At 40.4% G+C, this 130,638-nt stretch overlaps 4 protein-coding genes across 14 annotated transcripts; 1 reads left to right on the forward strand and 3 right to left on the reverse strand.

Annotated features, from left to right (window-relative positions):
• Positions 1-25,898: 25,898 nt before the first annotated feature.
• atg4c (autophagy related 4C, cysteine peptidase) lies at positions 25,899-34,843 on the reverse strand. Its single transcript, XM_073476497.1, has 11 exons — positions 34,718-34,843; positions 34,503-34,622; positions 33,616-33,699; positions 32,787-33,017; positions 30,812-31,151; positions 30,417-30,487; positions 29,062-29,246; positions 28,261-28,339; positions 27,406-27,482; positions 26,795-26,914; positions 25,899-26,340 (listed from the first exon to the last, which is right to left on the reverse strand). The coding sequence occupies exons 2-11, from the start codon at positions 34,576-34,578 to the stop codon at positions 26,173-26,175; spliced, it is 1,431 nt and encodes a 476-aa protein (XP_073332598.1). The 5' UTR covers positions 34,579-34,622; positions 34,718-34,843; the 3' UTR covers positions 25,899-26,172.
• A 1,713-nt stretch (positions 34,844-36,556) lies between these two features.
• dock7 (dedicator of cytokinesis 7) lies at positions 36,557-87,105 on the forward strand. Of its 11 annotated transcripts, none has more exons than XM_073476991.1 (51): positions 36,557-36,678; positions 39,806-39,905; positions 41,403-41,578; positions 42,702-42,770; positions 42,924-43,053; positions 43,243-43,455; positions 43,764-43,849; positions 43,948-44,014; positions 44,500-44,649; positions 45,318-45,398; positions 45,703-45,865; positions 46,451-46,593; positions 46,751-46,844; positions 47,011-47,173; positions 58,185-58,302; positions 58,609-58,679; positions 60,406-60,544; positions 60,881-60,982; positions 62,077-62,163; positions 62,968-63,199; positions 64,085-64,249; positions 64,465-64,485; positions 64,897-65,066; positions 66,329-66,421; positions 67,961-68,050; positions 69,651-69,746; positions 69,871-70,011; positions 70,656-70,769; positions 71,238-71,405; positions 71,632-71,771; positions 72,178-72,347; positions 73,391-73,569; positions 73,724-73,906; positions 74,332-74,491; positions 74,816-74,912; positions 76,671-76,767; positions 76,936-77,070; positions 77,185-77,337; positions 77,987-78,145; positions 78,331-78,431; positions 78,549-78,741; positions 78,849-78,992; positions 79,418-79,549; positions 80,573-80,587; positions 83,108-83,233; positions 83,365-83,454; positions 83,645-83,881; positions 83,985-84,128; positions 84,269-84,375; positions 84,734-84,901; positions 86,294-87,105. In XM_073476991.1, the coding sequence occupies exons 1-51, from the start codon at positions 36,641-36,643 to the stop codon at positions 86,334-86,336; spliced, it is 6,453 nt and encodes a 2,150-aa protein (XP_073333092.1). In that variant the 5' UTR covers positions 36,557-36,640; the 3' UTR covers positions 86,337-87,105. The 11 variants fall into 11 exon arrangements, with proteins under 11 accessions (XP_073333092.1, XP_073333096.1, XP_073333093.1 ...); XM_073476995.1 differs by having other exon boundaries at positions 74,356-74,491; XM_073476992.1 differs by lacking the exon at positions 80,573-80,587 and having other exon boundaries at positions 83,099-83,233.
• Positions 48,387-52,832, reverse strand: angptl3 (angiopoietin-like 3). Its single transcript, XM_073476590.1, has 7 exons — positions 52,158-52,832; positions 51,756-51,866; positions 51,441-51,552; positions 51,194-51,307; positions 50,834-50,929; positions 49,791-50,063; positions 48,387-49,685 (listed from the first exon to the last, which is right to left on the reverse strand). The coding sequence occupies exons 1-7, from the start codon at positions 52,683-52,685 to the stop codon at positions 49,501-49,503; spliced, it is 1,419 nt and encodes a 472-aa protein (XP_073332691.1). The 5' UTR covers positions 52,686-52,832; the 3' UTR covers positions 48,387-49,500.
• A 127-nt stretch (positions 87,106-87,232) lies between the features above and the next one.
• On the reverse strand, positions 87,233-98,428 carry usp1 (ubiquitin specific peptidase 1). Its single transcript, XM_073477002.1, has 9 exons — positions 98,146-98,428; positions 97,411-97,636; positions 96,787-96,931; positions 94,243-94,344; positions 93,945-94,114; positions 92,362-93,086; positions 91,454-91,618; positions 90,938-91,139; positions 87,233-90,078 (listed from the first exon to the last, which is right to left on the reverse strand). The coding sequence occupies exons 2-9, from the start codon at positions 97,578-97,580 to the stop codon at positions 89,289-89,291; spliced, it is 2,469 nt and encodes an 822-aa protein (XP_073333103.1). The 5' UTR covers positions 97,581-97,636; positions 98,146-98,428; the 3' UTR covers positions 87,233-89,288.
• Positions 98,429-130,638: the final 32,210 nt, after the last annotated feature.

Raw genomic sequence — 130,638 nt, forward strand, 5'->3', positions numbered from 1 at the left:
TACTGATTAGTTGTTGGTTTATAAAAAGTCGGAAAATGGTGATACGATCCACAACTCAAAGATATTCAGGAGGAGTAAAGAAACCAGAAAATATTCACATTTAAGAAGCTGGAATCAAAGAATTTTGATCAAAACAATTAAGCGATTATCAAAATAGTTCTCTACTTCAGATCAAATACTTTAATGATTCTTCTATTAAGTCATATCTCATTATCTAATGCTGGTTTTGAGCATCCCATCCTGTAAACATGAGCTATTATTGAAACAGGAGACAACATTTAACTTGATGCTTCTCTTATCTCAGAAAAAATTGCACAATTCTCGACTTATATATGTACCAAGCACTGTATAGCAGTGATCAAAAGGCCAAAACATTGCATGATTGGAAAGAACCCTAATTGCCTTTCAAACCTCTGCGGCACGTTCTATTTATTAATCTGAAAGTGGTTCCAAATCTTGGGGATAATGAAAATCTCTTTTATAAATATGTATGCAGTGAAGTCACAACATAATAGGGGCCTGGTGAAAAACAGGAGGCAGCAAGGCGGCTGAAGGATGAGGCGCAGGCCCTGCAGAAAAGAATGTTCCCCTAGCAGAAATTGGTTTAATTAATAGGACATTTTACATAATGATTACAGTGTAATTGCACCGACTAGCAGAGTGTCATTAAATATATCCTTGCTCCTTTACAACACCCTCCAGCTAAAAATAATGAGTTACATTGGAAATCACTATGCAACAGGTTCATAAATAACATTTAAGCCCATACAAGGCAAGTACTTATAAATAATAAATATTTGCCTTTTGTAATTGAAGAAAAAATGATTGCCTCTTTTTTCCGCCACTGCACGCTGCTTTGTCCTGTTGTAGCTGCGGAAAGGAGATTTTTCCCATTTTTTCCCCTCTTGTAAGTGCTGAATAATTTATTTGCCGGCTAATAGTCAACACTGTCAACACCCGGTGGTTAAAATATACCTGTGTCCAGATAAATGCAGCAGCAGGCTACAAAGCGATTATTCCCTGCTTCCAGATATTTTGTTGGATGCAGTCCCTGTATACACTGCAGTAAATCACCAACTTCCAATTACCTTCCTCCATAAAACAAGGCTCGTATTCAAATCAGGCCCCAAAAGAGAGAGACAGAGACGGGGACAACTGAACCCATGCCTGGGGCGCTGACTGAATGTGTGCATGCTTGAGTGTGTGTCTGTGTGTGTCTGTATAGAGGGGGGTCAGGGGGGTAGAATTTGTTTCTTCATTTAATGCTTATTCCATTTTACTGCAAAGTGGCACTGCTGCAATAGCGCGTTCATGCTGGCTGGGTTTTCATTGGCTTAAAAAGTTGGCTACTGAAATATTTTCATTAGTCTTTCTTCAACTGAAGAGCCAAAAGTTTCTCTTGAATATCGTCCAAAATATGATGAAAGAGTTAGATATGCCATGATCAAGTGCCATGATTGCAGAATTACCAAAGCGGTGGTAATTGTTCTCAAGGGATTGTTGTGCTGTAAGTGGATCTATCAATCATTGGAGCTTGGAGGCGGATATCGGAGGCCCCCGCTTAAGTCTCTGCTACTGTTGGATGATTATCTCTCATCTTCAAAAAGTCAACCTTTCAGGAATTAAGAAAAATGAATAATTGGTTTGAAATATTTTTGGATTAACACTTATGCTTTTGAGAGTTTTGAAAAAATTGAAACTTTTAGTTGACAAAAACAAAACATTTTTTTCTTCATTTTTTATTTTTAGTACTCAAACAGTGAATAGTTTATTATTGTTATATTAGAGCTGGTCATATCTCTGCATCAGCTTATCAGTGGAGCTGCAGGATTAGTGATGATTCCAGTTTGTTGTCTCTGCACCCTCAATGAACTAGTGTGAGTCAGATAGTTAAAGTTAGATATACTGTATGAATTTATCAGGATGTTGAGATAAAAGTCTGTTCACATTGTTACATAAGTGGTTTCACCTTGCATTCCTGATGAGGTCAGCCATGTATTGTAGGTTTTATGGTCAAGGTTTTGTTTTAGGGTAAAGGTGGAGCACCTTTGTGCTGTTTGGCTGCATCGCTGCAACCATCACTGGTTTAATTCCAGCTGGCGATCTTTGTTGCATGTCATAACCCTCTAGAGCCCATTTCCTGTCTGCTTCTTCACTGTCTCAGTCCAATAAAGGCAAAAAAGGGGGAAAAAAAGAAAGAAAGAAAGAAAGAAAGAAAGAAAGAAAGAAACAGTAAAAAAAAAGAAACATTAAAAAAAGTGTTATGATTTGGTTAAGTTCAGTAAGCAGCCGTGGAGGCACTATTAAGATCCTTCACTCAAGTAAAACTAGCAATAATATGATGTAAGTGAAAATTCTACCTACATTTGTAAGTATTATCAGAAAAATGTACTACAAATGTAGGTAATACTATTATGTGAGTAATATACATTACTATAGTAGTAACAATAATATACCATATTATATAATTAATGCTGATGCTTTAATGTGGGGTTGGTCCAGGTGAACCAAACTTACTATTTTATTCACGGTTGGGTAGTTTAAGCAATAACATGTATCAGCTTCTCATATGCACTGTATATTTATTTTGCAATTTCTAACAGTAACACATACGTAAGATAAATAAAGATGTTGTGGAGTAGAAGTATGAAGCGGCATTCCGGAAGTAAATGTAAGCCAGTAGTACAACTTTGCATCTATGTATGTATGTATGCAAACTCCATGTTGCTCCCTTTCACACTCCTTCCACCTTCAACGACCTCGTTCGTGTCCTCTCATCACCCATCTCTCCCGTCGTTTTGGCTCCACTCCTCCTCATCCTTACATCCTTCTTGTCCCCACTGAACTAGCACAGAAGGTCTGATAAATGTCTGCCCAGGTATCGTCATCACACATGCAGATTCTTCCTCGAACACGATTCACTTTTGATCAGCTCCTCTGAACGGCGGCGGATAAAAAACATTCAGGATGCTCTCCCTACTGCTCGCCTCCGTGCCTCTGAGTGTATTAAATACCCAGTTTCCACTCCACACACACATACACACACACACAAGCAGCCGCCTTCCCCCCATACCTATATACAGGCGGCAGACACCATCAATGGATTGCATTTATGCAGAATGCATCAATAACCAGAAAAACTAAGAGGCCTTGTCAGGGACGGGGAGTTGTCACAGACGCGGGCAAACGATTCTACGCGGTGCTCATCTGAGCTGCAATCAGCCCATAATCTGAGTATACATCAGGCCTCTGTGACATGGAAATTTCCTGCTCCTCCGCTCTCATTTTCAGAGGCAGTAATCACAGGGAGAGGCGCTCAACCTCACCGAAATGTATAAATAATTTTCATTCAAACATATTAACAGTCAAAATACCAGAATCCATCATGGCGGCGCGGGGAGCTTCTTAAGAAGCAATCAGGGCCTCTGCATGTGTTCTTTGTCTTTGGCAGCTGAGAGACAGGGCGCAGATTACTTGCGCGAGTCCTGTTTTGCATAATGGCCTACCCCCTTGGTGCTTTTAAACTTTCCTGCCGATCCATTACGTTTACCAAGCCCAGTTCCCTGCCTGTCTTTAATATCATGCTTCCTTGGGAAGAAGATCTGGACGAGGGTTTAAAGACCTTTTTATTAAGGCGGGCATGTGGGCCTCCATCCATCTTCCCCAACCGGCAGACACGTTTATGTTCCATGGACGGGTTATGTACCGCCATCTTAAAGAGCGAAAACTTGCCCTTTTTACCTCATTGGGAAAAACGGAATTTCGGAGACGAGTTGGTAGTTTTCAAGGTTACCATGCCAGATGTGCCCTTAGCAGCAGTGGACTAAAATGCTCTTAAAGTGTACTTTGTGTGCCATTAGACCATTTCAGGTCATTTTTTATCAAATGTAAGTGAAAGACAACATTGGACCTGAATAGAGACGACTTGAGCCACCACAGATAGTGTCATATGCTCAACACATTTATGTACGAAGATGTAAAATGGCATAACCGAGGCATAACACCATCTCATTAAAGCACAGCAAAATATCCCTTTTTTCATGCCAGAGGAGAAAGAGGATGTTAGTGCAATTCACAGGAGGTGAAAATTAAGGCAGTTTGAGCTTGGAAGCCACCCGAGCTTGACAGGACATGGGCTGCAGTTTTATGTCACGTCGTTTATCTGCAGTTTATATTTTCTATGACCGCATTGTCTCTTTCAAGAACCTTTGGAAAATACACAGGCTGTTAAAACAGCCACCTTTTGTCTGCAGTGTACCTCACAAATGCTAATGTTTTTGTAACAGTTGCAGCCTCTTAATGATCCACAAACACTTTTTGCAAGATATTTCTTTCTAATATCAGTTTGAATGTCTTTGCTAAGCAGCAGATGTGGGGTCAGTGAAGGTGGAAGGTGGAGAGTAATGAAACATTCTGAAAACGGCGTAAAGCTAGTGAGGGATGCCCTCATCGTCGACGATAAAGTACACTGAGGCAAAGCAAACACCCATGGATCACAACCCTTTTCATTACAACAGTAAGAGGATCCATACTTTCCATTTCTCACCATCAGCTTAAAACGGTAAAACCAAAACTTTGATGTAAAGTTCCATAATAAAAAGAATAATAATGGCTCTCTGTGTGCTTACTGATTAATGGGTTGGATCTTCGCTCTGTGCAGACAGAGAACAGAATATATTCTTTTCTAGCTAGGCTTGAACTGAAACATAGACATGTCTTATCTTTTAACCAAAAGATGTGGTACCTGCACCTTGACCTCTGACAGCATATCCAAAAAAATTAGAAAAACAAAAATGATGCAGACAACACAATAAAGTGAAAATAATATCCTTTGAAAATATGTTAACAGTTTTAAAATCCATCTGCAATGAAAGTACAAATTAGAAGCAAAAGCATTGACGAAGAGTGTTATTTACAAGATCCTATCAAATGCACTTTAATTCACAAACAGTGATCACCACAGACAAATTCAAGCTTGTGTTCCCTCTATACATGATACTAGAGTAAATAGATATATCTAATTAAGTAGTAGTATTTTACATGTCCAATCTTCAAACTTTCAACTCCCAGCCAATAAGATGGGCCATCCATTTACACAATTTGGCTGAGTTTGGAGAGAAGAACTAAAATAGGCTCATCAATATTTGTTTATTTATCGTAAATCATATCGTCATCACTATATTAAACAATATAATTGCACACTGCAGATTTTCCTCATAGTGTGTAGGCCTAGAACCATGCATGTTTATTAAAGGGGCTCTATGGATCTTCTGAGTTGTGCTGGAGGCTGGTTGTTAGTTTATGTTGGAGGACTCCATTTCTAAGCTAATATTAGCTACTCTCTGTTAGCGTAGCACAGAGGCATTCAAGAGCGTGCAGAAAGTCACATCCTTTGAACTGTCGCGGAAAATCCGACCTTCACAAGGAAATCCACAGTTCAGCAGCATTAAACAACTGAAACAAATTGTCCGCAAGTTTATATAGGCAACCGAGAGAGACGGGGAGGTCTCGTTTTATACGTCACGTTACAATCTGCTCACATATGCCTAATATTAAAAAGTGATTAATACATGTAAATTCAATAAATTGTGACATTGCCCCTTTAAGTTGCAAATTAGGATAGTAAAGTGTAAAATGCTTGCTCTTGTTATATCCTTCCTTTGGCCCTCCCTCCCCTGTGTCCCTTCTTCCTCCCCTCTCTCTGGCCCTCTAGTCTGTAAGGGCAACAAGGAATTATAGCTCAGTGAAGTGCAGTGGCAAAGCCCCAGAGATTCATAGACAGTCTCAATGATAAAGTCCAATCCGGGAGAATCGCTACTAGTGCAATAACAGCGAGAGAGGGTCACAATAAAGTTTAGTTTAATGACAAGAACAAATAACTTTAACATTTGGCTGGGGCACTGAACCCCTTCCCGGGGATCGCATCTGATATATCAGCGGGCAACTGCCCGTGACTGCTGGGCGATTGTGCTCGCCACTCTGGCACTAGTGATGCATGTGGGGTCTCGTGGCAGGTGTCCATTTTATAGACTTATTCAGTTCGAATTGTTGGACACTGGCTGAGGCTCAGGATGGGGCGGAGAGGCCTGGCTAGATTATTGTTACTGCACAGCTGACATCTCCCAGGCTCCTCTCTGTACTGCTGTCTGGCCTTGAGACGGTATCTAACTTTTAGCCACTGAATAGCTAACAGCCAGCGTCTGAGGTGATATCAAGGCTACTGCTGCAGAGCTTGGACAGCGTCCTGAGGACAGGGCCACTTAGCCACTAATCGCCACACAAACGACAGAGCAGAAGAGGAATTATAGGTGACCAGCTGTTGGTCTGTTTACTCTTCTGCTTCTGCCAGCCAATAACATTAGAATTATGCATTTAATTTTTCATACAACTAGGGCTTCAACTAACAATTATTTTCATTATCAGTTAATTTTTCCATTATTTTCCCAATAAATCAATTCATATTTTGTTCTAAAAAAAAAAATCAGAAAAGAGAAATATGCCAATTTAAATTTCCTTAAGTCCAAGGTCACATCTTCATTCAAGCATCTTCACTATTTATATATATATAAAACCTCCTAATCTATTAATCAACTAATGATTTATGTTCTAATATTAAAGTTGTTAATTAAGAAGTAAGAACACTTTTCTAACACAGAGATGAAGATAAAAAACTCCTCTGGTTGATGCTTACAAAGTTTTCCCTCACAAGCTGCTCTGTCTCACATCGACAGTGCAGTGATGAGAAAAATCTACGGATGATAACAATATTCAATTTGCAGCCACAGCACCCTCTGACAGGCTACTTAGCCCCTGTGAGCGATGAGTGCTGATGGCCCTGAGGTGTTGCTGATGGCTACATGGGTCCGCTGGGCAGCTGCTGGTCTGTGGCTGGATCAGGGGGCTCAGGCTGGCAGCCATATTGTAAAAACCAGCAGGAGAGGAGGCCATGGGGAGAAAGATAATGGTAGATAGATACCGTGCACAGGATCTGTTTCTCACACCTGAAATGATGGGATTAGATGCTGGTGATGCTGGTTTAATCTACTTGGTTTGAAAAGAAAGATGATAAATATTAGGATGGAAAGATTTTAAGAGAAAACGCAGCTTTCAGCAATTCAAACCTCGTTCAGGATTCTCATTTTAATGCTAGGTCTCTCTATCTGCAATCACCCATCCCAGAAACCCTCCTTTTGGTTATTTGTTGCCACATTTCTAGTTTACACGGCCTGAAAAGGCCCATTGAGGACATCTATTGTTGTATGCAGGCCTCATATGCAGATCAATTTGAAGGGCCATTATCCAAAAAGAATGTGGGAGACAAAGTGAAGACAGGCTAGTGACAAATGATCAACCTGATAATAGGCTGTAAGACACACTTACCATGCTAACAACACGGCGTGCAGAACGTACGCGCCCCCCCGTCGAAAACAAACAATGTGCTTCCAATCTATCATCGTTGATCCGTGTCATCATTACCCCTCGATGGCCATGCGGACATCAGCATGACAATGCAACATGCAAGGGGCCACATTAGCGCGATAGATTATTATCATAGAGAATGTGGCACAAATCTCTTCTGGAGCATTATAGCCAGTGTGGAGAGTAGCAAACAAACAGATTTATGTCGTGCTCTCTCTGAGGGGGCATCTTGGCTAGGCAGAGTGTGTGTGCACATGTGTGTGTATTTGCATGAGCGTGTCAGTTGGAAAGCTTTGCAGGTGAAATGTTGTGCTAATTCTGTACAGGTTGGGCTAATGTCGAGCCCCCGGGTCCTGTTCTGTTGGCAAGCTGATTGGTGATTAGAGATATAATTAAGAGCAGCTTTGACACAGGCACTGTCCTCCACCTCCTCGAGCTCCTTTGTCAACCCCCCCCCCTACACACACACATACACACATACACACACTCCGACTGCCCCAGCCACCTAACCCGCAAAGCCCCCCAGGCCACTTCCCATCGCTGTTTATGGTGCTTCCTCCATTATCCGACAACAAAAGGAGTCCTCAACACACAAAACCCCGGCCAGCTGTGTGCCTGACATGCTGGGGAATACACAGCCCCTCTCCAGCGACAATAAAAAGAAACTTGAGTTTAAACAAAAAAAGTTACACCATATTTGCTCAGACTAACTATGATGAAAGGCAATGAAGACAAGGGCTCCTCATGTAGGTATCAATATAAATATTACTGGAAGGTCAATTAATATGTAAATTAACTCCTCCATTTAATTAGCTATTTAACTATTTTCCAAGGCATGGACATATTAAATCATGCTTAAAGACCCCTCTAACTAGCCTCCTGACAATAGTGCCAGGGAGTCGTGGGCTCATAAACTACCGGCTTGACCTATAAAGAGCCCCGAGTCTGCTAATTCCATCTCAGCCTAATTTTATGACTTGCATAAAATAACCATAGTGCAGCTTTGTAGCTGTAAAGAGGATATGGGTAATAAAACGGAGCCGGGGAAAGCATCAGAAATCTCCTCTTCACTAGTGTCCTCATTTATTATTCTATTATTCTTTGCAGGGTACCGAGCTCATGTGAAAGACAAATGACCTTATTATATTAAATAATTTGTGAGGATATTAACCGTTAATCACACATAAACAGCATTTAAAAGGTATTGATTTTCCAGAGCTCTCAACAGCTTGTTAAATTTACGTCCAATAACATGATAATAGATAATCAGGTGAATGATACTCATTTGTAGGGGACAAAGGAAAGGTAATGGGCATCACTGACCCTGACTCTACCCTATCTCTCCATCCCACTCTGTCATGACCTTCTAACAGGTATATGACCTTGAGCACATTTCAGTACAAGTCTTCAGTGATTGACAGCCACATGTCAGATATTATGTCCAACCAGGGAATTTAGTTTCAGGTCGTAGCTCATGCCCTTTAGACGGGGCCTCTACTAAACTACCTCAACCTGCAAAACTTTTGTGAAAGACTTCATTGTCAGAGCATCCTTGATTCAGTGTAATATTCCTGTTATTTCAACATTGTGCCTGAAGTCTGACTGTACTATTTTTAACGTGAATTCCAAAGCAGTATTTTCAGCAAGGATTAGCCAAATAATCAATTCTTCAGATAGTTAATCACCTTTCGAAATCTGGAAATCAGTAAAGTAATTTTTTAAGCAAAAATGTAAAATATTATCTTATTGCAGCTTCTTCAGTGTGAGGATTTGCCGCCCGCCCCTGTCTTTTTTACATTATAGTAAACTGAATATCTTTGTCAGTGAAACAAGACATTTGCGCACTGAAATTATATTGAGATTATTTCGACAGATATTTCAGTTGTGATACGATTCATGATTATTGGGAATGATCTTTTTTTATGACAATTGTAATTTTCACTACAAAATCATGATGATGTAGCACTACAGTACTTCATTATAATGCTGTATTGTCACACATTTTACCTTTATCAAAAAATTGCATCTATATTTCGATTAATTGTGCAGCTCTAATGTAAAGGAAAGGGTTGCTGTGTATTTATAAAAGACAAACTAGAGCATCATTGTGAAATTAGGAAATTAATAACCCAGAAAATTGTTTTATCTTGTTTTCATAATCGTTGGAGGCCAAAATCGGAACTGAAAATAAAATGTGATTAATCGTAATTAATAAAAAAAATACTGCTGCAGCTCTTGGATGAGTTCTGATTTTGTTGTGCAATACTGATCTACTGGCAGCCCACTGTAGAAGAATTGTTATTGATTTGACTGGCTGATCTGAACAATATAAAGAGACAGGAAACACTGGTAGATAGAGGAGGATGAGCTGTGACAGGGGTTGAGTTGAGACATAATATTACAAATATTGTATGTTACATGTTTTAGCCTGCTGAGCCTCAGTGAAGACCACACTGTGAAGCTTTATCACAGCCAACAAACTTTGGGTGAAAAGTTGATACCTGCTTCTTTGTTTCTGAAACAGCCTAACACTTCATCAGAGGCATCACTTTTTGTTTGGCACTGTTGACAGCTGTATTCTGATCTCCATGATTACTTTTTGATGCAGCTTTTCCCCTCCTCTTTGTGCGTGTGTGTCAATGAGAGAGAGAGAGAGAGAGAGAGAGAAACAGAGTGTGTGTGTGTGTGTGATTTCTATGTGTCTCCTGACCGCCCGCAGATACCATTTAGGTTTGAAAAGTCCTCCAAGTTGCTGTTGGGGAAGCTGACTTGCCACAATAATAAATTTGCAGCAGGTAGCAGAGAATAGCGAGTGGCATGCAAATCCGTCTTGGTGTCCCTCTGGGGCCCCGGTGCTCACTGCGGGAGAAAATGAAGCCATGCTGCTCCAAACACTGTCTCTCTTTCTCTCCTGGGCCTAAAGTTAATTTCAGTGGAGAGAGCCAAATAGGGTGTCGACTGGTCTCTTTTCTCCAGCCATGTAGACACACCGGGGCTTGTTCCAGAGATGGATATGTGAGAGGATAGACTCACACTACCTACCTGACACTGGCCCTCTTGATTCATTATGACAGGCCAATCTTTTATTAGCCTGGGCCTCGTATTCAAACCCTATCAAGAAAAAAAAGTGAAGAAGCTGAATTTTCTCTGGATGAATACAGCAGATTTATTATGCAGCGCCTCCTCCACGACCCCCATATAGAGGCATGTAATTATTAGCCTCATGTTTTTGACAGATCTGGTTAGCAGGCTGTTATTTGATATCCATGTTAACAGAGGCACCTAGATTGACAGATATAAGCACACACAACCACACTGCTTTGCAAACCATTATTTTAAAAGAGATAATACTCTGAAGGACCTTTTTTAGTGTGCTGACTGAAAAGATGGGATCAAAAACATCCCGTTTTACTGGTACTCGCAGATTTCAGAACAGTAAATGAATACAAGGCTGGACGGTAGAGTAATTCAATTACTGTGTGGCAGTGCAGGCCCAGTTTTATAGCCTGCTCTCTGCTCTGTGAACACATCCACAGTTAAATGAACATGATAGGCAATGGTCATCTCCCCCTGTTGTTACAAGATAGCTGTTAGGCTGCCTCAGTAATGATATGAACCAGGCCCTGGGTTCCCAGACTGTTTATGAGGCATAAAACAATATTTTAATTTGGTCAAAGGATTTAATTTTTTAACAATGTATGAGCATCTATCAGTTCATGAAAACTTCAACACCAATAATGGCTGCTGTGTTACGCTTGACACCTTAAAATTAGCTTCCTATTTCAGATTTTTTTTTTCTCAAAATGATATAAGCATGTAGATATTTTTAAAAATCTCCCCACATTCATGATTTGGTTAGTCGAATTTAACTAGTGACTATTTTGATAGCCGATTAATCATTTGAGTTGTTTTTCAGGATATAATGCCAAATATTCCCTTGTTGCATCTTCTCAGTTGTGAGAGATTGCTGCTGGTATTTATCTTACGTGACTGTAAATTTAATTTCTTCGGAGTTTGGAATGTTGAATGGGCAAAACAAGCAATCTGAAGATCTCACCTTGGGCTTCAGTTTATAGACTTTAATGATTTACTTAGTAATCGTGAAAATTACGTGCAAATTAATGCTAATAATCTTTAGTTGCAACCCAAGTAACATTACAGTATATGACAATGTATAGGAATATATTTGTGTTTGTACTGGAACTGGTTTAGTACTGCCTTTATGTAGTGGTAGTAAATTTCACCGGCGTATTGTTTATGATCGTCTTCTACTGCTTCATATTATCGCAACAATAAAGGCCGATAAAACAGAATTTTCTCACCTGATGGTTGTCCATAATGAAATCAGTCACTACTAAAATGCCATAATGCAACACTATGAATGCACCTAGGAACAGTAATGTCTAAACATGTCTTCCTGATTTGGCCTTTTTATGGCAGAAAGCTGTCTACTCAATTCAAACAAAATAAGAATTCGTAGTCAAACATCTTGTCTGTCCTCAGAAGCATGGGCTGTCTACAGTTCAGTCAAACTTACCATAAATCTTTGAATCAGCTCTGAGTTGTATCCCGGTCTTTCAAAAGCAATGCTTTTGTAAGATAAGCCCAGCCTCTGTATGACAGCGAGCTGGCTAGCCAGAGAGTCAGGCCTTGTAGTGCAGCTGCCTCTGAGGCTTGTCTGTGATGGTGTTGGTGGATGGATGTGCTCTGGTGTTGGGCAAGAGGGGTAAACTGTATTGATCCTGATCTAGTCTCATTTTTGTAAGCAGACGGCATTTCCCTCTGTGTTTGGGTCCCTTTTTGATGGCCCCTGACAGGCCCTGCTGAAAGCTGTCGGAGACTATTTGACAGGCTGGACAAGGGTGGGAGGAGGGGGAGACAGGGAGGAGAAGGAATGGAGGGAGGCAAAAGAAGGGGGAGGAAAGTAGCTGTTCAGCTCGGTGCCGGCTGGTGACAATTGCCTCAGCCTTGGAATCAATTCCCGCTGTTTACAGACCATTTCACAGCCCTTTACCTGTAACATCACTTGTGTCAGTCCCATTAATACCTCCAGATATATAATGGTTGAATTAGCATAATGGCTAAAGCAAGGCCCTGGACTGTGAACACATAGCAAATGTCAACATGTTCTCTTCACTGAGCCAATTAGAGGCCATTAACAGGCCTGCTTGGCTGCAAACATCATCAAAGTTAAAGACAATTCCAAACAGCATCCCTCCAACCCCCTTTTTCACTGTTGCAATAGATGGGCCATAGAAACTGAAATGTTAGTAAACAGTCGGCCAGCTTAGACTTCAGCTGCTTCATCTTCAGTCTGCCAGTGTATTCAGCCATAGAGCTAAATGGCTGCAGCTATATTAACTTAATCTACCTGAGTCCTCCTGGGAGTGTTGTCCTGTGACGATGGTTCTCAACATCTGGCTTACAACTCGGGCTGGAGAAATTACCTATAAATATAGCAATATTTTCAAGCTATATCGCAACACACAATATATATCTTGAAATGTTGTAATCTCTCCTAACGACTTCATAAATGCTCAATTTAATTGACAAAATGTCATTTTTAAAATGTTTTCTAAGATCTTGTTTTGAGATGCATTATATATTTTTGTTCATAATGCATGTTTTTACTTGCACGATTACAAAGTGCTTTCTTTTTCTTATGAATACCAGTAGGCTATTATAGGGTTGGATGCTATTATTGGGTTGCGCACCAAAGACAGATTCAAATTTCACAATATTTTTGACCAAATTCCTCGATATTGACATTGCAACAAATGGTGTACGGATGGGTAGTGATACTTAACAAAATATTAGCACAATTTTGGATAAGAAATCATCGATAATGTGAATATAATGACTATGTGGATGAAGGCAAATATTAGAACAGTACATCACTGTACTGTAATGCAGCCTTTAAAATTAGGAGAAGACAACACTTGCAGTATCACAATACAACAATATTCAAAATCGAAGATGATAACTGTAAATTAATTACATTTTCTTACAGAAAGGCAAAACACCACTTCAAAGCTGATTTTATATATATATATATACGTATATATACTGTATATATACTGTATATATAGGTAAAATAATATTTTAACACACAGTGTAATTAAGACAAAAAGCTTTGCAGGTATTTGCAGATCACTGATTCCAACATGTTTCTTGCATGCTTGGCAAAATTTAATTAACTCAAATGAATATTTAGAGTTGGCCTATTAACTTTTTTCTCAATTAACTGGTTCAACCGATTTACTCAATTGCACAAAGTCTTTGAACAGCTGGTAATCTTGCATATGCTAGCAAATTAGTGATAAGATAATGAACACAGTTAAGATAAACAGCATAAAGTCATTATACTGCACAGCAAAACGGCGTCCAGCTGCAGTCATGTGATAGTGCACAGAGTGAAATAAACTGGTTTACGACTACACAACAGAGGATGTATTTACACATACATTTGAGCAGTTTGCTTATACTCTCACTGTATCTTGAGCATTTAGCCCTTGGCCACCATATAAAAACTGAAAGACAATAGTGCTAGTGTTAAATAAAGGCCTTGAAAGTATTGTCACAAAACTGCAGAGGCAAGCAAGGCCAAGAGTCATCTGTTCAGGATCACACATCATCTGATATGGCCTTCAAGAATGGTTAGCTGTGTACTGGACACATTAAAGTTCTCATGCTCATGAAAAGCTCGAGAGATGTATGTGAGTTTATCAGCTTTATACAAAGGGCGGTTCATGCACTTATACAAAAAGAGAAGTGCACATAACTATTATGTGGCTAATCTGGAAAAGACAAGCTTTTGAGTCATTAAACTTATAAAGAAGGCAATTTAATAAGCCAGTTCCACAGTTTTTACATGTGATATTTGTTCTGTCCTGCTATAATCATATTATTGTTTCCTCAATTGTTGCCAAGTTCCTGGTTTCCTTCTCTGAAATAACTTGATAATACTGCTCGATTATTAAATAATGTTAAATTTAGAGTCCATGATAGATATCTATTTAATTATAACCCATAAATAAGTTCCCCAGAGTTATCACAGTCACACTGTTATTTGTGGACTATAATGCAGTCTAATTTGATATCAGATCGAGAGGTTTTTTTTTTTTTATTTGTTCAATAAAATTAGTATAAGTTACAGTTCTTTCCTCCAAACTCTTTGTGTGAACATTCTTCTGTAAATCATCTCAAAGATTTGTTTCCAGGGTCCTGACACACGCAGAAAAATCACTTTTATACACTTTTTATTACACTGACTATGTTCAAGAGCTCTTGGATTACGGGCTAAAACGGTATAAGTAGCCAGTGAGTGTTCCCTCTTGAAGAGATCCCCACCCTATCTTTCCACATGTTGACTCATAACAAATTGGTCACTGCCTGGCAGGCAGGTCACCAACAGGCCTCACCTCACGTCTGCATCAGGATGCAGCCCACTGTCTGCTGCCCCGCTCAGCTCAGCTCAGCTCAGCTCAGCTCCGTGGCCAGCCCGCGATGATAAGTCACCCAGCCAGCCAGTATTGATTGGGGGTCCTGGAGGCTTATACAAAGGCAAGGAGGGAGGTGACTGATTGTGTTTTACAGAGAACATTATCACTCCACTCAACGCAGGAGGGCCGACAGAATTTCCTCGCCCAAGAAATGGAGACGACCACCCGGGCCGGGAGTATATGACTTGACTCACTGAAGCGCTAAGTCCAATTTGAAAGCCAAATTGTGAGGCTTAGAACAAAGGGGAAAAAAAAGAAATGGTTACAGTTTGTCTGGTGATTTTTCTCCCTTTAGCACTGACCAGTCCATATAATACTACCCTTTCTATTTGCTGCATTTTCTATAAATTCATAAAAGCACTAAAACAAATTGCCTTCTTCTGTACGTGCTCTGCATGCTCCCACTTTAAAGCCCACACAGAAAGTCTTCTGCTGCAACCTCAGGTTTCGTCTCATTGTTCCACCTCATATTTGGCTCTTTTATTGCTTCAGGTGAAAGGTCAATGGTAGGCAGCAGAGAACAAGGTAGCCTACAACTCATATGGAAATTTAAATAAATAAATAATTTTTATCTGAGGCTATTTTTTTCACTGAGGCTTTATGCCAGAGCACGAGCCTTGGCATGTTTTTATCAACTCTGCTTACAGAATTAAATGTAGATCAGGGTGAGAGCTGCTCCAACTCCATGCCATAATGCACAATAGAAGATGATCGCGACCAATGAAAAACTGCTTCAAGGTGATGGTATTGTTGAGTCTCAAACCCTTTCCTCAGCACTCTCCTCTCCTCTTCTCTCATTCTTTTGCTCCTCTCCTCTCCTCTCCTCTCCCCTCCTTCTTTTGTTCCTCTCCTCTCCTCTCCTCTCCTCTCCTCTCCTCTCCTCTCCTCTCCTCTCCTCTCCTCTCCTCTCCTTCTTTTGTTCCTCTCCTCTCCTTTCCTCTCCTCTCGTCTCCTCTCATTCTTTTGTTCCTCTCCTCTCCTCTCCTCTCCTCTCCTCTCCTCTCCTCTCCTCTCATTCTTTTGCTCCTCTCCTCTCCTCTCCTCTCATTCTTTTGCTCCTCTCCTCTCCTCTCCTCTCATTCTTTTGCTCCTCTCCTCTCCTCTCCTCTCCTCTCCTCTCCTCTCCTCCAGACTATCTTTCTTGATCATTTTCTGCCTAAATAAAGCTTGCACTCTCCCCGAGTAATCAGGCAAGAGTATCAGGATCTAATAGACTCACACAAGCTCCCTTATCAGCCAGGTGCAATCTGAGGCTGCTGCCGCTTAACAAGGAATTAAACATTTTTCCGTGCCGCTGCCAGCACTTTAATTGATTGATGCTAAAAGTTTGGAAAATAAAAGCCTAGTGCGTCAAGCGCGGCGCTGTTTTCCAGGCCCTGCCGGACCCCACGGAGAGAGGAGCCCTCGATTAGAAGTGGCAGCTCGCATTTTCAGCATCAGCCGGCCCTGTCATCTCGGCCCAGCCCGTACGCGTGTGTAGGTGTGAGTATGTGTGAGTGTGTGTGTGGCATGTGTGTCCACCACTTCACATGGAGAGCAGCGGCTGAAAGACACATGTACTCGAAATAAGGGAATCAATAGAACACTTAATGAACAATTAGGAGAACAGCTGTAGGGCTGTCAGACACCCATCTGTACACAGATCTGCTCTGAGAGAGGGAGAGCGAGAGTGAGGCCTCGCTACAGCACCAAGGCTATCGCTTCAGGACATGTACAACCCCCCCACACCCCTCCCTTTAGCCTATCGACATCCATTTACACCCCGCTCCCTCCCTCAGCTCCACGCTGTGAGAGCCAAGCCCAATTTAGCCAAGCAGACCTCCATCTCCTTCCATCCCTCACCTCACATTAGCAGGAGAAGCCGCTAAAGATATGGAAATGGCACAGGACATCCTTCAGGCCCGTGTCAGGGGAGGGGGGATCGATAAATTTGACAATCCATGGCATTTAATTAAAATGGCTGCCGGAAGCTAGGCAGTTTGTTTTTCTGTGTGGGACCCAGCCCGGCGTTTATTGCTCAAATGAATACATAAGTGTATTCATAAGCACCCCGTACATTAAATCCACCTCACTCTTTGAGATGGGTTGGGGGGGCCTTTCAACTTTCAACGCTGAGCGAGCACCCGGACGGATGAAATTAATATCTCCACCTCTCCCCCCAGTGATTTTTAACGTATTCTTGATGCATAAAGAGATATCCTCCTCAACGAGGGCACTGACAAATGAACGTCGACCACAGTCAGCTCTCCTGATTTGCCTGTCTGTGACAGTGCCGACCTTATGTGCCAGTCAGGACGAAAAATAGTCAACAGTAAACGTACAGCGACAGAGGTGTTGGATAGATAGGTTCAGCCTTCGTCTGGGCGTCTGACGTTTTTACGTGTAGATCAGCAGGCTATGACTGACAGCTATTATGGTTAACCAAGCACAGGGATCTGAGAACAGTATCAGAGGGTGGGCAAAGTCTGATAATTGACCTTGTACAGCCTCTCAGTCGTTCTTTATTAAAACTTCATTTAAAGAAGAACAACCCCGGGTGGCTGCTGCTGAAGACTCTTTATCTCTCGCTCCCTCCGCAGCCATAATGGATTACATAGGAATCCATTATGCATTCCACACAAGAAAGAAGTAGGGCCCAAGACCTGCTTAAAAATATATTTTTAGTACTGAAAATTAATGTGTTCACACAAGCCACTGAATCATTTTAAATGTTCTTTTTTAGTATATTAGGTATATGTGTTGAAAAGACCTATATTTCAATGAGGCCTTGGGCCCGGCTGTGCGAGAGTAATGGGCGTACTAATTTATTCATGATTTTAGCTGTGTCGTTATCTGTGTTTTTTCTTGTGGTTGTTATTGTATTGTCTAATGGTGTACACTGTGTACACTGAAGTCTACATCTGTTGTTGTGGAACACCTCTTCCACACACGTTTATCCCTTACTGAGTTTGAACAACAACAAGGAGGAAATAATCTGCCAGTGTGCTCCTTTAAAATACAGTTATACTGATACAGTTAGTCAGCCTACATGCACAGCCACATTGCACCTTATACAGTATATTTAAGCCAAGAACCTTATAGTTGGTGCCACACAGACTACAGTCTATAGATCTATTTCAAACCAGGTGCTTATATCTGCTGAATCCCTGCAGTCCAGTGTGGGAACTTTTTCTTATTTTGTATTTAACGGGTGACTTTGCAGTTCCTGGGCATGCATAATAGCAATAGTGACTATTAAGCTCTAATTGGACAGGTTAACACTGTTAGTGTATTTGTATACCATATACAACCATGTACATGTACAAACCATGCTGCATCTGATTGGTGGAGCAGTTTATACTCAGACAGAGGAGGGTTACATATAAATGAACCCAGCGACACATTTAATCATATAGTCCCTCTCTTTTGGACTCCTCAGTTCTCTCTGATCCCTTGAAGATCAGGACTGTCAAGAGGGTTTGCGTTTTGTTAACACTGGAAATGTGCGTGTAAAAGTTAATGACGACTGAGCTCTACTTGAAAGCACAGCTTGAATTTATCTTCGCAAGCAAATCCACCTATCGTAGAACTAAGAGCCATCTGTACTGTTGCTGTTCTAAAAGTCTTGTGAAAAGGCTCTAACAGTATAGAGGGACTCAACTGAAGCCAAGCTTATATACAAGAGATGTCCAATGATTGACCAAGCTTTTAATTCTATCTCCCTATATGAAACAGTTTTTACTATGAGCATATTATTTTCTTGATTAATTGCAAAAACATTATCGACTTATTTAAAGTTTGTCCGACCATCAGTCTAACTCACAAATATATCAGTTTAGTGTAATATAAGACTAAAAAAGCCTACAAAAGTTTATATTTGCAATACTAGAGCCTTTGATTTTTTTCTTCAAAATTATTCTTATTGATTATCAAAATATAGTTGCCAATTAAATTTCTGTTAATCGATTAATCGTTCCACTTCCAATATAAATACTTACAGTAGTCACGGGATGTCATTATCCTGACATTTCTGCCTATCTCTCTCTCTCTCTTAGTCACACACACACACACACACACATACACACACTCCTTCATATGCGCACTCAGCAGACTGCCGCTTTAATATTTGCCTTGGACAATGGTCCACTCATTGTCCACTCAAGAGTTTCAAAATACAGAATGATTATCAGGTGTATAATTTTTTACAATTCTAATTTCTGGGGTATTAAAAGGTTAGATTGCACCATTAGGTCGACTGTGAGCACAGGTGCTGATTAAGTTGATTCACTGAGGCAATTACAGCCAGATCCCCTTTAATTACTGTGGGTTTTATTGCAACTGCGTGATAATGGTGCACAGGGCCTGCAGGAGTTTTAGATGGAGATGAGATTGCAAAGTATCACACACAGACACAAACCTACAGGATGGAGGAGATCTTTCAACCGCACACACACACACTCACGCACACTGACATATGCACACACAAAAAGAAAGAAGCCAAAAAGAAAAGAAAAAACTCCCATTGCTTCCTCTGTTTTTCTCTCTCGATTTGTCTCTCTCTGTCACACACACTCATTCACAATCACACGCATACACACTCGGTGTCATTAGACAGAGGGGAATACCAACTAGACAAAACTTACAGGCCACAGCGGTGCAGAGACTGATGCTAGTTTGAATCCAAGAGTCAGGTAGAGGTAAAACTTGTGTGTGTGGTGGATGAGACACAATCCTAAATTCATAGCATGTCCTGCCACACACACTGACACACACAGACAGGCTGACACCGTACTAACCTCCACCCTCCCATTCACCGCACACACACGCAGCACACTTGCCACCCTGCTCAACACAGGCATGCAATAAGAAACAAGTCGACAGCTACACAGCAGGCAATATCCCCTGCCTTCAGCCTCGGTGCGTGTTTCGGATGCATCCGGTTAGTAAAAGCTGACAGAGGGCCGGCCATGCCTCAGAGGACAGCAGAATGAGGAATTTCGGCGTTCCTCCACATCACCCCTGAGATGCGGGAAACACAGGAGTGCTCCCGCCCCCAACACACACACACACACACACACACCAACACAACCCGTGATGTGCTCCTAAGATTCCCTGTCACCAGGAATGGAAATTGAAAGCGGCACACACATCCGTTATCTAAATGTTAACTCCAGTGCCCTTCTTGTTGTCACAGCCGGACGAGGTTAGCCAACACAAGGAGAGGAGCTTTGCTTTGGGCCTCTGCCATGGTACACCCCTCACTGTAGGAGGAGAGGAAGACTCTGGTGCCTCTCCATACTATTTCTAAATGAAAAAAGCGTGAAATTATGCTGACGCAATTACCTTTTTTTCCAAAAGTCCCCAATGGCCATGGTCCTAAAGGCAAGTTCATAATGTTAAAAGTAATAGTAACTAATTGATTTAACTCAGAAGATGCTGTTATCAGACCTCAAGTAATCTCACATGTTTTAATTTCTGAACCACAATGATTAAAACCAGTCAAACTTCTGTTTCAATCTTCTGTTGGCCTTTCCTTTTGTGCATAGGTAAAAAACTCCATCTTCTGTTTTCTAAATCACTTATCCCATTCAGAATCCCTGTGAGCTGCAAGTGACCGACAGTCCAGTAAATAAATGATGAGTTAAGTCTCTGCAGTATGTTTGAAATTACTAACATGGCAGTAGGGATCCACTGATATAGTTTTGTCAGGGCCAATGCTGATTATCAGCACTAAGGAGACAAATTACTGATATCTGGAAGAAATCATTTTCAGTAAAAATGGAAATCTCAGTGTCAAAATTTAGAATTACTAGTGATAGAATGTGACTAATTTACTCAAGTACTGTACCTAAGTACAGTTTGAGGAACTTGTACTCCACTACATTTATCTAATAACTTTAGTTACCAGTTACTTTGCAGTGTCAGATTATTCAGTGTTGATTGGCTATTACTAGTGATGTGTAACCAATCAGATAGTGTCATGGACAGGGCATTAAAGCAACATTATGTAGAAATTGACTTTTTGTGTGATTTGGCGCCCCCCACAGTTTCTGAGTGCAACGCCACTGTTGTAAATACAAATCCCAGGTTTATTTGTCAGACGTAATGTAGGTGCTAACTACAAACAAAACTCATTACATCATAAGAATGTTATGTGTTAAAAACTTGTATCTTGAAGTAAACATGTATGTAACACTATCACTGTACCATCAAAATGATTCTGAAGCTGTTATTTTAAGGTAAAAAAGTTACATAATGTTGCTGAGACCACGGTGTGGTGACTCCAGACAGAAGGAGATGACTGCATCAGAAGTGCATCGTTAATTTAATTTGTATTGTTTGCAATCAGACAAAGAAACAAAAACAAAACAAAACACTGATACCGATAATCTAAGAAATTCTGAATATCAGAGCCGATTATTGATCCGGATTATTCGTCTATCCCTACACAGTAACAATTAGAATGCTTTTCACATGCCTTTAAAACCTTAATAAGTAAGTTTGTTAGCTTTTAATAAGATTGTGTTAATTGTTAATAGTATTGAAGTCCTATAATGAGTCTATGATTCATCCAAATATCACCTCCTTCTTGCTGCCAAAATTTATTTGGAGAGAGTATAAATGTTTCAACTTTGAAACATTTACAGTATGCGCTGGTGATTCTTTAAAGGATATGTTACAAGACAAGCAGTTATGAAAATATGCTTCTCTTGTTTGATTCCTGGGGTGAAAAAAGTTGAAGAACCTTTGACCTACTGTATGCTGTAGGTCATGTTCACATGGGGGGACCTCCTTAAAGCTCCTGTCCTGTGTGGCGCTGATTAATCACAGCATCATGACATCTGTCTGGCTTCAACCCAGAAGAGATGTGTGTGGCATGCAATGCCTCAGCACTTCTCCAGGAGCTCCTGTGAACAGGATAGATGGAGGAGGGGGGTGAGTTGGTAGAAGGAGATGGGTGGAGACAAGTGGACAGTTGCGTGGACAGACTTGAGACTCTGAATGCAGTCTGATGCAGCGCAGGCGGTATTTACGCTCCGACGGCTGCGGGATCCGGGAGCCGGATATATTTAGCCACCTAGAGATATCACGCCAAGATGAGATTTCAAAGTGAAGTACCTGTTTGAAGATGCATGGCATTCCACAAGGGTGGGCAAAGGCTACTGGGTATAAATCTAGCACCCCTGCACCTGGTGTGAAGACAGGGAGGGAGTGTGACACCTAAGATTTAGAATGACTTACACACAAGTCGTACATTTGTAAACTACACACTCATCCATATAAATTTACACACTACCTATGAATCGAAATACCGGACACTTCACTTTTTAGCTCTTTAACATCCACACACACATACACAGACGGTGAATATTACACACCCCTCTGTGTCTTTCCCTTTTTGTTAAATCTAATTCTCCTGGATGTTCTCAGTGTCATCCATCATGGTCTGATGTTGGCTGGAGGAGATCCTGAGAACCACGGGGTTAGAGGGAATAGAAACGACACTTTGTGGTGTTTCACAGTCCTGTTCTTTAGTGCAGTTAAGCAACACAAATTTGATTATCTTGTCAAGGAAAACAGAATTGTTTATGTTGACTTGTGTGTGTGAGACTCAGAAATGTTATGACACCCCACTCAGTACTGAGAATATGTGTAGCTTTCATAGGCCTGGAAGGGTAGTAACACATTAAGAAGCACCTTCTTGCATTATATATGTCCATACCATTAATTTCACATTAGAATTATATAATTCATTTTGTATTACATGTGCCCCTTTTCCACCAACATGGAAGTGGTCCCATTCTGGTTCACATGCCTAATTTTGAACCATTCGGAGCATTTTGACCAAATATAAAAGCAATTCAGAACGTGAAGAATTGTTCGCCAACTAGAACAAAAAAAATAAATAAATAGCAACTTCAGGTTTCTTTACCTGAAGTGGGAACCGAAGTGGGTTTGTCATATTCTTTGGGTTGTTCTACATTGTGCAACACCTTCCGTTGATGACAAATCCTTGATTGCAATGGTTACGCTCAAAACTGGTGGACACACGGGCTGGTTTGCTGGAAAGTGACAAGGTTGCACAAATCTTGAACAGAACCTGAAAAGGGGCTATGGACTCAGATTAGGGCATCTTTGTTGTTCTTGTATTTTTTTTTGTTACATCCAAAAGCCATGTTGTTGGTATCTCAGTATCAAGATTCACCCAGCTTCTTTGAGATCGCATCTTTGGCTTGTGGATAAAGTCCCAAAGGACCCATTGTCCCAGTGAAGGCTGTACTTGAAGGCTGGACTTGACCTAATCAGGGATTTATTCCAAACACAGTTATGCTCATAAGATATTAGAAGGTCTTACTTGATCTCCTTCACAGCTGATCCCTCTGAGGACTGCATGCCACAACCAATTTTCTCCCCTGGATGACACCAAAATAAAATCTTTATTGGACTTCTCAGAAATTTTACATGTACTCACCCCCCCCCACCCACCCCAACCACACACACACACACACACACACACACACACACACTACCCATCCATCCATCTGTGGAAGAGAGGAACGACTGTCATGGACTCCCTCTTTGTGAGGAATTTGCTCGGCTGCAGATTAGATTTTCAGGAATCTGCAATGTCAATGACACTTTAGGCAGCTGTGTTAAACGGGAGGGCATGGCGACTTTGTGTGCGTGTGTGTGTCTGATCGGCTTGCTTTGTAAAGCCACCACTCGCTTATTGCATTTCCCTTGAGCCTGTGACTCATTAATCAAATATTCATACATGCCCTGTAAATACATGGAGAACACAGTCAACCCTCAGAGCGCTGTCTGCCCCCCAGCACAAATGCTCTTTCATGTTTTCTGACAAAAATCCCCAAATGTCCCATCCCCTCCCTACGCCTCCCTCCTGCCCATTCATCCCTTCATCTTCCTTTCCATCTCCCAAACTTGGAGAATGTCACTGGTCCTTTGCTTCTGCATACTTGATGTTCCCGTTCTGTCCACACAGCCGGTCGGCCATCCACAAAAAAAGAAAAAAGACACGGACGAACACACAGATCAGACGGGGGATCTAAATGATGCCTTTATGTGTTTTGAGATTGCTTCTCCATGGTAGAGAAGAGAACAGACGAGGGATTCTTCTTCCTTTCTGTCCATCCATTCTCACCCTTGCCCTGGCTCCCTCACAGAAGGGACAGTTCCCGCCTTTAAAAAGCAGGGCTCATCATAATACAAGAATTTGTATTGTACATGAAAACAGTCCAGCATAGCTCAAACTAAGGGGGCAACACACAGATTATCCATGGTAACAGAGCTTTGCACACAAGGATATTTTCTTTTCCTCCACAGAGGAACACAATTGCCGCCAGTGTCACTGGGTCACATTTTTTCCGGTCCCTGGTTAATGGGCTGTAGAGATGGTTAGCACGTACGATTAGTTTTAATCTGCTACATTTGACTGGGAGAGAACAGGATTGAATACATTTCAACACACCACTGAGGTTTGTATCTAGCTCTGAAAATGAAGCAAACAAGTTCTTTCTTTCAACTAGAGTCTCTTCAGATTCTTCAAGCGGACCCTAAAGACGCAAACCGATTAAGAAAGTAAAATACATTGACTTTATTCAACTTTTTTTGCCCAGCAGTGTTACACACTGTGTTTATATACACATTTTGTAAGTTAGTCTGTGCAAACAGGCAAGTGTTGTAATGCAGAAGAGCAAATGAAGATTTAAAATACTTCAGTGTTTTTGAAGTGCATGATCAGATTTTTTTAGCCTGACACGTTCTAGCGTACTCCTTCACGTCTGGTCTGTTAAAGTGTTTTGTCTAGTCACTCAGTGCTGGAGACTAGAATTGGGGAAAAATCACAAAAGAAGGAAATACAGTAAGAAACAACATGAAATGTTAAAAAAAGTTATTAATTGCACACAGCATATACAAATACTATTGATCTGGAGGGTTAATACAGTAAGTCTCTGAATTCTTTATGTTGTGTGGATTGCTACTCCAAATAAATTTAACTATACAATATGTTGTACTTCCCTGAATCTGACTTGAGTGTTTTTCACATTTTGAAATAGACAATAATAAGTGTGTTAGAAATACACAGCAAATCCCTTTGCATGTACATGTTCTCTTGTAAAGGGTCATTTATAACAGATAGCACTTACTGAGATTTAACACATGATCCCTTTGACAAACAGTTCTGTCACCACTGGTCACTTTCACTGTGATGCATTTTCAAGATGAATACCACTCAGAAAACGTGCTAAGACAGGCAAACAATCACATAACCACACAACATCATCATATATTATTGCTCAGAGAAAAATAACTGTGCTCTAGTGTGAATAAATAAAACAAAACATTGGCAGTTGTCCTTCAAAGCATGTGTCCTGTAGGCTTCTGTTGTTGAGGTGTTTCAGTCGTCGTGTTTGATGAAATGTTTTTGGTAGAAAAGTTTGAGAAAGTTACCTGGCTCAATCTTTAGAGTGCCCATGGCCCATATTTACTAAGGCTTTTTCAATACTTCCCTTAATTCAATGTAAACGACAGAACAAAACTGTCAGTATTCTGTAGGTGTAGCCCAGCGAAAAGACTGTAAACACTCATTTTAGTCTGAGTTACTGCTGCTCTATGACACTGTTGGCCTTGTAAGCATGTCAGGAGTGTTGGGGGTGCTGAATTAGACCAAATGAGCATTATAAGCAAATCCCTAGACATAAGGTAAGATGCAAAACAATCCTACGCCAAATCACCCAAAATCTGGTGTGTTGCTATCAATAGTTGTCTCAATAATGCTGCAAAAAGAATTCTCTAGATTCTTAAGTTCCCCTAGATGTTCTTCTTCTCAAGATGAGTACATACATATATACATATATATACACATATATATATATATATATATATATATATATATATATATATATATGTATATATATATATATATATATATATATATATATATATATATATATATATATATATATATAGGTTATTAAATTAGGCAGAGCACCAAAAACCTGATGCTTCCGGACAAAATGTCCAGCTAGCTCACACAGGCGGCAAACACAAGTCCAACCAGTAATTAACAGTTTGGGCAAAAATTGCACTGCATAAAGTTTCCAGGGTGTATAAATCAATTACTGTAGTTTCAAAAAAAGTTCCATAACCTTCCGTGTCACAACAGGTTCTGACATGAGGCATTGGATATGAAGTAGTTTGATTCATTAAAAGAAGAAGTTCCCTGTCAGTAGTCTTTTAAAGAGCGCCGTCAAAGCAGCACAAAGTCCCCGGCAGTGGTGACCGTCCTCCGCGGGTCACGGATGAAAGGCCATTCTCTCTTCTCCGGGGTCAGGCTGGCCGACAGGTCATAATCTCTGCCGTGACCTTGCACGAAAGTGAACGCGGGGTATTTCTCCTTCGCTGACGACTGCAGCACCTGGAACAACAACAGACCAGTGTTTCAGAGGACTCCTTGTGTTACACCGTACTGTATATTTCATAACAGTTTGCTTTGAATTTCATCACTCAGCCTAACGAGGAGAATCATCTTGTGCCTTGTTCGTTCTCTCTTATGTTGCCACCAGAGAAATTACAGTATATTCATTTTAATATAATTTCTATAGAGTCTTCTAAGCAGAAGCATTAGAGGTTTAAGGAGGGAAGAATGGGTTACAACATCTACCCAACATGTTGACTGGCTTGACAAAGTAAGAACTCAGTCTGATTTGTGGCTAAATGGTGCCACCTAGTGGTCAACTTTTCACACTGGCAACATATTTTCAGGACACAAAACAAAATTAACATGGAATCATGATAATAGTAATAAAATTGAAATGTTGGCAGTGGTGAAGTGATTTTTAAGGAGTCCTATTGTAGTATTGTTCCCCTACCTTAGACAGCTCTTGTGTGATTCTCTCATAGTCTTGAACACCTCTAGAGTAGAAACCTATGGTGCAGCTTGGGTCCATCTTGCTGAAAGGCATCTTCTTTGGCGAGGGGCAATGATATGACTAGACAAAAAGAAACAAAATACATCAGAAAATATTCATCAAGCTGAAGGACCAGATAATGTACAACCACTCTGGGGCATACATACACCTCATGGCAGCGTCACCAGCAAATAAGATGTATTCTGCACCATTTGATGAATGAAATCCTATTTATCTGCTGTCACAGCATCCATAAATTTACAACTCTGGTGTGTTGTCACATTGTATACCACAGCATGCAAAAGCATAAAACAAAGTTGCTATACAGTGCTGTGTGCTGATTTTTATATATGGGTCCTGAAATATTCAGGCTCACAGTACCTGATCCCGTATTTGCCGTATTTCTCTTAAGTGGCAGCTTCACACATCTGAGCAGCAAATAAATCAGCAGATAGGGACTCTGTAATTGGGCCGAGGGCTGCTTTAAGATTCATACCCTTAAGTACTAACAGAAACTATTAAATTCACATTACTGGGGCCCCAGTCAGCTCGTCTGTGTAATTTCACATTACCTGGAGAGGGAAATCGCTGGTGCTGACATCCACAAAAGACTGACAGTAATGAGGGTCCATGTAAATCAAGCTGTCATCTGCAAGGACAAAACAAAAGACAAGTTATTCAAAAACATCGGATTATTACAAAAACGCGCTTCTCTCCAATTTCTATGCAGAGTAGCTCAAAGTCACCCGTTTGGCCTACTGTTAGGCTTGTGCACGTCAAATATGCCTCCCAGAAGGTTGTTGCTTTTTAATATCCACCAGGGTGGATTAAATTCTGCATAATCAGATGCGTTTGTACAAGCACATTCTTTACACCCACAAAAAAAGAGGTTGTCATTTAATTTTTGTGCGGGGGAATTACTTTTACAAACACGCAATTATATTGGACCATTTGCATATGATAAATGCTGCGCTGAGCTGCGCCTTGGCAGGGAGAATGTATTGCTTGTCATTTAGACATCATCCACTACTGTATTTCAAATTGGTAAAATGTAAATGCGTAAATATTGACTGCCAAGATGTACAACTGAAGGTTCCTCCTGGCTCCTGAAGGTGATGAAGAGTGGCTCACTTTGGGGCCCGGATGAAATTTAATGCATGCCTCCTATGGAAATCAATTACTGCTCACAACTTGGGAGGTTTACTTGTGATAAATGGGTGAGGCTTTGATGGGTCAGAGAGAATAAAGTAAGCCCTGCTTCACTTGCTTCCATCTCCACTCCTCTCCGTTTTCCCTCACGCAAACAGGAATACATTAACTTACTTTGTCTCTTCACATAAGAAGGGTATATTATGCAAAATAATCATCTATTCACACCAACCTCTCTCTGTGTGTCTTTCTCTGTTTTGCATTACGCCAACACTAACCTTGAAATCCTACAAAGTAGCAGGCCTGTTTGGGCTTCCCTCCGATGATGCCTATGCAGTACTCCAGACTCAGTATGCTCTAAATACAAAGAGAGGGACAGAGACATACAAAATACATATGACTAGGAGCCCAAATACTTTGCCTTCATTTCTCTGTATTTCATTGACAATAAAACAGATATTTTAAACTCACTATTCCCCAAAGTGACCACTTCCTATTTACAAAATATTTTACTTACGTTACCACTGAGTGTACGTCAGGGTTCATACAGCTTTTTAGTACAATTCAAACACTTTACAAGCACTTCCAAGGTAACTTAACCAAAAATGTCTAGACTATCAATGCCTTTAACATCACATCTCAATAAAAACAATTAAAAAATCAAGTTTACAGAATAGAGAGGGGAAGTGTTGCCCCTTCCATATTGCCCGATGGGACATTATTTTAGAAAAAAAAAATTGTACAGTAGTCAAGGGTAATGGACACAATTTTGATCTCATTTGAATTGTTCCATGAAAAACACATGATGTCAATTTAAAAGATAATTTTGCGAGTAAAGAAAGTCACAGTTTGTGGTAAAGATAGTAAAATACCATTTAGTTTTGTGTAATATTGCTCGGTGAACTACATCGTCTTGCTCAATATACCTCACCAGAACCCAACATGGCCGTCACCTCGGCAAAACAAGTCTGATGGCTGCAGTTATGTGAAAGGAGAGTTAGTTCGTTTTATTACTCTTAACTGCTGCTAGACAAGAATGACTGACTACCAGAAAGTTCTGACCTTCATGCATCTCTGACCTTTGCAAAGTTAAAATAGTCCGGGTTTGTCTTCTCTCCTCCCAGCCTCACAGGGATGAGGATGATGACGGCTCGACTGGACGCTGGTTGGTCATTCTGTGGGGAGGGAGGGGCATCTGAGCTCTCAGGAGAGGCCTGCCCTGCTGTTGGCGCCCTGTGGCTATCGATGACATCAGCACTGTACACTATGGAGGATCAATAACAGAAAGGTCAGATGGAGGTCTTTTGTCTGTCTCCGTGTCTGCCTTGTCAATCTATATGCCAAGTATTCATAAGGCTCTCAGTCCTGTCGTTTCGCAGATATTCCTGGTTTTTGATGTCTTCGTGATTTTGTTTTTGACAATGAGATACAAAGTTTTTCTTTCTCGTCACTGTCTGCAAAACTGTCCAAATATATGCAATTTTTTTAGAAAGAGCCAAAAAAGAGTTTTTTACAAGTGTCATAGATGTCACTTGTGAAATATTAAACAGTAAGTCTTTTAAAATGAACAGAAAACACCTCTTTCTTCTCTCCAAATCACAAGCGCCCTTAAATGTTATTTTTGGCAAATATGCCTCTTTATTTTGTTTGACCTTTGGGTGTTTTTGATCTAATCTATCCCTCAGAAATTGTTCAAACTTGTTTATGTCCTTCAGTTTTTCCTCCGTCCTAATACAATCTAATTACCATACCAAAGATGTATTTTAATTCTGTTTGGGCTGCAACTAAAACTTATCTTAAGTATGGGTTAATTTGTCTGTTACTTTAAGTCTAATGTGTCAGAAAAAGAGTATAAAAATAAAAAGAGTATAAAAATCAAAATTTCTTTGATCCCAATGTAACATCTCTAAATAACTTGTTTAGTCTGACCAACTGTTCAAAAACCTGAAGAGATTGAATTTATAGTGATGTAAAAGACAGAAAGGCAGCAAACCCTTACATTTTGATAAGCAGGAAACGCTGTGTATTTAGGATATTTGCTTGATAAACTCCTCAGAAGATGAATAATTGATTACCAAAACTGTTGATGATTAATTTTTTAATTTGATTAAACGCACAAGCTAAATTCACTACCATTTTTAAACTCCTTATACACCAAGACACTCGCTCTCACTCCACCAATCTTCTGCTCTAGCTAGTGAGAGGACAAAATGAATCACAACCCAACATATTGGGGTTAAGAAGAGGTTGGAGTGGGACGTTATAGATTTTGTAGTGGATGTATTTGTTGTGGAATAGATACAGCGAGACTCCTGTCACCCTTCTAAGCACCTCCATAGTCTCCAAGCAGCAGAGAGATGGTGGAAAAAGAAGGGTCAGTTTGGGCGTTGTGCCCAGTATCCTGTTTTATCAACAGCAGGCTCATCTTTCATACCTGTACAGTCCTGGGAGACGTAAGCAGTTATACCCGCCAGGCCAGGGTCCATCGCTTCCTCGACAGCTTTTCTATGAGAGACAGAGGAGAGAAAGAGAGAGAGAGAGTTAGGGCTTTTGGAAGTTTACATGCAGAACTAATGCTAAGTAAACAAATGGGCTATGTACTGTATAATATGAATGTAAATGTTTGCTTACTTCATTTCACACCAATGTGAAATTAAATATAATATCTTTTTAACTAACCTTATCTGTGGATTAGATTTGAAGCAATTCAAAATAAATATTGTTTTACCCTGAAGAGCAAAAAATCATGTGATCAAAGCCTAATGTGGGGTTCATCTGACATGCAAGGTCAAAAAAGTTTGATTTAAGAGTAACTACAATCAGACTTACTTGAAGATGTGAGCCACCACAGCAGGCCCATACCAGTCCCCTGCCTGCTTCCCCATCGTCAGGCCCAAGCGGACCAGCCTGTGGAGGCCTAACTGAGCTGAGGGGCTATCCCCAAACCAGGACACCAGAGTGCGGTGGTACATCTCTTTCAAATGTGCATCTGCCTCCTCTGCAGATCCCGGGGCCTGGGCTTGGTGCACAGGTAGTAATGTGTGATCAGAGGTCCCGGGGGAACTTTGCAGAGATGCCTCTAGAGAGGCCACCAGACGCTTAGCTGCAGTGGTAGTCCACGTCTGTGTGTCTAAAGGCTGGAGTGCCAGCGCCTCCGACCAGGTCCAGTCTGTGGAGGAACAAATTATATATAAAACATCACCTACTATCAACGTTAGGGATTAAAACAAAGTCAAGTTTTAAAGTCGCAAATGGATAAAATTGTTATCTAATTATCTATTTATCTAAATCTAAATATCTTATCTCTATTATCTAAAGGACTACATTTTGAAAACAAGGTCAATATCCTATATTTCTGTAGATACAAATGTAGATATGATTATTTGACATGTTTCTTGGTTGGTAGATGATACAGGCATCAAGCAAGAAATCACCAATCAAGACAACAAAGTTCATATACGTTTGAGATGAATACATAACATGAATCACCATTTCATAATTTATTAAAAGTGGCTGTCAAATTCTCAAAAACACATTTTACCAAAGAGCCGACAGGTTTTCAAAACCCGATATCAGTAATGGAAAATAATAAAAGGCCCGTATTTGACTTGGTATCTATGAGGGTATCTGAACCTATCTCTTTCAACACATCGAAGTTCCATTTAGAGCATCACCATTGAGAACCAGAAGTCTTTCAGAACTTGTGAAATTAAAGGTTTTGCCTTAAACAGACAGAACATTGTCCGCTTCAGTAACAGAATAGGTGTCATTCTGTTCAATTATAAGTTTGAGTGTCCCAGTATTTCACTTTAACGGTGCCTTAGCCTTACAAACAGGGTGGGAGCTGAAGGCGGGGAGAAAGGGAGTGGCCCAGGCTATAAAATGGGCCAGAGTAGAGTCTAAGACATTAACAAAATGACCTTGGTCCAAAAGTGAATCAAAGAGAAATTGATCAATAAAATATATTTAAGTGGCCATTAGTCACTTTATAGAGAAATATTTCATTAGTGACATATTTTAGATTTGACAGAAGAACAAGTTTTAAATATTGTTTTCTAAATGACTGCATTAAACTGGCAGTCATCTCATTATGTGGAACCATAAAGTCTAGGACACTTCAGAGACAATAGATCCGACAAAGACATGAGGAATTCACTCATTTTAAATGCCTTGCATCAACTCAATTAAACTTTCACTTTTAGGTCGACAATGAGGAAAGTCTCAAAACTGACTCTGCCTGAGTCTGCCTTCCTGCTTAGTAAAAAAGATCCTACAGTTAAAGGAAATAAAGAAACTTAACACGAGATACAGTTGTGGTGCATTCCAAAATTATCCACAGTATCTGACCTCATCAAAAATTATCTGCAGTCTAAGTTACAGTTGAAATTTCTTTATAGCTAGGACATATCACATTCTTCCTGTTTCCCACATCTTCAGCTTCTTAAGTGTAGGGGGTAGTTAAATTGTCTCATTTAGATCACTTTATTTAAATGAGAACTATTGCTGATGATATCAATGCTAATATCCAAAGTCATACACAGAAGATCCAAAAAAATAACACCTGGGAGCTGCAGGGCGTAAAATGTCTTTAAATATCTGCCATATTGGATTATGAGAAAAGATGAACAGAATTTTGTGTAGAAGAAATCTACTCTTTCCTATCACATTGATCATGTTGTCATCCAAAAGATTTATCTTGTGGGGGATCCCCATTCAAATGTTGGGGACCACTATTTTAGACTACCATGTGCTCCGGGTGCGACTCAAAAAGATCAAACTCCTGTTTTAGCATCATTCCACTCACCTCTACCCAAAAAGTGCAGAGTAAGCGCCTGTGCCAGCATCATCTGCCCGGCTCTCAGCATGCAGCCCCAGCCACAGTCAGAGGTCAGGGTGGAGCCGGGCAGGGGAGGGAACTCCTCCCTGTAGGTGAGCCACACTCGGGATGCAAAGTCCTTGCGGAAAGCCTCCGCGTTCCCCATGACAAAGTCCTCATCAAAAGGCTCATAGCAGGCTTCTGTTGGACTGTCGTCATCTGAGGCAAACAAAAGATGTGTGATCCACTCAGGATTTATTTTTAACTTTTCCTCTTGTGGAGATGATAAACCTACTGGCTCAAGTTCATCATGTTTTATTAAGATTTAGGTTTCTGTTTTGAACCTATAAGGTTATGTCTCATTACAAATCAAATATGTCTGTAGTGGACATTTTTTATTTCTGGGAATTTTTTTCAAACATAATGACATAAATATTTCCCCACTATTTTACCACCTAAACCGCTCAGGCTAACTCCTCAGAGAATGGGAAATGCTTATCTGACCATAACTACTGAGACAATGATTTCCTGGTTAATGGCTTGAATGGTTACAAGTTAATACTGGTGCAACACTGCTTTGTCATCATCTTTTGTGGTACCTTCAGTAAAGTATGTTCAAGTGTTTTGTAAATGTTTCACTTTGTGGGCTTATATCCCCAGACCCCCTGTTACAGTATTAATGGATAAGCGAAACTTAAATATGTATTTATGTCAAGAATTTGCATATGTATGCATGTGAATCTCATTACAGGAAGCACAGCCAGTGTCTATCTGAATTGCAAATGTATGCTTTTATGCATTTGTGTGTATACCATACCTTCAGCCTTAAAATGGTAACATTTTCCGAGGAGAAGCACTGGGGAATTTCTACTGAAGGAGGTCTTTGATTTCAGAGCCCAGCCTAAGAAATACAGTAATAAAGACTGTCATGGTTTGGTTGATGAAAAAACAAGCAAACTCTGAGACGTTCTATTTACTCAGTTGACTGGCACCTACTCGACAACACCCATCATTCAAATTCTGGGTTGCTGCCAAGATTCCTTCCTCCTATTATATAGGACCGCAAGAGAAGATTATTTTCATGATCGATTAATATGCAAATGTTTTTCACAAATTCATTGATTTAATCCAACCAACAGTGAAAAGCCCAAAGATTCTTCATTTATTATCATAAATGAGAGGTGGAACCAGCAAATGTTTGACACTTCTGCTAACCGACTCATCGTTGCAGCTCAACTATAGTATTATGTTTTTGTTTACTTCCTGTGACATAGTAGGCAGGGGATATCCATTGTGTTCTGAAGTAAACAGAAACAGCAGAAACTTTAGTCTTGGTGAGCTGAAAGAGTACAATGTCGCACACAAGCCAGTGTGGACAATATGACAAACAACTATTTTAAGGGCTGACTCAACAGCAGTAGGTCCTTGTCTCACTGAATTCTGATGCTTGTTTTTGTTTGTGCAGTCTCTTCTGTCTGCAGTACAGGTTACTGATGATCTCTCTACATTCCTCTTGTACAAATTCCAGTGTAGTTAACCTAATTCAACTGAAGTCAAGATAATAGGATCGTAGAGTGTATCGACCGGTCGAAACGGGACAGTGGTGGTGCATGAAGGCAATAGAAACAAAGTGGACAGAGAGGACTGAGCTTGGGTGGTGGTGTGTGTATGTGTGTGCGTACTGGCCTCAGGCAAATTACTTACTGTACTTCACATTGTGCCACGCTGACAAGAACTTTGTCTTCAATTTTTCCACCTCGTCGCTCCCTTTATTCTCCATTTGGACCAGGAAGGGATGGGACCCATTCCCATACAGCCTATAAACTGTGGTGCACGGAGTAAACACACGCACAGTAAGCAGAATCACTGCAACATACAGAATTACATGAAATAACTGACTGAACTAAGCATGTCGTTACCTCAGAGCTTCTTCGATTCAGGTGTTTTTCATCTCACGGTCATTTTGCAGCTTCGTAGAATACTTTAAACGTCACATTGTGTTATACAGATAATTTAACACAAAGTATTTCGTCCATGACTTTATGTTAACGCTGTCCTGCGATCGCCAATGTTTACATGGAGGAAGTAGGAGAGGCGAGTCACGTGATCTCGCGGTGTTTCCGCCGGTACTAACGCGAGGAGGCGGGGGCACGCCTCCGGATGCTCGATTTAGTTATCAAAGTAATCCGAGCGGGCGGCGTTTAAGCCGTTTCCCCTCCACTCACTCTGTTTTGAATAAATACTCCGCTTGTTTGGGTTCTTCCTTGCGACAAAACGAGCGATGTTTGTTGAATAAAGGCAGGGTGACGAAAAATGCCACAGCTATGCCATTCATCACATAACTTCTAATTATTTCCCCCGCCACATTGCTTCCATTACAGTGGTATGCTTATGGTTATCTTAAAATACGTTTACATATTTATCTAAGACTGGCACATCATTGTAAGGCTACGTCACACATCATAAATCAATTATCAGTTAAAGTGCCTGAACCAGCCAAAATCAGGAATAAGTATATCTAATGTTTTTGATTCATTTTACTGCTGCATTAATGTGTGTGTTGCATTTTAATTTTGTAGATGTTTAAGTTTGAGCTCATTGTAACTACTTCATATAATGTTGATTAGTTTAATCTACAGCAATGCATCATAACATATAAGATCATCATATGTCTGTAGCGTGGCTGTCCTGTGAGAATCACACCATTCTAAAAACTGATTCAAGGAGAATTTCTCTACCCATAAAATAACACTCAATCCTTGTGTTTATCACAATCATTCAAAATCAACACATTTAGAGATACATAGTTTTCACCGAAACAGAAAACGTATAAACAATTGTCATCTGTAAAGTAAAGAGTAAATAAAGCTATCAGATAAATGTAGTGGAATTTAGAAAGTACAATATTTACCTCTGAGATGTAGTGGAGTAGACGTATAAAGTATCATAGAAATTGAAATACTCAAGTAATTACAAGTACGTTGAATTTGTACTTAAGTACAGTACTTGAGCAGGTGTACTTAGTTACATTCCACCACTGTTATTTTGAATTGTCTAAAAAGGCATGTCTAATAATCCAGATGATATAATACTTTATTTAATCAGGAAGTCACATTAAGATCAAGATCTCATTTACAAGTGAGAACCAAATCAAATCAAACAGAATAAGTAAAAACAAAAATTAAAATGGTAATGACAGAAATATAATAATAAAATAGGAAAAGATTAAAATGTACAATTATTATATACAGCAGCATGAAAAATATGCATTCTAAGAAATCTTTGGTGTAATTATAAAAAAAGAATAAAATAACACAAAAGGTTATGTAAAACAGTCACACTATCCAAATGTTTGAATTGCCCCATCGATACCGATGTGTCAAGTTTCCGTCTACTCTGTAAATTATGCCAGATAAATGGGGCAAAAGATCTGAAGGCTGTATTTCCAAAATTACATTTACTGCAGGAACATAAAGTGTAAGGCTAAAAATAAAAAAGTGACCAGATTTCAAGGAGAAATAATGGACAATAAGAATGAAAACATATTCCACCTGTTCTATATTTGTATCCAGTAACAATGCATCTGGATAGATTAAATTTAATGGGGTTAATACTGGGTAAATATAACTGTCCAGCTGTTGGTGTGTCCTGGCTTTATTCCACACAGTGCAGTGCGCAGGGGCTTTTTATAGGGTGTGTTCTGTTGCACACCAATACTATCATTACGGTAATGATCCCATTCTCCTGTTTTCCCTGTGGCCGTAGTGAGTGAGTGGAAAGCGGAGTCTGCCTGCAGCCTGCCTGCCTGGGAATTTCGTTAAAGCACATCAGCGGCCACTGCCATGGCTGAACGCCGCGCCTTCGCCCAGAAAATCAGCAGGTAAAGACTTTAGACCCCGAAACGAGCTTGTAAAAGACACACCGAGCACCCCGTCGCTTGTATGTAGGTCTCCCTCAGACCACTGCTGAGGGAACCCTGTGAAGGAGGCCCAGCCAACCGAACAGCCTGGCTGCTCCGAGCTAGCCGCTTGTTAGCCATATCGGCAAAGATGCTCAGACCCACCCAGACAGAAAGCGACACAGCGAGCTACTGCTCTCTTTTTCTCCAGTGAATGCGAACAAAGGAGCGAGATATATTATGGTTGTAATTAATGTTTTCTGGCAAAACAAGAGTCAGGCGCTCAGTTATTATCCGCACCCAAAGGGACGAGCCGTTCATTGAAAACCGTTAATTTTGGACAGTTAGCTAGCCATCTTGCCTACAGTAGCTAGCTAACGATGAGCAGCTAGGTAGTACTGGCACTGGAGGAGATGTGACTGAACTTTGTAGAGTTATGTTTTAAGCAAGAGCCCATTGACAGGAGAGAGAAGATATTTGTAATACAGGAAGACCGGGAACAAAAGTCTCCCCCAACAGCTATCAGATACCGATATTATGATCTCTTCTCCGCCCCTCAGACGGATCAAAGTAATCTCTTTAACAAAGGGCTTTGTGCTAGCTGTCAAATACCATCATCCCAGGTGATACATAGATACATAGATAGATAGATGAACTATTGTCTCCCACAGCTATCAACACAAACATTTTTTAATTACTGTCATTGTTGCAGAGACTTATTCACAGCCAAGTCATTTTAATAATTTAGCCCAAAACAATAATAATTACGTGATTGTTGGTTCAGTTTTTCTCTAAACCACTGTCAGACTTATTTACTGGATGAAAGAAGATTTTACACCCATCTGGAGAGATTATCAAGATGATATTAGATTTTTTGGAGAAGGAGGAGTGTGTGCTGTCACTTTGGTTTTCATTTTCTTAAATGTCTAAAACTATATAGATAGCCATGCACACGTCCTTAAATGTTTTTTCTCTTCCATTGTATAGTTTTTAATCTAGTTGAGCTCAGTTCACTTAACTACAGGTAAATGATTCCCCCAAATTAAAGGTTCTGAAGTTTTTAGTGCTATAATAATAATAAGTGGAAATCCAGTTCCCATATTGATTTTAAATGGATTGATCATTCCCTTACCTCATGGCAGGTTAATTGCACAGGGAGAGACAGAGGTGCCTGGTATCTAACAAACTAACAGATAAACATATACAATGAAACCATATACTGTACACCTTGAAATGTAGTGCAACCTATTACCACCAGTATTACAAACTATGGCCTCAAAATGTCAAATAGAGGGAAGGCAATAAATATCTGACAGTTTCAACAAAAATGAAGATTACAGCCCTCAAGATGCACATTTATTGTTGGCCATTTTATCAGATGGCATTATATTCTGCAAGTCTAGTGCAATATGGTATCTGCTGTATGATTTGGGCAGTAGGTATCTCAGTGAAACCTCAGTAGGTATCTCAGTGAAACCTCCTTGGGAAAAAAAGAAGGTTAAAGAATTGTTGACTGTTTCTCAGATTAGTGGACACTTTTGACCTTGCTCATGTTATTCATTTAGAAGTGGAAAATCACCTCTTTTGTACCTGTTTCAGCATGCTGACTTTTAGTTATCGAAGTACATTAGCTTGTGTCACATGTTGCAAATGTAGTCATTAAAATTGCCAGTGGCTTTGCCCTGAAGATTACATCACATGCCTCAATTGAATGGCTTGCTTAGTATGATCTTCAGTTGCCACCAGTGTATATTTTGCTCCTGGGAAATTATTGTTGTTGCCATCTTGAAGAGAAAGCCATAAAGGCTGTTTGTTTAATCAAGTTCTTCCTCTGTGCAGTGACCAGTGCTAAGTAAAGGTCTGGTAAGAGGCATTGGGGACGACTGTGGAATGTGTTTGCCGGTTCAGTGCTTCTGCCTTTCTCCAGTGGTGACAACGCTGCACTGCAGAGGCCATTGGAGCTCTTCCACTGTACATTATCATGTTATCTTAAGATGGCAAGTTGGACCGTGAATGCAGCTTTCATTTTACCTTCCTGGTAAAAATGATAAGCCTAAACCTCTATTTTGCAACATTGCCTCAGGCTTAGGATCATTTCTGTTTGTATACAGTTTTTCATGATGAAACAGTAACGACCTCAGCATGACAGTCAGTGGCTGTTGGGAAACCAGACTCGCTGTAGATGTTTGTGGTTTTGCGACGTCGTTGACTGAATCACACCTAATCCTTGGTCATCATTACTGTAATCATGACCAAGAGTTTAAAATAACTTTGAAACTAGTTATTGTGGTTTTGCTGTCAGAACTGAGAACACAGATAGACAGAGAAATGGCACAAGTTGATGGTTATGAAGAAGAGTGTAATGAAAAAGCATGGTTAAACATAATTGTTGGGTCCTTGTAGCCGATGTGTTACCTGTGTAACTTAACCTTGAGTCTTCAGTGTCTAGCCTCTAGCCTTGGTTCTAATTTGTTATTTGTTTGTGTCACTTTGGGCTACTTGCTGCGTTGTTGTTTTGTTCAAGGCAAAGGTCTCTGAGTGGTTTTGATGGTTACTGTGATTTAAAGGACCTGTGTATCAATTGAACACCAAGAGCCTTGTGCTGACCGCTGGGGTCCAGAGGTTTTTATTTCTTTCCTTGCTGTCTGGGTGTAATATATGATGCTCTCTAAGGCGACACAATGAGACTATGGGCAGAGACGCAAAGAGAAAATCATTAAAGGACAACAAGTATAATATCCAATGTTGATTAGCCTCATCTTTGACAGCAGTATGAAGGGGGGTTGTCTAATATTTATCTTTATCTTTATCCAAGAATATATCTTAGTCGAATAGCAGGAAGTCTGGTCACAAGCGTCACTTCAGATTGAAATCATAGCACATTTCACAATACAATATTATTGCATAATATTAGCCACATTTTCAATGTAAGAGAAGGTGATTAAAAAACAACACCCAAAACACGTATTATGTTAAAGCATTATATTGTTCCCTGTGATTCTCAGCTGTAAATACGACTAAGCCAGCTATGTCTAGTTTGTGGGTCATTGCACATACATGTATTCACTCACTCTCTTCCTTTCTCCACCTGTCTCTCCTCCACTTGCAGGACTGTGGCAGCAGAGGTCAGGAAACAGATAGCCGGCCAGTATGGGGGCTCCCCACAACTCTTCAAAAACCTCAACGTTGGGACCACAACAACCAACACAGTGAGTAGTCCTAAAGACTGTTGAGTTTGAAATATCATTGACATCCTATCCTGGATCATCATGCTGGTGTGACAGCTGCTGCTAGTGCAATGTTTGAAAACGTCAGACATCCAGACTAAATTAGAGTGTCAGTGTCTGTGCCCTCAACATTTGAGATACTGTTGATTTTTCACATTTGGACAAATACAATTCGGCACACAGCCATCTGGACATGAGCTGATGATCTGTCTGCTCACTTTAATGTATTTTGTATAAGGAAATCACATGCCGGGCTGTCTGAAAAACAACTTGCTGTACTCCGTGTTATATATTTTCTAGGTCTTGTGATTCTTATTATTGCATTATGGAAGATAGTTGATTAATGACTCTTAATCCCAGGTCGTAAAATACGGACGGTTTTGGTTGGTGGCAGGCCCGACCCACCAAAGCCAAATGTTGGTATTTCATGACCTTGGAATAAGACTCAACAACCAACTTTCCCCTGAATAACTTATAACACCCTTTTCTGTCACCTCTCACTGCTGTAGCTTAATATGTAACTGTAGAGTTTTTATTTAAAGTTTATTTTGCAGATTGACAAGGCTAGAGATGTAATTTAAATTTTAGACAATGTATTGCCAAGCAAATGCAGTATTTTAACAATAGCAATACCTGCTGACATCAATTTAAATGTACCACAATATTGCAACCTGAGACATTTTTTCTCTATCTTTTGAGTTGGTGGTTATTTGAATAGTCTGCTCACCACATCCAGTCACTGCTGCAGTGTTTGTAAGGTTAACAAGTGTATGAGGCCACACAGTATGTTTATTAAAGGCTAAGTGCCAATTGACCATCAGCAGCCCTGAGCCAGAACACCAGCAAATACTCCCCACCTCCTCTTTAATTAGGCTACAGTTGGCTCTTAATTAAACTGTGAAAGGTATTTGTGTTCAAATTCCTCAAGAGGGAGAGAGAGAGAAAGAGAGAGACAAACAAACACACACACACACACACACACACACACACACACACACACACACACACACACACATTCACAGTTAAACTGAACCTGCTGAAATGAAAATTCTCCCTTGGTTCATCACTTTAGAAGCAGACTAAGATCCATGAAACCATTAGTCTAAGCTTGAAGTAGCACACTAATCTGGTTACTTGATTTTCCTGTTTGGAATGAAAAGATGATCCATAAGTTGGAACTGCTGTCTCAACAGAAATAACAGAAATTACCTCATATATTTGACCTGTTGGTGCTGTACTTGGTGCAGATTCATAGACTAATAACCCATGACTCTGCTGCTTTCCTCAGAGGTTGTGTGGGGAATCAATTTGCTGAAGCCTTCACTAAAAACTAGTGACTTTAAGACTTTACCAAGATGTTTATGTACAATAAAAACAAGAAGAGGTGCAGACAGGAGAACTGAACAGCTGACTGTGTCTTCACAGCTAATTAACTTTTCCCATCTCTCTGATCTCTCCCTCCTCCTCATCGCCCACCAGGTTCCCCTCACAGAGGCGGTTGAGCCAGTGGATTTTGAGGAATACCTCATCACTCACCCTCCCATCGTTGAGTCAGGTCCCCTGAGAGATCTGATTGAGTTTCCTCCAGATGATATTGAGGTCATCTACACACCCAGGGAATGTCGCACAGTGGCGCAAGCCGTCCCAGAAGAAGGGTAAGTCTGCCGTGTGGTTGAAATACCGTAGGCGGTAGTAGCAAGTGTGGAGTAAAGTACAGTCTCGCACCATATCTTCTGTGATGTTTTTTTGTATAGTACTTAGAGAAGCTAACAAGTGTTTCTAAAGCCAGTTATTTATTTTAACCAGTCAATAAAGGGATTCAAAGTTTTGTTTGGATAGATTGATCCCTATATTCAATATTCATATTCTGTTATTAAATTACTAAATATGGTAATTACATTCATTAAGTAACTTGAATGTATGAACCAAGTAAACAGTCAGTACATGGATGAATTAGAAACTATTATGATAAAAACCTGAATCAAAAGTGGAATCAATAATTGAAACTGACAGCTCTTTTCTCAATTGGAAATAGTGGTTAATTATTGTAAGAGTGCTGTTTCTTAAATTTAGAATTTATAGGGTGACCATTTTTGCATTTTGATTTACCACTTAGTTCCACATTTAATTTCCATTGTCCAACTCACTATTCACTTGATTCCAATACTCTGTCACTTGCCAAGTCACTCTCTTTAAATTGTACGCCACATGGCCATGAGGCAGTTCTAACTCTTTAGCTTTCCGCGCTGCTCACGGGAAGTTTGATATATTGATCTAACCTAATCATATCCATCATCAAGAATGGTGTTTTTGCAGTTGTTTCTATCATTTTTACGTTTTTAAATATTGTTATCTCTTAAACTTTTTTGAGTTTTTGAGGTTAATTTGACTTCAGGAAAAGGTGGACGCTTTTTCAAAAGTTTGTAAAGCAATGCTGATTTGTCACTCTACTGCTTCATGAGAAAAAGCAAGGTGTATACAGTATCTCTGCAATGTGATGTGGTCTATAATTCTTTATTGTTGCTGTTTTAAATTGTTGTAAAAGTTGCACCACATGTTTAAAGATGAATGACCTGTGGGCTTGATGTCGTTACTCACTGTAGCTCCGGCTCCTGGTATGTCAGAAGAAGTGTTCTTCACTATGTGTGGTACCAGCACGATTAAATGACATTAGTCTTGTAGCCTGTCATCTTTACTCACCTAGACTAATTAATTTAAAGTCTGACTCCTGCTATTAAAATAAAGCTTGTTTGATTGATTGAGTCTGTCTGACTGCAGGGACACTGATGCTCATGTCAGAGACTGTGTCAGATCCTACACAGAAGACTGGGCCATCGTCAACAGAAAGTAAGGCTCCACTTTGTGGATTTTTTAAAATGTTTTTCAGCACCTGAGTTTACTGGTTAATTTTTCAAAATCGGGAATATAGCTGTAAAAATATTATGACTATGTTGTGCATTAAGAATATGGTAATGACTAAATTACTGCTTGCTCCCTCAGATACCACAAGCTTGGTACAGGCTTTAACCCCAACACTCTGGACAAGCAGAAGGAGCGTCAGAAAGGCCTGCCCAAACAAGTGTTTGAGGCTGATGAGATGCCAGACAACAGTAACTACCAGGATGACCAGGTACCAAATCATTCAGTCTTGAAACATTGATTTCTCTTCATCTTTGATCTCATCTTCCGAATTCCAGATAAAGCAAAATGAATATATTTGGATAACTGTTTATATTTTTATATAAGAGTTTACCTAATTGCTGCGCATGTGAGTTGGTCTGCCTGTGGCACTCATTTCTTTGTATCGTTTGTCCCGTAGGATGATTTGAAGCGGCGTTCGATGTCCATAGATGACACCCCACGCGGCAGCTGGGCCTGCAGCATCTTTGACTTGAAGAACTCCCTTCCCGATGCCCTGCTCCCTCACCTCCTCGACCGTGCCCCCAATGAGGAGATTGACAGGCACAACGAAGAGCAGCGCAAGGCCAACCGCCACCGAGAACTTTTTGCTCTGCACCCAGCCCTTGATGAGGTACCCCTTTACCCAGGCTGGAACATTTTTATGCTTGTCATCATTCCATATGCAATGTAAATCCTGTAATTCTTCGTAAAACCTTTTTGAGTTACTTGGTACAAATAAGCCAATTAACTGTTCTTTGTGTTCATTGGTTAATCTTTGTGTTTAAAACCAGTTCAAGGATATCAGCAATTTTCTTTGTAATTAATACATTTGCATGAGTTAGTTGAGTGTTTTTCATCACAGCATGGACATACAGAAATGTAGTTGTTTTGATAATTTTTTACTGATTTGTGTATGTTATCTTCTCTGTGAATGTGTAGGAAGAGCCCATTGAGCGCCACTGTGTGCCTGAAGTACCTAAAGAACACTTTGGCCAGAGGCTACTCGTCAAGTGCTTGTCCTTGAAGTAAGTGGTGGACAGCCTTTTTCAGAAAAAAAGCCTTTTAGCTCTTTTATTTAACTGCGCCTTTCTGCTGACCCACTTCTTTTTCTCTCCCCTTGAAGGTTCGAGATCGAAATTGAACCCATATTTGCTAGTTTGGCCTTATACGATGTCAAGGAAAAGAAAAAGGTAAGCTGTTATGCTTTCCACAGTGCCTCCTCAGCCCTGAGTTGTTGGGTCACTTCTGCAAACCATTAAAATTGTTGGGAGGCCAAAGCGGATGTGATGAGTGGACTATAAAATTTTATGTTGGGGCCCTGTTATGCTTGTAGGAATGCAGTTAAATCATACACTGGAACTATGTATCTATCTGAAGAAGACCATCCACTGCTGGCTCTTTCCATTCCCCTTTAGCTGACAAACACTAGAGGGTAGCAGTTGCCTTGATAAGTGGATGTCTCAAATATATTGCTCTGCAGAGGAGCTCCATTATTTTACAAGTGGGTAATTTGTCACTGAAATGTTATCATGTTTGTCAGCCACCATGAGAGAGAAATCAGGTTGCAGTAACACAGCCATTCACTCAGGAATTATGTTTAAATACTAATGGATGCTGTGGCCATGGTAATACATTTATGTCATGTAATTACCTGTGTGATTGTTCTCTCCCTCAGATATCAGAGAACTTTTTCTTCGACCTAAACTCTGAGCAGACGAAGGGGATGCTGCGTCCACACATTCAGACAGCAGCCATCTCCACGCTGGCACGCTCTGCTATATTCTCCATCACTTACCCCTCCCAGGATGTCTTCCTTGTCATTAAGGTCAGACAGTTATGATATGTTTTCCTCTGTCTTGTCAAGTCTTGTTTTGCAAATAAAAGACCATATTGTATTTTTAACACTTTCAGACAAGTGTTGTTGGAAAGTTTCCACAAGATTCTGTTAGTCCAAGAAGAGAATCCTTATCCTTGTAGCCTGTCTGTTTTATTACAGTAACAGATGATTTAGCTCTGGTCTGTCTTCGTCTCAGGAGATGTTTTTGACACCCTTTTTCATTATTATTTCTTCTTCTTCTTCTTCTTTTTATTATTATTATTATTATTATTATTATTATTATTATTATTATCATCCTTTATGGCAGCAAAACATGTTATGTGAGCCATTAGAAACGAAGTAGGTTCAACCCTGAAATACGCACTTTCACTGTACTTGAAGAAACTTGATAGCCTAATAACATTACAAAATACTCACAATGCAATGTTAAACGGGTTCTCTCTCCACCCAAAAAGCAAATTTGATGTTGAGAGTAGCTGTGTAACACAACCTCCACTGTTTCAAACGTTATTTGCAGAAGATGGTGTCATCTTAAGTGCAGACCAGTTCTGTAATTTAAATATAACTGCCTCGTATTTGACAGTCAGTCTTTCTGTATGATCACTGTTATTGTTGTGTGTGAGGATGGTGACTAAAAGTGTGAATTTTGTCACCAGCTGGAAAAGGTACTACAGCAAGGTGATATTGGAGAGTGTGCTGAGCCCTACATGGTCTTCAAAGAGTCAGATGCTGCCAAGGTATGATCAGTGAGAATTAGTTGTTGAATAGCACATAAAAGATATAGAGGCTTGTCTCAGGTGTGTTTTTATAATGCTAATACATTATATATTTACTTAATAAGTATTTTTCTCTTTTATCCAGTATGCCAAATGATCTGTTTTAGATCTGCAGTCCTTTTCCTGGCAGTGCTACCCATTTTATCACCTAAATGTTGCACAGTGTATAATCCCATTTAAGTGAAAGAACGAATAAGTAAACTTTAATATAGTTTATACGCTGTTTTATAAATTGTAAATCAAGTAAATACATTTTTTATTGTAGAATAAAGAGAAGCTGGAGAAGCTTCGCGGCCAGTCAGAGCAGTTCTGCCAACGCCTTGGCCGTTACCGCATGCCCTTTGCCTGGACCGCCATCCACTTGATGAACATTGTGAACAGTGCTGGCAGCCTTGAGAGAGATACAGAGTTGGAGATGAGCCTCTCAGGTCTGATATTGTCTTTTAACAAAACCCTTTAGATTGTGAATGTAAACATTCAGTATGTATGCCAGTATCAAGTCGCTTGCAGTCAAAATGTGGGGACACAGAAAACCTTGGTTAATGTTTTGACACTTTTACCTATTGACTGCCTCAATGTCACATATAGTTATCACGGGACAGAGACTGTAACAGAGACCTTCCAGTCACGCATGAGACTAGTGGACATGTCAGTACATTACCACACTTTTAAATCTTTATCTAAAAACAACTTTACAACAGCAAATAAGAAAAGTAAGAAAGGTAAACATAAACAAAGAGCAAAACACCGGAAGTATCCAGCCATATTGACCCTGGTGATATTTTGAGTTGGACCTTTGGTGTTTGTCTAACCTTTAACCTCACAAGATATCTTTGATGCTGACTGTGGTGGCTGCCTTCTGTTGATGGGCATATCAGAGAAATACATATATTCACATGGGACAGAAACATGGGATTAATCTTAAGTCGGTTGTATCATTCCCCAAAAGAAAAATCTGTCAATAAACAGAATTGAAGATGTTAAAATGCCAGTGTTGTTTTGGCTGTGTGCAGAGAGAAAAGGCTCATGGTCAGAGCGGAGGAACTCGAGCATCATGGGAAGGCGTTCCCTGGAGAGGACTACCAGTGGAGACGAATCATGCAGTCTGACAGGATTTAGACCTGCAACACTCACCATCACCAACTTCTTCAAACAGGTCACGTAACACACAAACAAATCTGAAATAAATGTATTTTATGCACTTATTGTCATACAGACAAACCGTAATATATGCTCTAGGTCACCATATAGTGTTCTGCTTTCTGTTTGTCTTTTTTAATTAAATTGTTTTATGCTGCACATGTGTGTTTAAGGAGGGGGACAGACTGAGTGATGAAGACTTGTACAAGTTCCTAGCAGATATGAGAAGACCTTCTTCAGTACTGAGGAGACTCAGACCCATCACAGGTACAAACATTGAGCAAGCCTTCTTTGATTTCTTGCTAGTTGTTAATCTGATGTTCATCTTTGTTTTTCATCATGATTCCCTTGAATTAGGTTGTATATCTCTTCTTCTCTTTCTCTACCTCCCTGTAAACTCTCCCTCCCTTTCCACATGTTACCATCACCACAGCCCAGTTGAAGTTGGACATTTCTCCAGCTCCAGAGAACCCCCACTATTGCTTGACCCCTGACCTCATGCAGGTTAAACCTTACCCAGACAGCCGGGTACGCCCCACCAGGGAGATCCTGGAATTCCCTGCCAGGGACGTCTATGTGCCAAACACCACATACAGGTACAGAAAAACACAATTTGAATGTTAAAAGCTCAGTTTGAGTGTAGTAATGTTTGTCTGGAGAGAATATCAATTTGTCAAATGGAAGCTTTCTCTCCAAATTACCTTTCAAAAGGTTGCAAAAATACAAGCTGTTTTTAAATATTTTTTTTTTAAAACAACTATCGATTAAACATAGCCCTTTCATGTTACTGGTCATTCTGGCATTGCTTCATGAGCTGATGTGTGGATTAACACCTGTACAAATATTGGGCAGTATTTCAAGGACTACAGAGGGTTACTAACACTAGCAGCTGTTGTTTTGTTTTTTGAGTGTTACATTGATTACTTCCTAGAAAATAAAGGTAAATATAGGCAAAATGCCACATTCTTCATGAGCCTGAAGCAAACATACACTTGAGTTGTCACTTAAAGCCTGAACACATCTTCAACCTGTAGAAATCAGTAGGCTTCTATTCAGGCTTCGTTCAGTGATGACAGACACTGGTTCGTTAATGTTCACCTCTGTCTGCCGGTGCACTGCGTACATATTCCATCTGAACAAGTGCTATTTTTGTCAAGGTCAATTGGAGAGGTGTTTTCGCTATGCTCACATTGCTGCTGACATGGTCTTGCTACCACAGACCATGTTTGTCCACAGATAACCAGTCGCCTTCTTATTGTAGATTAACTAATGCCAGAACTAATTGATCCACCGCAGAAAGCCAGGACAAGTGGATGAGAGGAAATCATAATGTTGCATTTGTATTCTTTATCCATTTTTAATCATTGCATTGCAAAAAGAAAGTTATTTGGGATTATTTTCTGAATCCTTATTGTTTAAAATTCTTATCTATGACTACTCAGTATATGTCAGGTATACTCAGTGAGGTCACTGAACCGGAACAGTGACACAAGGTTAATAAGCTTTATCAAGCAACCCTGTTTTTATAGGCTGCAGTGGGATACAGGCCCTGAGCTGTAAAAGTAATACGTTGTTTTATACTTAGAACTATCACAGATGTCACTGTATATATGCAGATTATAGCAATATGGAATAACATTTATAGGGCACATACTTTTAAATATGGAATTAATATATTGTCTTATCTCTAATGGTCAGTCAGTACTTCATCTTACATGTATTACAAAGGTTATATCAAGTGGATATCTTGGCTTTTATTTGGGTCAGTACAAAGTTATAGATCAACACACTGTCAAAAATGTAGTCATGTTAGATAGTCATTTGGTCATGATTTTTATTTTGTTTTCATAAATATGATTTGTTGGAGCACATAGCTACTTGTCAGGGTGACGTGTATGAGGCTCATTTACAGTACAGTTGGTTATGTTCTGATAATGTACAATGAGTCAATATGACTCAATAACATAAGAAGTATGAGGAAATTTTGTTTTTCTAACAATACCAGCATAAATCAGATAATAGTATGAACATAGTTTAAATACTTTACAGAGTAAAAAAAACATAAAACAAACAAAGGGATAAACCTCATCAGTATGCTGCCAAAGCATTGAATCTTCAATATTTTGTACTGTATTTTACTGCTGACGTTGACCCCACTTTGTAGATTATATTCTAGGAAACTAAGGATGAAGCAAGAGTAAAATATCAGGACAAAAATTGCATGACTTTCATTAGAAGAAAACCCTCACCAATATGGACACTTTCTGAGATGTTGGAGATACAGTGTTTCTATTGAAACCCTGACTTATATAATTTGCATGCATTATGTAATAACCTCCTAGAAACATGCAACAGTTTCACATCACAAAGATAAAATATATTTTATGAAGTTTAAATGGCTAACATAGAAGCTGTCAAATACATTTAAATTTACTGGCAAGATAACCAAACAATTGCAGTTTTCAAGTTGCTTTGTTTTTTTCTTCATATAGTTTTCTGTCGTTCTACTGCAGCACTGTTTTGTCACACACACACACACACACACATTATGAAGCGAGCACTGAATCAGGTTACTGACGTGGATCAATATGTCTATTTTGCAAGTGATTGCAGATGTTGCATAATGACAATTCTACTGTCCCTGCTGTATCAGACTCAGAAGGTTAATGACCTACATGGCATGATTGCATCATTGCAACTGCTCAGCATATTCTGCCTTGTGACACTTTTGGTCTGTTGATAAGCACCAGCCTTTAAAAAAGTTGTTCGGAAGCGTTCAGCTTAATGTTGCAGATAAATGAAGAATTTGGTGTAGTAGACATTTAAACTGTCGGTGTTACTTCACTTTCCCCTGCTATGGAACTTTTTGGCTAAGCATTAGAGGTCAATGTAGTTTTGTAAGCGAAGGAATGACTTTTAGGGTTCAGTTGAAGCTGTCAGTCGGATGGGCTGGTCGTACAGTGATCTTGGTCATCTTAAGGTAATATGAGGGTCCTGTGCCAGGCTTCCAGTGAATGCCCCTTCTTCTCATTGAGCGTCCTTTTGCCCTCAACCACAAATACCTTCCATTAGGGTTTGTCTCTCCACAGGTATTGAACCACCAACCACCTGCCAAATAGTCAGGATAAGAGACATAAGTTGTATTAACAACGCTTGGTCTTTACAGGTTGTTCTTAATAAAATGCCTTTCTGAATGTTTTTCAAACTGTTTACCTGTGTAATTGCGAGCGCAATTGGGGTTTCGGTGGTTGTCATTATCTCTGTCTTTTGTGGAGAATCTCATGCCGGTGCTGTTGGTCATGGCATCAGGCAGGTTACCAGAGAAATGGCTGACATGAAGGGTGTAGTCCTTGGAGGGACCCTCCAATGAAAAGCGATACTCTGCCCAGTGCTTCTCCTCCTTCCAGTCCTCCAAATCAATACGCAGGATGTAAACTCCCTGCTGTGTAAAACTGTGGATCTTCTTCAAGCCCAACCAGAAGTCATCTGCATAACACATCAGTCAGTTTTTGTCTTGTTAGGATATCTCTTATGGGAAGAAAACCATTACATCTTTTCATTAACAGGGAATTACAAAAGGTCTTAGACTACGTTTCATTCCTTGGAAATTCCTGGACACTGAATTTTTTTTCTACTATAATTTATCTACCATAACTTCAGCCAGAAATGTATCACATTCTACTCTGCGTCCAATAGGCTTAGAGACCACCATTTTTTTTTTTTATCAGAGCAGGCATGCATGTCTATGCACTTGTTTACTTTGGCTTATGGGGGATTGCTGAATCACGCTGGTATATTCATTAGGTAGGTAATTGCGCAAGAACCTTTCAACTAAAATTCGTGCCTGCCGGAGCCACTATTTTAGGATAAGGCGTTGCTGCACCTTTGAGCAGCTGTCTGTGTCAGTGATGTCTGCAAGGAGAGCTGCCAAAACTTGTTGTGTTATCAGACAATACATGAAGTCACTTTGTCAGTTCAGGGCTGATATGTAGCAATTACTATTTCCTATGACGAGGCCTTCAGGAAGTACTTGCAGGAAGATTTCTCCTCTCACCAAAAAAGTGTGGAATTGACATGGTATTCACTGTAAATGGTCTAGTACTCCAGTTCTATCTTCAGGTGTTTTTTTATTTTATTATTTTGTGATAAATATAACTATAAAAAGAATGAATTACATAAGTTTTCCAGCAAATGAGACTCAGCTCCCTGAAGGACAAATACCACAACCGCTAGTAGTACCTGAAGAAAGTACTCACTTTCCATATCTCCAAAGCCTGTCTCATACTTGTTCCATGTCTGGTCAAAATCCACTGAGCCTTCAGCCCTGCGTTGGATGACAGTTGAACCCCCATCTATACAATTGATTAGAAACACATATCATATCAAGTTTCTGTTGTTCAAGTCATACAAAAGTTTACACAATGATGGGGAAGCTACCTTGTCATAGATAATGTGAATGGGATATCCACCCCATTTCCAGCCTTTTTGGGAAACCTGTTTCTTTGACTATCTCGCTTGATAACATTTTGGTTTCTGATCCTTCTGTAAAGCCTTTTGAATACAGAAACATTTTTGACACTCTGAATTAGACCTGGGATTTCTTTAGTCTCACCCACCTGACCCCATTTCGCAGTAAACATTGAATGGCTCAGATTGGTTTGGCTTGATAACATAGATTCCACTGTTTGCCTCTCCTTTGTCAAACAGCTCACTGCAGTCCACAGGGAGGTCTGAAACACAATGAAGAAAAGCAAAATGAATGCACCCAAATTTCCCAAAACCTTTGCATTCCCCTTTTAGTTTCAGACATTTCATTCTTTCACACTTGAATAACTGATTATAGTTACTGATTGCTAATTTTACCATTTGTGTTCAGGCCACTTGAGTTTACTGTCAGATATTCAAACATATCAGGAACTGCAGGGTCCAAATCCATTGACTTATCAACTGTGTCTTGAAAGCTGTCATAGCTTATCTGCAAAAGAGTGCAAATTAATCCACAATGTTAAATTATGTTGTCAACCCTAGAAGAGTTTCCCTCCCCATTTTCATATTCCATTTCCATAGAAATCAGAAATTGCATAGATAGTTTTAAATACTAAACTAGACTCTTAATGATGGCAAATGTTTGGGCTTTAAAGAAAAAACATAGTGAAACCTTGTCGAACAGTTGTCTACCTTTTCCTCCAGGTTTTTAATCTTCATTTTCTGGTTGTCAAGCTGATCATGCTGCTCCCCTACAGCTTTCAGCAGATTGGTTATTGTTTTCTCTTGAGCTTCAATCACATCCTGAAAATGCCATAGTAAAACCATTATTTTCTATTTTACTTAAGCATGTGCTGTATTTTACACTTTAAATGGCAGCTGTTGACTCAATGAAACAGTAATGTGACAAACAAACTTTTTAAATCAATAATCATTACAGTACTCCAGCAATAGATATATGTTACCACATAGGCTACTCTGGGGACCATTGTTCTTTCTGATTATTGTCCAGCAATAATTTAAGTGCCATATAGGTTGATGTTGCCAACTCTAAGGAACTCTAAGGAATTGCTTCAGCACGTATGAGCTGCTTACCTTGAGCGCTGTAATTTCACTAAGCTGGTCAACAGGAACCATGCTCTGCGACAGTCCCTTCAGCCTATCCTCGAGGCTCCCCACCTTGCTCTGCAGCTGTGTGCGCTCCTGCAGGATGCTGTTGATCTTAGAGTTGATTTCCAACGACAAGTTCTTTATCTCCTCATTATTGGCCTTCAAGAAACTGGTGGTCTTCTTCAGCTCCTCCTCTTCCTCCTTGATCTCAGACGTGACCACTGAAAGCTGGTAAAAGGAGCGGTCGAAAATGTTCAACTTTTGGAAGATGTCGTTGATTTGGGCTTTGGTCTTGTGGACAAATTCTCGTAAACTCTGGCCCAGCTGAAGGAGGCCGTTTGCAAGTAGACGAACATCATCGAGCATGGCAAAGCGAGACTTTGCCTCGGTTGGGCTTGGTGCTGTGGCAAAGACCTGGGAGGGCACGGTGGGGTACTTTTCTCCACTTGAGGACTCCAGAGGGACAGCAGCAGTGGAACTAACTAGCAGCAGCAACAGGCAAAACAGCTTCATCACGACTTTCTTGTACAATCCTAGATTGTGGAATATTATCTAACACAATGTTTCACTGCTCTTGCTTTCCCCTACTTTGTTCTTTTCTCAACAGTCTTTTCTCTCCCCCTGCCTATAACCTAGACTTCCCTGCTGTTTAAATGATGTGAGAGCAGCATGCTGCCCTGTGTTATATACTGCCCTCTCAGTAGAGGAGGGGGGGATTAGCTGATCATTAAACCCTACTATGTTTTAGCTCTGTACCCTACCTCCTCCCAAATCCCCCTCAAGCCCTCCCTCTCCTGAACAAACAAATCACAGCAGTGAGCAAATGACATACCCCCCCCACCCCCCACCCCTCTCTACAACCCATTTAACCCCAATCCCCTCTCCATACCACACCCTGCCTTGTTCTCCATCTGTGGTGCAGAGCTTTAGCTGATCAGCAGAAAGCCAACAATGGCCATCACAGGTTTTTGATGGATCGTCAGTCTGATCAATCTTAAACTTTATAACCCTGCGCACACTTTGCTCTGATTGATAATGCTGGTTGTAATTAATGCTCTTGGGTTTGATTTAGCATCCTGCTGAATCAGCCCAGCACCAGACTCTCGTACTCTCTCTCCCTCCGTCCTTCTTCTCGCTTTGCATGGGGAGGGGAGTGAGCCTGTCATCTGTGCCAGGGTTGAGCTTCTGGGCATGAATGATGTTGGAGAGTTTGGACAGTGTGTACTCATCATCTTGGTTTTATTGCCCAGCCTTGTCATTTTTTTTCCAAGTTTGTCATGCCTTGTGTGATATTTTTCAACGCCACCAGACATGAAATGGGGAATATATAGTTTACTGATTAGCTCGCAACTTTTAAAAGATCATTCCTGTACACTGAGTTCTGTCGTAAAAAACAGTTTTTATGGGAATTTCTAAGTAAGTTGATTCACGCAGACTTGCAGTGTTTGTGAAATATGTCCACCTTCAGCTAGAGAGGGAGAACTAATCAGTGAAATGACTTGGTGTAGTATTTAATTGGAATATAAATATTTTCACTATTGTCACTCCTTGCTGTGTGCTTCTCCACCTCTAAAGTAAGCTGCACCTGTCGTGTGGTGTGAAAAAGGCCTTCCAGACCAAAGAATTGCTATGTCATGCACTCATTGTATTTTTTTTTTTGTCTAATCAAAGCATAAAATGAGTTCTTATTCATATCAAATTCATATATTATCATTGGTCAGCTGATCAGTCACTGTATATGGCAAAGGAAAGGATTATGACATTATTATGAAAAATGGACATAATTGCAAGTAGCACACTTGGCCAATCGCCTCTGGTTAGCTTTGGTTCTAGATGGAAACCTTGCACCCTAGGACTCTGGCTGTTAAACAGTGCACCTTAAAATACCACACAGTCATCTTAATGAGCTTTCTCAAGTAATTTGCGGTTGTAAGGATAGATTACCTCAGCCCAGAAACAGAGCAGAAAGAAAGGGTCCTATGGAAAAGAAACATTTGGCCACTGACTGAGTGAATGTGCCAGGAATTTGCTTGATCAGCATAAAGCTGGTAATGATATTCAGTATCCGTCATGCCAACACAGTGTTTAGCACTCTGGCTTAACAGCAAGAGGGTTAGGGGTTTCACTCTAACATGGTCTGCTGGGGCCTTTCTCTGTGAAGCTGCCCTGTTTGTGCACACGTTCAAATTTGCAGAGGAATTTCCACCTCAGAAATACAAACATGGCACTGAACAACCTCAGCAGTAGTTTGAAATAATGGGATGTTTTACCTTCCAGTGCTGTTTGTGTTGAGAAAGTGTTAACTTTTTGCATTCCAATTGAATTAAAAATTGTAATCGTCTATACTGCCACATCTGTAGCTATACCGATTGTTATCATGCATGCGATCAGTTATTGCTGAGTTATATATTATTATTGTGTTGCTGTTTGCAGTTGTAATTGAATGCATTGATCACCTCATATGTTGACCCCTGGCTGAGAGGGCTGCACTGATGACGTGCTGCATGTGAGTCCTTTGTTCCATGGTTGGATGTTCTGGATACCTTCCACCACTGGCCCATCCATTGTTTTTTCACAAGGTAAAAAAAAAAAGTAATGTTCACAAACGGCACCTAATTGACCGAGTCTATCATTATTTGGTGGGATGAGGTTCTTTTTTCAAGTGGAGGAACTTCATATTATAACTCATATTTAGCTGCACTTAAACAGAGTAGGGTTGGGTTGATCAAGAAGGGTAAAATTAAACTGAAGTTAGGGGGAGTATTAGATATGTTAAAAACTGCGTCTCACAGTTTTGTTTAGAACTTAAATTCAGTTTGTCTAAAATTCTTTGTTTATTTCATGATGTTTTTTTTTTTTTGGACCCATACTGATTTAGAAGAATACATGCAAATCTGTATGAACTGTAGACAGGGTTGCCTCTAAAAAAAAATTCTGCCACTGGTGTGATGTGATACAGTGCTGCTAGGTCACTATCAGTACCTCGAAGTGGTACTTCTGACTGTACAGCTAAAAGCACAGCCTCTCCTATCATAGATCTAATAGGAACATTCATTCATTTGTTCAGAATGAAAAATTAATTGTCCATAAAATTTAGGCTAAAATGAAATATGGGTAAGGTTCTAAGACTTGCTATATTCATTTATTTACTTTGTAATGAGCTGACACACTCATCTCAGCACCTTTCAACTTTTGAAATTCTCCAACATCGCATCGTCCTATTTAAAAGGCAGGCTTTCCTTTTCTTTATCAGTCCTTGCTCTGAAGTTACTAGAGAACAATTTTGTCACCTGGTCTGTTGGTGAAAATCACATGCTGATCTATGTTTAGAATCAGTAAACAATGACTTTGTCCCCTTAGCCTGGGCTTAAATTTTGAAAGGTGGGTAACTGTCATCTGGAAGGTGAGAGTATAAGAGACCTGTAGAGTTTGCAATGCAGAGTCCACTTTCACAGTATTCATGTTTACTGATTAACTTAAGTTGAATCCGATGAGATGAACTGACCAATCAGTGATACTGCCATTTGTGCTTATGTTGGTATTTCAGATCCGTCACAGTAAAGTTATCTCAGGGTCTTTTTCAGTTCAAATCCAACAACCCACTTTAAAGCTTCCATTATATTGTTAGGACCTTCTAGTTGGAAGGTAACAGAAGAAGGGAATGAGTAAAATCTCCTCCTCAGACCAGAGAGATTCCCACGCTTCCTTGTCAGTTGTGGTTCCAGCTGTGGTCTCTATGGGGCCATCCCCCACAGACTTGACAACGTCATTGCGGTTTGTCAGCTGAACCTGGGTTACTTTGCACTGCCTATTGTAAGGCATCCTCCCACTTCTCAACAGTTTAGTAAACAATGTTTTTGACAGTACAGTGCGATTGCTTTTGCTGACAACACTGGTCAGGATTTTTACATTTCTTTGACCACTTTCAGTATTAGTATTACACACTGCCCAGCCAAAAATAAAAAGTCACACACTCTAATATTTCGTTGGACTGCCTTTAGGTTTGATTACGGCACACATTCGCCATGGCATCGCTTTGATAAGCTTATGCAATGTCACAACATTTATTTACTGCCCAGAGTTGCATTCATTTTTTTCAAGATTTTTTTTTTTTGATGATGGGAGAGTCGGGCCATTGTGCAAGTCTTCTACAGCACTTTCATTGATGGGAAAACCTGGTCATTCAGTATATTCAGGTAGTCAGCTGACCTCATTTTTTGGGCACACAACATTGTTGAACCTCGACCTTACCAACTGAAGCAACCCCAGATCATAACATTGCCCCCACAGGCACCAGGCATGATGGGTGCATCACTTCATCTGCCTCTCTTCTTACCCTGATTCGTCCATCACTCTGGAACAGGGTAAATCTGGACTCATCAGACCACATGACCTTTTTCCATTGCTCCAGAGCAAAATGAAGCCTCACTGAAGACTGGTTTTCTTAAGGCTACACAGCTGTTTAGTCCCAATCCCTTGAGTTCTCTTCGCATTGTGCATGTGGAAGTGCTCTTATTTTCACTATTAAACATAGCTGTTAGTTCTACTGCTGATTTTTTACGATCTGATTTCACCAAACGAATCATCATTCAAGATTTTTTTCTGACCACATTTCTTTTTCGAAGATGATGGTTCACCACTATCCTTCCAGGTTTTTATAATGCATTGGACAGTTCTTAACCCATTTTAGTAGTTTCAACAATCTCCTTAACTGTTTTATTTGCACGATGCAGGCCAATACTTTTACCTTTCTGAAACAGAGTAACATCTTTTCCACAGGATATGTCTTCCGACATGGTTGTTTTAGAAATTAGAAGCTACTCACTTGTGTCAGTTAGGGCTAAATAACTTGTTGCCAGCTGAAACATATTAATCACTGCAGTAATTATCCAATGGAAAACTCTTAGCTATTTGCCTCGTTAAATCCAGGTGGTGACTTTTTTTTGGCCAGGCAGTGTATATTTGCACAAAGTATGTTTTAGCTGTGAAGTTGTGAACCAGAAGAAAGTTTGCTTTTATGTAATGTAATCTTAATCATTTACACAATGGTTACTGGTTGATAACCATCACTTAATCTCTAGTGCTGTCAAATTCATGCTACACCACATCGAATAATTTTCCCTCTAAGTTTCAAGAAATGGTTGGTGTGATCATACAAAATTGTTTTAATGTTATCGTCTTTGCACTCTATAATTAAGGAGGATAAAAATGTCTTGTATGATTGATAGCAACCTTTCCGTGTACCTCTCAAACTATCAGCTGTCTTTTTAGACAGATAGTAGCCATCTACAGTGAGTCAAACTCTCCTCCTCCCCCTGTGCTCCCAACTTTCTGAAAAAATGTTTGTGATTTTAAGGTTCCACCTCCCATGGTTATTGACAGGCCAAGCCTCCCAGATTTACCAATTAGATTATGTTTTACCCACCATGGTGGCCTTGCCCTCTTAAATGTATCAGTTTGTGGATTCTTACGCAACTATGCTTAGTTACTAGGTCAAGCACTTTCAAATATGCTTGTGTTAGTTATTAGAGTAAGAGGTCTGTCATGGGTTAAATTCCACACAGTAAAGGTCAGTGGACATTGTTATTAAGGTTTTCTTGTACTGTCTTATATACAGTGTCCGTTAATTATCTAGTATGGAAGTTAAACTCACCCAGTTACTTCCCATATAGTTAATAATGGAAGCCATATAACTCCCTATATATATTATTGTGTTCATGTATGTAGAGGTGGAATTGACTCATGACTTTTCACTTTCATCTTTTATCATTTCACCTAAAAGAAAATAACCTAACCTAAAATAAACTGACTTACATTGCTTCTCACATTTTACAGACCAAAAAATTTATATCATACTTTGGATATATGATGCTTTACTTCAGATGCATTTTTCTTTGATATGCGTTGTCTATTAATTCAAGATGTTTTATAGATAATGTAATTAATTAAATAACATAATTTCTGTGCCTTGTTTTGTCTGTGTTTGTATCTGTGTATGTGTTCGACTTTTAGGAATCTGCTGTATGTGAACCCACAGAGTCTTAACTTTGCCAACCGACAAGGCTCTGCTCGCAACATCACAGTCAAAGTGCAATTCATGAATGGAGAGGACCCAAACAATGCAATGCCGGTACGCCATGATGAAATGTTATAAGATGAAAGAAAACAATTCTTGTTTTTGAATTTATCTTAGTCTACTCAGCCATCTCAGTTATATATATATATATGTAGTTATTGTTATTTTGACGACTAATACCTTTTACCATTTTGGGTAGTAAAGCTAGTGTAGTGGCGCAAGACTTGTTGTATGGCAATGCTGCATTATACTACAGCTACAGTAATGTTACCAAATCTAGTTAAATATATGTAGACAAATAGTTAGAATTCTATCCAACATGGCTTCATGACCATCTGAAAACAATTTTGAATCCCCCAGGTGATATTTGGGAAGTCCAGCTGTTCAGATTTTGCTAAAGAAGCCTATACTGCTGTGGTGTACCATAACAGGTAAGTTCTTCATCTTTTAGTTGAAATAGTTTCTAAAGAGTGCTTTAGGGAACATGCGATTGGGATGGTGATGAAACACGTGTAAAACAACACTAAATATCTGAACATTTTTGGCCTAAAACTCCATAGCAGTAACATAGTTTCTTCCAATCTGGTAGTTATCATCATTTCAATATTATTTACGTAATGACCTCTTTTAACAATTTCATGATGACTGTGAGGTCTGAAAATAATCAACATACTTCTACTCATATGGTCTCCATGCTTGTCATGAGATTGGTTGATTGAAAATTAAATTCACAAATAATCTTCTTTAATTTAACGTCAATGGAACATCTTCTATTATACCTCCATTACCCTACCTTTGATGGCATTCATTAAAGAATAGGTTAAGTCAATCTTCTGGATATTGTCCAGTTGTGTCCTTGGCACAAGTTTCTGTCATTCATACGTAAGAGCTTAGGGGTCTCTAATATTTTATCACCTCTATTAGGTGTTTTTTACGACATCCAGAGGTTTGTCATTTGTCACCCAGGGGTCACACCTTCAAGGCTAAAATTAATCAACCTGTGAATAATGTACCACTGTGACTAGGACAATCATGCACCAGGACGTAATCCAGCCCTGAGAAGTGCTTATAGGTAATGGCCAATTACAGTCTGCATCTCACTCAGAAATAGCACAATATTTCTCTTGTAGAAACTTGTATAGGAACATACAAAGAAAATCAAATGATAAGGAAAGAAAATGACTGTTTTTATAAGAAATTCTTTATAATCTACAAAATTGTCCCCCTTTGTGTTTGAATCTACTCTCGGCTTTTTGTAATGTGCTCAGCCAATAACTCATTCTTTTTTCCACTGCAATAAAAGTGTCTCCTTGTTCTGTTCCCCCGGGAGGACTTTTTTTCTCTGTCCATAACCAAAATGTTTGTTCCCATGAGAAATAATGGCCCTTTTTTGACTTTTTCAAGCAGTTTTGGTCATTTCCAGTCTTAGGGCAATCTTAGTGGATTTGTTGATTGGCCTGCTGTATTTGTGGGTTGTGCCCTCCTGGGGGACTATAAAGAATTCAACTCAAGTGTATTATGATGTGTTGTGTAACTTCTTCTTTGTAGATCACTTGACATCCACTATGAGCCACTGCTCTGTCTTTAAACAAAGATTGTACATGCATAAAAATATACTATTATGCAAGTCCATTGCTAATATCTAAGCCTGTTCACCTAGAATCTTAAAGCATGTGGCAAACAATTCTCAATAATTTCCAGAATGACTTTTATAGAAGTCATATGGGAAAGCAATGGGCGGATTCTATAGATATTTATGACTTGTTCCCTATCCAAGAGCATGTTCTTTGGAGTGACCGCAGAGCAGGTAGACTCAGTAGAGAAAAGCAGTTGCTCTGTGGTAGCATTTATGTAAAAAAGTGATGGGTAAAGTTGAATTGTTACCCATTGGCAAAAGCTTTGTCTAAGGAGAGACATTGTTTTGGTTATACAGTGTGTTCAGGCAATGGGAGAACCATAGTCAATGTGGATATAATTAGAACTATAATTAGAATGCCCTTGAGTTGACAGCCTGAACCACATGACTTAACCTGTCTACGTAGTTTGGAAACTAATCTGTTTCAGCTGACTGTCTTTGTGAATCAATTAATTAGTTGAATATAAAGCCGCTTGTATCACTGTTGTTGAATAGCTTTATATTATTGTTGCTGTGAACAGATCCCCTGACTTTCATGATGAGGTCAAGATCAAGCTCCCTGCCTCCCTGTCGGACCACCACCACATTCTCTTCACCTTTTACCATGTCAGCTGCCAGCAGAAGCAGAACACACCACTGGAGACCCCTGTGGGATACACGGTACGTAACGGCTACAATAACCACATAGGCTGTTACACTGTTTGTAGGTTATAGCTATTTACACTCTCATTTTTACAGTGTTCTTGCAGGCATAGGTGTAAACTTAGACATCCTCATTCAGACATGCATTACACACAGTTAGGGTCCTTATCTCTTCCACACAGACACACCCTTTCACCTTTTTCCTCCTTTGTTCTTTGAAACAACAGACATAGAATTCGAGACATAAGTACAAGTGAACAGTAAAGAGAACACAATGAATTTAGAATTTACACTAAATGAAAAATATAATCCTCTGTGTTCTCTTTTGATATTTATTTCTCCATCTCTCTGTAGTGGATCCCCATGCTGCAGAATGGCCGTCTGCGGACAGGACACTTCTGTCTCCCAGTATCTCTGGAAAAACCACCACAATCCTACTCCGTTCTCTCACCAGATGTAAGACTGATTTTTTTTTTTTGATGAAGAAACATTTTTTACAGTAGGAAGTAACTAATTAAAGTTTGATAAAAGTATGAATTCAATAAAGGTGTATTTTATAGGGGCAGCCATAATATCTTTGTCCAAGTTTGCTTTACCAGATCCTCAGTAGGGTTGGGCGATGTCTGCCGAATTGATATATGATGATGTCTACAGTGAAACATCGTGATGGACGATGACGTTGTTTATGAATTTGAGGCAGCATGTCCCCTCAGTGTTGTCATAAGGCAGCAGTTGCTTATTAGTTCACCACCGCTGTGTACCACCGTTGCTCTGACATTAATCTCCAACTGTCTCACCGTGCAGAGGAAACTATATCCCGTAACCACCGACTTACGTCCCTGTGCCAGGTTTAAAAGCGTCCTTGTCTCCACACCACATAAGTCACCTCTGTAACTTAGCTTTGTTCAGCCTGAGAGACTGAGAGAAACAGCGGCCCGTAAGGAAAAGAAACACTGCTGCCACAAATTTAACCAAGTGTCTTGGGTTCACCTAACTGAGCTGGTTTAATAATAAAATAATAAAGGGGACATGGAGACGTAATGTTAGCGCACTGAGCAGCAACACACTTCTTTTCATTTCTTCTCCCCACATATCACAAACAACAACTCTTGCCTTACGGCAACTCTGAGGGGACAAGCCACTTAATTGTGCTCTCTGGTGGGGAGCCTTTTAAATCACGATGTTACGATGGTCAGGGATTAGTAGTCCTTGGCTGTCAGCCATCGGCAATGGACGATGGCATCGTTCATCGGCCCAACCCTAATCCTCAGTAATCCTCAGTTTTATGAATGGTTAAGAAATAAGGTTGTGTGTTGAGCAGAGTCATGTGACTGTGTTTTTGAGGATTGTATTATACTGCACCATGATGTTCGAGTATCCTTTTATAATATATGTGTAAAATATATTTTGTTGTTGGGACAGCTTTTAAACCTTTTTTTTTTTTAAGAAAAAGCTCAGCCTTCCACGCACAGTAACCAATCGTTCATTTTTCACTGCTCGTAAAATGTTCATTTGCAGCTGAGATTTACTAGGGCATTATTGTACTTCAGGTTCCTCTCCCTGGGATGAAGTGGGTGGACAACCATCGAGGAGTATTTAATGTGGAAGTTGTGACTGTTTCTACCATCCACACACAGGTAACTATACTTTATACAGTAGTTTTACTAACAGTGTTTCCATTTAACCTTCATCACACCTCATTACTTGTTCATTGGTATATATTTGAGCAGAGGGAAAATGCTGCAGAACAATTTAAACTTTATATTACCAAAATAACCTGATTTTCAAGAATGAAGAAGTTATATTTTAAGAAGTTTTATTGTCCTATAAATTGCCAGAATCATTTTCAAAAGCATCCCACACAGGTTATTATTTAAAATTTCGGTTACAGCACAGAGAAACAAACACTCCATGTTTTCACATTTAGACAGTAATTCCTTCCTTGCACCCGTTCATTAGTGGGTGAAGCTTGCCTCGCCAGTAATTTACTCGGGTCTACTCCATCTCTGTGTCGGCTGGGGTGTGGAGGTCTTGACTGTGGTCCCTAGGAGCCTAACTGGGGCTAATGTGCTCATAAATCACTGCTCCTGGCGCAGATTAGACTGCTGGATTCTACTGTGTTCTTCTTGTAAAGTTCGTTTTGTGGTTTCAACTCGGTGAACCAACTTACAGACAAGTAGATCCAAGCTTACTTTTGTTTCTCGACTCCCTTCCTTCCCCTTTTACGCCTTTGCCTTTCCCTACCTTTCACACCATTATGTTTTTGTGTTTTTGTTTTTTATCTTCATCCATTTTATCGTCTCTCTCTTTTGTTCTTTCACCATCCGTGTCTTTTTGTATACCCTTCCATGCATTCTCTTGCATTTGTTTTGCTAACAAATTTCTTTGCTCTGCTCACCTTTAACACCCCTACCCCTACCCCAACCCCACTCCCTCCCCAGGACCAGTATCTGGATAAGTTCTTTGCTTTGGTTCATGCCCTGGATGAGCACATGTTCCCAGTCAGGATAGGAGACATGCGTATTATGGAGAACAACCTGGAGGCAGAGCTCAAGTCCAGCATTGCGGCGCTCAACTCTTCCCAGCTAGAGCCAGTGGTTCGGTTCCTTCACCTTCTACTCGACAAGTTGGTGTTGCTTGTAGTGCGGCCACCAGTCATTGCTGGCCAGATAGGTAAGATATTGTGTTACTCTTCACTAAAAAAACAGAAATCAGACATCACACATTCATTTTACAACAGCCTGGGGGTGACTGTAAGTGTGCCAAGTAGAATTGGGTATCAGTTGTGCTCATCAAGCGGTAGGTTTAAGTTTCTTTCTTTAAATGGGCGCTTAAATGTTTTCCTGAATTTGATTTTAGTATTTGCTACAAACTCAGCTTAACTGTCAAGCTTAATTTTGCCACATCCATTTTCTTCATCTGCAACTCCATCCACTCAAAGCTATAATTTGTTTTGTACATTTTGGTAATTGATGATGCAGTTGAGTGTATATCATATGTTCTGTGTGACTAACACTACACATATGATGATTTATTTTGATGTTTGAAATTTTACATTTGAATTTACTATGAACAAATAGTTTGGACAAAATAAGTAAGCAAAGGAAAACTACTGAGGAAAAAATACCAATTTTATAACCATGATTAAGATTCAGCTGGAAAGATGTGGACATAAGACAAAAGACAGTGATTGTGAAATCCATAGTTTAGTTCCTGTATTCATTTTTATAGTGCCCACTATATTCTGCATATGTCCTGGGCACAGAATTCTCTGAGAAAAACTTAAAAGTTGTGTGTAAAGTTGAGCCATCTGAATCATCACAGCTCCAACTGTATTTGTACAAAACAGTATTTTGGAGACATTGAAGTGGTCAATGGCAATATTTATGCTAAGCATTGTCTTGGTGTGTTTTATTTTGTGTTAGTTAACTTTGTGTTATCTATACTGTTCTTTGCCAATTTCTGCATTTTTGCACATGTGTCACTTTGCTGCTGTCTCTGTGTGTGTGTGTGTGTGTGTGTGTGTGTGTGTGTGTGTGTGTGTGTGTGTGTGTTCAGTGAATCTGGGCCAGGCGTCCTTCGAGGTCATGGCATCCATAGTGAACCGACTTCATAAATACTTGGACACCAGCCAGGATATGCATGGCCGCAACGGCCTGCTGTCCTCTTACATCCACTACGTCTTCCGTTTGCCCAGCACTGACCCCAACTCTCCCTCTCCAGGTATTTTCAATACAGTTGGCCGTCGCACATTTTCTTTATTCTATGTCTGTTTTTCTGTTTTCTCCTTTTAAGTTGACCTCATCAACCCCAAGCTTGCCTTCACTGGGTGTCTTATTATCAAACCTACCTGCCAATTTTTCTTCATCTTTTTCTTTTTTTATCTTTTTCTTTTTTCCCCTTCCACATCTATTTTGTCTTCTGCCTGCCCAACACAGACCCCAACTCATCCTTAACAGGTAGATATTGCCCACTGTTGAACATCTTAATCTTTGTGCAGTTGTCCTTTCCTCTAAAATTAAGAATACATTTAGTTCTTCATGTAGTATTTAAATTAGGTCATGCATTTGATGTGTGGTACATGATTTCCAGTAATTGTCCTCGTTAAACTAATAAACCATCCACTACCAAGACACATTGGTTGCTTATTATTTCTGAATCAATATATTCCTGTGTGTTCACCACAAGTAATATAAAATGTTTGGTACGTTGGCTTTTTGATAAGAGACTGGGTGTTTACAAATTTAAATGTGGGTATTGGGAGCTAACATGCAAACATCATGTCAGTGGTCCTACAATGGTTTGGCAGCAATAGTTTTTCCCATCACATCCCAGTTGTCCCACTTTGCTTCCTCTGTGTGTTGTACCAGGCCCGGGGGGGTTGGGAGGTTCGGTTCACTATGCTACCATGGCTCGCTCAGCCGTTCGACCAGCCAGCCTCAACCTAAACCGCTCACGTAGCCTTAGCAACAGTAACCCTGACATCTCCGGTACACCCACCTCTCCAGACGATGAGGTCCGCTCCATCATTGGCAGCAAGGTAAGGTCACCAAACAATGTTTTCACGTATACTTGAGCTATGTTTGCTTTATGTTGATATCTTTATAGTTAAGCTGGTTTTCTGTTAGGGCAACAAATTGTATCTTCAAGGAGAAAGACAGTTGATAGTTGAGTCTAATCCAGATCTTGTTGAATACTGACGCTTTGGGTTGGCATCCAACCTGAGCAGCCAACACAAAGCGTCAGTACTTGACGATCTGGGGATATGACTCAACAATCAACTATCTTCCTCCAGGAAGTTACATTTTGTTGCTTAAAACTCAAAACATTATATGTGGTCCCAATGTAGACGGAACCAGCAGGGATAGATACTCATGTTTTTTGGGCCCTAGCCCTATTGCAGTATTTGGCTTTTCCACACTGCACGTGGATATCAGATATCAGAGTTAAATATTTAACGTTACCGTAGTCCATCTACTGTTATTGATTTGTGATATATTTTTAGACAGGCTCATGCAAGGTGATTGTACTGAATCTATAGTTCTTAAACCCCATCAAGGCAGAGGCCTTCCATGTGTACAGTGACCCAGGGGACTATTTCATCAACATGTTAACTGTATAGTCCTTGCGTAAACACAAGATTGGACATCTTATCTCTCTAACCGCTGTAACAGCAACCTGATACACACATAAACGCATGCACACACAATGCGCAGTGTGTGCAGGTTGTCAAAGACATAAAAGACATTTAGTTTACAGTCACGTCAGAAAGCAGATGCTGTCAAGAAGATTCAATAGCACATTGTCTCAATAGTCATAAATTATTAAGAATTGCTTAGTGTCTCTGCTGGTTTTATTTGATTTTTTTATTTCATGTAATTTATATGTTGTCGTGTATTTTGTGTTGTATAATTTGTGATTTCCCACTTCAAACATTTTTTATTTAACCCAAACTTACCCGAGCATTGAGTGAATGCAGCCCCTTGTTTGATGAATGTTCCCTTTGCTGCTAATACTTAACTAAACCTTTCTTCTTTTGTCTCTGAGGGAGGGGAAGTTATTTTTTACACAAAGAGTGAAAGGGAGAGAGAGAACCTAGGTGCTTTGCTCCTCTGTGGTGATGACTTGAATTTTTAATTTACTGAAAGCTAACCTTTTTTTGGTCCTTTGGCATCTTCCAGCAGTCCTGATCTTTGAGCCTCTTTAACCTGTCATTATTCCTTCCCTCCTCCTTCCCCCGTGCTGCTCGCTCATTCCCTTGCTTCCTGTCTGCCTTGTGTCATTTGACCTTGGCACGCCTAGGGCTTAGACCGCTCCAACTCGTGGGTGCACACCATGGGCTGTAAGAGTGCCCCCTGGGGATCCAGCCCTGGGTCCGCTCCAGAAACCATGCAGGTGGTTTTATGAATACCCCGTCCTCCACTTTGCCTCACTGCAAAAACAACTCACCCTATTCACCTTGAAGGGATACTGGGATATTTGGAGTTTTGGTTTATTTGTGTCATTTGTAAGAGTTACTGAAAGAAAGGTGATATTTGGAGCAATTCATATCCTCCCTGACGAATATTTTAAGGTTTAAATTTTTACGTCCTGTTGTCATGATTACATCTTTCATTTATAGATTCAGCCTATTGTGAAGCTGCTTCCAGAGTTTTTAAGTCTCATAACTTATTTCTCCAAACTAGAGAGATCTCTAAACCACAAGACACAAAAGACCAAAACTTCAGAATATTACAGCATTCCGTTAAAACTCTAATTCACAACCCTCCCATGATCCCATACATGGGAGTCACAGCCGCCTCCATGACCCTCTATCTCTCATGCTAGAGTCTCAGGTGTCATCCCTCTTCACTGATCACATCTAACACCTCCCTTTTTCTCAATACTTGCACAGAAAGACACATAAATCCAAATATTACTATGCTAGTTTAGCAGTTATTCACCCATTTATTCAACGTTGTCGGCCTCCCTTTCTTTCTGCCAGGCTTGTCTGCTACTTTCTGTTTACAGTGGTCAGTTATCACTAAACCCAAAACCAAGACGCACACCAGCTGATCTTTTTGTGTGTGAGGATTCTTGGTGTAGTCGAGAAAAAGAGTAGTGTTAGAAATCATCTTCATCTTCATCTTCAGCTGATTAGATGTATTTGCTTTCATTTTATTTAATCTATTATTTCCTTTTCCACTTTCTGCTTTTAACGCAGTTATTCACGCTTTCTATTACCTTATAATCTCAACTCTCAGCTAGTTCCTGCATGACTTTCTACTAACCCTCCATAACATTCACTTTGTCACTGGAGCATGGTATATCTGTGAGTGTGAGTGTGTGTCTGTTTACATGTGTGATGTCTTTACCATCGTTGTGTGATGTCATGTCCTCGGTCATTTTAAGTTGTCACATAAGCCTATGTTTGTCACTAATTTACAATACATTGACATTGACAGAGCACGCACTTAATCAACATTTAACCTGGGGTGAAACATTATGTTACTCTACTTACCAAAAATAATACCTGTAATACTTTCTTATGCCATTTTATGTCTGTAAAGTATTGTATTCACTTGAAAGGATGCAGAATGGCATGTCGTTAAACAATGGCTGTGACATCAAGGAAGAAGGAAGAAAAACAATACAATGTCTTGACTTGATTTCACAGCCCCTTTTGCAGCCATTTTGCGTCCCTCGTCTAAGACTATCAATGTATCTGACTGTTTTAGATTATGGGTACAACACTTTTCAGAGTTGTGGCCTTGTCTTGTCTCTAATTGTTTTGTGTCTTCATGTGTGGCGTGTGTGTAAGATATCACAAAAGTGTGTGTGTGGGTGACCCAGCAGACACATTTTCCCTGTGTGCTGAGGAAAAAGGTGCAACCCTTCGCTCCCGTTGCTCCTCCACTAACCTTGTTGTCACCGTTCCATTCATCCCACCCATAGGCCATGGAGCGCTGTGGCAATCGCATGTCTTCGCACACTGAGAGCGCCAGTTTCTTGCAAACTTTAACAGGACGGTTGCCCACAAAAAAGGTAGAGCCACTTGCACTGGGGGAGGAGCCAACCCCGCCCACCTCTGTACCCGCCTCCTCACCTGTCTTGTCTGTGGATGTGTGCCTCTGGATTGGTTGGTGTCGTATTTGGTGGTTGTGGAGTCTTGTTGAATGCTGAATGTCATCGACCTGCCTCTTGGCCTGAATGTGTCGAGGAGTTTTTGATGTCTCATGAATGTTGGTTGTTTTCTGGCTAACGCTGTCTGGCTAACTTGGTCTGGGAAGTCTCCTCTTAGTGTGTACTATACACTCAAGTATTGAGTGCATGTTTTTGATTTTAATTTAGGAAAGTACAATACAGTTTGCCTTCCATTCAGTTTACTACAAGTGATATTTTACCAGAAATACAAAAACCTGATTAGTTCAGGAGCCATCAGGATACAATCAACTATAAAGTTGGCAGTTATATTGTTATACTGAGCAGTACTTAATATTCGCTACTGACTATTTTAAGAGATAAAAATTACATTTATCGTAAATACGGCTAGACCTGCAGTGATTAATCGATTAGGTCTCAACTATAGAATTAATTGCCAACTATCTTGATAATCGTTGAATCAGTTTGAGCAATTTAGGAAAGTGGGGGAAAAAAGTCAAAATTCATCAAATTTCATCACAGTCTTTGGAAACACTGATTGACATTTTTCACTATTTTCTGCATTTCATAGCACAAACAACTAATCGATTAATCGTGAAAATATTCAAAAAAATAACAGCAGTGTCGATAATACACACATAAAATCTAGGAGAAAAAATTGACAAAATGTGTGATTTCTGTGGGCAGCACTTAAATAATGTAGAGTCATGATTATCAGTTTCAAAATTGGATGTAAGTTGAGTTTTGCCCCCTTTTATAATCTTTGTAATGCGTCAACAAGATTAAGGAAGACTTGCCAGACTCTGGACAAAGTGTCAGAATGTTAGCCAGATTGTGTTGGATGTTGGTTTTGTAAAAAAAAACAACACACATAAATCAATGCAAGTTATTGATGCATAGCACTTGAAAGAAATTAAGAAGAATAAATTTTACCCATTCACAGAGGAAAGTATTTTTGGATGTTTATACCGTTATGAAATACTACAAATTGCATGGTGATAAGAGTGCATTTTTCATCATAAATTGTATTCAGTGATTCATTTTTAAAATGTTTAATTTAATGTATTTGTTTAGAGTGTTTGGTAACCCTTACTGTAACATGTATATTTAACACTTTTTGGATAAACCTCACATTGTCTTTAATCAAGTTAAATTTCAGTGCTTGGGGCAAAGGAGCTGTACTGGACTGTACTATTTTTTTTCAAATAGAGAATGTTAGAATTGCTAATCGTTTTTAACTGAAACCACTTAACTTTTATTTCATGCCGTATCCCCCATTAAGTAAAGATACTGTGGAAACCAGTTATCAGTATTATCACAGAAGAATCTGTTCACACCATGTAGACGTGGTATTTTTAATTTGAGTTGGACAGAGATGCTGCTCCCGGTGCCTCACATCCTCTCTGTCTGGCTTTATTGCCTCTCCCTCTTTCCCTCCCTCTCTACTTCTTTGTCTCCGATTTCTACTCCCTGTTCTACTCAGCTCTTCCATGAGGAGTTGGCCCTCCAGTGGGTGGTGAGCAGTGGAAGTGTCAGGGAGGGTGCACTTCAACAGGCCTGGTTTTTCTTTGAACTCATGGTAGGAAACAACATTTTTAAACTTAAAAACTGCTTTGACTTAAATGTATACGTCTCCTATAGTTCTTATCAGTGACCACAGTGCCATACTTTTTCCATGACGATATCTCTGCCCTTTACCACAGGTGAAGAGCATAATCCACCATCTGTACTTCACTGACCGCTTAGAGTCACCCAGAAAGAACCGTTTTCCAGAACGCTTCATGGATGACATTACAGCCCTGGTCAGCACCATCGCTGGCGACATTGTGTCTCGCTTCCAGAAGGTATATAACAGTTTGAAGAAGTGTTCCACAGTATTACGGACAAAGTGCATACAATTGAGGTCAGGGAATATATGAATTTTGGCAATTAGTCCTTTAAAAGTTATATCAAAGGGTGAATCTTTCAATCTGGACCCTGTCATCCCATGTTTTTTGCTACTAAATGACTAATGGGGATGACATTTTTTTATTGGTCCAGTATTGACTGAGATTACTGCAGGCCGCAACTGTAAAATGGGCTGCAATGTAATCCCTGTGGGCAATTATGCCCCGTCAAAATAGATCCATTAAAAGTGCTTGTTTTTGCCACCTACAGACTCTGATTGTAATTCTAAGTATCCATTATAGAAAGGATCCCTACAGAGATAGACTTGATGTTAAAGATTAAGATTCTGTTTGTTTAACCAGAAACAGCTTCCTGCCGAAGCCTCCAGACTCCATTTGTAGAAACAGTAATTTTATCGCTGTAAAACACACTTCATTCAAACTAAAATAGACCCTTTGGGTGTTAGGTGATGTGTTATCGGTATCCCTATCGTGCTTCCCTATTTGTTTTGTTCACTTTATACAGTGTGAAAAAGCAGGAATCATGTCCTAACTGACAATTCTGGAAACCTTTTTAAGATGTGTGTATCTCATCACATCAGGACCTCGAGTTGGTGGAGAGACTAAACACTAGTCTGGCCTTCTTCCTGAATGATTTGCTGTCTGTCATGGACCGAGGCTTTGTCTTCACCCTGATCAGAGCATACTGGAAACAGGTAAATGCCTCACTGAGATTCATGAATATGTTATACGTTTTCTTGTGTTACCGTGTTTTCTCATGACAAAGAATAATCAAATTCTATCAGGATTAGTGAAGAGAAAGGAGAACTTGATGGCTGAGTAACTTTCAGCTACAGTCACCTATTAGAAGTATGTAAATTAATTTGTATGACTTGTGACAAATTAAGACTTTCTTTTATCGTGAGTATTTATTGGAAGCCACTGCCAGGTATCGTTCTTTTTGTCTACATTCTGGTGCTTTGAAGCATACCTTTCATGCTGGGTCTTGTGATCAGTTTAAGATTTATAAATATAGCGTATCAGGTTTCGTCACAGCACTAAGAATACATTAAGAACTAATTTGTGATGATTTCTGCTCTTGTGATAGGACATACCCTATTTGCGTGGCTAAGATGCATTTTTTTATGAAATATTCATTAATGTGTACTATTTCTTTTCTCCAGGTGTCCACAAAGCTTTACGCTCTGCAGAACCCAACCCTTGAGTCTTTGAGGCTTGATTTCTTGAGAATCGTTTGCAGCCACGAACACTACGTCACCCTAAATCTGCCTTGCAGTCTTCTCACCCCACCTGCCTCCCCCTCCCCCTCTGTGTCTTCAGCAACTTCACAGGTCAGGAAAAAAAGTAGTGTAGAGAAATTTAAATGCCTGCATACAAATAGACATTCATCCAGTCCAGTTAAATCATTTTTTAGATTTTCTTGTCCCCTTTACATAAAGATGGTCTAAATCTCACCAAGACTGGCAAAAAATTTGATATTTGCTTAATTTACAGCCAAATAATCTGGTCAAATATTTAAGGTCTTACCTGTATGGATGTTGTTCTCCTCTCCCACAGAGCTCTGGCTTCTCCACACATGTCCAGGACCAAAAGATAGCCAACATGTTTGAGCTGTCTGTCCCCTTCAGAGAGCAACACTATCTGGCCGGACTGGTACTATCAGAACTGTCTGTAATACTGGACCCAGAAAATGAGGGGTTAGTATGCTTTGGACACTTCCTACACTTGTGATGATTGTTTTATAAAGAAAGTGTTTAATTCTGAGTGAGGCCAAAGATTTCGGGGATTAAGGACTGATTATGGGGTGCCTACATGTCATTTTTATGGATGGCTGTCATTGTCTGTGTGGTGTTTGTGTTGTCTAGCCAATTAACTGTCAAGTACTGAAGAGAAAGGAAAGTGATATTTTCAGGCTAGAGTCTCTGTGTCTGTTGGCAAGAGATAATCTTGTACAAGCATGGGAGTGAGTTATGGTTACGCAGTATATCTTAGTGTGAGTAGGTTCTCTCACCCATCATTCTAATCACAATTGAAATAAAATCCTGTTTTTTTGTTCCTTGTTTTGTGTTTTTTACCTTTGTCTTCTCTACTGTTTCGCTGCAGGATGTTTGGCCTACATAAGAAAGTGGTTAGTGTCGTTCATAACCTCCTGTCAAGCCATGACTCTGACCCACGCTATGCTGATCCTGAGGTCAAGGCCCGTGTCGCCATGCTCTATCTGCCTCTCATTGGCATCGTCATGGAAACACTACCACAGCTCCACGACTTTACAGGTAAAGTTTTAAGCTGCTATGGACATACAGCACTTTAACGTTCAGTATTCTGGACAAACTGTCAAATGTGTGTGCTGTCTTATCCAGCTGTTTTCTTCCCATTATCCAGTCAGCAGCACTCTTATCAGATATACCTTCATTGAAACGGTTTAGATATGTAGCATTATGGCACAGATCAGCAATTTGGTAGATTTGAGTTTCTTTCCTGCATAGTGAGGCTGGTTAATGCACACTGTGGCTAAATCCCAAATAACCTAAAGTAACATTGAGACCTTCAATAATATATCCTCTGAAACTCAATAGGTTATCATTTGACCTGCAAAGGATGTTGCACCCTAACATAATGTACCAACCTAATTTCATCAGTCTCACATTATGTCTCCTTTTAACCCCCTATCCTGTAGTGACCCTGCCTCCCTAGACCCTGAGCTTCTGTTTGAATTAACATTCATAAATGTTTAAACAACAAGATAAGCTCCGTTAAGCTCTTGTTGTAAAGTTAAAATATTTAGCAACTACTTACTGAGACTGGTTCTGATTTTTCTTTTGTAAAATGGTAGTTATTTCTAAAACTGAACCAAATTCCATACACAACATCCCAATTTACTATAAATGTAAATTTCTTCAGAGTACAGAGAGGGTACACAAACAGCAGTTACTGTCATATTTCCATTTCTGGTGGGTCTGTCGAGGTTTTCTCTTTCAGCAGTTTTGACCCCTGCTCTATTTGTCTTGGTCACATCCACATAACCAGGGTTTTTGTTGTTAATTCAAATTGGTGCGTGTCCATGTGTCCTGGAAGTCCCAGACCAATGGGAGAAATTCTTTTCAAATATCTCAAATATCATCTATGTTTATTGAGCCAATTCATGAAGACCACTGATGCCATGCATCACCAACCCAATGCATCAATATATGACAATCTGGGAATGAGACTGAACAATCCGTTATAGTTGAAAGAACATAGGTATGAGTTGATTGTTGAGTCCATGCTGACCTTGGCTCCTGGTTCATTTTATTTTTCATCCTTTTGGTGTCACTAGAGTCCCATAACCAGTGGGGTCGGCCTGGCGGTCCCCAGGGGGCAGCGATGGGCAGCAGCGGAGAAGAGGCAGAGGGAGAGGGTAACAGCCTGATTAGCCAGACTGTTGCCATGGCAATAGCAGGCACTTCCACTGCTTCCCCAATGTCCCGACCAAGTAGCTTCTTGCTCAACTCGCAGGTAACTCCCTCCCAAATGGAACAGTCCTACTCCTGTACCGTGTTACAGAATCTTAAACAAATATGCGGCCTTTATTTCTCATCATACCTCTTTTGTATTCTTTTTGTCCCTCTGTGTTTCCACTCTGCTGATTCCTCCCGGTCCATCTCTCCAGGCGAGTCGTCAGCACGGTAGCTTCTCGGCCGAGTCAAGCCGCAGTCTGCTCATATGTCTGCTGTGGGTGCTGAAAAATGCTGACGAGATGGTGTTACAGAAGTGGTTCACAGACCTGTCGGTGTCACAGCTCAACCGCCTGCTGGATCTCCTCTACCTCTGCGTCTCCTGCTTCGAGTACAAGGTAACATCAATAGTGAACACTCTCACTAACTGACCAGTCAGACTTATGATTCATCACTATTTTTTTTACTAATATGTTCACTTTTCATTTTCAGTTTTCTAAATCTTCTATGCATGATAAGTTCTGCACTATCCTCTTCTATACAGAACATAAGCTTCTGTATAGTCCTATTCTTTGGCTCCTGAATGTGGTGATAAAATAAAAGTAGACAGGTTTCTGCTTTCTATGCTGTAATCACAAATTCCTTTCTGCTTTTTTTTTTCAAGTTGTTTCTGCAAGGCTATCTCTTTACTCTTTGCTATTTTGTGCATGCAAATTTGCTTTTATCCTACTAACCTGCTTTGCTTGCCGAGTGCTGTGCTGCAAATAACTTTCCCCGCTGTGTTCTCTGTCCGTCTACTCATCCTCTGCCTCATGGATACAAGGCCCATGTTGTGTTCACCATGCAGGGGAAGAAGGCGTTTGAGCGAATGAACAGCCTGACCTTTAAGAAATCCAAAGACATGAAGGCCAAGCTGGAGGAGGCCATACTAGGCAGCATCGGGGCCAGGCAGGAGATGGTGCGACGCAGCCGAGGACAGCTAGGTCAGGGCGCAAGTTTTGGCACATGCTCACACATAATGACATATCTTTGGAGCAAACACAGATGCAAGAAGAACCCCATTTACACAAATATGAGGCTGTAACAAGAAATTTCAAACCAAGTAGAAGATGGTTTGGCTTAGATATACCACAAAATACAGACCACACCAAATGACTATATCCTGCTTTATAGACAACACATGTATACCACTGTATCTTTTAGAGCATGGTAGATACAGTTACAGCCATTCAGTCACATTTTACTGTGTACACAACCCCTCTTTCACCACCAATAAAAAAGTAAATAATCCTCTCCCCACCATTTAGAGCGGAGTCCATCTGGCAGTGCATTTGGCAGTCAGGAGAACCTTCGATGGAGGAAGGACATGACCCACTGGAGACAAAACAGCGAAAAGATGGACAAGTACGCGCTTTCTAACACTTACATACTTTATGTCACAGAAAAAATAAAAAATAAAGAGTCCCAGGAAGACACACCAACCTGATTATTCACTGAACTCTGTTGTGTGGATTTCGTTGAAAGGAGCACACACACAGATCATTTAAATTGCATGTATGATATTTCTATGAAAATGTCCTTCCCCATTTTAAATCATCAGCTCCACGTGTGCGTCTTTTAAATTTAATTTAGAACAATAAACCAATATATTATGTACTGTGTTTAAGTGAATAAATTATCATCCATAATCCTCTTGCCAGGATATCACTGCTGAAGTCCACCGAGTAATAAATGCACACAAACTCTGCCAAAGCCCATTCAATGTTCTTACTAATATTGTCCATAAGTTTGGCTGGATTTACAGGAACAGAATCAGACTTATTTGAAACATGAGCCAAGTGTTAAAATGCACGTTTGACTACAGATATCTGTGTTGCATTCAAAAAGCTACAGTTTGTATCTTGTGCCACTTGAGCTGTACTTTTTTGTCAAATGGCGACAAGATACAGTGTTATGTTGTTGTTTTTTTTGTTTGAAATGAAATTTTTCTCTCTGTTCTTTTGTAAAATTAGCTCAAGCCTTTGTTTTTTGTTAATTTCCATTTGTTTTCTCACGTTGCTGTGTGTGTATGTAGGAGTCACAGATCTGTCAGGTATTGTATGGTCCACATTTGCTGTGTGCTCCTTTGAATTCCCTGCTGCTTTAGTTCCTCATTTATGGTGCATTCACATGCATTTGAGCAGTTAGACAGCTGAAGTGGACACAAAAATGAATGCATTTGTTTGTATTAATTTTCCTTCTGATTAACTTGGCTTTGAACAAGTCATGATTTGCTAATTAAATTTGTTTTGAGTTCATTATTCAAGCCTCAGATGCACCCACTTTATGATTAATTTTGTCTCCATTTTGACTTCCTAAGCTCATACATGCTCATGAATGCACCAACAGAGATCCCCCGATCCTGGTTCTGACCCTTGAATCCCCCATCCCGTCAGTCCCTTTGTCCTGGTAACGATGTCTGTCTCAGGGTTGGTAGTGGTTGCAGTGGGCCTGTTTTGCTTCTTAACCAGTGTGCTTCTTGGTTTGGGGTTTTGACTCGTGTGTCTCCCTGGTTGCTGCTGCAGGAAAAAGCGATGTAGCTAATAGCTTTTGTTTGTCATAGATTATTTGTTTGTTCTTTTAAAAAATATGAGAAGGTAGATGCATTATGACTGAAAGTCAATCCTGTGATAGTTTCATGTGTTCAAACTTAGGACATGTAGATATAAAACATTTTAGGACATGTAGATATAAAACATTTAGCCACAGTGTTTCACCTGTATGTCAGGAATAGATAACTTAGATTTACACTTAATATGTGGATCAGCATTGTTTCTGTAGATCATTTGAATAGTTGAGGTCTGCCATGCAGGTTAATAGACACCTTGTATCACAAAATAAACATAATTCAAATATGGATAGATAGTTTTCTAAAATTTGTGCTGCTGTTGTATGAAGATCTCATATTTCTTCAAAGTTTATGAAAACAAGACAGCTGGCTGAGGTTTTACTCAGCACATACATTTTTCTTCTATGTAAAAATTTATATTTGTTCATGATTATGGACAAATGCTTAAATGTGGTGACTGGAAACTCATGTACCATTCAAGGGTACATCATAAACAATGCAATTTGTGAAAGATGATGATCTTATGACATGGTTCTCTGATTTCTTAATTGTAGGACCAGAGCAGAGCTGGAACATGAAGCACTTATTGATGGTAACCTCGCGACGGAGGCCAACGTAATTATTCTTGATACTCTGGAGATCATTGTACAGGTATGCAAGTTAACAGTACTTTCAACATTTATGCATACAAAATGCAAACATGCATGGGTATACTCAAAAATACTGAAATCATTTTTTAAGTTATTAAGTCCAGCACCTAACCACACAGAAACCAGACATACTCCTATAACAACTACATATGTTTCCCCCCTTCTCCAGACGGTATCAGTGACAGAGTCGAAGGAGAGTATCCTCGGTGGGGTGCTGAAGGTGTTGCTCCACAGCATGGCCTGCAACCAGAGCGCCCTCTACCTCCAGCATTGTTTTGCCACACAGAGGGCTCTGGTGTCTAAGGTTAGACCACTGGCATTTATTAAAGGGCTTCAGTTCAGGGCATGCTTTCTATTTCTTCCAGGACTTCATACTTGTATTGTGTTAATTTCAGTGTATTTCTCTCTGCCTGTGTAGTTCCCTGAACTGCTTTTCGAGGAGGAAACAGAGCAGTGTGCTGACCTGTGTTTGCGATTGTTGAGGAGCTGTAGCAGCAGCATAAGCACCATCAGGGCCCACGCCAGCGCCTCCCTCTACCTCCTCATGAGGCAAAACTTTGAGATCGGCAATGTGAGTGCAATCAGAAGAAAAAAATAAAAGTTTACAACCCAAAATTGTTCTGTGATTAGTTCGATAACATCATTTGTTCATGAATCTGAGATGATGGGCTATAAATGTTCTCTGCTATGTATTAGTGGTGACAGTTAAATGTACAGTTGCTGCCTTACCACACATACCTCCAGAACTGACCGCAAATTGAACCTCATATATTAAGAGACCTTGTGAAGCCATGTGCTTTGAAAGCCGTCTTATTCAGAGAACAGATTGTTCAAAATGTACTGAGTACTTTAAAAAGCACTGCTATTAAAATGTAATCAGTTATTATGAGGAACTAAATTACTGCTGAATGGCCAACTCTCGGCTGTATTGTTGTATTTATCTATTCCTGTTTTTCTTTCTTTTTACATCACCCAATTTAGTACAAAACACTGCAATTACCCATCCAATTTAGGCTCAATTACCGCTGAATGCATCATTTCCTTTGTTATCGTACAGGCAGACTCGCACAGAGACCTTTTTTAAAATTACTTGCATGCTAGAAGGGACGTCTGCTCTTCGAGTGCCTCCTTCGCTGTTCATGTCTGTCAAGCAGGAGCTAGTAGCCTTGACAAATAATGTTTGCTCAAACCTTTTCTTCTCTTTGCTGTCGCACTTCCAGAACTTTGCAAGAGTGAAAATGCAAGTGACCATGTCTCTGTCTTCGCTGGTGGGAACGTCTCAGAATTTTAACGAGGAGTTTCTGCGTCGCTCTCTAAAGACCATCCTCACCTATGCAGAGGAGGACCTGGAGCTGAGGGAGACCACGTTTCCCGACCAGGTACTGATTTATCTAATAAATTGTTTAGTTCCATCATCACAGCGTGAGACTGACTGACAACTTATTATTTATGATTGATTTTATTTACTTAATTGACTGATTTTTACTCATCTATTTCTCTACACCCTGATGTCTTTAAATATTGGGGAAGCAGCACCTCAAGGTCTCCATTCTTTATTTTCCAGGTCCAGGACCTTGTGTTTAACCTTCACATGATCCTGTCTGACACAGTCAAGATGAAGGAGCACCAAGAAGACCCTGAGATGCTGATAGATCTCATGTACAGGTACAGAATACACCCTTTCGATTGCCTACAAATTTGTTTCTGCACTGTGATCATTATTATCGTTGTTTGTGTGCTTTCCTGTGTGTGATGTGCCTGTGCTTTTGTGCCCATCTCCAGGATTGCAAAGGGTTACCAGACATCACCAGACCTGCGGCTGACGTGGCTTCAGAACATGGCTGGAAAACACTCAGAGAGGAACAACCACGCCGAGGCTGCTCAGTGTCTAGTGCACAGCGCTGCTCTGGTCGCCGAGTATCTGAGCATGTTGGAGGACCGCAAGTATCTGCCTGTAGGCTGCGTCACCTTCCAGGTAAGGATGGCACTGGATACTTGTAATGTGTTTGTCTTTTTGGCAATAGAAATGTCTGCTGATGTGTGCTCTTGTATTGTTTTTCTTGTATTTGTGTATGTACACAGAATATTTCCTCCAACGTGCTGGAGGAATCTGCAGTCTCTGATGATGTCGTGTCACCAGATGAGGAAGGCATTTGCTCAGGGAAATACTTCACAGAGATCGGACTTGTGGGACTCCTGGAGCAGGCTGCTGCCTCTTTTTCCATGGTAAGAGGTGGAGGAGAATAGATGGGTGATTAGGTAAATAGATGTTGACAAGTTAATTTTGGAGCAAGTGGCTTCTTCTTTCTGTTATCAAACCAATGAAGGCATTTTACTATCTGTCTTTTTAATATAATTTAGAGACACAATGTAAGGCAGAATAGGAGTACATTAGGGTAGAGTTACGCTCAGTAGTAACATGATTTTATAAACACATTACTGTAGTCATCCCAAATCTTTTATTACTGTAGACGATTTGTAAACAAATAGTAATAACAATTCAAAGAATATAGTCAGATGTCTGTGTAACTTTTCCAGTGATCCTGATTTAACTTAAAGTCTCTGAAAGTCTAAAAACTTGAGGCTACAGTGTTGGTGTTTTTGGATGACTGATTTCACCATATTAACATTTGTCTCCATCTCCCTTCTAGGCGGGCATGTATGAGGCGGTAAATGAAGTGTACAAGGTACTGATCCCTATTCATGAAGCCAACAGGGATGCAAAGAAGCTAGCCACCATACATGGTAAACTACAGGAAGCCTTTGGCAAAATTGTGCATCAGGTAAACACACACATGGTGTAGATCTCCTCTTCCACACAAGGCTCCAGTAGCTTGAGGTGTGAAACTGACACTAGATTTATACATGAACCAAAAGAGAAAAGTATTCTTTCTTTCTTCAGTGTGACCCAGATTTGATCTTTTTCACATTTTCCAGTTCTCTTGTTATGAAAAGAACACCTCTGGGTTACACCAGGTTATATATGATTTATTTTCCTTGGTTCCTTTATAAATTCAGTAATATGTATCGAGAATAGCATGTTCACCTGTCAATATAAACACCTCAGAGCCTCACTGACACAGTCACATGTATGTTTTGCACGGGTGCACTTTTGTCACATAAATAACGTCTGTCACATTTATTGGACAGCATAGAGGTTTCTTCCAGCAGGATTTTTTAAAAGAAAAATGGGACTAAACCAAGGTTGCATGACAAGGACCAAAGTTTTTCACTTAGAGTGCCGCAGAAAAAATAGCATTCTTCAGTCTTGACAGTGACAGTCTTGACACAAGTAACAGTAACAACAACGAACACAACTGTAGTCATGTTGCCTAGCCTTCACACAGACACAGCTTTGCATGGTTTTATAATTTGGCATTTTAATTCCAGTCAATTTATTTATGTATACTTTGTCAGATACCTTGCATGCTTTATTATATATGTGACGTATGAAACAGAGAATGCATGAGATGTAGGAAGAGACTCCAGTTGTGTTTTTTTTGCCAGTTGTGTGACTCATAATGATGATGTCAAGTTACAGTGTGGGCAAGGTTACAGTCGTCTGGTGTGCAGAGCAGCTGCTCTGACAAAGCCAAAACTTTTTTGTGTTTGATTCGTGTTTGAAAGTTTTTTTTTTATGTCAGAGGTCAGTTGCTCTGCTCTCCAGCTCGAAAGGTAGTAACCTGGGTTAGTTTCAAGGAGTCCATTCTCCTTACTGTAACATCACAGTGTGTGCATATGCCACACTGTGTGTGAGGTGTGTGTGTGTTGTCGTTCACTTGTCCTGTATTCTCTTTGTCACACAGAGTACTGGCTGGGAGGTAGGTGGTTAAACGGTTCCTGCTTGGCCCTGCTCATGTTTTTTATCTTTTTGTGTCGTTATTTTTATTTACTCTCATCTTTTTATTTGCTCGCCGTGGGCATTCAGGTGCTCTCTTTGCTTTGTTTTATACATCCAATCCATTAACATCTGCAGACAATGTCCACTGTCTGCCCCCGCTGGGGACACTTGCTGTATAAGCAGCAACACCTTCACCATTTTCCTCTCTCCTCCCTCCTCTTAATGTGCAAGAGGAGCTTGTTTTTATAACGTGACAGTGTTGGCAGGCTGTGCATGGGAGCCAGAGTGTGTGACACTAATGACAAAAGTCTCAGTGAATGCATCACCTGCACAATCCGCACTCTCCTTGTTCTCATCTTCTGTCTGTCTGCTGGTGTGTCAGTCAGAACACACTTGTTGACCATCTGCTGTCCCACTTCATCTTCATCTTCATCTCATCTTCAACCACAGGGCTCGATTTCAGTGCACTGTTTTCACTCGAGGGGTATCTGTTAGCTTCCCTGCTCTAGCCATTGGTCATTTCTTTCCACGCACCATCAAATGAGCCTTTTAAAACACAAGGTGTTGCAGACTTGCACTGGGGCGAAGCTAGAACCAAATTCCTGAGGCAGTCAGTTTTTTTTCCAAGAGGGTTCAACTCAAAGTAATCTCAGGATTACTTGATTTACCCATTTTGATTTCGATTGGTTCGTATTCTTGCCCTTTCTTTTAATAGTTAAAACTAAATCGACCCCTGATATTTTTTTTCATCCATCCTGTTAACAGTATTAACCTCTGAGTTCTCATGGTTTGTTGCATGACGGAGCACTCTGTGTTCCTTCTGGAAATGCACTGAGAGTGCATGTTGTGCTTCTGGAGGTGGTGGATCTTTGTTTTCTCACTAGTCTTTCTTTTTTCTTTGTTAACTGTCTACCTTTGCATGGTCTCGATCCTCCACAATGAGTTTATGTTCTTTGTCAAAATCATTGGAGATATTTTTGCTGTTGTGTGTTAGTTTGTGTTGTTTTTGAAATTCTCTGGAGGAACCCAATCCTCATTAAAATTTGTTCTGTTTTCTCCTTTTTGATTTCCCTGGTTGCCGACCCTTCCTTCCCACTTTACTTAATTGTGTCTTGTGGTAAGTTCCTTAGTTTTCAGGGCCTCTTATTATATACTTACATTTCTTTTTGAATCTGCAGTTGCAGCAGGAATACATTTTCTTTCTTTTTTTTGCCTCAAACTTGCATATACCAATATGTAATTACCTTTTACTAGTGGCCATATGCCAACCTCAAAACTTATCCACAGCTTCTCCCTCTCTCATGTTATACACACACACATACAAGTGTTCTCTCACTTACACTTGTATCAGACCTGCTTTAAGTCTCACTTTAAGTATGCACTTTAATGTGAAGTGGCTTTCAGGGTGGTCTCTGCAGAACAAAATGTGATGGCCTTCTCCAGTCACTGAATGTTAATACTTCCTAAGATATTACGGGATGGTTGGGTTCAGGTTCAGTTTGCAGAACAAAAATAGTCACTACGACTGTACATCAGAGACTCTTTTCTCTGGGTTTAATTTTTTGTCTTTCTCTGTTCACCTTCTCTGCTGCTTTGATCTCTGAGCTAAGACTGTTTTCCTCAGAACACAAAAATAGAAAGTATATGCATAAAGGCTGTGCAAAACGATAAGGTCAGAGTTAAAGTTGATCATTTTCAATTTATCGAATAATACATGTATCTATTATACTTGTTAATGATGTGTGAATATTCTGCTGGCTGAGCATTTTAAAAGAGGTTGTTGTTTCTTGTTGATCTTTTGTCCTCTGCCTGTTAACGGGAGGTGAAACACTGCACCTGCCTGTCCTCTGTGTACTGCATTCAAGCTGTACAACAAGCACATAAAAACTGGAACTTGTACCATTGATGCAAATATTTGGGACTGTGGTTACCATTGACTAAATGTGTGGATGTTAATCCCGAGGTTGATGATCTCTTGGCTGCTTTCTATCTCACACTGGCTTCTACAGACATTTCATGTCAAACCCCTTGTACACTTGTATAGACTGGAATAACACTGGACATTAGGCACACATTTTATTGGCCATTTAAACTGATATTACTTAAAATATGTTGTATATATATTAGCTATATTATTAGATTGTCATGCAGATAATGAAACTCGCTGTTGCCTTTTTAGTGGTCATCTCTCTGAATGAACTACAACCTTTTCTCCCCTCCTTCACCCCTGTGAGCTGCACAGTCACAACTGGAGCTGAAGTCTGCCATTGTTCGGTGGATTTCCCATTTATGTATAAAGCAAAAAAAAAGCCATTGTGACTTTTTTAGGGTTTGCAGTGAATATGCGTCTGGTGTCTGGTTTGAACAATGAACAATTTCAAAAAGTGTTTTAGTTTGACTGCTTTTTTAAAGTCTAGTTAAAAATGAATGCGTTAAATGAATTGAGGTCCTTTTCTTCCTCAGCACTAACATTATATTCCTCTGCTCGTAGGATGGAAAGAGGATGTTTGGTACGTACTTCAGAGTCGGATTTTACGGTTCAAAATTTGGCGACTTAGACGAGCAGGAGTTTGTGTACAAAGAGCCGGCCATCACGAAGCTGGCAGAAATCTCTCACAGGCTAGAGGTAAATACCGCCATGTAGGCTCTAGATTTTGCTATAATAACCTGATTACTAAAGTGATCCTCTCTTTGCTATGTGTGCTTTCGGTATTTTGCTTTGAACTAATGAGGCTCTCTCATTTCATTTCCTCCCAGGGTTTCTATGGCGAGCGATTTGGAGAGGACCAGGTAGAAGTCATTAAAGACTCCAACCCAGTGGACAAGTGCAAGTTGGACCCCAATAAGGTCGGTGTTGTACAAAATGTATATTCTTACATCTTTGAATAAGTAGAAGGAAGTGGAGCAGTTTATGAAAAATGTCTGGGGAGCTTTTATTTAAGCTTTTAGTCCATCTTTAGCATCCATTTTTAACAGAAGGAAAACAATCTAAAAACCTAACCAATAAAGAATATGATGATCTGATTTATTTCTGCAGGCCTTCATCCAGATCACATACGTGGAGCCGTACTTCGACACATACGAGATGAAGGACCGCATCACGTACTTTGACAAGAACTACAACTTGAGACGTTTCGTCTACTGCACCCCGTTCACTCTGGATGGGCGAGCCCACGGGGACCTGCACGAACAGTTCAAACGCAAGACCATCCTCACCACCTCCCATGCTTTCCCTTACATCAAGACACGCATCAACATCATCCACAAAGAGGAGGTGAGTGAAGAGTTTACAACACGTTCAGATTAAGTGGTCTTTTATCCGACTTTTGCTGTGTGTCCCGACTACTAAAACTGCTTGTCTCTCTGTCACTTCTCAGATCATATCCACACCCATCGAGGTGGCAATAGAGGACATGCAGAAGAAGACTCAGGAGCTGGCCTTCGCCACCCACCAGGACCCTGCTGATGCAAAGATGCTGCAGATGGTCCTGCAGGGATCAGTAGGCACAACTGTCAACCAGGTGAAGATATATTTGATTAAAAAAATACAACAAAGTTCTTCATGTGCATTGGTGCATTGGAGTACGTTTACGAATAAAAGATCCCAAAGCATTATTATGAGAATTTGTAGATAGATGATCATATTATCTGCACTCCTCAGGGTCCCTTGGAGGTGGCTCAGGTGTTTCTGTCAGAGATCCCCAGTGACCCAAAGCTGTACAGACACCACAATAAGCTACGGCTCTGCTTTAAAGACTTCACAAAGAGGTACGGACTATGTGTGTTGCATTTCATGGTACAACATGTTGGAAATTTGTTTGTGAAGATTATGAGATAAAAACCTCTCAGTTACATGATCTGTATCTTGAAATAATGAGAAAATTATGTTGTAATTACAGGAAAAGAACATTTTGTTTATCAAAGTTATGTGATGAGTCAAAAAGCTGCTGTTTCACCAGTTAGCTGACATTGAATGTATAGATAACAACATTAACACAACCAAATGCCCCAATAAGCCTGAAGTAAAGCAGAAATTCTCCATCTACAGTAGCAAGTGTTTTTGGCATCTGACTGAAGTGTACTACAGAATCTTCATGCCAGTATTTGATGGACTTCTCTGCCAAAGGTGTGAAGATGCCCTACGTAAGAACAAGAGCCTGATCGGTCCGGACCAGAAGGAGTACCAGAGGGAGCTGGAGAGGAATTATCACCGGCTGAAGGAGTCGCTGCAGCCCCTCATCAACAGAAAGATCCCTCAGCTTTATAAACCTGTGCTGCAGGTCAACTCACACAGGTAGGACCGAACAGGGCCACTTTATTGGTGTGTGTGTAAAGAGAGAGCAAGTGTGAGAGTAGATGATATGTTTTGGATGTTAAATTCTTTTTTTTTTTGCTTCTGTAAAAATCATGCAGCAAACGGACAGCTTGACAAGGTAGTTTGGGACTTTCAGACTACATTTTGTGATGCTCTTGAGTCTCTGTGTCTTCTGTTTGTCTTATGGCCGGTTTTCACTGGTCACTCAATTTGTGCAATATGAGGAAGGTTTTAGAGTTTTATTCCAGAAAAGCCTGACAAACTGTTCAGGGAATATTCGCCAATAACAGAATTTCAGACTTCGACATAACATTCGATACAATCTTTATGACTTATTATTGTTTTGTGTTGCATGTGTGGAAACTGAGTGTGGATTCAAGATTCAAGATTAACTTTATTGTCCTACAATGTGGGAAATTTGTTCTGGGCCATTCGCCCATGCTGCAGCCATAAGTAACACAGAACATACAATTACACGCAATCACATACAATAGATATGCACATCTATATCATAGATGATATGGACAAAATTAGTATTACAAAAACAAACGTTTAGAAAACTGAGCCTTACAATAGAAAATGTTCTGGTACTGGCAATATAATTTATCCTGGCAATTTAGATCCGACTTAGAAAATGGATCACCAAACAAAAATATTATTCTCTTGCCCCTCAGAGCTCCATATCTGTCAATACACCAGCTGTGGTACAAAAATGTAAAAAAAAAAAAAAAAAATACAAACCCTAGGCACACATAACAGGGTACATAAAAAAACACATTTGTAATAATGTTCATATCTGTGTAGCCTTTTGCTGAAAATCTTGTTGTAGATCTGTTTCCTGTATGTAGTCTTTGTGAATGTATAATTAATGGAGATTGTACAGTTTTAATCATGTGGTATTGTTAAAGCATCCAGGTATCGCTACTTTTGACGACTTTATAATACAATTATTCTTTGAGATTTTACTGCACATACAGTATATTTAATTGATGACAAGTCTAATATTGTTCATACACTTAAAAAAAACAACAACCTGAGAATATCAAGAATGAATATTATTTAGTCGATGTGTGTAAAACCTTTCATAGCATGTCATGTATAAATCCTGACAGTTATTATGAGGATCACAATGGGAACCCTGCAATTGTCGTTCACGTCAGTCATCAAGCTTGTGTGGATTTTAAACTTTGGTTTCACAGATCTAGATAAAAAATACACTTAGTTATTGGACACTTTAGTCATCATAGCCTTAGTCTTGCTATTCCCACAAGCCAGATTTCTTTTTTAAAAAAGTGGAGACAATAATAGCACAGATCAGATGATCTTTCAGTCTGTGGAAATCAATTCTTGTTTGTTTTTTCTGTTTTCCAGAGATTCCTTCAGCAGGATGAGTCTTCGCAAGCTCGACATTTGAAGATGAAGAGAACACAGGCACACACACACAAACACACACCTGCACACACATAACAGAAATTGCAATATTAATTTATTGAGTGTAAATAGGAGTGTCTTCGAAGTTGGTCAGTGTTTGGGAGGGTGTGCTAAAAGAAAGGTTAAACATGTTGCAGCCTGGTACGTCATTCCAGTGTCTTAAGTTGTTTACAGACAAACTGTTACACAATCAGAGGGACGAACAAGTGGATCTTAAAGATTAAAAGATACCTTGGCATTTAGGATTTTTCTTTGCTGGCCATTTGTTACACAAGGGAACAAGTCTTCTTCCTTATGCAACCATTAAAAAAGCTAATAATGTTAGTCTTCACAGAATCTGCTGGATGTAAAAAAAAAAGCCACTGAAAATGAAGAATGCTCTGAGATCCCTTTATCAGCTACTCATAGTGCCAAAACAGTTTTCCAGCAGAAAAGGTACAATTTTAAAAGTCAAGGTGTCTATTTAATTATGTACTGTGTCAAAAATCTGTATTCAATTTCATGTGTGCACTTTTTTTATTACGGTGTAGCAATGCATTTTACAACTTGAAAGTTTATGTAATTCAAAACGGGGGGGAAGGAAAACAATGAAAACATGCAAAAAATGGTACCATTATTTATCATGATGCTTTATTATCATTTTTAGTTTTAAGAATGTTTTAAAGTTAGGTACTTTAAACATCCTTGTATAATTTTATGTAGTTTTGTTTTGTTTATTTTAAATATTTTACTAAATAAATATTTTAATGTTCGCTCACTGTGTATGCTGGTAATCTTTTTGCTTGTTAATTTTGTGTTTATTTAGGATAAATGTTATGTTGGAGACAACAGATCAGTAGGATGTGAGTAAGAGTATGAAAAGGATCAGCAGTGAGGACGTGAAGGTAAAAACTTTATTGCTTATAGAACTTACCAACAATATATTTTCAGCTGGAATGAGGTACAGTTTAAAGAAGACGACACACTTATTCGGGCTGTTCTCAGATTAAACCAGATCTGTGAGCACTTTGGAAACCTTTCCCTGGTGTATATGATTTATAGTGAAATAACTGAAGATAACCCATTATGTATGGACAATAACTCAGAAGCACTGCTGAATAACTGGATCAAATCCCTGAAACCATGATTGGACCTTAAGCACTCTGCTGTAGAACCTGAGATGAACAGTGTCACCCTTACTGAATATTTTAAACTACAAAGATTCGATACCTGATGAACATTTTTTTCACCTGCAAAGCTGTGATAACTAAAAAACCTCTGAACATGCACCTTCTTGATCAAAAGGAAATTATCTGAGCGATGACGGGGACACATTCACAAGCATAGAACAGGTTCTGAGAGCAGAATCTTGAGTTAACCTCAAATCATAATAATTCATTATTTCAAATTCATAATTCAAAACAAAAGAGCATGAAGAGAGATAATATTGGTGGGTAAGGTGGGTTTAATTATTTTTATTTTTTTTAAATGTAGTTGCTAAGATCAAATTTATTTCAGTTGTCTGGAAAAATGACCATACCTGGACTGATATTTGTAAAAAGTCTAAGCAAAATAGGATGTTGATTCAATTGAAGTCAAAGCGTTACATTTTGCGACGCTCTTTCCTACAGATCACACAATTATTACAAACTGCCAACACTGGAACTATGTAGCTATGAAGAAGACAAGCAGTCAGATCATACCACTGAAATTGGTTGTGCTTGTGACTATCAACCTTAACGAACCGAACAGATTCTTCAGAAAAGTGGAGGTAGGTTTCACTGAGAAGGGATTTGCTCTGTTTTAAATCCTCCTGTCATGGAATTAAGGAGCAAACACTAAAAAAAACAGATTCAGATTTTCACATTCAAATTTTTAGACCAGTGCAGTTTTAAAACCTTGAAAAACGTGTTTTATAAAAACCTGATTTAAGAAATATACATTTAAGTATCATAACTCTTGTAAATGTTTGATATCTGGTCTGAGAACACCTATAACCTATTAACAAAACCAAAAAGTAAGGACAAGCTTAAATGTATACATTTAAATGCCAAACATTTTCATGTGTTTTATGTAAAAATATGGCATTATTGTAAATGTGACAAGTCAGTCCAAATGGGTTGGTTTCTCCTGCATCGACTGTATCAATTTCAGACTTCAGAACTACAAAACCACAGAAAATGTTTGTATGTTAAAACTTGAGAACAAGGAACCAGTGCAAAGATTTGAGATATGGGAGATGGGCAAATGCGTTTCTTCAAAACTACAGAAAATATTGCAGAAAGGAAAATGCAGCATATTCTCTCTAACCTCATAAGCATATTCTACATACCGTAGCAGGTGGAAAGGATTTGTTTTTTATTTGGCTCTAATTTTGGCTTTTGGATGATGAATCTAATCCAAATATATACAGCACTGACACATCCTGTAAATGCACATTGGATTATAGAAAAATAATCAGCTAGGAGGACAGACATTTTGCATTTTCACTCATTTTAGTTCAAAAGTGCTTTTCCAATTTGTAAAAAGGAACGAAACAAATTTATAACAGAGAAAACATCAAAAACAGGACATGTTATAGACAATGACAGAAAAAGTATCAAAGCCAGTGTCAAAAAAAAAAAAAGACAGGCCACTGTGCACAGTTTACAGAGGCGACAGTTACATAAAAATGAAACAGATAAAGGCTCAAGTCATCCCTGGCACGTAGACAAATCCCTATTAGTCTGCCCCGGCATATGAGTCCATGAGACGGTTCAAACAGCTTTGGTCCCTCAGTGTGACCGGACCAGGTTTCTGGGCTAAAAACTATCTTCACTTCATCATATATGGCAGCCACAGTATTTTTGGCACTGGTTGCTGTCTTGCAAAACAAAACTTTCCTCTCTCTGAGCACTCCGCTGCCAAAACGCCTAACCGGCACAACCCTGAGTCAACAGCGGGCCTCGTGTTCATGTTAGTGTCCATGTTCAGGCATCTTCCTGTAGAACAGCAGGTAAGGTGTCGATGAGGAGCACGTCTCAGGAGAGCAGGCTCGCAGGAAATCATCCTCCTCAAATAAACGCACCTCTGAGTCATCAAACAGCAGCCATTTGCCCTCATATTCAAGGAGGCTGTTCAGAGCCTGCTGCTCTGTGGCCTCCACCTCCCCACAGGAAGTCATCGCTGCCTCCTCTCCTACTCCAGGCTCCTTTTTAAGTCCCGCTTCAGTATTGTGGCCCAGGCTGTTGATGGTCTTTCTCCGTTTGGATCCCTCTGTTGATCCATTGTTGGCCGACTTCTCTGCATGTGTGCCGCTGCCGTTTCCGAGGTCATAACTAGACAAACTCCTTTGGCCGCCCAAGAGTCCAACCCCACCCTCTGACAGCTTCTTGCCTCCTGTTTTGCTACTAATCAAACTCGCACCTCTCCTTGCATTCAGGCTGAATGACACCTCTCCGTCATCGTAGTCCAGCGCTTCGTCTTTCACCCGTGTGCCCTCTTTACTTTTCTTCTCCTCTCGCTGCTCCTCCTCTGTGTCTTTTCTGTCCCGCAGCCAGAGCTTTGTATCTTTCAGATCTGACATGCGGACGTAGGCGGTGTAGTGGCCGCTGCTGATGGTGACACCGCTGTGCATGACCACAGCGAACAGCTGATAGTGTTGACCCTTCACAGATGAGGGCCGAGTGCACCACTCCTCCAGAGACAAGGTCAAAGGTGTCTGCAGAGGGGTGTTCACTTTAGACAGACCTGCATACGGGTCCATTCTATGAGAGAAACAAACAGATGAGTTATTAGCAGTGTGCCTCACAATCATGTCACTGCATTTAGGAGGACAATTCAGAAATTAGATGAGACTTCTACTGTTCTGTTCCCGTGTAATATCAGACTTCACTACAGTTTACAGTATGACAAAATGATTTTCTTGTTGACAAAATTAAATGTTGAACAGTGTTTCATTAATTAATTTTCGTCTTCATCAAAAAAAGGACCTTGTTTCTTGCAGCAACACATACAAAGATCTTGGAGACGACAACTTCAAACTGCAACTTAAAATCACAGAAGCTGCAATTTCTTTGATAAAGGTAAAATATGTCAGACAAAACAGCATTATAGTAAAGAACTGTAGTGCTGCAGAGATGCCCTGGCCTACAAATCTCCAGATGTAATAAAAAAACATTTGTTTGGTACAGACAGAAATGTCACATCACATTTCTAATATCTTTCTTAGTGAAAATTAAAATTCCCACTAACTGGGAATCATATCATCTTTGTATCTGTCAAAATAATTTATTTGTGGTTTATTTCACCATATCCGTGCAGCCCTAGTAAAAAAAAAAAAATCAATTTCAGGTTGTAAAAAAAACATCCTTTTTTCTGCATAAATTAATAAAATGATGAGTCTGTTGTATTCTTTCAAGCAGTGGGGGTAAGCAGATAAACTACAGAATCATTGAGCTGATTTTACATTCAAATAAACTGACCAATACTTCCGTACTCTGTCATCTACATAAGAGTACTGCAGGACAGAAGTGAATCTACAGTATTTTGGACAGACAGGACAGAAAACTGACTGAAATGATCAACGAACTCCGCAGTAAATGTGTAGCAAATTCATCAACTCACTCTAAACTGTTGGCAGAGAAGCGTTTCAGGTGGATGGTGATCACTTCAGGAGTTTTATCAAACAGCAGACTTCTCTCAGCCTCTGTGTAATGATGACAGGTCTCACAGAAATATTTATCCTCCCCGACGATGCGCTCCACTGAAGCAAACTGGCCGATGGCCCATGTCAGCGTCTTCAGCTCTGGTTTAGGATCAGGAGAGACTGGGAAGACAGAAGATAGAAGTTATCGAATTAATAATATTTTTTTTATCTTCATTGTGGTCTGGAAGAAAAAGTAAGGGTGTACATATGCACAACATGATATTTTTCTGTCATTTAAATCAGCTAAATGTGATATTCTTCAAAATGTGCATAAAAATGCTTATGGAAACACGGCTATTGTAATAAAAAAAAACTTTCAAAATGTATTGTGTAAGATTTTCATGTGCAATAATTCAAAATGATTATCTACATTACACAATTGTTTGCCACGACTTCTTTGTGAACTGGATGCAAAGAGTAGTAAAAGTCCTCACCCTCAGAGAGGTCGTCCGGGCTGCTGGGTTGGTCATCGAGCACCGGGACACTGATGTCCTGGAAGTCTTCTCTCCTCTCTGTGAAGCTCTCACACTCCAGACAGCGAGTCCTCAGAACCAGTTGGCCCTGGAACAAGCGCTCCATCAGGTCCAGTCCCAGTGAATCTAACAGAAACACAGAGAGACAGGGCTGAGTGATCTGTCAGTTTATGTCACGTATGAAATACTGATGCCATCAGATTTCCCCAGGCAGAGGTTAAACTCAGCAACCAGGACTCTGTCATCTTTCCAGACTTAGTGTCCTACTCTATTTACTCTATTACAAATAGTTTGAAAGCTGCCTTTAAAATAAAACAACCCATTTAGAGACAAATTTGACAGGCAATTTGAAGACCCATAGATAATGAAACTTCAATCTCTACTCAGCGCACAGGTAAGTAGTTAGAAAAGTTATCTTGCTTTTTATCCTTTAAAGCACATCCCTTGTCACTTTCCTCTTTGTGTTATAATAGCACTTTTCGAACACTTTCAAGGTATGTAAACCAACATTTTTTCCAGAGTCTCATAGCCTGTACCATCATATAAATACAGAATTACTTAATAATAAATGATTATTATAATAAATACAGCATTACTTTGTAGCCGCAGCAAGCAATGTATGTAGTCACTTGTTAATTTTACCAGCTGTTAATATTAACTTTGATTCTATGTTTTGAAGATTATTTAATTCTTGCTAATTTCAACACCAGTGTACAACAAACAATTACGATGACTATGTAGATGAAACACCAGATTATGTTGACAATTACGCATTTTTCAAATTCAAGCAGCTTCCTAACCCCAAAAACAGAAATTAAGCATTAACAAAACTTTACAGACTTTGTATGAACCCTGTTATAATCTCCTACCTTGAGGTTTCATTGCCTTCTTGTCTTCAGTCGTGTTTTGTGGTGCTTTCTCCACATGTGTCTTCTCATTCTTACTCTGACCATCAGTCAGCCCGTTCTCCTCCTCCGGTTTGTTTTGGTTCTTCACAGTCATGCAGCTGATCTTCCCCACGCTGCGGAACTTGGAGAAAATGCTCGGTTGTTTCCCAGAAGGCCTCAGCCAGCTCAGTTTAGCCTTCTTCTTTCTTTTCCCGTCTGCTTCTTTCGATGCCTTCTCACCTTTCCCCTCACCGTCACTCCCTCCTTCATCCTCCTTGTGTTGTTTCTTCATCCCTTCATCCTCTGCCTCCCCCTCTTTGTTTTGGGTGTTATCTACTGTGATATCACTGGAGGACCTCCGCTTGGAGCGAGTGAGGGGTGTATTTCTTGTTTCTCCCTCTGCATCAGATTTCTTGGACTTCACAGATTTTGGCTTCTTTTTGGCATTTCCCACTTCAGTGTCACTCTTCCTCTTGCCACTTACTTGGCCGTCCTCCTCGTTGGAAGTTTTGGATTCTGCTACAGAGCTGCTGGAACCCACAAGGACTCCATTCTCCATTTTAACTTCCGTCACATCGTTGTCCTCCCTCTTCAACTTCTGCTCCTTCTTGATGGTGTCACAAGCCTCTTGGATATATCCCAGGATGCACTGCAGCACCTCCTGGGCATCATGCTGAAGATAGCCTTCATACATGGGGTTCAGCTGCCTGCAACACACATAGAAGTAACCTCAATATTTAATGATGATGAAGCATAAGCTTGAAAATTTTGAAAAATGTCAGCTTTTAACTCTCACTCAAAAAGAAATATGTAATTTTAACACGTCGGTTTGGGTTTTACATCTTAAAATGGGCACTGGCTATTAGTTTTTACTTTTTTTATAGACTAGATTTAATTAAGTTAATTAAATACAATTATATAAAAAATAAAAAACAGAAGGTGGTTCCAGAAAATGTCTACTCGTGGCATTGTGCGTCATGCACTAACACAAACAGATAATCATTTTTCTTTAAAGAGGTCATATTATGCTTTTTGGATTTTTGCCTTTCCTTTATTGTGTTATGTAGCATTTTTGTGCATGAAAAGTTCTGCAAAGTGAAAAAGCCCAAAGTCCACTCTCTCCCACAGAAAACACGCTCCTGCACTGCCTGAAACGCCTCGTTTGGAGTCCAGCATTACTTCCGTAACTTATGTGTGTCACTCACACTACCTTGCTCGGCATGACCCACCCTACTCTGCCTCTGATTGGCTACATCCTGCCCGTTAAGTAATGCGCACGTGCAACTCTCATCAGAGATTTAACAGAGGTGAAATGTCTCACTCTGAGCTAAAACAGAGCGTTCAAGACACAGTGTGAAAAGGGGTGCTGAAGCAATGCACCATGAGAAAAATGTGTTTTTTGAAAATTAAAGTAAGTAACCCTATTCTACTAGGACCCCCAAATAAAAGTATGAACCTGAAAATTAGCATAATATGACCTCTTTAACAGAAAACGTAACACTTTTTTCCCTACATCCCTCATTAATTTGGACACAGCCTATCATTCAAAAAAAGCACATCATTACCTGAGTGTGTGGAGTAATTTACGAGGTGGTGCAGCAAGTTCTCCTTCACTGAAGCTGTCGGGGCTCAGCAGGAAGTCAGACTGCAGCTGCTCCACTGATGTTATCAGATTGTTGAAGCTCCCGAGGAGCTCGATTTGAGGTGGTAAATCCTCAGCTATAACTTCTGACTGCTGAGAATGTGGATGCAGAAATGAAATACAAGTAAAATAATAAGAAATAAGGTCTTTGAATACACTATACTGTACAGTAGCCCTAAAAAAGGAAATGTACATTTTATAAAATAAAAAACTGCACCAACCTCTTCGCTTTCATCAGTGTCTTCCTTTGATTTGTCTTTTCTTTTAGAGAAGTTGTACAGTTTCTTTATGCCTTCTCTGAGCCCTGGGCAGTAGTACAGCACCTGCAGTAGCGGACAGATATCAACATTAGTTATCACTGACTTTTTCAGAAGGAATCTGTCTGCACAGAAAACTCAAAAAAGCTTCCTAAATAAAGCTTTCTGGGCAGGATGTCACTTCTTTCAGTCTTAGAAAACACACAAGTGACACATTTTGAGCTTGTACATGAGCAAAAGTTGTCATTAACATTTTTTTTCCCTTACAAAGAAAAACAGTCACTTCATTTTTAACAGTGAGCGATAACAATTTCAACAGGTTTCAACAGGATTCACCAAGCTTTACTTTAAAAAACTTTTTAATACACAAAATACAATTAAAAATCTGCTTTACAGTCGCACCAGCCAAAGTATGCAAGATATAATAGGAAAGCAGTCGGGGTATTAAAGCCTTGAGTAATTATTCTTATTAACTGATATTTACATCACATTTTTGTCAATACTTCTCAGTAACATATAACAATAAATCATAGTAATATCATTCGTTAATCATTAAACACAATGGTTCTGCATATCAGTAGAAAATGGATGGGCTAAATATGAACTAATGATGAACTAATCCAAAAATAAATGTTAGTAAAGTCAACAGTCTGAAATGACAGTACTCAGGATTTCCAGCCAAGATTTTCTGAAATACCTTACAAAAACATTTTATTAGTAAAGTTACTAGCTATGGCAGAATAATTATTTACGACCTTTGTAATTTATATTTAAAACTTTTTACACCTTGGCTTTTTTGAAGAAAATCAATTCAGTTTTTTTTTTTAAGCCTCTTCAAGGCTGCAGATACCCTGTACAATGTCAACGCAACACCCAATGAGATAACTAGAGAAGTAACGTGACACTAGAAAGCATCCTGCAAGTGATAAGAGATTGCCTTATAGTTTTAACAGTGGCCTAAAAGAGCAGATATCCTAAAACATATTTGATGTCCTTCTTACTTCTGAGCACAGTCAGGAGGACACAGAATGCTGTGGAGAAGCCTCTTAGCAATAGGTTTTATCTGTTCTACATCAGCCACAGAAGACACTGTTCTGTACATTGGGCCAAACAGTGTTTCTGTCTACAGTGAATGTTCAACAATATTCTTAGTGAAAGGGAGAGTCATTTTGATTCCTACAGAATTATTTCCCTCAAGTTTCTTTATAACTTTTCATGCAAGAAAGGGCCTGTATGTAATGGCAATGAAAATAAAGTTACATCCGTGAAGAAGGTCTGTGGATCATAATTTATCGGAAAAATATATAATGTTTAATCTATGAATAAAGATCAGCAGAGATGGACACAGACCCTTTTCAAACAAAAAATATTGTTGTGGTTACATTTCTGTTTATTTCTGAGTTGTTTAGTCAAAAAACTACACATACTTTGTGAAGCATTATCCTTTCCATACATGCATCTCCCATACATACTGCACATACATGTATGTTGTAGCCAAACAGCCATTAAAGATGTGTATCCAACTAGTGCTGCACGATTAATCTAATCGCAATCGCAATCGCGATGTCATGCTGTGCAATTATGTAATCGCTTAAAAGACTGCGATTTGCGATTTAATGTAAACAAATGTGCATGTGTGTGCCTGTGAACAGGACTCTCTCTCTCTCTTTTTTAATGAAAATCTTTATCTAACATTTTGAAAAATACAGACATTCAACATGTAGCCTACATGAAAATAGAGTCATATCAGTACAAATATTACAATGAACGGGACTATCTCCCGTGCGGTGTGGAGCACGGTGACACCACATCCACACTGTGCAGCTGCAGCTGCAGGTATAGTCACGTGACTACCCGGCTTTCAGCAGAGCAGAGCAGCCGACGTGGACGCCGAAGAGGAACTCGAGGAGGGACAAGCTCAGTTGGTGGCGAAAAAAAATGCAACTTCTAATATATGGCGATACTTTGGATTCAGGTACGACGACACTGAACAGCAAGATGTGCTGTGTAAAACATGCAAAGCTAAATTCACTACGTCCCGCGGCAATACGACCAATCTATATCAACACTTGAAACACCACAAAGAAAAATACGAAGAATGCATTCAAATGAAAGCCCAACAAAGTAACGTAAAAGATACAACTGAAAAACGCCTGAAACGACCACAACAACGCACAATTACGGATACATCGCACCATACGAAAATACCTCGAAAAGACACAAGGAAATCACTGACTCCATAAGTTATTTGGGGAAAAAATACAGTACTGTAAACTTCAGGTTTTGTATTTTTTGTGTCATATTTGTATGTTTTGAGTTGAGAAATATACAATCTATTGTAATTCTCTGTGTTGTCCTTGATATTCAAGCAAGTAGACTCATGACACCATTCATTTATAATATCGTAATCGCAATCGCAAATCGCAATATAGTCCACAATAATCGCAATCGCATATTTTCATCAAATCGTGCAGCACTATATCCAACCTGTCTATGGAGATGACCCACCTGTAAGACACTGTTCAAGTAGCAGGTGTTGCCCAAGTTGTTGAGGCCCACAAATGGCACCAAGTTCTCTCTCTTCTCACATGACAGGGGGAGGCCAGGTGAGGCTGGACATGGAGAAGGACCAGGGACCTCCTGATCACAGCCGCTGAACAGTGTAGGAGGAAAGCAGAGTTTCAAATAAAATAAAAACAAAAAAACATAAGTAAGGTTTGATTCTTGCAAAACCAAACATGACTGATGGCTAGTTTTTGTTTACAGTGTGGTCAGAATCATTAACTTTAAAAGCTGAAAAAACCTGAGCTTTCCCCAGTGAATTGAGAGTTGTCAAAAATCTTCATATAAATAAGAATAATAAGAAGATTCTTTGATATTCTGCTTTCAGGGGCATGGAGACAATCATCTAAGGAAAATAAAGATTGATTTCAAACCAAACATCTAAATATAAGGTATTTCCATCTACATATAAATGACTGAATGAATGAAGTTGTGTTTACTGGTTGAGAACTTCCTAAAACATGCCAGCCAGGCACCACATTCCTTGACAAGGTAAAGTTAGGATAATACGGCAGTGTTTTGAACTTTGTATGACCTCAAATAAATCACACATTGACAGCACAGACCCACCTTGCCTCAGGCTCCACTGGTTCAACAGTTTTGGGTTCATCCGCCTGTGGTTCAGAGAAATCCAAAGCCCTTTTGGTTTCTTTCTTCTGGAGGAACTTCAGAGAGAGTTTACTCTTCTTGATGGGGCTCCCAAGCGCCGCCACAACATTTTCACCCTGCAGGCCTGGCATCTTTTTCTGGTAGCCGGAGGGCGACGTTTTCTACTGAGATGCAACAGCGCACCTCACTGGACAGAAATGGAAACTGTATTCAATTTCAGTGGGCGCCATCAGAGTTTAACGAGACCGAAAGTAACTACGCACCAAGTGAATACTGCGTAGCTATGGAAGTGTAGCAAAAGTGGCTATATTAAATTAATGTAGACAGCTCTGGTTTACTGAATCCAACCCAGTAACCGACTGAGCGACGTATTATGTAACATGTTAGCTGGCTATAGCTAACTTAACCCAGTGGTGCTTCTCTTGTTTTCATTGTCCCCCTCGACTTCTGAAGAAGACCCGTTTACGTTAGCGACAGTTATCTTGTTTTAGCGTCAGCAGGCAGCTACGAGTCAGCAAACAGCGCGCAGTAAACTGGTGTTGAGCACTTTGCAGACAACACAGCGACAAAACTGGGTCAAAACGGTGCGGTGAAGAAGTGGGAGGAGATAACAGGCAGCACGCCGTTTCTAACAGTTCACTCACAGAAAACGCACTAACAAAATCCACAACAGTGTTTAAGCGTGTTTACTCTTACCTGAATGAGTCATTCCAAGTCGAAGTTTAATATATTTCACTGAATATCCACTCTGAGAGCCATTTACAGAGTATTTGACGATTCGGACGGTGCGGCAGAAGTTGGCGCTTTTTCCTGCTCGAAGACCCACTGGCTGCTTCACCGCCGGACAAACACCGGCACGACGTCTAAACTTCCGCCCAAAATCTCCGAATAACCGCCCGACTGATATTAAACGTGTTTCAGACGCATACATAAGGCGTGTACATGTGTGTCGATTTTTGTAAAATCATATAACTAAAAAGACTTACAATCCAGATGTCAGGCTTATATTAAGTCAGCTATTCAGTTTAGGCCCCTCCGCTCAGTTTCAGAAGCCATTTTTGTAGTCTCTTGTAAACACCGACAGTGGATGTTTGGATTCTTATTTCAAAATAAAAGTGAAAAACCTTTGTAAAAGCTGTAAATTGCAGTTTTGCTGACAACTTTTTGGTTGTTTTACTTAATATTTTGGAAACAGGACTTTTACCTGTGTTAGTGATCTAAACACCAACACTTCCCCCGTGCTCCTAGCTACAGTTCGGGACCACAAGCTGCACAGCTAACTGAGCTAACTAACTAACTAACAGCAACTACATATAGCAGCAATTAGCGGTTACACTACTAACATGCTGCCTCCTATTTCTTTTGAGTATGAATTTGACAGGTATCCAGTTCTCACGTATTGCCCTTTAAATAAAGGAAATGAATAATACTTCCAAAACTGGCCAATCACTTTACAGCAGACAAGAGAGACAATTTTCATTCCCTTTCATAGGTAAACTAATTTCAATGTCAATTTAAGACATCTGGGAACCAGTCAATTGTACAATTATAACCTTCATTAAGGATGGTGCGTGTTTTTTATTGGGATATTATTTATGCACACATACCAAAAAAGGCACGCACATGGGTGCTGGCTCACAAGATACCTGGCAAAGTTGGGAAAAAAGAGACATCCGCACACTAAAAAGCTCTTTTTGCATACTATCTATGACCCACTACCTCGCCCCTCTGTGGCATGTTGGCTGTGCCCCATTCTAATAAAAAGAAAAAAGAAAAAAAAGGCGGGGACAGGGTTTTTTTCTGTAGCAGCTCCTGGCCTCTGGTATAACAAGAGTTAAAGACAGCTGAGTCTGTTGCTGCTCTCTGGCTTTTGTATTTAATCAGTTTTTATTTTATAAGATTCATTTGGTTTTAAATGATGGTTTAAATTGTTGTTGTTGTTTTATCTTGCTGTATTTCTTTAACAGTTGTTATGCAAATAGGACTACGTGTGTTTTTATGCTTCTATTTATATCTTGCCATACTATGCAGATATGTCTTTATGCCTGTGTTATATACACACAGGCATTTTTGGTCCGCAAAAATAATGCGACACATTTAATTTGACTTTTATTGCATATGCAATAAAATGCACATGCATATATGAACCCATATCCCAACACCCCTGACTAGTTTAGAGTAGTTTACATTATGAAGCACTTTGGTGCAAAACCTGTTTGCTATAAATTAAATAAACTTGACACTTGGACCAGTTACCACATTCGTCCCTCCACTGGGCTGCTCAGCTTTTATTTTGAAAGTTGGCATACGGTTGTATAGTTGTATTTAGTTCGACTTGACAATCATCATTTTAGCGAAACTAAACCTAAAAAAATAGATTTGTGAATATTTTATATTAAGGAGATTCGTGTTCGAGAGCTTGCTCGTCAGTAAACTTTAAAAAGACAGTTCATAACCATAAATACACGATACAAAAACGGCTCTTCGCCGTTAGCGGGTCAAGCGGAAGTTACGTGCAGTGTCTACCTGCAGCCGGCAGGGGGCGACATTGTTCATGTAAATGGAGGCTGAAGTGTCCAGCAACGTTCTCACTTCCACTGGAGCATCTCCTCATCTGACAGTCAGCAGAGGCTCTCCTTCCACCAGTTTAACGGTAAGATACTATTTACGATTTCTCACGTTTCTGCTGGAATAGATAAAGCGAATTCTGCGCGTGAGCAGCCTATTTAATCTCTGTTTCGGCTCATTTGTATCAGTTGTAGTGTGTTGATTTTAACAGGGCTGCACACTGTTGTTTCTGGCGTACGTTTTTAACCGATCGAGGAGAGGATCGCAGCATCTGAATGCAGCGCAAAAATAAGAAATGACAGGTGTGTCGTTTCGTTGCACACAGTAAACAAGTATAGGCATTCAATGCAATGGTACGTATGCGGGACGAACCGCTGCTGCCGCTGCTGCTGCTGCAGAGTAGCTGCTTGGTCAGCAGCACAGATGTATCGATGGACATGAGCTACTGAGCCCCAGCTTCCAGAATCCACTCTATTTATTTTATGGCTTGGTGGTCAGGTGTTGTTGCAGTAAGGATGCTGATACAGTAGTGGATGGGAGTAGTTTGGAGGTACTGTACTTCCTGTGGGGCTGTAGCCCTCCCAGCCGTGGTAGTGATGGAGCTGCAGCATGCACCAGCACCATCCTCAGAATATGTTATCTTTGCAATCTCCCGTTCTGGATTTGCCCCACCAGTACATTTCTTCAACAAATGAATTTACCAGAATGCCATAGCTCATTAAGATTGGGCTGATGTTATCTTTAAACCCCACATATGATGTTTAATCACTGCCTGATGAAATAGATTTCATTATAGATGTAATAACCAGCAGGTGATTTATCCAGATTTAATGAGGAGGGCTGGTGGGGAGATGCTATGTTCTCTCACATGCCATCTAAAGCCTAACCAGGAGATGCATTATGAAGAGGGATTACTGTGTCTCTCTTCCCTCATCACCTCCTGATAATATCACTCTCTCAAGGGGAGAATTATTGCCATCGGATCCTGAAACCCATGTCCTAAGCTATATACTACACAGTGAAATCAACACAGAGCCTTGTTTTTTTTTTTTATTGGGAATAACATTACACACAGGATGCAACAGGATTGTCAGAAACTGAAGAAGGTCACTGGAGCAATAAATGATGGTAGACATTTATTCTCCCTGGAAATCTGTTCCTTTACTTATGGGAGTGAGTAAAGGAGTAAAGTGAGTGTGAAACTACTGATTAAAGGATAAGTCCAACCAAAAATGAAAATTCATTATCACTATCTTCTCACCCTCAATGCTGATTGAAAGTCTGTTTTGTAGTCCGCAAAACATTTCTGGAGCTTCACAGCAGAACAGCGTCGCAGCGTTCTCTTCAACAACTGATGTGGACAGAAAAAAACAGAAAATGTTTCCATACAGCTTGGCTGGCATAATCCAAGTCTCCAGAAGATCCCAAATTGATTGGAAAACACGTTGTTTACATACTTGTTTTAAGCCAAATTTCCACTGTAGCCGCTAAGCTACAATGGTTTGCATATCTGATCAGCTCGAACGCCTGTCGAGGGTGTAAATAACGTTGTTTTAAATCACTGTGGGATATCAGGGCTTCTGGGGACCTGGATTACACTGGATGAGCTGTATGGAGACATTTTTTGGTTGTTTTTGTACATTTTAAAATAAGTCCCCATCTGCTTCAGTTGTTCAGGAGAATGCTGCAACGCTGTTTTGCTGTGAAGCTCCAGAAATGTTTTGCAGACTACAAAACTTCATCTGACTTCCAGTCGGCATTGAGGTTTATAAGATGATGACTGATTTTTCATTTTTGTGTGAATTTATCCTTTAAAAGAAAAACAACTGCCCCTACTGTGATATTACCATCTATTGGGCGACCCCACAAGAATTTAACCTCTAACCTGTGCTAGTAATGAGGACCATTCTCCATGCACCGAGCAATGGAATTGGCCTTTATCAAGGCAGGCTTTGTCCCAGGAGGCAAGGAGCTCTCATGGCCGGGGCAGCACAGTTTGGTGGTGTGGCAGCTCAAAGCCCTGGCCCATGACATGAAATACCCCCACCTCCGGCCTCCACCCACCTCACCAGGAGGGGAATACTGAAGGGAAAATGAAGGCATGTTGAGCGACAGGCAACGGTGCACTCCAAGAATGAGAAGCATGTCCTGAGGTCCACTTCAGTTTACCTCCCAACAACAAACTCCTCTGTACACACATGCAAGCAACGTTTGTTTCCCTTCTTTTGTGCCTATATTTGCTGGACAACACTATTTACCATTTACTTACTCTAATTCCTCCAATCAGTCACTCTCGTGTGCAGTAGTCCATTAAGGCTGCAACTAACAATGATTTGCATTATCAGTTAATTTTTTGGATTATTTGATTAAAGTTGTTAGATGGAAAGATTTTCATCACTTTCATACCTGCACAAGAAATATGATGCTACAGTATTACTTGCAAGACGGGGAAACTGGCTAGCCTGACTCTGTCCAAAGGTAACAAAATCCATCTACAAGCACCTTTAAAGCTCACTTATTAACCTGTTACAAATCATTTGTTTAATCTGTACACAAAACAGATGTACTGTCAAGTCCTGTAAGACAGCAAATTGCTGTTTTTACTCTTTGGTTTTAGTCCAGTTTAAACAAGGAGGCATGCCGTGTTAATTTATGAGCTTTAGCAATGTTGGATTATGTTATATTTGGACAGAACCGGGCTAGCAGTTTCCCCCTGTTTCCATTCTTTGTGCTAAGATAAGTTAGCTGGCTGCTGGCGGTGATAGCTTCATACACAGATGTGAAAGTGGGATCGGGGGGGGCGGGGATTTTAGAGGCAAGATAAGAAACAAGTAAAAATGGAACGGTAATGTTTTCTTCACTCTCTCTCTCTCTTTTAATATTTTATATATGTAGATATACGTATGTACCCCGGCTGGGGAAGGGTTTTTTCGGCATGGGTTTTCTCTGGTTTCCCCCACCATGAAAACATGTACATTAGGTTAAATCTCCAGTCAAAGCCCTTGACCGAGGTCCTGGCTTCAATCTGGAGTTGGTCCCCAGGCGCTGTGCATCAGCTGCCCGCTGCTCCCCTGGGACGGGTTCAAACCAGAGTAACACTGTCACCATGTTGTGCATTATATAATAGGTGGCACAAACTAAGCTTCTTCTTGTTCTTGTTCTTCTTCTTGCTCTTGTTCTTATTCTACTTGTTCTTCTTCTTCTTCACCATTGTATGACCCCTTAAGTTTTATCCTGACATCCTTTGGGGGTCCAGACCAACCACTGGATTCGTCAACTAATTTCCCCAGCTCTTCAACTTACTGTGAGCATTAAATTCATCTCATTAAGGGCTGTTTTTTCCATGAACTCTGTTATTGCTTTGCTCTGCCACCAGCTAGTTTATTTATTTTCACTGAAAGCCCTGGCAGACATCTCACACAGGCTCGGTTCAGTCGGGAGAAGCTCTGTGTGTTTGTGTGTGTGTGTGTGTGTGTGTGTAGAACGGGGTTAATGAGATCCTTTATGAGTGTATGCATGTGTTCATAACCTCGCATGCATATGTGCATATATCAGATCACATCTCAGGCTGCACCTCTCTCTCTCTCTCTTTCTGCATACTTCAGAGCATCTGAGCAAGTCCCAGTTGATGTGCTGAGGAGGTGGGTGTATCCAGCCCAGCCGCTCTGATGTTAGGGAGCTGTAACTCCTCCATCCTACTCAGTCTGCTGTGCTCTCCTGTTTCACTCACACTGTCTGCCCTCTGTCGTAGTATTCTCCTCTCACTCACCGCTATTCATCACCGTCCAGGATACATTTGCACAAACCCACGCAGGTAGACAGAAGACTGTCCGGTGGACTGAAGTGTGTTGGCTGATAAATGAAGATACATGTGCATTATTTGGAAAGAGCTTGAAAGTGGGGATCTGTCACGGTGCTGTTGAAGCTGAAGTTTTCTCTTTACTACGTTTTTTGTCCCGAAGGATAACACACACAGCTGCAGAGGTAAGAGAAGGAGAGATGTGATCTGAGCTTTTTATTTGACTGTTTTTCTCCCAATCTTTCTTTCTCATCTCCTTTTCTTTGTCGTCCTCTCCTCTCCTTCTCTGTTTTCTTCAGGTATCCTCTGTCAGTTATCATATTCATTCATTCTTTTTGCTGTATCATTTATCACGTTTATCCTTTTAACTATTCATTTACTCTGCTGATATATTTTTCCATTTTTCTTCTCTCTCTGTTCATTTTAATGGCATTTTTAGAACAGACACATTTATATACATTCCAGCCATGCTGTGATGACTCCAGTTTTTATCATCTTCCTCTCTCTTTATGCTGATGTGTATTTTTTGTCGCCCCGAGCTGTGCAATCTTCTGCATCTCTGTGGTAATCAGATGCTGAAAGCGAGGCATATACATACATATTTGAGCACCTTTGTGCAAACACACTGAAAAAGAGAATCTCTTATTGTATTTTTATCTTTATTTTTCCTCTCCTCCGCCTGTCTGTTTGTCTTTTACATCTCTGTATACCAGTTGATCCTTTCTCTGAGGCGTTTCGTTAGCCAGGCCAGGCTCAGTAAAATTCCCTTCTGGCCTGACTAATGTCTTTCAGCTGGAGTCTGACATGTGCACATATGCATACGATAACAACACGCACAAACTGTTGAAAATACTCCAACCGAGCGATGGTTGTTGTTTTGAGCGATCATATTTGCAACTTTTGCATGGCTGCTTCTTTGCGATCTGCATCCATTCACTCTGCATCTTTGCCTCTCTCGAATGTAAAACCTCCCTGTCTCTCTCTTTCTCTGCTCTTCTATGGTCTGCATGTATTCGGTCGCCGCTCTGCTCTCCTGCCACAGAGCATTGGCTATGGTTGGCTGGCTAACCGCAGCAGTACAACATTAAAAAAGCAAAGCGTTCTTGTTACATGGGCCATGTTTACAGGGTGTCACGGTGTGCGCGCGTCCTCGTTACGCTGAATTCACCGACATTAAGAACTCTCCGTCCACGCTCAGGTTAAAGGGCACATTGTTATTCACACACACAAACACACTCTGTCCTCTCAGATTTATCTGACCCGCATTAGTGTCCCTTGCTCTGTGTGTGTGTGTAATGTTTTGTATGTGTGTGTGTGATTTCCTTGGAGGTGCAGAGAGGTGAGTCATACCGGCTCACATGCTGGTGGCTGTTGGAGGCAGTCACTGTAACGATGCCATGATGTGTGATTTGCAAATAGAAACTGCCTGATGGAGCCGTGTGTCTGTGAAATGTCAACTTTTCAGGAAATGAAAACAAGCAAAAGCGCAATTTATTTTAGGTCATCACCCATTCAATTTTTAAGGTTATCCAGAGAGCTCTGAGAACATTTTGTAATCCCAAATCTCAAAGAAGAGCTTGTAACCCATTAATTAGTGGTAAAATATTAAAATAAGCTGGAGCAGAGTTACAAGGTTTTGCATTTTGCATTGACAACATTAAAATGATTCATTTGTTTTGAATTGAAAAGTGGATCCACTGATGACGAATGTTGGTAAGTAAGTCCATCCACCGCTTTGGTCCGGACTGAAAGATCTCAACAACTACTGGATGGATTGCCATAAAATTTGGAACAGACATTCATGGTCCCCAGAGGATGAAGCATGCTAGCTTTGGTGATCCTTTTACCTTTTCTCTAGCGCCACCAGCAGGTTGACTTTTGTGGTTTTGTTTAAACCTTCTAAAAATCAACATGTTAGCATTGTCATTTTGAGGATGTGAGCATGAATCTCTGTTCAAATTACCAACAGAAGTGAAAACAAAAAAGAACACATTTTCTTTAAACCTGCGATGCACAACTTTGTCTCCCCCTTCTGGCAGTGAGAATAATAACACTGTTGTCGTGCTCATGAAGCCATAGGGCCCTGACGTACCCACATTTCGGGGCCATTGGTGAGCGTCTGTGCTCCTAGTTGTTGCAGCGTGTCCCACACTGTTTGCACTGGTCAGCCCTTGTTGGCAGCTTTTTGGTCATTTGAGCTTGTGCAATTGCCGGCGTAGCCCATCGATGAGAGAAATCACTCTGATTGGCAGTTAAGCTATGCAAACCAGTGCATGAGGAGATAGATGACATCCATAATTTAACCCATTAGTGAGGTTTCTCCTTATTTCTTGCCTCTGCCTCGTCTTGCCAGATTTAAAACATGGGAAATACAGAGAGATATATCTGCCGGTGATAAGCTTACTGTGTGAACTCGTTTGGTAAGGGCATGAATGTAGCACACGTTCATTTATATGTAAAATTCCTGCAATGTAGGCTTAAACTAAATATCATGAATAGTGAAGCAGCACAGTTTGGTCCTGCAGTGGAAACCAGACCATTAAGGACCAAGCCTTAGGTAGAACTGTAAAGGAAAGCCTCAGCAGCTTAATCTGATGGAAAGTGTATTGAAGCACAGAAACACACACACACACACACACACACACACACACACACACAGAGACAGACACTCGGCCCACCCAGAATCTGTAGCCACTCCAGTGAGCATCTTGGGATGGCTGCTCTTATACAGAGCAAAGCACAGACTTCACACCGAACAGCTAAACATGCAATGCATGGCATACACTGAATAAACACACTGCTCCAGTCGTGTTTTCAGAGTTTGTGTGACGGTCACGATCGAAATTATTCTAATCTGTTATTCTAAAAATAGCTGTCAGCAAAGAAACAACTCGGCACCAGCCACATGGCACTCGACACGATTTCTTCACGCAAACATTGTAGTCGTGTGTCTGGCGTGTCTGGAGCAGTGTGTTTTCTCACTGAGAGCTGAGATGGTCAGTGTGTGAGTGTGTGTGTGTGTGTGTGTGCGTGTGAAATTGGCCGGTGCCAGTCGATGCCAGTCTGTGCTCTGTCTTGACTGGCCGAGCGCCCAGTGCTCATGTGGTTCATATTCCTCAGACTTTCACATCCACTGACTCCTCCTGAGGCTCCTCTGAACCTGTAAATGCCTTTGTTGGCCCACACAGTGTGAGTGTGTTTATGCACAAATGTGTGTGCTAAGTTGATCGCTTAAAGAGATACAGGTGTTCAGTTTCTAACCAAACCAAATAATCCACTTCAAAGACAAAACAAAGCTAGAAAAAGAAAGAACGTGTGAGAGCTTTCAAATTCACTTCCATGTTCCATGCGGGGCGACGCAGGATGTTTTTTTTTTATTGTTTTATCTCCACGGATAGATGTTCTTTCATCGAACAAGTGGCAGAGCCCGGGCTAAGGAGCTTTAGGGCTTCTAAGCTGTGCTGTGGGAGGAAGAGGGACTCCCTAAACTCGCTCTCTGTGTCAGTCAAAAAAGCCAAAAACCCCTCGCTGAGAACACACACAGATACATGAGAGCCGGGAGTCAGCATGCTCACACTCACACACACCAGCTGAGCAACGCCTAGGGATGGCACTACTAATCTCATTCTCTGTTGACACACTATTCCTCTGATGTGCCATGCTTTCACAGCTCTCTCTCTCTCTCTCTCTTACCATGTTGGTATCCTAAAGCAAGAGGTGTATTCCTCCCTATCAGTGTCAGCAGAAGGGTGAGTTCACAGCGAGCCAGAGGTGTGTTTGTGTGTACTTTGTGCCCACAGCACATCTGTTCTGCAAACCACAGCTTCCCACAGACTGCACGACTCAACAGAGTCGTCCAAAAACAGTGGGACTCTGCAGAAGTTCAGATAAAGTGGCTCTGGGGTCCTCAGATGGTTACTTTGTGAGGGAGAGGAGAAATTCTCTGAGTAACTTAATTCATTGGATTATCCAATACTACTGGAGATGTTCAAAACTCATTAATTTCAATCCTGCTATAATTTATAGAAATGTTGATAGCTGTTATTTACCTCTTACAAAATGAAAAGTTTGTAGACATCATCATTTTGGCTGCCGACAACTCATGAGTTTGTTGTGGCTGAGTTAGAACCAGCCCATTTTTCTTTTGGACAGCAGCCAGCCTGCATTGAAGTCACTGCCAAAGCAGGCAGATTTCTTTCTCTGCCCTGAAAGCACATTTTTTTGTTTAAAGGAATGTCAGCATACAGCATAGTCTTAGTACAGACTGAGCAAATTTGAACTACATCAGTTCGGTTATTCGTGTTATTTAAAAACCCAATCGCCAGAATGAATGATGGCAATGTACATTTCTGCAAACCACAGAGAACAACTCAAGGACTCACCTTATCTGTCTACTATTAGTGTGTAGGTTAAGATTGACTTCTTGTCATTCTAGACAGATAAACTGCTCATTTGTGGGTTCATTCTGTGTACTGTACATTCCTGTTGCTCACAGAAGAGCCTAACAAAAGTAGCTGACTAGTGATGACGGCATTTTCCTCTCTTCACCTGTAGCAGTAGCTAGTCATCGTGTTAACCATTTGTTGTATTTTAAATGTGTATGAGAGATCTCTATTTTTTTCATGATGCCTTTAATCAGGCTGGCTTAGTTGTGTTTGGCTACAGGGCAAAATATGATCCTGTTGATCAACATCAGCCTTTAAACAGCTGCATTACAAAGCTTTTAAAGTCAATGTATAACCAAAGGGTGAGACAATCTGACGTTTATTCGACTGATTTATTTTGAAGGTGTCCACAATCTAATTTTCAGGTGAATCATAGAGGTTGCGATATTTAATGCCCTTTGTACTTCATTGACTAGCAGATCTGCACTATGTGAACACACCAATAGACTGATGTGGCCAATTAGATGAATTTCTTGACCTGGCAATTTATATTGTGGCTTGAGATTGCAATTAAATACATTGTGACATAATATTTTGTCTGGAGCGCTAACCTGTAAACCAAATGGAGTGTGTTGTATCTCTTGAAAAGCCACAGTGGAGCTCTGCAAGTGAGTTCATTTGTGCTAGTTAGGACTTTCTGCAGGCAGAAGCTATAAGTGAATGAAACCCCATATTAATTAGTTTTATTGCAACTAATGACACACAAAGATGTGATTTTATTGTGCCCAATTTGTTTTATTCAACACTAATGAGGAAGAAACGGAAAGATTTTCCAGATCAGAATCATCCAAACAAGTCCATCAGCTACAGAGTCTTCAAAACATTTGTCCTGTTTTCCTGTAGTGATGGAGGACATGATGTAGCTTACATCCGTCTTTGTGTTTTTGTTGGAAGATCATGCTTTTGTGTCCCACTGAGATCAGAAAGTGTTTCCAACTTTTTTACTCAATTTGGCAAACGACATACATTGACCACCTGGAAGATTAACAGCATGTAACACTTCCTTGCGAGATATACCTTTGGTCTTTGAAAACAGTTGGTAAGGATGTGCATAGTTTTGCATTGTTATTGAGCTCAACAATAATGTGTGAGTGTTTCTGTGGAATTTCCATGGTGGATGCTTGAGTGGGTGGGTCTAGCAGGACAAGGGTCACTGAGGTGGGCTGCAGGCCATCGCTGAGGGGAACTGTGGAGATCAGAGGAACAATACAAGCCGTAAGACTTTCCCTTGATCTCTGGCTTCTGGTTAGGCTGGGGACACCAGCCTGGTTTTTGCTCTCTAGCAAACCTGTACATTTTTTAAAGACTTAACCAGTGCTTTTGCATGTTCAGGCCATTAACTATTAGCTATGTTTATTTCATAGTACTGCTGAGCATTTTCCAAAGCAAGTTTTTTAATGTAGCAATTACTCATCTTGATCATTGCCTTGTAATTGCATCATAATGCTGTTACCATTAGCAACTGTTGTGAACATGTCCTTGTGAAAAGGTTAACAGAATGTTAACAGGAAGGAAAAAGAAATATTGAAATCATTAAAGCAGTTACTGTTGGCAGCAAACTCTGAAAGTTCAGAAACCGGAGTTTTTCCGATATGAGCTAAAAAAAGAACACTTCAAAACATTTCCAAAAATGCCTCACCATGATAGCATGACTAAATATTCACAGGAAGGAAGAGATTCTCTACAGTATGCTCTTTTTATTTCTAACTACCTCAGACCATATTGGTTTATAGTCAGTGAGCTAACACATGTTGAACCCTGGCAGAGCCCTTAAAGGATAAGGGACGGGATGCCATTTCCAGGTCACAGTCATGATTTATACAGCCAGGTTTGCAGGTAACATTTAAAACGATTCTGCACTGCAGCTCAGGAACACAGTTCGACAACCGGACACTTCTTGAGGAGCAACGCTAAAAAACAATGGCTGGGTCCATCCTTGCATTGTTTCCCTCTGTTGTATACCCACCACTGCTCCTTAATGGGTTCCTGGCATTGACAGGCAGGAAAAAACAGAGTCTGTCGTGAGAGGAGTCAAGAGCGTAGAGGCCAACATGTGACTTCCTTAATGGAACCTTCATCGTCAACTTCTGTGTTGTAATTGGCTGGCTGCAGGAGGCAGGAACTTCCTGCCTGAGTGTTGTTGGAAGTGACCACTCCCTGCGACAAGTCGAAGACTTACTGAGTGTGTGCATGCATGTGTGAACGCTTGTAAGAAAAGTATGTGTTCTGAGCCTGAAACAACCTTTGGCTTTCTGAGTTTGTATTTGAATATTAAAGATGTATGTGGGTGTGCAAATATATTAAATGTGGACACAGTGGGATGTTCTTCTTCTGAAGGTTGTGGGAGTGTTGACTTCTTGGCAGATTACTTGAGTTGCACTTCTAAACTCAAATATGACATACTTTAAACACTAAAACATATTGTATATCTGATTCACTTTAATTGCATTTCACAGCCTGCAATAAGGAAGTCTATTTATGCTCACCCTATCAGCTGTGATGTTATCCCTTCCTGCCGGCTTATGCTCCAATTCGTTGCATGTCAGAAGTCGATAGTTCTGATATTGCCAACTTCCAATCTGCCCACACGCAAAACTGATTGCAAGTCTCTGAACTGCACAAGTATGGGTGCCTGTTAGCAGTTAACTAAAACACTAGTTGATGAGAAGAACACTTGGGAGCTGTGCCTTGTCGTGCCTTGGGATTTCGACTTAAATAACCATTAACTGCACTTTTCCGCGTCAGAGGTCGGTCTTTTCACAAATAGTCTACAAACACTGCTGGCACTTCATCTGCTGGTCAGCATTACCAGTCTTACTTTGACCTCAGCATCCACCTGCAGGGACTTATTTTAAGTTTTCCCAAGAGGTTCATTATCGTCACTCCACGGTCTCCACCCTGCTGCACTGTTTTCTTACAAGGGGTGACAGGACCAGAGCCAAGACCTCTATTATCAACACAATCAATTGGAAGCCTGTTCCATGTGAACTCGCTGACTCAATTTGACAAAAACCCATACACACCTACACACATACTCAGTGACAGTGGTCTACTATTTACATTGCCTCCTACTGCTTATGCTCCCGCATGAGTGACAAGTAGAGATTGTGGGTAAACCACAACTATGTGAGAGCACAGAGTATTGTCATAGCTGTGGCTGCTGGCCAACAGTCTGACATCTTAGGGATCTAACGGTTTTATCAAATCAAGTCAGTGGTTTGGTGTTGAAAGTAGATCACAGGTTTCTTTTTTGGCTCCTCACATAATAGAATGCCGCTGTCTTCTCTGTAGAGAAGTCACAACGTTAGAACTGTATTTTATAGAACCTCATTTGATAGTGACAGCATCTCGAAGGTGAAGATTTGCTGCTTTGTCTCTGTTTTACATCGGTGCATGGTGCATATCTTTGGGTTTTGGATGGTTGCATGGACAAAAACCTTTGAACACTTCACTCTGGGCTCTTAGGGTGATGAGGTTGGCATCAGACGTTGTCCTGACTTGAATTCTTACTACATTTAAACCAAATGTCAACCTTTAAAAACGTTGGTGGCCAGCTGGGAACACAGCACACACACTGAACACAGTAACAGAGAATCGTCTCTGTCAGCACTCCAAACCTGCAACCAAAATCATCTGGTGGCAGAGCTGCAGTGCCAGCAGACTTGTGTTTCCTATCAGCAAGAAGAGAAGCAGCAGTAAAAGTGTAGAACTGCAGATGTAGACATGTCGATGCATGCGTGTCTTTTGCTTAGTGTGAGTGTGTGTGAGTTTCGTATTTAAATTTTTATACCTGGGAACTTACGAATGAGTTGTGAGTTGCTTCTCTTCTAAAAAAATATTTTAAACCCTCTCAGAATATATTTAGGCTCTCACGGCATTATTTAAAGGTAATTTGCGATTGGTGAGCTGCTGGTGTTGTAGAGTCTGCTATATTCATTCCTCCTGTGTGTGCTGATTTTAAACAGTTGTCAGTGTATTCAAATTGTATTTGAGTGTTGTTTCATGCTGGTGTGCTTGTTTGTGGGCCTCTGTGCACCTGTGAGTGCTGAGCGATGGTTTTTGTGTTTGTCTCTTACTCCAAAAGCCCCCAACCTCATTCCCAGGACAACCTGAACACATGCTTTCTCTCTCCGACAACGCATTCTTTCTAATGAAAGTTTTATGTCTCCCATCTGCGAGCCAAAGACAAAATCTGCTTTACGGCGTGCTCTCTTCTTCATCCTCTCTCTTTCTCACAAACACTCGCACACATAACACACATGCCTCTGCCGTTTGTAAGGTAGTCATTGCTTTCCCAGAGGTTAAAGCACACACATTTGAGGTGATGGAAGTAAAGTGGAGCACAAGAGAAGCAGAGATGAAACAAGGATGAAAAGGGAGAAAAAAATGATGAGTGAGAGCGAGCAGAGGGGAGAGAAGATTTTTTTCAGTGTAAGAAAGTGCGTTGCTGTGTGTGAGTGTGTGTGCACGACGCTTGTTTGATGTTCTTCCCATCTTTCGAACTAACTGTGGTGAGATTGCTTGCACTAATGGGTTGCATGAAGCTCAGGAATGTAGATCAACAGATGAATGCCTCACTGCTGCATATGACTGCTTGTGTGCTTGTGGTGTGGGAGAGTGAAACCACACTGCACGAGTATGCAGTCTGACATTCGCACACTTGCTTGTGAGCTACCAGGTTATGAGCAGTCCAAGGTGCGCCGAGGTGTGTGTTTCTCATGTGAGTTGCAAAGTGTTTGGCCTCAGCGGAGCTGCTGGCTGACTGGGATTTAATGAGCCCTGAACCCTGTCTGCTCCTCCACCTGTGAGTGTGTGTTTGCACATTTCAGTTTCTCACAGCTTCTTGTTGGAGCTGCTAAAACACTCGTTTCTCACCAGGGACCAGGCGGACACTTCTGTGTTTCAGAGTGTTTGCCAGTGTTTTCTAGTGCTATGGACATACACAGTTGTGGTCAGGACTGTTCCCAGTACTGAATGGGAGCCAACAAATGCAAGACTACCAGACTTGGTCGAGTTTAGGTAATATTATGTAGCAACAAAAATATGCTTAAGAAGCAGGAGTGCGTAATACTGGATTTTAGCTGATATTTGATATTCCGATTTTTCCAACTCTTTTTGTGTGGTTCCAGATGCTGATAGTGATGTATGCACATACGTTTTTCACGTGATTGCAAAGAACATCAACTCTCTCTTGTGATGGAGTTAACATCTCATTATGCCCCCTCTTATCGTGATGGCCCACTGGCTGATGCATACATACAATGCATTTCGGTGAACACTTTCACCGGGGAAAATAAGAACATAACTAAGTCAGCGGTTCAGGTGAGTACACATAATTACAGCCTCATCCCATCAGTCTGTTCATTTCAAGCCAATGTGATATTTAATTTTAATGCCTTTATCGGCTGATACCGATAATGTGCAGATGTTATGCATGTTGTGCATCTCTATTAAAGGATAAGCTCACCAAAAAATGAAAATTCCCTCATCATCTACTCAATTTCACTGGACGACCAGCCCAGTCACCAGGATATAATGTTAGCAGCTTCTGTTTCTGCAAACCACAGATATGACCAAGGTGAACATGTGTACCAAACATGGCACATCATGTTCACATTATAGTGTGTACTTATTAGACACCTGTCGCAGCAGAAGGTAGAGGGGAAGTTGGTGGCATTATTACATCCATGGGCTGCCATATGGGCGACCACAGTTTAAGTCACACCACTGGATGCTTTTAGGGATACCTGGAGGCATTTTCAGCCATTTCAGTGGCGACTAAATCGGGTATATTTTTTCAAGAGAGCTGCAGACATTTCCAGCGTTTGGGACGCCGGACCACCTGCATCTGTGAGTGTGCGAATAACAGGTATTTAATGCCAAACCATGAAGCCATCCTAACCCTAACCGAGTGGTTTTTGGTCCTAAACTTAAACAGAGCGTAGAAAGAGAAACAGAAAATTCGAGCTAAACTACTTTGCGATGGGGTTGGGATGAGCTGTATGGAGTCCTTTTAGATTTTTTTCCGTTGTTTTTTCAGTTTTAAAACAAGTCCCAATCTAGTTGTTTAGGAGAATACATCAACATTTTTATTTTGTTTTGCTGTGATGCTCCAGAAATGTGGACCAAAAAACTCCACCTGAATTTCCATCATCATAGGGATGAGGAAATAATGACTAATCATTTTTGGGTGAACTTAACCTTTAAGAAGCAAAAACTGGCAAAAAAAAGTAAGACCATTAGAACGTTTCCATATTCCAGGTGCATCAATAAAAGGTGTGTTGAATACACTTTGAGGCATAATGTCTCTCTGTGGACACAATTAATTAATGAATTCTGTGTGCTTTCAGACATAAAGGCAGTGTGACATTAGCTCACAACTGGGTTTTGCTTGGAACTGCTAATAGGATCCAAATGTTAGTAAAAAGGCAGTTTTATGAAGGGTAATACTTTTATTTGGTGACAGGTGGGCAGGATCAGGCAAACAAACACAGCAGAGTTGGCAGGCAGAACAGACACAGCTGGCAGGTATCAGGTAAGAGGCTGGCAAAGAAACAGAAATCGCTTGAAATCACATTAGGCAAATTAGACTGGCAATACCTGACAAGCAGAAAACCATAAAGTAACTGTGCCCTAATTCAGGAGCTGCTTCCGTTGAAGTGTGCATTTCAAGAATTGATACGTTAGATTGGATTTATAAGGCTGTCTGCTACCATGCCAGTTTGAGTGGCCTCTGATGCATTCCTTGCAGAGTTCAGTATCCCCGAATCCACTGTGCATCCTTTGAAGAAGGCAGCCTCCTCACTATCACTACTCGGTACTCAGCTACAGAGACTCCGAAATGAGAGTCAGAGATATAAGAGGAGGGAGAGAGAGGAGGCGCAGGTGTCACTGTGACACAATCAGACTAGATTGCAGCACTTGAACTGGCACACCCACCATGAATGACTCCAATCAGCAGGATCGTATCATCAGGGAGGCTCTTCCGACTGTCAATCAAGGCCCACTGTTCGAAGCAATTCTTCATCTTGTAATTCAGCTCCTCAGCTGACATATGTATGTCACGAAACTGCTTTGAAATGTTTTTGTTTCTTCTACAGTACAACAAATAAATGAAAGGGGGATGAATTGTGTAAAGATTATAGTGAATGAGATTATGGATTAGTGAGTGTGAGTACTATTTTAAGACACAGTTATGTGACAGAATTAGTTCATGCTGGATATTCAGAAAAATCTGTTTTACCATGTGTGACTTGGTCCATATTATTTCATTTACTTTGAGATGATTCACTCTCATTTATATTCATTTCTGTACTGTGCTGCAATCCACAAGTAGGTTGAAACTTTATGGCTCTTTACATTTCAGTTTTCATTTTTATATTGTGCTTAGATTTTTCTTTTCTCTTTTTTTTGGGCCTTTCATGGCTTTATTCATAGGACAGCTTGGAGAGATGACAGGAAATGGGATGAGAGAGGGGGGATGACACGCAGCAAGGGGCCGCAGGTCGGACTCGAGCCCTGGGCCGCTGCAGTGAGGACGGGGCCTCTGTACATGGGATGTGCACTCTAGCTGCCGTGGCGCCCCTGTGCTTACATTTTTAAGGTCTGGTAAGGATTAGGCACAAAAATACGTGCCTAGAATTAGGAAAAGATCGTGTTTTCGCTGAAATACCTGGTTCTTGTCGCCACAAATACGACTGGAAAGGTAAATGGTTGTCTTGGACTGGGCCGGTACTGTTTCTTTTTCCTTCCATGATGCTTCCTTTAGGAATTTGTAACATGGTACTGTACAAGTTATGAATTTTTATCCTAACCAACACTGGCACCACATTGTTACACGTGTTATGGGCTTTGTCCTCGAAATCTCTTGTGTTGAAGCTGCTACAGCGCATTTGGCACAGATCTCTATTGGTTTTAAAATCCATTTTTGGAGCTTTTTCTTTGATTTTTTAAGTGAGAGTTGTTGTTGGTCAGTGGCAGTATGATACATGAGAATCGTGGCTCAAGGAGATGGTAAGCTATTTTGGTGAATCATGAGAAAAACTTGATTTCATTAGATTATAATAAAGACTTCTTAGAGTTGCCCTTTGTTGCATTTTAGAGATAATTGTATATGTGTTCATACTTTTTCCATTCATGACCTTTTCTTGTGGCGCCTCACATGTCAAGCCTGGAAATTCTGTCCAGTGGACTAAAATTCAAGTATCTCCGGACAAAAATTTACAAAAACTGTGACAAACCAGACTTCTACAGTACTGGCCATCCTATCTACTTCTATCTTCGCCTGGCCCCTGCAGCTCCAGAAGTTGCTGACACAGTGCCATTATCTCCCTGTTCTCCCCGGTAACTAAAATCCACAGACAGCTCCCTATGTCAGCCAATCAGATAACAGATAGCCCCTGATTTCGAGTCAGTGCTGCATGCCTTTCATCCTGCTGCTAGAACGCATTTTGCTAGACAGACAGGATCCTGGGAAGTGTTTACTGTAGTAGTGTAGGCAGCATCTCAGGAATGGACATAATGAGGAAGAGGACATGAAAAGAAAAAAAAAAGAGGGTTGATCTTGTGGATGAAGAAATGAAGAAGTGAGGAGACAAGGTGTGAGGTCGGGAGAGGAATAGATGTAAGCAGGCAGGTTGGAGATAAATTAAAAGCAAGGATTGAGTATGACTGAAGGGGGGAGGGATTATGAGAGCAGAGACGAACGCCCTTTCAGCTCACCTCTCTCATGTCAGCTATAGGGCGCCCTGATTGAGAGACGTAGAAGGAATCAAAGAATGAATAACTATGAGAAGGAGGGAGAGAGAATGTCAGCAAGCATTCCAGAGGCCACGTTTCCCCCACTATCTATCTTTCCGCCTGTATGTCTGCCTCCTGATCAGATATTTCTATCAGTCAGCAGTGGGTTCCTGAAACACTGAGGCATCTCTCTTTGCATCAGCAAATCAGATGCAGAGAGATGGAGGATGGGAAGGAGGGAGAAGGAAACATTTGAGTGTAGAAAAAAACCAAGAGGGTAAGGAAGATGAGACGAGGCAGCGGCGCTGGGTGAGGAGGGAGCGAGTGAGAGAGCAGAATCTGCACCTCTGATATATTTGGCATCTTAAATTAGGCTTTCGGTAGCACTGGCACACTCACTATTTGGAGTATATTTCAATGCACTGCAGTCATATTTCCCTCGCAACATTAGTGTCATAATGAAACTCTCATCTGAGCCCAGACTGAGCCTCAGAGCAAATATGTTTCCTCACCGCTACGATCTCTAGTTGTACCGCACATTCACAGTGGACAGAGGCGGCTTTCCTGTTTAAATTAGCCTGCTTGGTCAGCTGTCAGTGTGAATTATTTTATCCATCAAGTGTAGTAAGTGTTGCAGAATTACAGACATGCTGACAAGTTGCAGTTTCATAGTGTATATGGATACATGCGACAAATACAGTATAAAAGGCTTGTTCTCTCTCCACTCCCTCCCTCTTTCTGTTTGTAGCCACGCTCGTTGCTTGGCCCCAGGGATGGCAGTGTTGGTTTGTTCATTATGGTCCAGACTGACTGTGTGTTCATGTGCTGTCGGAATTATCGGAAAAATGTCTTTCTGAGTGGGAAAATGCCCTCTGAAGTTGGAAAACTTCGAAAGACGGAAAATTGTGGTACACAGGTTGCCGAGTTGACGTCATGTGATACCGAAACATGGCGGATGAAAGTAAAAATTGGGCTGACGATAGGAAACCTTTACCAGTCATGTATTGTATAGTCATTGTATGGTTCCATTTGGTCTTCCTTGTCATTCAACCACTGGAAACAGCTGTCATCATGTTGTTCAAACACTAAAATGCAATTTCTTTAGCGTCGTTGCTCTCACATTCTGACATGATGCACATGAACACACCGAAGTCGGGAGAACAACTTCCCAACTCAGGAAATGGGGCCATTCAAGGAGCACGTGAATGCAGCGTGAAAGATTTCAACATCTACTGAATGGTTTCTTATGAAATCTGATACAGACATTCGTGATCTCCAGTGGATGAAACCTAATGACTGTGTGTCCCTGTGATGTTTCTTCTAGTGCCATCAGCAGGTCAACATTTTTACTTACCCAGCTAAATATCTCAGCATCTACTTGATGAATTGCCACTTGTCTTGTAGCTTCCCCTCGGATGAATCGTAATAATTTTGTTTTCTTTCTTATCAGGTCAGACTTTTTTTTCTCTCCAATCCTTAAGATTTACCTGCAAAACTAGTGAACGTAAACATTGTATCAACTAAAAATCTGCATTGTCATTGTGAGCCATAAGGCGAAGATTACACCTATTCAATCCAATGAGAACTGCTCACCTAGCACATAGCTACACCAAAAAAGCTGGCAGTGCAGTTTCCTCTGCTGGCCAGTCCACGAGTCCCTGCTCGGCTCGTAGACTTTACATTCTGAAGACGACATGTTTTTTGAATTGCTTTTCTCAGCTCGAGGGAAGTTTTACAAATATGAAAACCTCCATCCAACCTCAAAAATTCATAAAAGTAAGAGTCATAACCGACCTTGTTTGCGGTCTGAGTTGTCCTGTTCACGGTAGATGCACATCAAATGTGCTGTCTGTTGAACAGCGACATATCTCTGTCTTTTTGGCTCTGTACTCCAGCATGTTTGAAATGAAATAATTACTATGAGGTTGAGGTTTTAATTTCAGTTTGTGTTAACATTCATGTTTGGGTGAATGTTGCTGGATGGTCCAAAAATTGGGGGAATGTGGATAAAAATGTCTACGAGGCCTTCTCTTTAAAACTCCATTAAGACTGAAATCAGCCATCATTCCTTTTGAATGAGCTGATTGTAGAGCCAACATGAATGACAGAATACCACTATCCAAACAGACGGCACTGTTTGTTGAACCTGTCAAATGAAAAACTGACAAAAAAACAAAAAAATGATAAAAATGTCTGCACCGTCAGGCCTGAGTACATCACACTTTGTTCCTGCTGTGTGGTCATGCCTCCTCCCAGTAGATTGCTTAAGCCAACGCATGCTTTGCCAGGCTGCATCATGGCACAAACACCAACCAGCAGTGACCCACTGACGCTTTGTTATTCTGTGTCAGGATGCCACCGCTGTGCATTGTATGCAGCTGACTAAGCCGCTTCAGACCTCTCGATGCAATGCAGCAATTTGGCCATGACCCAGAGCCCCAGATTTGTCCTAAACCATTTCAGTTAGGACGGTCATGCCAACTGTGGTTTGATGTGGAGGGAAATTATAGCCTGACTAACAAACCCAATTTGTCAACGCAGGACTGAGCAGATGGGTAGTGTTTAGTATGTCCATTTGGTCCAGTCCTGTTGTGTCTTTATCAGATTTTCTCACTGTTTTGCACACACTTATCTGGCGTTTCATCGTAGGTGGCCATCTGTTTGTTTACTGTGCAAAGATGCAGGCTTTCTAGACAACCTGCACTTGTGTGTCTTTTATCCTGCAATACATTTATGTAGCTTCTGAATAAGGTGTGCGTGTACAGCATGTGTGTGTTTCATCTCTCTTCTTTATTGATGCTGAAAACATGGTTCTCTCCCTCATCCTCCCTCAGTGATTTAAAACCTACACACACACACACACACACACACACACACACACACACACACACACACACACACACACACACACACACATGCATGCATGCACAGATGGATGCAGAGTGGTCTGCAGAATAAAAAAAGATTTTCTATCTCTTCCTGGCTTTTAGGTTATTTTTATCCTGAATGCTTGTAAGCTATGTATCTTTCTTTTTACAGTACGTACCTCTGTCCCTCAGTGACTTCTCCTTTCACCTCTCTTCCTTTCAGATCTTTCTCCTCTCTCTCTCTGCTCCCTCCCTCTTTATAGCCATCCATTCATCGTGGCTGTGTGAGAGTGAGGCTAGGAGAGAAGAGATGAAAGACGCCAGACTGGGGTTTTCATTATAGACACACACACAGTTCTCCTAATGTAGTGTGTGTGTATTTAACTGAATGCACTTAAATTAATTTATGGGTTTTTCTTGCATTCTGACAGTGTTTTCGCAAGTTCCAACTGATGAAATTCTGAAATTGAAAGGATTAACGTGCTTTGGATCGAATAATTTCTAAATGTGAAACATGCGTCATTTAGCAAATTTAGAGCCAATTATGTGTGTGTGTGTGTGTGTGTGTGTGTGTGTGTGTATGAGCGTGCCTGCCTTAAAGATAACCAGGATAAGTCTGTTACAGAGAAACCGTGACAGTGCATTTTAGATTTTAAAGAGTGTGTGTGTGTGTGTGTGTGTGTGTGTGTGTGTGTGTGTGTGTGTGTGTGTGTGTGAGTGTGCATGTATCTCTGTATATGGGTGGGTAGGTTGTACATGAATATTACTGGATGTAAGAGCATTAAAACATTTTGCATGTTTTTGTTCACTCTCTTTCTTTCTCTGACAAGTACAAACACATGAAGGCTCAATCCCATTTCCAATGTTTACCCCTAGCCCTCATTTTCTCCAGTTCCTCACAACCTTTCAAGACCCTCATATGTCATCAGTTGTCAGTGATGGCATTTATGTAAACAGACTGGACTGGACATTTCCACTATGCTGTCCTCAGTTATGGTGACTTATCTTGCATTACTGTGGCAATCCTTGTATTATCACGATGCCATTTACCATTTATCTGATCAAGAAAGAAAAGCATGGACGCTCGCAATTCATTCACAGCTTCACGCTATCAATCAAGCAATCAAATAAAAAAGCACTACTTTACAACCCGGCCACTAGTGCTGCTTTATAGGCTAACAAAAGCAACCTTTGCTACTAGCCTGCCAGTCTCTACTGATATGAGACAAGCGGTACCAAGAGCAGCATCTTCGCTGCTGGGCTTTTGTTAAATTTCAGGTGTCATATGCCATCAAACGAGGGGGAATAAAACATGGAAATACATCAAAATGTGGGACTGTCATGCACAAATCAACAATAACAATGAAATGTTAGCTAACTAGCTAGTGAGGTACAGAGACATCAGCAAACTAGCAGTGATTGTTTTATTCTTCTTTTAAAAAAGTACCATGACACAGTGAAATAACGGTGTGCCTCTGAAAAACCTCAGTTTGGAGAGCCATGTAGGCAATACCAAGAAGAATTGGGACACCCTATCCCCTTGGCATGAATGCACAAAACAAAGGGGTAAGGCTTAGTGGTAGGGGCAAGGGGTATTGGAACAAAGACTATACTGGCCAGTCAAGGCCTTTGCATCAGGGCTGCTAACAAATATTTTCAGTATTGATAAATCTTTCTTTTATTTTTCTGACTCATTTAGACGTTTGGTATGTTTGTTACTAGACTAATTGATAAGTTCACTAATGGTTTTAAAAGTACTATAAATTGGCCACCAGTAATGACAAAAACGTAAGGCTACTTTTCTACTGTGAACATGTAAATGCATTGCCACAATTAATTTGCCTTGTCAATGAGAAAATCCTTTCGGCAGGGTCTTGCAATTGAATGAATTGTTGGTGGATTGAGTGCTGAGTGGGGGCCCGATGTCTCCATGCCGCAGCCCGGTTGACTCTTGACATACAGCTTTGTGGGAGTGTTTAACATGGTGGTGAATGGGAAGAGGATAAGCTGACAGGCAGAAAGAGCCCCCCTTTGATGGGATTAACACAGTGGCAGACAGGGACTAGTGCTTTAGATTGATTAAAGTGTAATCCTGGTGGATAATCATGCCTCCTGATGTGACATGTGTGGCCAGCGCCCTTATACAGCACACCCCCATCTCCGTCTTACGCACACAAACACAAACAAACACCGTCCTCGGTCTCATTCGTGCTCTCTGCATCTCACTCTTACTTTCCCATTTCTTATTAAGTCTTTCCCTGACTATGCTTCTTAGAAAAGGTCAAGAAGGATGTAGAAGAGATGGCGAAGATGGGAAACGAAGACCTCGAGCTGTCATGTAGTCGGTCAGTCACACAGAGAGACACAATGGCAAGAATCACTTCCTTTGTTCGCTCATCACCACGTAACGAACTCACAAGAGTTTACTCCAAAGTCCGGAGCAGTTTTTTATGTTTCACAGTCGTGATCGTCATTATTTTGTGCAAAGTAGTATACATCTTATTAAGACCTCACTTTTACGAGGCATGAAGTTGTGACATGTTCAAAGGTCAAAGTCACAATGAGGTCATAATGTCCTGCAAAAAAACAGGGACTGGTGACTGGTGTGTGGAAGCATACAACCGTGAGGCGATAAAACAAGTTCATGCTATTGTGTTTGTCAAGCAGATTTTGGACACTGAAATGTGGTACACATTAACATCCATGGACACACTGAATTGCCTCCAGTTTTCCATGCTTCCTTCCTGGATGGATGACTCATGGGAATATTGGGCATGAGGAGCACTGACAGTATGAAACTGAGGTCAACTATCAGTAGTTATTCAGGCATTATCATGATGGGGAAAAAGCTCTGTAGAGTCTCCGGTGTGATAGCCCCGAGTATGGGAACTGGCCTGCAGCCCAAAAAAGGAAGAAGGCTATTTATTTTAGATCCATAAAACACTTCCATGGTCTGGATGAATTCAGCTGTAATGCATTTGTCATGTTCTGAGGGAGATTAAAATGTGATTATGGTGAGTTTTGTGGTGACTCTGTGGTTTAGCTTTGGGTATGGGAACACAGTGAGCAGACTTTAACATAAGATCCTGCTCTTTTATTTATACTGAACTGTTTATTCTGGCATTTACTGTGGGTTGTGTAACAAAAAAGGGGGAGAATAGAAAATAGCTAATAACAAAGAACAAAGTGTGCACACTGGGTGATTTTACAGTTAATCATCATAATATCTCCCTGTATTCAGCTTCATCTCACCTACTCCAGCTATACATTTGTCTCCCCTCTTTCTTTTTGCTGAAGGATCTCATAATAGCAACTCAAGTGGTGTCATCTTATCCTGGCAGACAAAGCGGGGGACAGGAAAGGAAATCAATTTCTTGAGAATATTAGAGCCAAGATATGAGCTGATGCATGCTGGTTAGTGTCAAGATGAAGCGACAGGGATGTAGTTTGTCCTGATTCTGCCGCTATTCTCTGCTCATCAAGCAGAAAAAAGCCCTATTTGGGCCATATTTCGCATGGTGGCATATGGAGGGTTGTCAGCATGTGTTCTGGTGACATTATGTACCCATATGTTATAATGTTGTTGAATACAGAAAAATGAATAAGACCTGTGAGACTTTAGCTGTCCATCTCTCTTCTTTTTCTTTCTTTTTGAATTTGATGGAATTCCCTTTCATCAAATTTGTTCACACTTTTTACATGATCGCCTTTCAGGTTTTTTCTTGTCTCTTCCTCTGGCAGATTCACTTTTGTCCCTCTGTCAGACAAACCAGCCTCGCACATACTGTAGACAGAGCTCATCTTAAGCCATCTGTACTGTACGCCTCTGGCCATCTGCTCGCTCAACCTCTTGACAGTGGTCTAAACGTTACTCAGTGCTGTGGATGGAGAGGTGAGCGGATTAAACTTTTGGACTTTGTTTTTTTCCCCGCGCTTCACTCACCCCGCGCAGTGGTAAGAGGCTATAAAGGAACAGATGGTTTCCTCACATCAGCATCATGAAAAGCGGAGGATAGTCTGATTTGAAGGGCACTTACCACAAGGTGATTTTCAAATAAACATACAGCACAGGGTTTTTATAGGTATGCTAATCTGGTGCATCCTGTGCTATAATCACCTCAAGACTTTAAACAGCATGGAGGGGGTACAGATTGATTGCTGGATGGATGGATTAGTGGATGTGTCTGTGCCCCCCTGTAGTCAAGATTGGACAGTTTTTAAAGCACTAGATTTCGATGGATATGAATGGCTTCTCATCTTCCCCATTTTCTGCATCAAGCATACTTTTTCAGTTCTGCATCATTTTAGGCGGTTGACATGTTGTTTGTCACGTTCTACTCCACCAATTGTAGGTCTCGGGGAGTGCTACTGCCTATATGAAAAAGTATTTTAAATCTATGTGTAGCTCAGAAGGAAGCATGTAATCTGATAAATCACCTCCAGTGATGTCACTAGGTTGCATTGTTGGTAATGTACTAGGGTGCAGGTTTTGAAAAGCAGTCCACTGGTCTGCATTGTACTACCATAACACTTTTGGATTGCTTATGGACATTTAAAAAACAAATTATCAAAATTGATACAGCAGAACCAGAGATATCACATTTTTATTCCACGCATTCTTCTTCCTTTTCAGAACCTGGCGCCTACATGTGTCTTGGTAGTTGTTACTCTGAGGAAACAGAAATGAGCTGGTTGTCTTTGCGACAGTGGTGCCAACACTAATGCCACTTGGAAACACCAGGGGGCTGGAGTAGAGTTGTCTGTTTAAATAGAAATGCTGAATAATTAGTAATAAGGTATGCTTGCTTCTCATTATTTCATATCATTGTAAATTAAATACCTATGGGTTCTTTTTCATGGTTGCACACAATTATTGGAAGAGGAACTGTGATGGGCATGTATCAGTGTTTGACATTTTTATGAGCTAAATGATTAATCAATTAATTTCTTGCTGTGCAGCTTGATTAAAATTTGTTTAATGTAGTCTCACTCTGAGATGGTATTAACTCTGGGCTATTTTTGGCTATAACAGAAGGGGGATATTTAAACTCTTCAGTCTTTTATTAAAATGTTGTTTAATTGCTCTCCCTCTTGTTTTGAGATTCAATATCTGTTGTCTTCATCGTGCCCATCACTTATTCTCTTCATGCGGACAATGTGTGAAGGTCCAGAAAACACCCTCAGCCCTGTGTCCATCCCTCCCAGCTGTAGCAAACAACCTTATTTTTTACTAGGTTGCAAAGCTGTAATTTGAAAGTGACTTTTACAACTCCGGCAGGTTGACAGCCAATCCATGTATTTCCCAGGTTAGTGGTCCAGTGCCAAAGGGGAAAGAGAGAGGAACAGCATGAATCTGTCATGGTGTTATGGCCACAGTGGTAAGAGGAGCAGCAGGGGAAAGAGAGCTGAGGCATGAAGCAGAGACAGGTTCGAGGAAAGGCCGAGTGTACACTCAGTCCAGGAGCTAAAATAAGAGAGGCAGGAAACAAGCATGGCTTTATTCCATCTACTGAAGAGAGAGATGCAGTTGTGGTCCTTTGAAGTGAAGGGGAGTCCCAGTGAGGTGACCAGCTCCCAGAAATCCTCCTGTTTCCTGTTTGTCTTCCCTGAATCTTAAGATTATGACCTTACAGCTTGCACAAACAGAAAACCATTCAGGATGCACTTCTGTGGTTATATCTCAGCGGGAGAGAAGAACTGGTTGAGGAAATAAGTAAAGCTCTGTCCTCCCTCAACAAATGCCACTAAGTTGCCCTTGAGCTGGGAACTTAAATCCCAGCAGCACCAGTAAAGCTGCCCCATTGACCAAAGCTGTGGTTGTACTGGGTCACTGTCCAGTGTGGGAAATAAAGCATATATGTTCAGCAAAACCCTCTCCTATGAATTTACATTGATTTCCATATATTTTCATCTTTGAAACTTTAAGTTATATTGAACCCATGCCATCAAAATGACCATCAGTGAGATTTAAAGGGATTTTTGTTTTCGCCTGAATAATCTTAATATTTGGAAAAACAAAATATCCTAAAGCAAATGACATTAAAATCAGGCGGCACGTGCATGAGCGGGCACTCAGAGCCAGCACAGAGGGTTGCCTAAACACAGCCAAGTTTTCACAGACCATGGCCTGTTCTTTTCCCATCGAGCGCCTTCTGCAACTGCCTCTTTTTGGAAACGACTTCATCAGCTTTCTCCTCGGCTGCCAGGACTATAATTTGAATTTAAAAACTACCGTTTAATTGCACATGTAAAAGCTATGTTTTAAGTTCAGGTTATCAAAGTTAAAGCAGGTACATTATGTCTCAGGCTCTCTATGTTGGCATTAGCGATTGCACCAGGGATCAGCAAAATGTGTTATGCATCCACCTTTATGTCTTTTATTAGCTCTATGTTTACTTCAATTCAAGGATATCACGTTATGAAATGTTCTTCCTCACATCCAGTTTCCCACGTCTTTCATCTACATCTTTTATACACATCTGAACAGCCTCAAAGTGGTGCGTCTGCCTCTAGTCAGCCAACCAGCCTTTTGTTTTACAGGCCTCTCTGCTCTCTGAACAGTCTGTTTTTAAATTAGCTCCCTTCAGGCCAAACCATATCGTGTTCCTTCTGTTTGGATTTTCTAGTTTCATTGTGTGTGAATGTGCAGTTGACTGACCCAGTGCCCTGGTCTGACTGTGGCCTACAAGAGGGTCTTACGAAACCCATTTTAGTGGTCTCTTTTATACTAAATTGGCTCAATGTGGAAGCCAAAGCAGAAGTGCCTTGAGCTGCAGTTCTCCTAATGTCCTCTAGACATTGGCTTCTTGTACTTGAAGTGAAGGGGAAACCTCCGTCTTCTCTTGAAAAATACCAAAGCAATACATTTTTCTATGGGAAGTGGAGGTACACGATTGATTTACAGATGGCCTAGCATAACAACTGACACAATGACATCTGGCAAGAAATCAAACAACACTCGAGGAATTTATGAGGGACATTAAGGGGGCCTACGGCAATGTTTCTGTCAGTGACTATGTTTCCATGCATAAACATGCCAGTTTTTGCCCTTATTTCAAACCGACAATATTCCTACTAAGCTGTTTACATGCCTAATGTAAGTGTATATTTCACTAATATTCTCATTTACATGCAGCCCTACCCTGATATGTTATTCATCATGTCAAAAATGGAAAAGCTTGTATCAAAATACGATTTTTTTGAAGTTTTACACCAGTGTTGGACTGTGTGTTGACCGTGCACTTATAGCCTCCCCTTTTTTTGCTTGTTCAACCACCTTTTCTGAAAGTTTGCCGTTGCAATATTTGTGCAAATCCAAAGACCTGTTGATATGCAACTCATAACGAGTAATATCAATAATCATATAATAGCATAACGTTTAAAAGAAGGTGTGTTTCTCCTTCTGACCAGAAATGTAGGTTTTTCTTTCGGGCATGCATGTCTACTCCAGGCTTCCAAACTGTTGGCTATAGCTGGTGTGTGTACAACGCATCTATGACAATGCACAGAGCTGACCGTAAACAGATACGAGGCTGTAAAAACCTGACTCAAAACTCAAGAAAGGATCAAATCTGGACTATTGTTGTATTTGAAATAAGAGGGTAATGTAATGTAAATGTGGTCTCATTCTCTCTTGGGTTTGCTACAGTTTTGCAACTGTGTAAGAAGGGGTTAAATCTTCATCTCGACCCACAGTTTTAATGAGGAGTCTCAAGTCGACTGTGCTCCCTCTGCTGTTAGATCTCCTCAGCAACAAAAATGTCTCCAAACTTGTTTATTTTTAGCTGCAATTAAAACAAAACCCCTTATTTTGTTTCAGATGGCAGTCCATAATAATCTCACAAAGCAAATCAGAAGCTTGTCGCCTGCGCGTCTTTGTCTTGCCAAGTGTAACAGTGTGTGTGAGTGTTTATGTGTGTGACAGAGAAAGAGACACAAAGAAAGACTGTTTCTGTGTCACTTTTGAATCTCCCCCCCATTGTCCCACAGTGAACCTAAACACACCCATTTCATCTCACCAGAGAGCTGCTCAAACCTATTTCAAGAAGCTGGTAATTTGGGAAGCTTTGGAAACAAAATGATGCTGGAGGAGCAGTCTTGCAGTCTGCTCTCTCTCTCTGTGGTTCAGACGGGCTGATATGAATATCTGTGCAGTGGAGGTGAGGGAGGAGGAACTGGAGGATGTAAGCTTCTTTGTTTTCTCTCTGACAGAGAAAGAATTAGGGTATGAGGAACACTGGGAGATTTACTAAACTCTTCAGCTCCGCGGTTGCAGTGAAAGCCATTTTTAAACTATTAATACGACCATGTCCATAATAATTAATGAGGACACAGTGAAAACTGTAACGTGAAGTTTTTCGGAGGATCTTTAAGTGTGCATGCAGTGCACAGTTACTTTGAATGTTGTATTAGCAACACATTAGCTTTCGTAACTCTGAGCACAAAATTAAGTTAATTTTCAAAAAGTATTTGGCAAACAGTGTGGCTCATCAACATTGCCAGGAAAGGACTCAGAAATATCATAAAAATACCAAAATACACTGGAGGGGGGCTTTGATAAATCTTTAATCATTACAGTTACAGCTGAAATTCACAACAGACATAAACAAGTTTGAAACATCTCTGCAATGCAACTTGTAAGTGACTGTTGTCGTCATGGTGATTCAATCTATAGACATATGGACTGTCATGATACATAGGCTACCATAGGCAATTTTCCTTATTTGGATTGTTAACAATGTCAACCATGTCACCTCAAATAAATCATGATCCATTCACTTTTAATTTGACGCTGACATGACTGATGTCAAAAATCCTTCATGTTGCTCTGTATAAATCAATGGAGCATACACATGGGTGTCTTCATAGTGCTTGTGTGAGAGTGTGCACAGGAACCCAGAGATTAGTCACATGATCACTGCAGTGAATAATTAAGCAGCAGAAATTATGTCTATCCTCCGTCCTCTGAGAATATACATTGATGTGTTGATTGTGTCTGTGAACGAGTGACAGGGGGAAAGAAAGAGAGGACCAAAGTGACCTTGGCAGCCCTTTCCTTCCCTCTGTCTTATTTCTCCTTGAAGGAAAGAGAAGGAGGCGGTGAGGAGGAGTGGGAGACGGATTACATTTGATATCGCCCCCCTGCTCAGGGAATACACCCTTCTTTCCTCTCTCAGTCCGGCTATCTGTTTGTCTTTCTCTTTGGTTTACAGCAGACTAAAGCTGCCCTTGGAATTAATGACTTGGGTCTTCGTCTCCATTAACATAGAATTCACACATGATCTGCTCAGGGATCATGGATGGATTTTATGGGACTTACTGCAGACCTCTACCAAACCTTGAATTAGAATGCAGCTCAGATTAATGCACTAAATTATGATATGTATAAGAGTATACAAACCCTAATGTGTTGTGCAGCCTTTTAAGAGCTGCTCTCCACTTGTGTAGTCTCCTTGTTAACACGAAATAAACAGTAGAACTAGTTCAAGGAGACTTTCTTCTAAACTTCTTGATACTTATACCCCAGTTTCGTTTGACTGAACTTCTAGCAGCTGTCTCATTCGCTGCTGTTAGGAAAGCCCTGATCAATACTTTCCCCTTCTCTTCTTGTAGCTGTGACCAGGAGATAAATTGGCTGCAAGCTAAGCCAGTTTGAACACAAATAAATTGGGCCCCTGTGTGGTATAACTGCAGCATGTACTCATACAGTAAAGCCCTGAGCGTCTGTACTATCAAATGAGTCAGAAACACCCAAACAATAATTATAAGATTAAGCAGCGAGTGCTGTGAATAGTTTAACTAGCAGCCTGTGGAAGTATAGAAAGAAAGTTACTGAGCCGTGAGCTCAAACAGGACAAAAGATGAGATGAAGAGTCATGATAAAACGAAAAGATGAGAGAGAGGAGAGAGCAGGGTCACAGAGGAGTCAGACAGAGAGAAGACAATAGTATTGGACTGCAGTGTAAGTGAGTTGACAGAGCCTGCAAGTGGTGGATCAGAACAGATATATCTTGTCTTGTGTTTGTCTGTTGATGGATGGCAACAGGTTTTTTTACTTTCTGAGACAGGTATTTTGCAGTTTGCTCCTCTCTTCACTTGTGCATTTGCAGCAATAAGCATCACCTGTGCCACCGAGTATGACCCATTTAAAGGCCCCACTGCAGACCTACTCAGGTGTTTTCATTTATTCTGGCTCATTAGCCCTCTGCCCAGGTTGGGCAGAGGGCTGGGAAGTGCAAGGCTGTTATGTAAGGTCACCAAACTCAATTGCTTAATAAAAAGGAATGAGGGTGTAAAGGTGCAGTCCAGAGAAGGACTGGGACTCAATAAAGGGAGACATGACTACAGAATACAGAAATCTCATAATGTACCTGCACAGCAGTTGATAAGAAGATGTTGTAATCCAAGAGAAAAGGTGATCTTTACAAGGCTAAGAATTGTCAGTATTAGTAGTAGTAAATATAACTCAGTGAGGGTGACACAAGGTACGTGACGCAGGGCAGGAACGGAGTTTTAAAGCATTATGAAATACAGGTCAAAGATCCGGGGTATGACGATCATGTCACGGAGACAGGATTGGATAGGATTATTGTTATTATTATTTTATTTTTTAACCTATATCATTATAATCTATAATGTGTGATTTAACCCTGCATTCACTTGCTCCTCTGATGGTCCCATTTCCCTTGTTGGGCAGACGTTCTACTGACTTTGGAGTGTTCATGAGCTTTTTCCATCATAACGTGATGTATTGTATTTTATTGCTCAGAGT

Source organism: Pagrus major, chromosome 11 (assembly GCF_040436345.1).
Source record: "Pagrus major chromosome 11, Pma_NU_1.0".
Classification (NCBI taxonomy): domain Eukaryota; kingdom Metazoa; phylum Chordata; class Actinopteri; order Spariformes; family Sparidae; genus Pagrus; species Pagrus major.

Coding starts and splice junctions, on each gene's coding strand:
- atg4c (XM_073476497.1), bottom strand. CDS start 34,578: ATGGAGAATAAAGGGAGCGACGAGGTGGAAAAATTGAAGACAAAGTTC. Junction 33,700..34,502: donor GTGGCACAATGTGAAGTACA/GTAAGTAATTTG, acceptor TGTATTTCTTAG/GCTGGGCTCTGAAATCAAAG. Junction 28,340..29,061: donor ACTATTTTAACTTTGCAAAG/GTCAGAGATGCA, acceptor CTTTGTATTTAG/AGCATACTGAGTCTGGAGTA.
- dock7 (XM_073476991.1), top strand. CDS start 36,641: ATGGCTGAACGCCGCGCCTTCGCCCAGAAAATCAGCAG. Junction 68,051..69,650: donor GACGGTTGCCCACAAAAAAG/GTAGAGCCACTT, acceptor TGTTCTACTCAG/CTCTTCCATGAGGAGTTGGC. Junction 70,770..71,237: donor TCAGAGCATACTGGAAACAG/GTAAATGCCTCA, acceptor TCTTTTCTCCAG/GTGTCCACAAAGCTTTACGC.
- angptl3 (XM_073476590.1), bottom strand. CDS start 52,685: ATGAAGCTGTTTTGCCTGTTGCTGCTGCTAGTTAGTTCCACTGCTGCT. Junction 51,867..52,157: donor GTGAAATTACAGCGCTCAAG/GTAAGCAGCTCA, acceptor TGGCATTTTCAG/GATGTGATTGAAGCTCAAGA. Junction 50,064..50,833: donor AGGCTTTGGAGATATGGAAA/GTGAGTACTTTC, acceptor TGTGTTATGCAG/ATGACTTCTGGTTGGGCTTG.
- usp1 (XM_073477002.1), bottom strand. CDS start 97,580: ATGCCAGGCCTGCAGGGTGAAAATGTTGTGGCGGCGCTTGGGAGCCCC. Junction 96,932..97,410: donor CCAGTGGAGCCTGAGGCAAG/GTGGGTCTGTGC, acceptor TACACTGTTCAG/CGGCTGTGATCAGGAGGTCC. Junction 94,115..94,242: donor ACACTGATGAAAGCGAAGAG/GTTGGTGCAGTT, acceptor CCACATTCTCAG/CAGTCAGAAGTTATAGCTGA.